The sequence below is a fragment of the Trachurus trachurus genome, assembly GCF_905171665.1.
Source record: "Trachurus trachurus genome assembly, chromosome: 9".
NCBI classification, from domain to species: Eukaryota; Metazoa; Chordata; class Actinopteri; order Carangiformes; family Carangidae; genus Trachurus; species Trachurus trachurus.
The window spans coordinates 9,445,391-9,567,286 of record NC_139895.1 but is presented as its reverse complement, the minus strand read 5'-3'; the positions used below and the strand labels follow the sequence as shown (position 1 = coordinate 9,567,286).

Here is a 121,896-nt window from a genome sequence, read left to right as displayed (position 1 = left end):
TATGTTTACAGTACTGTTTACAGTCAAACGTTTTCATGCACTGTAGGCTCAATTTTTGCTTAATCAAAAATCCGAGAAACAAGTTTTGTGGAGGACGGTCTGGAGATGCTCTGTAGCAAGTTTGGTGTCAATTGAGCAAAAATTGTGGGAGGAGATACATTTTAAAAGTTTTACAGTTATTGAAAAAAACAGAGTGATGGACTTCATAATTTGTAATAAGTTTAAGTGGACAAAAGTTTCAGCAGTATTGAGGCGACATTGTGGTGAAGTTTCAACACTGTAGCATCTACCGTTGGTTTGGTAGGAATTTTTAAAGTTTTTAAATTTAAACGCTTATTGTGCCCCCCCTAGGAGGGGGGGGCACATGTCCTTGGAGTTGAGTGAATCTGGCATGGGACTGAACCTTTGTGCAAAGTTTGGTGAGTTTTCGCCCATGGGAAGTATGACTTCCTTGGAAGAAGAAAGAAAGAAAGAAGAAGAAGAAGAAGAAGAAGAAGAATTCCTAGGAATACAATAGTGTCCTGTCAGCTGCGCTGCCCGGACCCTAAAAAGCTGCAAGGTGAGCTGGAGGATGTCCTACATGGGAGACAGAAGCTCACATGCAACAAACTTGAAGAGGATGAGGAGGAGGAGGAGGAAGCTCGGTTCTGGAGAGCACATAAAAAGATAAAAGATGCAAGAGCAGAGACGGACTGAGAGAGCTGTCTGAGGACATGATGTATGTATGGCACTGAAGATGGAGATATCAGGGCGAGTTATGCAGGAAGTTCCCTTAGTTTCCAAGGAGGTGCTCACACACCGACTAGCTGCAGATTCTCCTTTTATTAAAGATGTGGGAACAGAAACAAAGCAGAAAAATGAGTGTAAAACTCCCACATGATGTGACTGGTACAATTTAAGGCTGAGGGTCAAAATAAATATTCAGATGCACAAAACATTTCAAGCTCAGCATGTAGTTGTCTTGTCAATGTACCAATCTTGAACACATCATGGAAATAAAAACAGTTTAAAGTGAGTCATTTATTAATTATTCAGGGAAATGCCAGATGTTTTTAGCTGTAGTCTAAAAACATTATTGAAAAATGAGTCCTAATTAGTACCAGGACATAAAACAATGGTGCCACACACAATAAATTCATCCTCACACCAGACATAATGATCAATCCAATCCAATCCTGTGTGACCAGCCCTTAAAAGAAACACCACAGACTCCAGCGGATACAGCCACAAAAATAACTTTAATGCAATAGTGATTTAGATGCCAGTTGCCATGAGGCTGCTTGAATGAACAGACTGTGAGTATATTGCATAGGTTGTTGATCTGGGACAGTCCTGCATGAAAGCTGAGTGAAAACAATTAACCGGTGACTCCAACAACTCTTCCGTGTCCCTAAGCAATACAGTTCATTTCATTCTTTTCTGTTCCTGTTGACCTTTTTTTTTTCTTTCTATTTTTTTTGAAAGAAATCTGCATTTGTATTTATTTATTTATTTATTTTCCTGTGGACCTTTTTCCTCAAAACGTACAATCTCCCAAATGTTTGCTTCAAGATAATATGGGAGAGGGATGGTTTGGATGCATGCCAATGCCAAAGCGTGGAGGTGGTGGTGAGACAGCGGATCAATGTGGCCATGATAAAGGTCCACTGCAGTGCAGAGCGTGCGCAGAGAGGCGTCCACATGTGTAGAAATCCTCCTCCATTCAAACACGTTGCACTACTTTTTAAAATCACACTGTGACCTACCAATCCAATAAGCACTTTTTTTTTTAAATAATGGTTTGTAAAAACAACATTTGAATCATTTAATCTGTTCACATTTGTAGATTAGCTTCAAGGTTTGCTAAAAATGTTATAAATAAAAAAAAAAAAAAGTTACTAGTTTGGCTTTGATATAAATAATGCAATATACATAGTTCAAACAAACACTTCTCTCTAAAAACATTTAAATATTTTCAAATATTGCATTTACGAAACCATCTCGTCTTGTGGTGCTCTTTATCCGTAAGCAAAGTCCTAGACAGATTAGTTAAAGCCATTTTTCAGATGCCAAACTAGAACGGGGTGAGCAGAGGTTTTTGCCGTAACGACAGGTTTAGAAAAACAATCTCAGCCTCCCTGAGCAGAAAGTCACATCAATACCACATTTTAAATATTGAATAAAAACACTCAAAACCTTGGCAAAACACACCACCCTCCATATTGTTTTTTTTTTTTCTTTAAACTCTCAGTACAACTCGGGCGGAGGCGGCAGCGCTCACCTCGTTGCAGCTGGAGATTTTAAGTACTCAATGCAAAGGCTAATATTGTATATAACACACTACCCACTGCGGTTCACACGTCTCTAACACTCAAATTCAAATATATTTCTTTACAGGTCAACTCAAGTCCTTGCTATTGCACAGAAATACAGGGTATTTTCAACGGATACATCTAATGACAAGGCAGGTTATATAGTGACATTTTGGTTTGGTTTGACAGCGTAAATGTTCGTTGCTCTCAGAAGAAAAAGAAGAAAGAAAGAAAAAGTAAACTGAAAAAAGACCAACATTGGTTGTGTCTCAAATTCCATTATTATTATTATTATTTCTTTGCATGTGTGTAAAGATGCTTGCATCATCCGGAGCGTGAGGTGAGCATGCATCTTCCATCATTCAAATTAAAAGGTTAAAAAGGCAAAACCCTTTTGGATTAGGCTCAGCTTCGTTTTTTTTACATCCCACCACAACCTTTTTATAGATAAAACACAAACCCCTTCTTTTAACATAGTCCTTAGTGCTGCAGTGAGCGATATTCATAGAAGTGAACGAGTGCTAAATGAATGAGACATGATAATATGACATTCAAGAGCACGTTGACAATAAAACACACAGGCCTAATACAGTATATTGTTTCCTTGTAAAAACATGACTAAGACACAAACAGTTTAGTGTACAGCTTCCCTCTAAAAAAAGGCAAGAAAGTCAAATAAATACTCTCAAAGAAGCTCAAGGACAAAATGTTTTCCTCTTTAAACGGAGGGGTGGTAGACTGACCTATACGGTGACCTCACAGCCATGAATGGACGGAGAGGTAACGTGTCCGAAAGCCAAACTTTGACCACCGGCCTCTCAAGTATGAGCGGATACTTTGATGACAAGACAAACTGGGAGAAGGAAAAACAAAAGACAAAAATAAAACAAAAAACAAAAAAACAAACATGATACTGACAGGAAGTCTTCCACACCTTCACCACAGATGAAATGTAACGATTTAAAGAGACAGACGAAAACTGTGTTTGATATTTAAATATTGCAAAACATACAAAAAACTGTCGTCTTTTGAAGAAGTGTAAACATTAAATCGATGTCTGATGTCATTTCTGCACATGGAGAAATTATATAAAATAAATCATGTCTGTCGTAACTATAAATTGTTTCTCATTAGAATGTAAAAACAACATACTAAATCTCAATCGTTTCATTATTACTGTAATAATAATAATGTATATGTTAACATCTGTTCTGTATAAGTGTTTGTACTGTACTGTTATAAATAGTTATATATGTATAACATCTTAATTCATACTTTGACTCCTCGAGCTTTGTCTTTACAAGGCAAAAAAGAATACTTGTGTCTCTGCTATACTCAGACACACACACACACACACTCACACTCTCACACACACACGCACTCAAGCTGCCACAGTCACACAGGGAGGAAGAGGAGGAAGAGGGTGAAGAAGAGGGAGGGGGGGGTCACCAGGAGGCTCTATGTGCGATTGAGGGTCTGGAAGATTCTGGATATTTGGAGCATGACGGGGCCGGTCTCCGGGTCGTTCATCCACTGGGTGCTGTTCAGCGGATTCTCCAGCATGTCCTCAAACGCTGCACGCAAACACAAGACAAACAGGATATTAGCCTATGTATTGAACAAAACCTGAAGCCTGTAAATGTAAAAATATACAGACTGGTCCAGGTTTTGCAGTGCTGCTGGAAAAAGCCGTCAGTCAGACTGTTTGTGGAACTGACAGGATTTTGAACAAGCTGATTTCAGCCTCAACTCAAAAATGAAACTACTATTAACTCTAACAGGTGTTGCATTTCTTTCCATAGTGGAAACCAAATAATTTCTATACAAATGCAGTTTGAATAATTTGTGTTCATAGTAAATCAAGAAATCCATTTATAGTGTTAATTTTTGGTCATTTTATGAATGAAAACATGTGCAAAAATAATTTTAAAACTACTGTACGTCACGTGTATTTATTTTATTTCTTACTCCCATGATTCCTTATTTATGTACCATGTTTGAAACATGGTACATTTGAAATTCAGTAAATGCTGAAGCTTTCCGTTTCATTACATTATTCTCATTGAAAAACTATACAAATGGCATTTAGACGCATAAAAAATGAACTGAAATGAACTGAAATAATAAAAAATCGGTCATAATAGTCAACCGCTTATAGTGCTCACATTGACTCTGGACCCATGTGATCACTATAAGTGGTTTCTGTAGTCTGGAAAAAGTGGTCGAATCAGCTGATGAATATACCAAAGACGTCTGGTAGGTTAAGTGAAAAAATAATTATCAGATCATATAGATCTGAAAAAAGGAAGATACTAAGCATGGGCTTGTTAAACATTCTTTTTATGTAGTAGCTATATAAAAGATATTCAAAAACAAAATAGGCTCAGACCTCTAAGGGTTAAATCCATCTGCTCATTATGAACCATTAAGAATGAAATCTTCACATCTGGGAGCCATAATCTAAGCCTGACCCAATGGTAACCACAGTAACACAAAACAAATAGATAAATATGATTTGGTCCTGTTTCTGTTTTAGGTCCAGTCATCGTCTCCACCAGTGCTATTAGTCACTGTGAGTTATGTGTCTGAGCTCTCTCTGTGAGAGCTGAGAACATAAATCAGAGCCGACAGAGTAAAGTGATTCATTTATAACCCGATGTCGGTCTGTGAAATCTGATTCCCCCCCGTGTGGGTCCGTTTAACCCTGCAGGAAGGCAGTCGCTAAAATTGACTTGTCACTTCAAATGACTTCTCGTTTACAGCTCCTCGGATCATGTGTAACAGGATCGTATGAAAAAAACAAACAAACTGACTGGAACGCAGAAGCAATCAGATTTTTTTCATTGGTCCAAAACAAATCAAGTGTACTACAGGTATAAAAAAGGTTATCATAGTTTTAAATGTGTTATTCAGTTTGCTTTTTTTTTTTTTTTTTTCAATTTAGTTTCAATCAGTTCAGCCAGTGATTAAGGAGTTTTATTTTAGTTTTTATTTTCAGGAACTGGCTAATTTTAGTTGTTGAGGTGTTGGGAGGAAAGCCTTGATCTGTAGAAGCTTCTCTGTGAGAGCTCTGAAGATGAACTTTCAAATTTGTGGGATTTTTCATCACTAATTTTTCACAACTTTAACCATTTCTCAGAAAACAAAAAAACTAAGCCAATTTCATCTGCAATTCAGTTTAGGTTGGTTAGTTTTTTTATTTTTTTATTTCAGTTAACTAAATTATTTTTTCACCTCTAGTTTTAGTTTTAGTTAACTCAGACTCTCTGTGAAGTTTGTAATTTTGTTCTTTTTTGTCCATTTGTCTTCTCTCCACTAGGTCTGCTTATATACTGTATATTATGCAACTATGCAGACTTCAGAGTATTAATAAGAGTCATGTTTAAAGAATACAAAAACAATCAGGTGCTGTAATACTTCTTGAATAGGATGTGACCGTTTTCATGTGATTCCTATGACTCTAATTACTGCCTTGACTGCCTACTGTGTGTACAGTATGAATGAAAACTACTATGCATCCATGATGCCCTTAGGCAAGTACGACTGAAGCACATCTTACAGAACGATGCTGTAGCTGTGGTGGAGTTTCACACATTTTGACATTATTTGAGATAATTTTTTACCTTTTTAGGTGAGACTTCTCTTACAAAATTGACACCACAATCATTCAATACATTTGACCAGACTGTACCTAACAGGGTCTTGGGGTTGGTGAGTCCCAGCTGGACCACTGGGTTCTCCAGGATGGCTTGAAACAGGGGGCTGTTGGTGTCGATGCCTTTGTCCAGATCCTCTGGAGAAGGTTTTCTGTCTCCCAGCAACCACTCACACTGCAGGACGGAAAAACAGAGAGAGAGAGAGAGAGAGAGAGAGAGAGAGAGAGAGAGAGAGAGCCCAAGTTACCGTTTCTGTTTTTGAGAACATATTCATGTTTTTTTGGAGGTCAGAGTGCAGAATCAGCAACAAAACAGGGTTAAAATGTGATTTTCCTACGATGAAACAGCAGATCGTTGGAATTATTACTCTTCATGTGATGCATACTCGTTAAAAACAATGGGTCAATAGGATAAACGCAGCCTGAGTAAATGGTTGCAGGCGGTATAGCTCAAAATCACAAGTGTGCCTCACATGGTTTTACAAACGTCCATCTGCTTGCGAGTCAGAGTCACATGTCAAACAGCACACAGATATACGTATATACGAAAATCTGGTTCTGCTGTATATTTCAGTGTAAACTCACAGACGTGTAAACATACCGCTGCGTCCTGTTGGTTGTTATTGACTCGCAGAGCATCAACCACCTCCTTTTCATCGAAGCCCATCTCCATCAACGCGATGACAGCCTGCGGAGACAAAGGGAAAGAGTGTGTGTGTTCAGTCTAATTACAACAACATACGCAGTCACAGTTCTCGGAGCTCTGCGAGTGTCTCGGGGACAAAAAACTAATTTGTGCACAGCAGCTGAATCGCTGAAATAGTGTTAGAGGCTCTCAGGTGGCAGCCACGTTAGAAGAATGAACCACAGAGGAAGTGTTTTGTTGGAAGATGGGGCTTTAATCACTTTTCTATTTTTGGAGATTCTCTGGAGCAGAACCCAGAGTTTCCCCAGGAAACTAAAAGGTACATTAAGCTCCGCAGGAACCGGAGTGACAAGACTGTGAACACAACGTAATATAACTGAAACTCTGAATTAACACCGAGCAGCCATTAGGTTATTAATGCGTCATAAAGTATTGACGACTGGGAGTTTCAATAATCCGTGCAACTTTATAGTTATCAGACTTTTATTTTGGTAAATGTTTTTTCTGTTTTGTATCTGCCCTGCTTTTAGGACTCAATGTTGGCAAACTAAATTGGCAAAAACAGTCCAAATAGTCACACAGACCAGCTTCAGTGAATGTGAGTGTAGGGTTGTCATGAGAACCGATACTTCGATGCCAAGTCGATGCCAACAAGCAAAAAATACCAGCTTTTTTTCCAGTACTATGACTACTGTAAGACATTGCCCGTGTCAATTTTCTGAGCTCAGGTAAATGTGACGTGCCATGCGTCTTTTTCCGAACAGTCGTCATGAAAACATGATGCTGTGTCAGCTGTGCGGTGTTTGGACCAGAGTGAAAACAAACGTGTGTGAACGCCAACCGTAGGAGCTGAAAAATGAAAAAAATGCATCATTTTTGCATCTGGGGAAAAAAACCTAAAAATGTAATAAAAGTGCAAAAGTAAGAAATGCATGACTTTCTGTTTGTGTTGCATCATATTTAACAGTTTAACATTGTTCTTAACTTTATGTTGCTGCTGCTCTTTAAACTTTTGTTGAAGCCCAGTGAAGCTGAAATACAATAAAGTTTGATGTGAAACATTTTTTCAACAAAAGTAGTGAATTTAGAAGTCTGTGGGTTTATTCAATTTTTTTTTTTAAATCGTGGTATCGAGAATCGTTGAAATTCACTGGTATTGGTATCCACTACTGAAATTCTAGTATTGTGACAAGCCTATGCGAGTGTAACGCTGTCTTTAGCCTCACAGGTGTGACCTCTGAAACCAAATTTTAGAGAACTAAGTCCGAGTCAAAGCTTTGATTGAAATCTCCGAGCTGATGAATCCACCCACCCTCGAGTCCGGTCTGAACTCCCGTTTCCTGCGGATCCTCTTGAAGATCTCCGTGAGCTCGTCCTGCCTGCTGCTCTCCTCTGTACTCGACTGGCTGGAGAGGCTGCGGAGGAGGTTGGGGCCTGAAGCTGAAGCTGTGGCTGTGGCTGTGGCTGAGGCTGAAGCTGAAGCGGAAGCTGATGCTGAAGCTGATGCAGAGGCGGCTGAAGGGGCAGCCGCCGTCGCTCCCGCTGCCCCCGAAGAGTCCTGACCCGGCAGAGGCGTGTCTACGGAGGGGTCGTCTACGTGTTCGATCAGCCACTCCATGGCCTGGGTCACTGACATGCTGCAGGACAAAAAAAAAAGAAAAAAAGGAAGCGGTGAGAAGCAAATTTGTTTTTACTAATTTGGGTTTTCACTGCTGAGCGTTTATTTAAGCAGAGACTTACTGGTTCAACCGGAGCGCTTTGATGGCTCTGCTCTCGGGGAAACCCATCTCAGTGAGCTGCTGAAGGGCCGTTTCATCCACCCGATCCTCTTCATCTTCATCCAACATCGCTATAAGACACAGAAACACCCACAGATTAGAGGACTCAAAGTAAAAGCAGTGCAGTGTCTGGGAACTGTGTGGATCTGTTTCTACAGCAACAACACATCAGCGTTTTTTTATGTTTTTTACATGTCAGAGCCAATGGAAATATGTTGGCTTTTGTGTATCAAACAACATATTCCTTCCTCCATGTTCCTGGCTGTGTAAGGGTTATTGATATTGACTTGTAAGGGATTGTATGATTCACCGTTGGCCTTTTTGAAGAGTTCAACAGCATCAGGGTTCAAGGCGAGAAGCTTCTGAGCGACTTCAATCAGAGAAACCAGGATTTTCCTGAGCTCCGTCTGAAACTGGAACAATACAAACATGAACACATCAAATATCGACAACACTGACAAAAAACATTTTTTAAATTCTTTCTAATTCACAAGTTTTTTTTTCTTTTATGCCTGTATTTAAGTATAAACACATTGTAAGCATAAAGCCGAGTTCCTCACATCTCTGATATTGTGCTGCGTAACAGTGCGGTCAGTGTGGCGTGTGGACAGGCTGGCGGTGGCTTTGAGGATTGCATCTTTGTCGGGAGCTTTGTTGTCCTGTTTCTTCTGTGAAAATCAACAAACACAGAGTTGCCATAATAAGAAGCAGGCAAAGTAAGTATGTGCAGAGTTGGAAAACATGATGAAGAAATTATTTTACCCCTACTTTTTCTTCTGCGCTGACTTCTGCCATCTTTGGAGGGGTCGGCGGCGGTCTTTTCTTTATAAGCAGCAAAACGTCTACATAAAATATGAAACATGCTTAAAACACAGTTTCTTTTCTTTTCTCCTTCTCCTGTTAGATTTATCTAATAGCAGGTTACATACCTTTATCTTTAAGATTTTCATCAGCGACTGTTTTTGTGTCTGTGAGGACTCTTTCTGTAGCAGCGTGTATAAGTTTATGATGGGTGAGTGTTTTGGGGTCTTCTAGACTTCCATGTACATACTAGAAAACAAACACAAAACAAACCAATACATCATCAACAGGCCTGGATTCATTCATTCATCTCAATATTTAATCAGCCAATAATTTTTGAGTAATCACTTGGTGTTAAAAATCTGAATTTACAATAATAAATCTGACAAGTAGAAAATTCTCACATTACATAATCAACAATCACAATATTTCTGTAATTTCTGTTCAATAAATACCGGTAACTTAAATGATGAATGTGATTTATTGTGCCAGTGAATTAATCAATTCAATGATGATTAAAACATTAATCTGTGCCAATTATTATAATTGATAAGTGTTTATGTAAAATAGGAAACAAAAAATAAGTCTACATCAATTTTTTTTTGTTATTTTATATAATTGTATGTAAATTAAACAGGGCTGAATCTTTTGATTATTTTTCACGATGGATTATTCGTGTGGTTTTATTAATCAAAAATAAATTGTTTGGTCTGTAAAATGACAAAAAATAGATACAAAATGTATAGAAAAAAAAAAAGTTCAGTCAAAATTCAGTCCAACCAGCAAATATTAAATTTACACTAAAGAGGCTACAAACAGCCACAATGATGATAATCAAATATCAATGAAGCTGCTCTTCTGACTATTGATTCATTGATTGATTGACAAGTCATTGCAGCTCTTAAAATGAAATAGATTATGAGGTGTGTGCAGTTTTTTGGTTGGTTGTCATGAGAAGTAAACATTGGAGCAGCACTTTCTAGAGTTTAACTATGGGTCGTAAAAGGAGAGGGGAGATGAACTGTGTAATAATAATAATAGACAGAGAGAGAGGCTGAAAAGCAGCATGCCTCGGTCTGAGGGAGCAGGAAAGGGGCAGGTCAGGCTGACAGTCAGGGCAGGGCTCCAGACTAACTTTGAACTAACTGGGAGCACAGTGGCCGCTATTTTAGAAGCACAAACACAAAATTTAGGGGAGCACACTGTAAAAATGTACTTGCAAAGCAAATATTCACATTTCTTTTCCATTCATGATCCTCACACACACTGGCCTGCCACCTGTAATGACAGATACTTTGCCCCTTGCACGTTTCAGCAGTGTTGGAAAAGGAAGCAAATTTACTGGTTGCACATGTGCAAGTAGATGAAAGATTTACTGACACACTGTCTCAAATTTTAGGGGCAAAATGCCCCCATTTAGGGGCAGTCTGGAGCCTTGCAGGGGCAGCCAACCTGCTAAATTATAAATAGCAAAGTCTACCCAGTTACTATAAATACAAAGCTGGTGACACCGACACTGACAGTTTACACAGAGGAGGAGGGCATGGTAGACACGGTAAACACCCCGGGGCAAGAGGAGGAATGACAGGACAAAAAAAGCAACAAGAGAGAGGAGGGAGGGAGAGTGAGGAGAAACACAAACAAGCTCAAGAAAAGAAAAAAGAAAAACCTACATGTTTCAAGCACTTCTCCTTCAGTTTCTCCACCGTGGTGTCTTCCGTGACCTCCTCCAGCCACTCCGTGCCGTCCATAGTGCAGATGTGTATTTTCAACACTTTCCCTGCGAATATCTTCTCCTCCTGGACGAACATAGCTGCAGCTTTTTTTGTTACAGAGAGAAAGAGAGAGAGAGAGGGAGTTAAAGAGCTCCCCACAGTCCAGTGACGTTAGCTCAGCTCAGCTTAGTTTAGCTTAGCCTAGCCTGGCTTAGCCTAGCCTAGCAGCGGTTGCTATGTGTGGCTCCCAGGCAGAGCTAACCGCTACTAGCCGCCGCTTCTGGGAGCTAAATCCGCCGACAACACAGAGCACGAGCGGCCGCCGATCAACCGACGACCATTGTCGGTGTCCCCCCTCCCTGTCGCCGGTTTTCGGTGCGTTGGCAACCGATTCGTTAATCCAGCAGCTCCTCGGAGAGTTGTTTATTTTCCCCCCTCTGTTAACCACCACCACACAGGAGGCAGCAGCAGCCAGCAGCAGCCAGTCAGCGAGAGCCCTGTTTTCACTGTAACGCTGGACCTTTGAACTTCAACTGTCTGCTGGTGCTGCACCGCGGCATCATGGGAGTTGTAGTCGTTTCATCAAATGGAAATAAAACAGACAAGCAAATTGTTGGACGATGTCAGGCTCGATTGTAAAATGCTGAATGAATATATTATTATGGGTTAGGGGTTATGTGTAATGTGTACATTATTATCATATTATTATTATGGTTATCATTATAAATGCTACCTGGTCCAATGTTCTTTCTCATTCATTCTCAAGTGCTTTTCAGATTTAAGTCCCTTTCTTATTGAAATTATGCATATCATTAATATAGTGTGTGTTTTTCTTCTCTCCTCAAACACATTAAATACATTTTTTTTTACTATAAATATATCTTGTTTTCCATATGCCTATATTTTAACAATAAATAAAATGCTAAAAGATTAATTCTTATAAAGTAGGCTAAGGATTTTCTGTGTTTTTTGTTGTTGTTTTGTTTTCCTTTATAAATCCCCTACATGTTTTTGCACATCTATGCTGTCCTCACCTGTATTATTATCCTCATGTATTTTGCAATTGCTCAATAAAACAATTAAAAAAGAAAGAAAGAAAGAAAGAAAGAAAACAGATCAACAGATTTGATACAAGTTGGACGATGTCAGGCTTGATTGTAAATACTGATGCTGATACTGATACTGAAGTTTTATATTATTATTATATGGTTATTGTTATAAATGTTACCTGGTCTAGTATTCTTTCTCATTCACAAGTGCTTTTCATATTTAAGTCCCATTCTTATTGAAATTTTGCAGATAATTTATATAGTCTGTGTTTTTTCTCTTCTCTCTCCCTAAACATATAATAAATACATATTTTTTTTCTATATACCGCTGCATCATGGGAGTTGTAGTCTTCTTCTTTCGGTTTTATGCTGGTTGGCAAACAGCGTTTCAGTGCATTACCCCCACCGACTGGTTAGGAGAGTGGATCAGGATGTAGGCTATAACACTCTCACTCAATAAAAAAATAAAAAAATATATTATTATTATTTTTATTACAATAACCTTCATTTAATCTCGAAGACCATTGAGGAGAAGTCCTCATGTACAATGGTTTTGAGAGAAACAACAAATTGTATACTGTATTCTCACACAGAAAACCTTGTCATGCCAACATCTATGTAGCCTATGTGTGATGATGGTGCAGCTGAGCATCAATTTGAACCTCTACTGATGTGATAATTAGATGTAGGCTACTAATTTGCACCACTAGATGGAGACACACCAACAAAAATAATAGTTTCCCCATCCTCCTGGGGTATGAGGAGGAAGGTCTCGTTTAATCTCATGATACATTCATCTTTGCCTTGGCAGAAGAAGCAGATGCTGATACTCTGGCTATTGTAATAGATCTATAATTGATCAGCAAAATCCTTTGTTGTCTTCCAGAATCTCTTCAATGATAATTCAAAGAAAAAAGACGACAGTTCTCATAAGTTTCAGACACGTAAGTGCCCTTTATTATACCAAGAAACATTTTTACAGATTGAAATTGAAAAGGGAAAATACATTTTTTTTTGCAAATTATAACTTTATAAGAGGAAGAAAACATTTTACAGATATTACAATGTTGCTACAACCTATGGTTTCTTTTTTTCTTTTAAATTATAACAATTTGCAAACTATAACCAGGGAGCGTCTCACAAAACAGTGACGTGGACACAACTGAGAACTTAGCCAAAGTTTTTTTTTTGTTTGTTTCCTTTTACTGATGTGTAACAAAAACATTTTATAACACACACACACACACCCACACACAAACATCGCCTCAGTGGATTTTTTATGTTACAGAACAGTAAATAAATATCAATTTATAAAACCTCAATATTTATGTGTTTTCTTTTTTTTTATGAGAAAAATGTCACCTAACAATATATTGTGTCTATTTGTATATAGTTCAAATTTATTTATGCATAAGGGACATTGACATACAAAATATATATAAGTATATTCTGTTCTGTTTGATATTTTAGAGGCGGTCGACTGGTGCGAGACCTATCAAAATTGCATGCTTAAGACATCAGATTTCTTAAACAAAATCTTGCTTACAAGGGTAAAAATGCATAACATATTTACAAAAGGATGAACACAGCCATAGGCTCAAACTAATAGGAGGGACGGGGGGAAATGAAGTTTCCTTTTTCCCTCTGGACAACAACATACACAGTGGCCGACGGGCCAGTTCTCCAACACCACAGGACTCACAGATACTCGAGCCTGTCTTAACAGCCAATCTCCAAGATGGCTGCGTACTGTACACCATAATCACATCTCCGTCACATCTCTACATGTGAATGCAATCGAATCTAGAGGTACAAAACAATGCTTTGATTCAAGAAATGTACAAAACTCTGGGGGAGTGTAGCTAAAGAACCACGTGATATTTAAAAAAGGGGGAAAATGAAAAATGAGACAAGTTCTGCAACTGGCTTATGGACCGATTAGATTATTTCCCACGTTTTGCAACAAAATGAAGTAACACTGAAACTTTAAATGTGTTCTATAAAATGCCCCTTAATCACGATTTTTCTTTATAAACAAGATTATACAAAAAAGAAAAAAAAAAGAAACACACAACATGGTATAAACAAAGACTGAGAAATCATATGAAAAAAGGCAGTCTAAAAGTCCTCAGAGAAATAAATACCCAGTGTGTATGCTGCGACTTCACTGCAGAAAAAAATAGTACTAAAGGAAGTGACGCTCTAAAGGACCGTGTCTCTGTCCTGCGTACAACCCAACACCATGGATCCCCGAAATTTCTGTAAGCAGGCAATGCGTATAAATAAGACATTAATAAATAAAAAAAGAATGGATGAAAAACAGGTGTTGCTGTTAGTATAAAAGCATATAAAAAAAGTCCTATTAAATCTTGTTTACAGCTTTGCCCTTCTTCCTCTTCTTTTCTTTTCTTTTTTTTCACAGAGTGCCTTTTCTTTAATAATAAAAAAAATATATATAGAGCAGCTCGTCTGGGCGTAAAGATACATATTTTATTTGAATTGTTCAGGTATATGTCCGATCTGAGACTGCATGCTTGTCGGTGGACTTGAAATGCCCTCTGACCAGTCGGACATGTTGGAATGAGGTGAGGAGCTGGACCACTGGTCGGGGGAGCCGGGGGAGGGGGTCAGAAAGGGGTGGTCGGGCACCTGGACCTGATGGTTTGGGGTGTTGTCCATGGGGCCCGAATAGCTGTGTTGGGAGGGCGGGGTGAGGAACTGGGTGCTGGGCATGGACTGGCTGATGGAGGAGGGCAGGATCTGGGTCTCCTGTGGCAGGATGGTGTGGATGGGCAGACTGGAGCCGCCGCCGCCGCTCTGCTGCAGCTCCGGGGAGCCGAGCTCTCCGCTGATGAAGTTCTGGCTGCTGGTGTTGCTTGAGTTCTGGTGCTGTTGTTGTTGCTGCTGTAGCTGTTGCTGCTGCTGCTGCTGCTGCTGCTGCTGGAGCTGCTGCAGGTTCTGCATCTGCTGCATCTGCTGCTGCGCCTGCTGCTGCTGCTGCAGGATGTGGGGCTGCGGGCCGAGCCGGCTGCTCTGGATGCCCTGGTAGGACATCATCTGGGACAGGCTGGTGGCCGGGTGGCCGTTGTGCAGGGAGCTCATCATCCCCTGGTGCAGCCCGCCCTGTCCGCCGGGAGCCCCTCGCATGGGGTTGAACTGGCCCGCCTGGCTCATGCCGCCGCCGTGCATCCTGGACAGCCAATCGCACTGGCCGTTGGAGCCGGACACGGGCAGGTGGGTGAGGCGGGGGGGCAGCGGGTCGAACTGCATGCGGGCCAGCTCCTGCTTGTTGGGCATCACCATGTGGCCGACGGCCATGTGCGGGTCGGACATGCCCTGCAGGTGGTTCAGGGCCACGGACGGCGACTGCTGGAAGGGCGACGTCATCATGGGCGGCGAGGCCACATCGGAGACGTAGCCGTGCGGCGACTCCAACGAGTCGACGGGCGACAGCACGCCGGAGCTGTCCAGCAGATTCCCGGACTTCCCGTCCTGGGAGTTCTTCTTCTTCAGCTTCATGTCTTTGCCGTCCTTGCAGCCGATGATGCCCTTGGCGCTGGGCTTGCGCGCCTTCTTGCCCTGGTGGCCTTGACCCTGAGGCTGCGGCTGCTTCATGCCGGCCAGGTAGCCGTTGGGCGAGCAGAGGGGCGGCGACAGCGTGGTGCCGAGCGACCCCCCGTGCATGGGAGGACTCCGCACCAGGTTGTACTCGTCCATCAGCCGCACGATGTCGTGGTGCATCCGCTCCTGAGCGATGTCTCGGGGCAGCCGGTCCATGTGGTCGGTGATCTCCCTGTTGGCAAAGTGGTCCAGTAAGACCTTGGCAGTCTCATAGCTTCCTTCCCTGGCGGCCAAGAAGAGAGGCGTTTCCTCCTGAGGCAGAGAGAGAGAGAGAGAGAGGAGGCGTCACGTTAAGAGATTCACAGATGCGCGAGGAGGAATGTTGTTTACCTGCTGTTTTTACATCACAGAGTGGAAAAAGGAGGCAGCAGACTATTTTCATACCTTGTTGTTCTGCATATCCTTGTTGGCTCCGCTCTTGAGAAGCACAATAGCAGCCTCCACGTTATTCACAGCTGCAGCCCAGTGCAAGGCTGATTTACCTGAACAAAACAAAAACTGTTGTTATTGGATTTGATAGGTTTTTTTTTATTTTTCTATTCTCTCCAACATTAAACCACATTCAGTAAAAAAAATATACATAAAACAGAGAGACATTACCGAAATCGTCGATTGCATTGACGTCAGCGTGACAGTTAATGAGCTCCTCCACCATCCCCTCCACGGCCAGCCTGGCAGCCAAGATCAGGGGTGTAGTGCCATCGTGCATACGGGCGTCCAAGTCAGTGGCGCGATTCCTTATCAGGATCTACAGACACATTCAATAATAATAATTATTTTACATGAGTCGCTCTAATAAATGTTAAATTGACCCTGTGAGTAATCGTTAAGTATTTCTAACCTCTGGTAATTCTCATCTGTGTTATTTTACACATTAATTAACAACTACACCTTTCAGGGCTGTGATTAATAATCACAGATGGACAGAGTGCTCCACCCCAGTACTTGAGTAAGAGTACAAATACTACTGGTCAAAATTTACTCCGTTACAAAAAGCAAAAAGTAGCTCAGTTGACATGTTACTCAAGTAAAAGTAAAAAAAGTACTTGCTTTTAAAGGTACTTAAGTATCCAAAAGTACATGCTTTTAAATTTACTTTAAGTAAGAGTAAGAGTAAATCTCTTATTTTTCACATCAATGAATTACTATAATTTTTTCTAAATTAATTTAAGGATCTTTTAACTCTTGTTTCTGAGAATTAACTCTTTGAAACCACCTGCATTGAAGTGCTGCTTTTAGAAACACAATGTTACATAAAGCTGCAGAAACAAAGAAAATGAATGGGATCATAACTAACACATAACTGTGATAGGTTTCCTTCTTTGACAAACACAGCTTGTGTCCAATAGGATTTTAGGCGGAAAAAAGGGCAGACCTGAAAGTAATGAGTACTTTTCAGACCTTCCTAGAAATTAACTTGAGTAAAAGTAAAAATATTTGTCTTGGAAATGTATTCAAGTAAGAGTAATAAGTACCAAAGAAGTACAGTACTCAAGTAAATGTACTCCATTACTGTCCACCACTGTTAATAATCAATACTAATATGATTAATTTGTTCTTTAGCCAACAGAATATAAGAAAATACAAAAAAATGGGCTTTTTTCTGTCAAACTAACATGTTAAACACTATTTACAGAATTAAAAAATCAAAGAAAAGGCAAAGCATCACAGCTGAGAACCTGGAAACTCATGTTTGGTATTTTTATTTGATAAAAGACTGACCGACTGATCAATTTGCTAATCCTCTTTCAATTTCAGTACAACTCCTCTAATTAAACAATCTGAAAACACACCTGGAAGACTCCCTGGGCATCAGCTGCCACCGCGGCGTGCAGCGGCGTCCTGCCCATGTTGTCCTGGATGTTGGCGTCTGCGCTGGCCTCCAGCAGCCGCTTGGCCGCGTCGGAGCGAGCGTAGCGGGCGGCCAGGTGGAGAGCGGTTTCACCCGTCCGGTCGGTCTGGTTGTGGAGGTTGGCTCCTTGGTAGATGAAGTCGTTGATCACGTTGGCGGAGGCGTCCTCCTCCTCTTCGCTGTTGCCCGTTTCTAAACCTCCGCCGCTGCAGGACGCGATCATCAGGGGCGTGAATCCATCTGGACGGAGAGAGAAGAGCAGAGAGAGAGTGAGGACTGCGTGGTCAGCACAAGGCCCAGTGAACTGCTGCACAGAGAAACAAGAGGCTGCACTTCAAAGCAGCAGGCAGATCAAAAACAAGGCAACAAACAAATCGAATGTGGATTTGACACTTTTGGCTGGGTTGAATCATCACAGCTCTCTCTCTCCTTCCAATAATGGATTCTGATCAAGGCCTCGGCACAGGAGAAGCTTCAGAAGGAAAGTGAAGCTAGGGGGATAGAGGCCAGGGCTTGCTAAAGCTAGGCTGCTGCAAAAACGAAGCATTAATATCTAACTGTGAGAGGCAGCGCAGTCGGTCGACTTGGATAGGTTTTCTCCTCTTCAAAAGGATAGCAAGCCCCAGATCTCGCAGATTTGGTCGATTCAAGTGCATCGATCCGCGACGGGGGAAAAAAGTGTGCTCTCAAGTTGTTAACCCTGGTACTTTGATTTCTCATAGCTTTTCTTCAGGGAATATGCCACTTATTACAAAATTGGGTTTTTTGCATTTGATGCCTTCATTGGTTTTTGTTATGTGGAATAGAAAAAAAAAGAAAAAAGAAAAATAAGAGAGGCCCATTACTGGTCAAATGATTAATCTGATCAGGAATCAGTGTTTTCCCCCAGGCGCCTGGCTTCCAGCCAGCTGCTTTGAAGAAGATCCTTTACCCTGAGGACATGGGGCTTTAGCAACTCCTACATGCGCGATTACACACACACACACACACACACACACACGCACGCTTGTGCGCACACACACACACACACACACACACACAAGAAATGTGAAATGTTCCCTCAGAAAAGGCGTGAATCAATCAACACACACACACACACACACACACACACACACACACACACACACACACACACACACACACACACACACACACACACAGATTCATGCACACACACACACAAGAGGTGAAATGTGTGCTCAGAAATGGTACGAAATCAACCAAATACACACATCTATTCTACACACACACACACACTGCACTGAAAAGATTCACTCAAAACTTCAATTTTTCGCTTGTGACCCTTTAAAATATCAATATCCACTTCAACACCTTTCACAAGTCATGGCACAGAAGTTGACAGATTCACTTGATGTTTTCAACTCTAATTTCAAAAGGTATAAAGAGAAGAAACTACTGAGTGTTTTACAGCCCAGCAAAAATTAAATGAAAGACAAAATATAAAAATAAAGCTCATTTTATGAAATAAAAACATAATTATTTTTGAATAAATCAAAATTTTCACCAAAAGTGACTCCACACATACGACATCTTTACCCACAATGAGACAGATTAAAATTATTTGTTTATTCCTTATAAAATCTTGCAATATTTGTTGTTTTTTATGAAAAAAACAAGTCACGACGAGTAAAACTGAACCTAAAGTCGATCCACGTCCGTTATCATAGAACCGTCTTTCATTTATTTCCCTCATTTGTAAGTGCTGTGCTCATATCAGCGCTCAATCACCCACCTGGTCCCCGGACGTTCACATCCATGCAGTCGTTCTCGATCTCGCCCTGAGGGGGAGTGGGAGCGATGGAGGGGATGCGCAGGTCGGCAGCGTCCAGGTGCTGCTGCGTCCACTGGCGGTGGTCCGTCTGGTCGTCAGCCTCCAGGATCGCCTGCTCGTCGTACTGCTGGGACGGGGACAGGGTCAAATCACAACATGATCAAATTTAATTATGATTATTTAATTAAAAAGTTATTTTTCAACAGTTTGAGAAAAAGTTACATGCAAAATAAAGTAGTTGTCGGTGATTTTAATATGTCAAAAGTATTATTTTTAGTTTTTTTTTAGCAAACATAATCCAAAATCCTTACAAGTGTCTTGTTTCCTTACCCTGAAGCGTTTTGCATCCGAAGGCTCGTCGTCTCCCCACTCGTTCTGGGCGTCATCCATGAGTGAAATATCTGAGGTGTTTTTCAGTGGCCTGCGAAAAAAAAGCAGAAAACCCGGTAAAAATCCTGGTGCTCCACCACTGCCTCCATCTCATCCGAGTCCACTCAGCATCCATCAGTGGTGCAGCCAGCAACGCCGAAAAACAAAAGCATTGATTAAATCCACACCCCCACCCCCCCTCTCTGCCCCAACAAGTCAATTAATGCGGACCTAAACCTGCTATATCATTATCATTAATGATCCAGGCAAAACCCTCCTTTCCCAAATTTGACTGATCACCAGTTACACCCATTTTGTCCTTCACAACACAACTAGCCCTTCTTCGCCTGACCCGTGAGGAAAACAGGTATACCCGATGACACCGAGCCGCCACTGAATAAAAAACACGTTGAGGGGGGAAAAACTTACTTTAATCCCACTGAATCCTCTCCGACAGGCTCACGTCTCTTCTTCTTGCTGGTCTCTGTGGTCTTGAAGCCCTCGGGGAGCCAGAGGCGCCCGTGCTCGTGGCGGCGCTTTCGGGCAGCCACCATCCCCACGCCGAGGAAGGCCAGTATCCCCACGCCGCCCAGGACCAAGTAGATCGGGTAGAGGTTCCGTGAAATCGTCTTGTCCATGTCGCCTGGTAGGAAGAGGGACAGCATGGTCACGACCGGGGCGGGAAGGTTAGGGGTTTAAGGGGGGACCGGCGGGGAAAAGACAGACCAGGACACCCAGGATAGAGCAGATCTAGTCCGTCTTCTCCTTCTTCGTCCTCGCCCCGCAGGTTTTCCCGCTCTCTCCCCCCCCACAAAAAAATAAAACCACCACACCGCAACCCGGCAGCAAGCCCGAGAAAACTGACTGCCGATCCTCACCGTTTGTAAAGCTAGCTTCTACTACCTATTCAGTAATAATCAGAATTGCTAACCACTTTTCATCAAAAAAGAAAAAAAAAAGAAAAGGGATGGGATGGGGCGTGATAGATAAAAAAAGAAAAAAAAAAGAAAAAGGGGAAAAAAGAGAACACCACCACCTCCTCTCTCCCTTTTCAACCTAGGGTACCAGGAGACAACTTTACCATTTCTTCTTTAAGAGAAAAAAAGGAGGGGGATTAATGAACTTCAAATTACTGCACGCGCTTTAAGCTGTAAAGACGAAGGATTTATTAGGATTTTCGAGATAACAAAGACTCCCAACTTCTAGCACACTCCCGATCAATTTTTCCCCTTCTCTTTTTTTTTTTTCCACTAACGATTTTGAAATGATAAACTCCCCCAACCTAAACCCTTAGAGATGCATTAAGTCCTGGTATTACATTCAGCGAGGTGAAGGTTGCAGCAGCCCCTCACACTGTGGGATGAAGTGTGTGTGCGTGTGTTGTGTGTGTGTGTGTGTGCATGTGTGCGTGTGTGCATGTGCGAGTGTGTTATCTGTGGACGTATATGTGTACATGTCTGAGAAAGAGAGAGAGAGAGAGACAGAGATAGAGTGTTATACTGTGTGAGTAGGGGATTGGATGAGTTGATTTGCAGCAATTAACCATTTTGGAGCCTGAAGCCAGTGGATTTACGCAACCAGGGAAGGATTGATTGTTTAGGCCATGAGATTCACAATTGCATTTGTTCACTGCTGCATAACAAATACACAATCAAAGAGCAGCGGGGTTAGGACCCGACCAGAGGGCGCAGCAGCTACTTTCACTTTGAGTGTGAGCGTGAAAAAGAGCACGTGTCTTATCCACTTGCATGCGAGTATGTATATGCAGCCACTCGTATCGAGGCCTTTAAGACCAGTAAGAGCCGATCTACACGTTTTTACAGTTATTTTACATGAAAATGAATCACAAAGCAATTGTTTGTGTTTTGCAGGCAGCCTTCGGTTTGCACTCAAATGAAAATCAATGGCCAGACTTTTTGAACTTGTTTGTGTGACCCAGAGAACATCACATCTGCATCAGAGTCTAATGATCGGATTGTGCTATTACAGCAGAGAGGATGAGAGTTTTGTTATTTAGAAAGAACAAAACCAACAATATGACAGACAGCCTGTGACTTCACTTCCTTTTCTGTGCCAGCGTAATATCCTATAAAAGATGACTAACTTGTATTTGTGCTCTTCTCAATTGAAAAAAGTATATGATCAATTAAAATGTTATCAAAAGTTGGGATTTTCTACCAGCAAGAAAGAAAAGTTACAGGAAGATAACGATATCGATGCTTCTGTTTTTGTCATACGTAAATGTAGATGTTTTATATTGTAAGAATGCTGGGTAGCTTAATTTGGTATGTAGGACAGGCATTACTATAAGCATTATGCTTCTGCCTATGCCTTTTCAGTCACTATTTTGTTGATAATGTTTGTGTCGATAATGTTTGCTATTGTGTGATGTGACTGAATAAAGAATTTAAAATCAAATCAAATCTTTAACAACTGCTCAGATATTTACTTAAACCGAGATAAATACCTAAATAGTTGAGGATTTTTTTCTGCAGCAGATTCATACATGCACTGTTCTCTTTGAAACATTTGCAGCAGCAGCACTGAGCCAAATTAAATACACTGTAGGCTCATCAGGATGAAGGAACATGGTATCTGCTGTGACACCTTGTTTGCACAGGGAAATAACTGAAAATGCAGAAGAAATACAGACAAATATTTTTAGTCGGATCAATTAGGTTTGAAGTAGTGGCTCCAACTCTCTGGAACTCTCTCCCTCTATGTCTTCGGTCTGCAGGCTCTCTAGAAGTTTTTAAAATAAATCTGAAGACCCATCTATTCAAGCCTGCATTCATCTCTGCTTAAATTGCCCATCTGTTTTGTAGGGTCTTTTTCTGTGTGGCTCATGACTGTCTGCGTTTTTTTTGTATGATGAGGTTGTTGAATGTTGTTAACACTGTCATCATTACGTGGTGACTGTTGTTGTTAATTTATTTATCATTTTTTGTTTACTGTTGTATAAATTGCTCTTTGAATTGTAGTTTTGCGAAGCATTTTGTGAATTTTATTTCTGTGAAAGGTGCTATACAAATAAATGTATTATCATAATTAATTGTTGGCCTTGTTCTGTTAGGAATTATTGAGTTAAGTTATCAAGTTAAAAAATGATAAGATTTTTATTTATCTTAGTGGGCTGGCACGGGACCATCGCAATTTCATTCATCCCATGTTTTTAACATGTGTTGCATGACAATAAAGAGACCTTTGACCTTTTGACCTTTGAGGTTCATTGAAAGGCTCTGCTGTGGACTTGATGAATTACACAACCAAAGCAGGTTTTAAGAGTCTCTGATATTTGATTTCCAGAGATGAGATGATGGGAGAGACGACTGTAAATTCAGGAAGATGCATCAGACTCCTCATTGAGGTTTTACTTACTGAAAACAGCTTCGATGGTGTAGGGAACGTCCAGTTTGCGACTGGAGGCCAAAGCCCCGAGGAAGGCCGCGGCATCGTTGGTGCTCTGGAAACACTCGGTGGACTGCAGGAAGCACTGACGGTTGTCCACCTCCAGGTGCACGATTGAACTGAAGAGGGGGGAAAAAAAAGAGAGAGACAGCACATTAGGGCTGGGACGATATGCTTTTCTCCCGATTCGATTCTTCTACGATTTTTTGGATGGCGATTCGATTTAAATTGCGATTCTATGATATTGCCGATTCTCTCGATTTTTAGTCTGCATTTTTAACATTTATCTGAAAACTGATCTGATTAACATACTCCATTATAAAGTGAACTTAAACCCTTTTCAAAACCTGTACTCTCTGTATGTAAAAAAAGGCTAACAAATGCAGATTGCACAATATTTAAAAAAAAAAAAAAAAAAAAAGATTTTTGAAAAAAAAATCGATTTAAAAATCGTCAGAAAAGATATTGCGATATTTATTGTGAATCGATTTTTTCTCCCACCCCTACAGCACATCACGTTTTGTCCAGAACTGAGGAGCAGAAGATGTCAGCGAAGGAAACACTTTGAAAACTGTTCCTCACCCTTTGATCTGCAGGTGGTCCAGCTCCCTCCTCTTCCTCCCGTTGCCATCGAGGCTCCTCTTCACCACGTTCAGCACTTCGCCGGGAACCTCCGACCACGAGTCCACCGAGCGCTTGACGTTGTACTTCTTCAGCTCGTGGTTGCTGCCGTAGTACGGGTACACCATCATCTCGCCCTTGCCGTTCTTCCTGAAGATGACGTTGGTCCGGAGGACGCGGCTGAGCTCGCGCAGGAAGCTGGAGGAGTTGCTGAGCAGCTGTTCGGGCGTGATGTAGACCACCAGGACCAACCGGCCCACCGCCAGCTTTTCCGGCACGTTGGTGCAGTCCAGGCCGTCCCACTCGCACTCGGCGTTGTTGCAGCCCTGGTCACAGTGGTCGTCGGCATAGTGGTCCTTGCAGTACTGTTCATACTTAGGGCTGGAGGGAAAAACGAGCTAGAGTTAGAGCTGGATTTAAAGTTTCTCCTTCATGCTGCATGAAGATCTTTTAGATACGAGATAAAAACAAAAAATAAACAGGATTTCTAAAGTGTCATCCGTAAAAAAGTTTGGATATATTATTGAAAATATTGATCAAGCAAAACTATACAAAAATACAACCACCTGTAGTACTGTACATACACAGGGATTATGCCAATATTTTTTATGTGGGTATTATAAGTGTGCATAGATGCAAAGATTATATAATTTTACACAATTTGTTTTTTTTTATATTTAAAATGCTGACTATGCATGTCTGGGTTGATGCATGTGTGTATGTGTATGGACATGTATATATATGCAAGTAGTATGGACTGTATATGTATACATCCACTTTTTTCTTTTACTTTTTCTTTTTTTTTTTTTAATTTTCTTTATTATTGATATTCTCACACATTACATTACACAGCTGGTGTTGAATTCTTGATTTACAATTATTGTCAAGAAGAGAGGATAACATCATATCAACATAGCTATCGCCATATAGTTGTGTAATGTTGAAAGAAACAAAACCTGCATACTTTTATATTTTTAAGAAAAAACAAACAAACAAACAAACAAAACTAACTAAAGGCAAACAAGAAAAAGGAACAATGAAGAATCAAAACAGGATGTATGGGTTTATAACAGCAGCTGCATTTAGTTGTAGGGAGACTAGGTATCAAAAAGATAAGAGTTCTGAAATACATACACATGTAAGTATGAAACACACAAGACCTGGCGGTCCTTCAAACCAACAGGGAGATAACCGAGAGTAAGTGGGTGGAGACAAGTGATTTAGTTTCTAGAGTGAGACTGTGATGTTTGTACATAAGAGACCCATTTTGACCATGACCTTGTGAATTTATCCATTTGTAGCCGAAGTGAGAAAGTAATCTTTTCCATTTGATATATTTCATCAACAATAACAGTCCATTCCTCTATTGTGGGGGGGTCAGGATGCAGCCAGTGACGTGTGATGGCTTTCTTGCCAGCAGAAATCAGAGCCCCAAATAGGTATTTGTTGAGATGTCCTGTGAGAAAATTAATTTCTCCCAGAATAAAGGTTTTGAAATGGTATGGTATTTTCATATGAAACATGTTTTCTAATATTTTATGCATCTCTGACCAGAAATTTACAATTACTGGACATTCCCAAAATATATGCCAATGGTTTGCATCCTGGCCCCCACACATCCTCCAGCACTGTGGATCCTCTCCTGCAAAGTGAGCTTTCTGTTTAGGGGTTACAAAAAATCTGATTAAACATTTCCATGCAAATTCTCTCCATGTATGTGAGTTGGTGCATTTCCATTGAAACTCACAACAACTGTACCACTCCTCATTGGGCATTTCAAAATTACCTTCCTTCTCCCAGTTATCTTTAATGTAGTCTGTAGAGTAGGTTTTTTTAATCATGAAGCCCTTATATATTCTAGATATAGTACCTTTGGCTCGCTCTGATGAATAAGCACGTAATATCTCTTTCAGTATTGGGTCTTCTGGATCCACTGTATAGTTTCTAATTACCTTGTCGTAGTAATTGCGTAGTTGTAAATACCTATAAAAATCCTGCTTTTCTAAAGAGTGGTCTCTTTGTAGAGTTTGAAAACTTTTAAGTTGTCCCTTGTCTATTATTGAGTGAAATGTTGTTATTCCCTTAGTTTCTTTTACTTTTTCTATTATAATTATTACTATTTATTGTTTTTTTTAACTTTATTTTATTTAACTTTATTTTCATCGTTATGATTGCTATTATTATCATTGTTTCTTACATGTGCCTTCTTGTTCCATGTTGTTCACCATTTGTAAAACTAACAAAATGTGCAATAAATATATGTTAATAAAAACAATACAACCGGCTGTTTTGAATACTAATGTTAATATAATATTATTTCATCTATCTCATTTTATTTATTTATATATATAATTAGACAGGAAAGCCACTTACAAGCACTGTCCTTCCTTTTTCTGGCAGTCGAAGCCGTCGTAGAGGCAGCCGGCGTTGTCACAGTGGGAGTCGCACTTCCCGTCGTTGAAGTATCGCCAGCACTGCAGCGAGTTGGAGCAGTTCTTCCACGGGTTGTTGAAGTTCAGCGAACAGTCGCCGTTGTCCCAGCCGCACGCGTGGTTGTTGCAGACCTCGTCGCAGAACTTGTTGTGCTTCAGGTGCTCGCACTCCGGGATCTCGCACACGACCTCCGCCTCCGTCGTTGGCGGCGTGAGACCGTCGCCCAGGATGTGGCAGAGATTCCCCCCGAAGCTCGGCGGGCAGGCGCAGTGGTAGTACGGCGCCTCGGAGGTGGTTTCGCACGTGCCGCCGTTGTAGCAGGGGTTTGAATTACAGGGGCTGTCGGTGGGAAACTGGCACTCGGGGCCCGTGAACGACGGCGTGCACATGCACTTGGGGCTCTTGGGGCCGGAGATGCAGGTTCCTCCATTGCGACAGTGAAGGCTGCCACAGGCCTGGGCGTCGTATTCACACGTGGAGCCGGTAAAGCCCTGGCAGAGGCAGATGGAAGCAGATAAACACATTAGAGAACACGTTAGGAATGATACAAAATGTGTTGAAGCAAATAGTTCAGGACTTTTTTGTTCTAACAAAGTAAAAATGATAAGAATTATTTATCCATCTCTGTTTCTTCATATGTTTTAAATCCTTGGAGGATATTTATAGGCAGGGCAGCACCGTCATCTCACAGTAAGTAGGACCAAGTGTGACAACTTACATGTCACATATCAGGCATTTTGCCCCTAAAATTTTAGACAGTGCAAGTAAATTTTCCTACTTGCGCATGTGCAACCAGTAAATTTGCTGTTTTTTGTTTAACATTGGTGAAACATGGAAGTGGCGACTCAAAGAACAGGTGGCAGCAGGTCAATGTGTGTGAGGATCATGAATGAAAAGGAAATGTGAATATTTGTGTGCGCCCCTAAAGTTTCTGCTTGCGCTTCTAAAATATTAAGTTATGGGCCACTGTGCTCTGAGTAAAAAAAAAGTTAGTTTGGAGCCCTGCATATCTTAGTTAATTGTCTTAAAAACTGCTCAGTGTATGTGCGTGTCATATGTCAGAGGTGAACGTAAATACGACCACATAAAGAAGCACAGAAGCGACAGCGGGGGCAAAGCTTATTGACTAGTGGTGTTTGTGTGGATAACTCTCTGGGAATGAATGCGATATATACACTGCCCGTCCAAAAAAAAAGTTGGATTCAACTAAGCTAAAAGGCAAGAGCCTCCCATTGGATAATTACTGCATGGGTAATTATGTTTCAGCTGGCAACAACTTATTTAACCCTAACTGATGCAGTCTCATTTCTTAAACAACCATATCAGAAGACACATCCTGTGGTCGTGGAGATGTGAATCTGTTTCAGAAGGGTCAAATTATTGGCATCAAGCAAATAAAACATCAAAGGAGATTACTGAGACTAAAATTGGGTTAAGAACTGTCCAACACATTATTAAAAACTGAAAGGAGAGTGAGGAACCATCATCTTCAAGGAAGAAATGTGGTCCAATGTGACCACAGAGTCCAGACCTGAACCCCATTGAGAATCTTTGCAAAATTAATGCAACTCTGGACGGAAATAAATGTTGTGACATTGCAGAAGCTTATTGAAACGATGCCACAGTGAATGCATGCCGTAAACAAAGATAAAGACGGTCTAACGAAATAGTCTTTGCACTCACAGGAGGACATTTGCAGATGAAGCCGTTTGGCGTGTTACTGGCCACGGCGCAGGTCCCTCCATTACGACAAGGTTTCCCCTTACAGCCGTCGAACACCGTGTCACAGCGCTGACCTGTAGACAGATAACCAAAAAAAACATGTTTCTACTGTAAGTGACCAGGAAATGTCAATACAGATGTGATTACAATGTGTTGAGGTGATTCCAACTTGCTTTTCCAATAAGATGCAGATATAATGTAAAATAGCAACATCTTTTATTGAAAGATTTCTCTCCTGATTCTTCTGAGTCTAAATTTAATGCATGGAAAACAGATCTACAGGAGGAACTGTCACTGGAACATTGGCGTAAAGCATGTAAAACAGCCCAAACAGGGACAGGTAATACACGCCTAAGACTCTTACAATATAATTGGTTGATGAGGGTGTATATTATACCTGTATTAGATGTGGGGTAAATAAGGGCACTTTATTTCACTGCCTCTGGCAGTGTCCAAGAGTGGTGGAGTTTTGGAAGGGGGTTTGTATGTACAGGAGATTCTCTCAATTAGATTAGAACTGGAACCTAAGCTCTTTCTGTTAGGTCTTTACCCAGAGGGACACAGAATTAAGCAACATGAAAAAATGTTTATAAACATGTGTTCTCTACAGGCAAAAAGGACAATAGCCATATCATGGAAAAGCTTTGGTAAACCATCAATTGCTGTGTGGTTTAGGGAACTAACCTCTTGTTTACCTCTGGAAAAAAATTTCAAAAGATATGGGGTCGCTTCATCAACTACATGAAGGACAATGACCTGTCACATCTGATGGACGGGCCTGGAACAATATAGGTGCACCCTCTGCACGACCCAGTCTCTTCTTCTCCAGCTTTCTGGACTACATGATAATGTATCTTCTATGAACTCACGATTATTTGCCTTCTATGGGAGGCCCTGACCGCCATGTTTTTCGTCTTGTTGATTACACTGTTCTATGGAAGTGTGTATAGTATGAAAACTCGATCTGATGGTGTATGTTTGTACACTTCTGTACCATGGCACCATTTTACACACCTCTGTTGTTGTTGTTTTTTGTTCCTGTACGTATATACCAATAAAGATATTGTTAAAAAAAAAAAGCAACATCTGCATTGGCCAAGAAATCCAGTTATAGGCCGAAAACATCAACATCTCTTGACCTGAGTCCACACTTTACATAAAAACTGAAAAATATTACGGACACTTCTTCTTATCATTTCTTTACCTGTGTATCCGGTGCGACACTCGCAGCGGTAGTTGTTGGTGAGCTGGATGCAGCTGTGCGTGCCCCGCGGGTCGCAGGGGTTGGACAGACACTCGTTGACGTCGCCCTCGCAACGCTCTCCCACGTAGCCCGCGGGGCAGGTGCAGTGGTAGCCCCCCACCCGGTCCACGCACTTGCCTTTGTTGAAGCACTTTGGCTCCTTGGTGACCGGGTCGGTGAACGGGTTGCAGTCGTCGATGTTTATCTCGCAGTGAACGCCTGAGGGGGACGGTACGGCAGAGGGAAGAGGGACAGATGAAGTTCAAATGTCACCCTGAGGGAAAACTGCTGCCTGATGTTTGTTTTATTACAGGAGCTTATGTGAGGATGATTTTATACATTATTTTATTAATTTTCCAAAGAATACACATGTGTTTTTCCTAAAAATGCGTGTAAATTAGATACAACATCTGAGAACTGACATTTGTTGGAAAAATACTCCACAGTTAAATTGTTTGTTTTTCAAAATAATCAAATAAAAGGGATTTTGGCTCATAATCCACAGCTCATGTTTCTGTTTGTCTTCACTTTAATTGCGAGAAAACTTTCTCAACTAAACACAGCAGTGGTCAGTGACTGTACCTCTGAAATCCAGTTTAAACCGGTCTGTACCATGTAAAACTTTCTATTTCTCTTTATAGAAACTTTCAGGTGTCCAGAGACACAGACAGACTTGTAAATAAACTTCATCTGAGTGGTGTCCCTGCTTCTGCAACGCAACACGGTGAAGGTAAAACAAGCAGGACGTGGCACTGGGGAGGCTGATGTAATATTTAAGAGTTGTGATGTGTTTTTAAATAATATTTAATGATAAAAAACTGTGAACAATGAACTTTCAAAATGATTAAATCCAGAAAAGACATTTCTTTTAACTTGCTCTGACATTCTTTTAGTGCCTTGATCAAAATATCTCAGACAACAGAGTGTTTTTCTTTTTTTTTTGGGATACACCCAACTCCACTGGCACTTGAGGCTGACCTACAACGCACACTCCCCTTCATGTCTGAGAGAAAAATCGATGGCGTATTTGACAAGTAGAGGAAGGGATGGAGGCAAGACGGGAGGAGGAGTTTTTCAGACATGCCCTGGGTGCTGTTAAGCCCTAATTAATGAAGCGTGGTGCGGAGGAGGAGAGGACGGACGGGCAGAGCGGTGTGGAGGTGTGTGCGTGGGGTCCGCTGACCTTGGGTTCCCCGGGGACAGGAGCATTTGTAGGTATTGATCAGGTCAATGCAGGTGCCCCCGTTCTGGCACGGCTGGGAGAAGCATTCATTGATCTCGTCCGAGCAGTTGGTCCCCGCGTAGCCTGGCAGGCACTGAGAGACGGAGGGAACGAGGGAGAGGAGAGGAGAGAAGAGGAGAGGAGAGGAGAGGAAGAAGCCAAAGACAGAGGAAGGCAGAGGGAGAGAAATCTAATCAATGTCTGACATGAAACAAAGATGGTTTTTTGTTTACCTGGCTGTTTTCTGGCCTCCTTCCTGCCAAGGCCAGCAGATCCTTTATTCCAGGGGAGATTAACATAACCAGGCTTCTATTTATAAACAGGCCTCTTCATTAAGACTACACAGCTGGAGGGATTCCTGCTCCACACCGAGGCATTTTCACAAATTCATCAGACAAAACTGAGGTTTTTTTAACTTGTGCCATTTCTGTAAGGTTAGTTAAGTTAATGAGACCTTTGAAATGCCAAGTACGGTGGCACTTAAGATACATTAACAATTAAAACAAACATTAAATCACCATAAAATGTCTCCTATGCCTGTTTTATAATCAGCGTTCCTACACATTAGAAATTTTAAAATTACATACTTTTTCCAGACTTCTCGGTAAAAAAATTCAAATAATGTGTGTGTATCATGTAAATAAATCATGCAATTAATCATTTGTTTTCATTATTCTGAATGGGTATGCCATTATGTCACCAAATCCTTTTAAGGAGATTGTAGGTACAATAGCGCATACAATATAATTAACCCAAATAACCTCAGATAAGACCAAACCCAGATAAGAAATATATTTCCATACAATAGTTTCCATTTTCCATACTTTTCCAGACCTGGAAATGTATAAAATCAAATTCTACTGTATACTTTGCCATACTTTCCATACTTGCGTAGGAACCCTGTATAATAGTATGCAAGTCACATTGTTACCCAAATTAAACAATCAGCAGAGCTTGCATTTGGATGATTTCTCACTTTTTTCATAAACTCACATCCACTGAGAACAGATTTTTTTTTTTTTTTTGTTACCTTGCAGGTGTATCCTCCCAAGAAGTCTGTGCAGGTGGCTCCGTTCTGGCAGGGGTTGGGGGTGCATTCGTCCACCTGTTCCTCACAGTAGCTCCCAGTGTATCCCACCTGGCAGTGGCAGTAGTGAACGTTTCCTGCGTCCAGACACTGACCCAAGTTATGACACAGATCGGCAACACTGACTCCTGCACAGAGAGCACGAGACAGACAGAGGATACTGTTGTTAGCGCCCCAATATACAGTGTATCGATTGTCATTTTAATAAGCACAACACCTACACGTTCAGAGTTGTATCCGTCTTACCTCTCTGCTTGGCTGCCACCTCGCAGGAAACACTCGGGACGTCACAGTAAAGGCCCGTCCAGCCGGTCTCACACTGGCAGTTGTATGTGGTGCCCCGCTGCCAGCAGGTTCCTCCGTTCTTACAGGGGGACGAGTCGCACCAACGCACCAAGTTCTGAAAGATGCAGCAACAGATGAAATATAAACAGCCGATGATTAGATGCTGTTTAAACCACAAGCATCAATCTAATATTTAACTAACGCTGTAGTTTTATTAATAAAAGGTAATTGGAACCACAAAGGTAATTGGTTACTGTCCCATCAAATCTGCACCCATGGATGAAATCCTATTCTTATTTCTTACTGTATCATATTCTTAATTGTAATTTATTGTGTTAACTGCTGCTAATATTCAGTTTTCTCTTATATTTATACAGATCTGTTTTCTTATTTCTCACTGTTATAACTGCTGCTAATACTCGGCCCTCTCTTACAGTATATTTATGCAGGTTGTTATCCATTTTCTTATTATTATAACTGCTGCTAATATTCGGTTTTTTCGTATATTTACACAGGTAGCTTCCTATTGTTATCTGTTTCTTATGGTATGTCTGTCCATCTTCAAATGCGAGGACTACAGATGGAAATTAGCTTTGAGCTAAATCCGGCATATTTACATGACGTCATGTGTGCGTCACCAATTGTTCATTAATGTGCACAGACTGTCCTCGTCAAATAAACAATAAATGAAAAGAAAAGAAAAGAAAATCAAGGGCATTCCTCAGGTCCTTAGTTTCTCCTCCTCCTCACCTGACAGTTGAGTCCGGTGTAACCGTGGAGACAGGTGCACTTGTAGGTGCCGTAGCTGTCCTGGCAGGTGCCGCCGTTCAGACAGGGTTTGGAGTCGCACTCGTTGATGTCGTGCTGGCAGTAGCTCCCGGTGAAGCCGGCGGGGCATAAACATGTGAAGGTGTTAATGCCGTCCACACAGGAGCCGCCGTTAAAGCAAGAGCTGCAGAAAAAAAAAAAAAAAGAGAGATTATGAACCAAACACCAAAATGAGCTGTGAAGTATCCTGCAGAGACGAGGAGAGAAATCCAATAAAAGCCCTCCTGATCTGAGCTGCAGGTAATTCAACATTTATTTTATCCACAGGAAGTGGAGTAAGAGCAAATATTGTTTTTTACAGCAACGCCCGCTTCATATTTAAACTTACCTGCTTTCTCACATGGGAGCTCCACTGATAAAGGTGTATTTTATCAAACAACTCTATAACTTGAACTAATTTAATGCACAGACAACCAACTGCATATCTATTGTAGATTGGGACAGCAGCAAATACTGTACATTGATTATGAACTTAGCAGGTGTAAGTCTCTACTTCACCAGAGAGGGCAGTAGTGGACAAGTAAAAATGGGTTCAACATTGACAAGAGGGTGAAAGTAAACCTGCAGATCTCAAAATATAAGCAGTGGAGTTTGAATGTGACACCGTTGATACTCTGCTGCGAGTCCGTACCTCTCTGTGCAGTCGGGAGTGTTATTCTCACAGTGGATGCCACTGAAGCCCGGCGGGCAGGTGCAGGTGTAGCTGTTGACACAGTCGGTGCAGTTGGCTCCGTTCTTGCACGGGTTGCTCTCGCACTCGTTGATGTCCTCCTCGCACTTTGTTCCTCTGAAGCCGGGCAGGCAGGTGCACAAGAAGCCGTCCACCTCGTCCTTACAGAGGCCTCCGTTGCTGCAGGGGTCTGGAAGGGAAAAGCGTTTGACTCAGTTATACAGTGTGTGAGCTTGGATTTTCAAGATCTGTTCTTGTTCATGTGCCAGAGAAAGGACTTAAAAAAAAGAAGAATTGGAAAAAACTTACTGGGCTTGCAGTCATCAATGTTGGTGTCACAGTTGCGCCCGGTGAAGCCCGGCTTGCAGACACAGCGATAGCTGCCCAGAGTGTTCTGGCAGGTCGCGCCGTTGCGACAGGGATTCTTCACACACTCTTTGATGTCCACCTCACAGGTTTGGCCTTAGAGAGGAAGAGGAGGAGGAGGAGGAGGAGGAGAGGAGCAGAGAAATGTTTCACCTTTTCTTTGAATGAAGGGTCAAAATTGTATCAGGTAATATAAACAGGATTAAAAGACATTTAATGAAGCCACAGGAGGGAGAGAAAAGTACAAAGTAGTTCTAAATGTGAGAAACCAAGAAACGCCACAAAGAGGTAAAACATTTAGCATGAATTTTAACATAAAAAAAGTTAAGTAGCTCCACATCCTTTTCTTATTTTGGACATAAAGAAAGGAGATTATCTGCACACTTGGATCAAATGCAAGTTTCCGTATATAGAATACTTAGTATACTTAGTATTGCATTTGATCCATGTGTGCAGATAATCTCCTTTCTTTACACTTATTTATGGTTTTCTAGCAGTTTCTGCTTAGTTTCTTATTATGGATATAAACATACATATTTTATTCATCTATGTTTCTAATTAATCAAACATACATATTTTTATTCATCTATTTTTCTAATTAAGGGTCAACTTGCTTCACTCTCTGTGGAAACACACCTGACCTTTCCGCTGTCACAGATAGACAGACATTAGTTTACCTTGCCATCCTTCAGGACAGACACACGAGAAGCTCTGATAGTCCTCTGACTCCTGACACACTCCTCCATGTTTACAGGGTTTGGGGCCGCACGGGGCCATCAGGGTTTCACAGTTCTCTCCTACAACACATGAACACATCGTCGGTCATATTACAGCAGCTCGATCAATCACAATAAATTATAAACTCTCGCTTAACTGTCAACTTGTGTGTTATCGTGTCGGAGTCGTGAACTTGGAGATAACCCAACCCAAATGGACACAGAATCATCTTTCAATCAGTGCTATCAGAAGATTTTAGCCAGGTTCTGTCAGTGTTAAAGGCCTGCAGAGACATTTCCCTATCTGTTTCCACAACACATGGCTCGTACAGGAAGCCGGCTCCGGTTTCCGGCCATTGTGAAGCCATTTGCTGTTCTGTGAGACAGGAAGCAGGCAAACAGGAAATGTGTCAAGCGCCCCGTTCCCACCCCGGCACAAGCAAAAAGCCTTTTATTATTCAAAGTCCTGTGGATTTTTCCGAAAAGACGACTCGACAAATACAAGAAAATTTGCCCTCGGCCTTTCCATCCTTATCTGTTTTGTCAAATAATAAATGGGATGACATTAAAAACATTTTCCAGCTCTTATCTGGGACGCTTGTGCAAGCGCAGAGGAGCAGAGCGAGTCAGAGGTTTCGGTGTCTTTGAGCTCTGAGGAAGTCTTGTTGTTGAACTTTACTCGACAGTTAATTCATCCCAAATAACTTAAAGTACACAGACTGTGGAAACTACGGCCCCACCCCCTCCCGCAAGCCAGTGAAGGAAATGCCTGAACACCGGCAGCGGCCCAGCACATGGGCGTTATCAAATATTTTCAATAATATTTTCATACCCGTGTAAGGCAGGACGCAGTTGCACTTGTAGCCCGCAACATCGTCGATGCACGTCCCCTGGTTGAGGCAGGGGTTGGACGCACACTCGTTGATGTTGGTCTGGCAGTTTGGTCCTGTGGTTGGAGAAGGACAAACACATTACACACACATACACACATTACACACACACTTCAGTTTAAGTTGAAGGTCAACAGTCAAGTGGTGTGGAGGGAAGTGTAGGTCGGACCAATACTGACCAGTGAAGCCCATGCGACAGGTGCACACGTATCCGCTGGTCATGTCCTTGCAGGTGCCTCCATTCATACACGGGTTGGACTCGCACTCATTGTTGTTGATGTCACAGTTTTTACCGCTCCAGCCAGAATCGCACAGGCATTTATAGCTGATGGGGGAAAAGGAAAATGTATAATTTAGTGTAAATAATCCTTAATCTTCAGTGACTTTAATGCAAATTTTTTTGGGGGGGGTGGTGACTTATTCACATTCGCTGCTTAGTAATGAAGCTAAGCTAACCATCTGCTACAGCTTCATTATTCAAAAGGGTCAGTGTGTAGGATTTAGTTGTATCACAGTTGCATAATGGGACAAAACTGAATACCCTTCCCTCAAAGGTTTGGTTTGTCCCTTCTTGGATACTGTAGAAACATGGCAGCACTACAGGGCTGTGCTAGGTACATATAAATAAATATATATAAATATAAAGAAAAGAAAAGAAAAGAAAAGAAAAGAAAAGAAAAGAAAAGAAAAGAATAAATCTTTATTGTACATCTGGGGTGGAAAATTGCCTTCAGTTCACCATACAAAACAAAACAGTGCGGCTGCCCCCAAATAGTCGAGCAAGCGTTAGTCGACCAAGAAGTCATTAGTCGATCTAAATCTCCTTGGGTGATTGGTCACAAAAAAAAAACAGTTGGAGCTGTGTCTTGTCAAAATTAAGTCAAAATCTACTGTATATGACTGAACTGTGTACATTGGGTTAAAATAAGTTAAAATAACAGTGGGAATTTAAAGCAGATATCAGCTTCGCGGCCGTTTCGGCTAATGCTGCGTTCAAGGCAGGCTTTTGAAACCGTAAGTTACAGCTTCAAGTCACAACTACGACTTGGTAGCGTTCCAGGTAACCCGTAGCTCGTGTTTTTACCATCCTGTTGTCTGTGAAAGTTCCCTATAACGGCCACTCGTAACTTCCGACCCGTGAACTCGTACCAGATCGAACTGGTATGACTTCACAGGAAGGAAAAACACAAAGTACGAGTTTCTTTGAACGCACCATGAGTTAGCAGCCCCCGCCCTTGTCAGGCATCAATTGGTCCTCGTGCTACGTCACCACATTCACGCGCATCCCTTGGCTGCACACACAGCCCTTCATGCCGTTCTCTCTCCTCATTGGATAACACTTGTATCCCACAAGGAAAATTTTCTCCTCGGGTTACAGCAGAGCAGAGTGACGGAGAGACTCGTGTTTAGGCTGAAATACTTCATGTAAGTGATTGCTGACGGAAAATAGGACTATTTAGGACTTATATTAACAAAAACATTCCACTGATATCTGCTTTAAAGTAGAAAATCAGAAAAGGGAAGTAGAGCAGCTCCATGGATGTCTCTGGGGTGGTCACGTCTTTAAGTTGAGGATGTTAATGGCGTTTGGGACAAAGGACTTTTTAAAAGCACCTTTGGCCGAGGGGACACAGCAGATGTTAAAAGCTGAAACTGGTCAGAGAGTGGGTGTGTGCTGTCTACCAGACTTTGTTTTCTGCTTTTCCTACTCACCCTTTCATTATACAGCTGGTTCAGAGGCTTTTGAGGTGTTCCCACAATTTAACCAGCCATAGATACAATTTTGTTCAGTTTGTATTTGCACTTGCAGCTTAAGTGACTGAACCGGGCAAGAAAATGAGAAGTCAGGACGCTCTCAATGTGTGTGATGTACACAAGCTCCAGAATCTGTCAGTTAACGACAAGACACCTCGATCTTCTGCCAGTCAAGAACTGTACCAAGATATTTTACCTTTTTCCACACTGATATGTAGTTAAAGGTGATAAGGCACCAACAAAAACACACATTATTATCTCATCTCTCCCCAAATATCCCTCTACCTACATCCTGAGAGTTAAGTCTGTTGTTTTATATCAATCGCTTGCTCTATCAGTTAAAAAATCATCATATGTAACACCTATCAGACAGTAATTATGATGCAGCAGCCAGATAGGTTTGCTTAGGATAAAGACTGAAAGCAGTGAGGAACAGCTAGACCAGTGTTTTTCAACCTTGGGGTCAGGACCCCACGTGGGGTCGGCTGGGATTCAAATGGGGTCGTCTGAAATGTCTAGGAAATGATAAAAAATATTTTATAAAAAATATAAATAACATATTTAACTAATTCTTATTCTTTTTTTTCTTTTTTTAAAAAGTAATTGGCAGGACAGTTGAGAGAGACTGACTGGAAACGGGAAGCAGAGAGGGGGGGAATGACACGCAGGATAGGCATGGGATTCGAACCGGGGCCGCCTGCAGTGGGGACTAACTAATTGTTATTCTTTTTAAAATTATGATTAAAAACACGACACACAATCTTAAACAACTGTATTTTATACTTTCACTTTCTCTAATATAAATCGAGTTCAAATAAAACGCAGCAAATAAAAATATCTGAGCTGGTGCATCTTGATTCACGTGATCGCCAGAAATTTGTGATGTCACAATGGGGTCACAGGCTAAAAGAGGTTGGGAACCACTGAGCTACTGTAGACTTTCCGATGGTGGAGAAAACTGCTCTCTAGCTTCTCTAATGTTGAGTATTTCAGTGCCATTCATGACACCATGTAGACTGCCTCACCCGTTGACCTTGTCTTCACAGTGGCCGTGGATGCAGGGGTTGCTGAGACACTCGTTGACCTGGGAGAAGCAGGTGGCGTCGTGGTAACCCTCCGGACACATGCAGGTGAACCCGTTGATGCCATCGACGCAGGTGCCGCCGTTGTGGCAGGGGTTGATGGCGCACTCGTCGATGTTGATGTTGCACATGGTGCCTATGGGGAAGGAAGGATGGATGCGTCATTAGCCTCACAGTATCTGATCAGATCAAGTATCATAGACAGGACCATCATTGACTATAACTTCTGAAAACAGCCGTCAACAGGAGGATTTTTCAACCTATTTGAAGTATTTTTTTCCAAACACCGACTCATACAACAGCAGACAAAGCCGCCGCGCCGCACAATGGAGTCTATATCTCAGAGTAGTGAATGTATCAATTTCCAGAAACATGAGGGGTTTTAAGTCGCTCCTTTGTCGGCCACTTGAGGCATTGACGCCATTCAGCAGTCGGTGCCACGCATAACATAAAGGCAGCCCATTTAGCTTTAAAGCAGGGACCGGCTTCCAAGCTTTTAAAAGCTCAACTTTCAGGAATCTTTCAGGGAATCTTTTCTCCCGCTCAAATCCCCAGTGGCTGTGTGCGCCAGTGTGTGTGTGTGTGTGTGTGTGTGTGTGTCCCTCTTTGTGTGTGAGGGCAGCTTGCGTGTCCTGACAGCAGCAGGTTGGGGACAGGGTGGAGCTGGAAAGTGACACCGGTCGAGCCTCAGAGGAGCGTGCTCGCTCGCTCGCCATCTGTCACCCTCCTCCCCGTCAGGAGTCAGGACCACCACACTCCTCCGTCCATACCTTCCATCCTCTGATCCCAAAAACCTTAAAAACGCTCCTTTTCTCTATAGGTCACCTGAGACAGGAGCCATGTTTAACCTGGCTGAAATTAGTTATGCCACTACACTAGATTTTAAAGTTCTGCTACAGTACTTATCTACAAATCACTGAATGGTTTTGGTCCAGAATACATGAATGACTCAGGTCAGATAGTGGAGCACAGAGTTCAAACCAGACATGGTGAAGGAGCAGAACTGAAATCAGCCTCGACTGTAAGCACTTTTAAATCCAGGTTAAAAAACATTTTTCTTTTCATGTGCTTATGGCTGAGCTCTTTTTAAGAACTTTAAATCTTAATCCTGGATTTGCACTGTAAATCCTCTTAATTGTTTTAATACAAATCAATATTTCATGCTGTTTTATGCTCTATTTTAGTCTAGTTTTTATTATATTTCTTTTTCTTGCTTTAAATTGTATGTTTAATGTTTCCAATTTTTACTATTTTATTTAAATTTTTAAAAAGTGTATGTTTTTCCCCCCCGTTTCCAATTCTCACTGTTGACTCAATGTTTTATTTTTATGTAAAGCACCATTGCATTGCCCCTTGGTATGAAATGTGCTAAAATGCTTTTGTTATGTCCTAATGTATGAATGCATTTCAACGTACGCATGCATGTTTGTAAAATTGTATAACTGTGTTGTAAAGCTTTCTGTATTGTTTTAACTTTCTACCTGTACAGCACTTTGATGACTTCGGTCATTTTAAACGTGCTCTACAAATAAAATGTGACTTGACTATATACTGTAAATAAAGCTGCCTAGCCTATGTAAGTTGCTCACCAGTGTAGCCCGGCTCACAGGCGCACTCGTAGCCATTGATTTTGTCGATGCAGGTCCCGTAGTCGCAGGGGTTGCTCTTGCAGTCATCGATGTTGATTTCACAGTTAGTTCCTGGGAGAAAATTGCACTCAGTCACCTTCAAAATAAATTTCACAAAGAAGTTGTTTTTTGTCTTTTATTGTGCGTGTGTGTGTGTTTCATCCTTACCGGTGGTTCCCTTGGGGCAGCTGCAGATGTAGGAGTTCTCCCGGTCCTGGCAGGTGCCTCCGTTCCTGCACGGCTGGCTCAGACACTCGTTGATGTTGGTCTCGCACAGCCGGCCCGTGTAACCGGGGCGACACTGGCAGCTGAAGGTGGCCAGGCCGTCGCTGCAGGTGCCGTAGTGGCAGGGGTTAGAGTGGCACTCGTTGATGTCCGTCTCACAGTGGCGCCCAGAGTAACCTGAGGAACAGAAGGCGTGTGAATCGACACATTAAATTTTAGTCGATTTAATTTTCAAATACTTGCAAAAAAACAACAACCTGCTCTTAAAGTTTTTATTATTTAAATTTCAGTGGTTATTAAATGTCTTTGGCTTCTGTTAAACCGCGCGTACCTTCGGTGCACTCGCAGGTGTACTTGTTGGGCCCGTCTGTGCACTTGGCGCCATTTTTGCACGGCGTGCTGGCACACTCGTCTATGTCTCTCTGGCAGAGGTTCCCAGTGAAGCCTGGAAAAACAACAAGAGGGTGTTATTGTGTGCATGTGTGTGTGTGTACAGACATGACTAACTGTGTGTTCTCACCATTTCAAACCCGTCCCGCTCAATAATCCCGAGCTCTCAATGAATCAGAAATCTGCATGTTAATTAATGAGTGCGAAACACTACAAGCTCTCTACCCCCCCCCCCATTTCACTTCTTTTCAGCACGACTCCGAAAAGGAGAAGAGATAGAGAGAGAGCGGGGGAACCAACTTGTTTAAAGTGGGAGGGAGAGTCGGGGTAGGGGGGGGGGGGGGGGGGGGGGGGGGGGGGGGGGGGGGCAGTTTGAGAGGGAAAGAAATGAGGAAAGAATGAAAGTTGCGAGGCCTCCTGACCAAGAGCGGAGAGACAAAGGAGAGCCTGTCTGCTCGACGCCTCATCTGAGCCTGTTGCCTCCTTTGTCCCCCCGAAACTTTTCCATCACAATGTGCATTCTCCTGTCTTGCTTTCACCCCTACTCCGCCGCCGCCCCCCTTCCCCTCCTCTCCACCACTCCACCACTCCACGCCCGCGTCTAAAAAAGACTCAGCTTGACCTTTGCCCCTGCGCTATTCAAACTCCTTGTCATTCAGAATCAACCAGCAGGCTTTTTTTTCCCTTTTTTCCCTCCTCGTTTCAGATATTTTCTCCTCGTTTCCCCCTCTATCTCTCTCTCTCTCTGTCATGTGTCCCGAGCAGCAACTAGTAGGATGTCGTCTGATGTCTGATGAAGCGATAAAAGTTCCTCTTCCCCCTCCTCCTCCTCCTCCCCTCCCCAACCTCTCCTCTCCGCAGGAACACACAGGTGGTTTGAAAAAGCTTTAAAAAGGAACGAACTCAGCTGCGGCTAATCCGGCGAGGAAGTATTTGTGTGTCTGGCGGCGAGCTGATGTCTCCCAGCGGACTGTGATACAACAACCATTCACTGATTTCTGACTTGGCTGTGAACGTGCACCTGACCACGAGGACACACACACACCTGCTGTTTTACTTAACACACGGATGAGCTGTGATTGAGACATAACAGAGACTCGGAAAAACAAGATGTATTTAATCTGCTACCACTTCCTAACTATATCCATAACTACTTTACATTTTCACGAAGCATGAAAAATATGCCTTTAAAGTATGTTTTGAACAAGTAAAACATGTGTGATTAATCTGAGATGATGGACTATGGACACTTTTCATATTTAAATCAATTTGCAGCTCTAATGTTTTACTTTTTTTTACGATAGCTGCACCATTACCGTTGGGAATGGACCTAAATACCAGCTGAAAAGATGTTTTAACTTTTCTAAAAGGATTAATAAGTTAATTCAAGGGTAGTTAATAGTAAATAAATAATCCACTAATGCTCTAAAATGAGATACCATAATCTAGAGCAACATTTGGCTGGTGGGACTGAGTTGTGAAAGCTGAGTTTATCCTCTCTCTTTGGAAACTACCAAGCTGCAAAATGCTAGAAATTTGTTAATGAAAACGTGGTCAATAAATGGATCATCCTGCAGCTTTTCTTCTCCAATTATATTTTTCACAAGTTGTTAACCCGCAAGTTGTTCTTATTAATGGCTGAGGCATTTATAAAGCCACTAGTTACAACCTACAGTATGAACGTTTTATATACAGGGTATTGTTTTATCAGGAAGTGGAACTGCAGTCATCATATTTCTGTCAGCAGGAGCCTCCGTGGGAGATTAATGTGAGCTTTGGGGGTCACTGTGAAGTGTGCAGCAGCCCGAGGCCTCAACTCACCGCACATAAACGACTACTCAGTCAGAGATAAACAAAAACAGGGCAAAACAAAGAGGAAACTTCAATATTCAATATTCAGATTGCAGACAGAGAGACAGAGAGAGGAAAACAACACCACCAGAGTCTTTGCCAGTTTCCAGCAGTCGAGGGGGGAGAAAAAGAAAAAGAAAAAGAAAAAGCTGGAACAAACCTCAGCGCTTCAATTTGACTGTTTATTTGCCAGGATGTGATTCAAATCTGAAGTTTCTAAACAGTTCAGTTACAGTGACCCAGAAATGCTCCCGAAAAAAAGAGACTTGAGCCATGAATTCATTCATTTCTTACCCAGATGCACACACATGCATATGCACACAAAAGGTGGAGCGGGGATATAAGCATGCATAGGAACGCACACACACACATACACCACACATGATGCACCTCAGTGGCCAAAGAGGGATTTATCCCCAGACTGCAGGAATCAGACATTTCAATGGCTCTCCGTGGGGTTTCCATGGCTATTCCATGTACAGAAATGAAAAGCGGGGACCCTCGCCTCGGGCCTGGCTCGCAACAGGGACAAATTTACATCTCAAGCAGAGCGGTTGAAACCCCCCCTCCTCCCCCTTCTTTAACCCTCCCTTCCTGCTTAAGCATAACGGTCTGTGCGTCTCATACTCTGTTGCCCCCCTCCTCTTCCTCCCTCCTCATCCCAAACCAACACCCCTCCATCCATCCAGCCTCCCCCTCCCTAAAAAAACACTTTCACCACCACCACCACTTTGTGCCGCTTCCTCACATAACCCGCGCTCTCTGTCACACGGGGGGTTTTCGTAGGCGTTAAGCTCTTGTGTTCACTCTTGTTCCCCCCTCTCTTAATTCTAAAGCTTCCTTGTTGCGATGTCTCCCTCTCTCTCTCTCTCTCTTTCTCTCTCTTTCTTGCTTTCCTATCCTCCTTTCCTTTCCTCTCTTTTCTCTCTCAACAGGAGGAATCCTGCCTCTCTCCACCCAGGCCACCTTTGATCCACCCCGACTCAGAGGCTATTTTTCCTCCCCAGAAAAAAAGAAAGAACTTGGAAAAAAAAAAAAAAAAAAAAAAAAAATCGCTTCCACCTCAATGATCCCACTGAAAGAATGCAAAACACAAAAACACATTTGAAGAACCTTCCTTCCCTTTCTTCCTTTCTTCCTTTTCTCTCTATCCAACACTCAATAGTTGCATTCCTCCCTCCACCCCTGAATAAAACATCAATACCTCTTGTCCAAATAGTGTAACTCCAATGGCATTTCTGGGGGAGAGAGAGAGAGAGAGAAAAGAAAAGAAAAGAAAAGAAAGGAGCCCCAGAAAAACAACTACCTGCTCTGAGAATAGACCAAAACGACCACCTCAATGTGCAAAAACCACAACACAGAAAATGTTATTTTTGTGAAGCGTTGGTTCGCCATCATTACTGTATCTCTCCCTCCTGTTCAGATTCCACAAGTTTCTGCTCAGTCATCACCAGACTTTGTACAAGAGACAAGAAACTTGTTTAAAAAGTTCAAACTTCCTCAAGCCTTTCCCTATAGATTGTTTTTTTCCCCCTCTCCTCCTCCTCCTCCTCCTCCTCCTCTTCGACTGCTGCGCTCGTTCTGGGCTACCCGGGCCTGCGTAAGCCTGCCTCAGGGCTGGGATTAGCGCCCGTCCAGAGAGGTGCTTGTGTGTATGTGTGTTAGAGAGAAAGAGTGAGAGAGAGAAAGAGAGAAAGAGAGAGAGAGAGACTCCTCCCCTCCATTCTCCTCCCTCCCTCCCTCCCCTCCCTTGCAGCAGCATGGCAGCCTCACCTGTGGGGCACTGGCAGTGGAAGGTGTTGATCTTGTCGATACACTTGCCGTTGTTCAGGCAGGGGCTGTTGGCGCACTCGTCCGTGTCTTTCTCGCAGAACTCCCCCTCGTAGCCTTGGCCAATCAGCAGGGGAGGACCGGGAGGGGATAGAGATGGAGATGGAGATGGAGATGGAGATGGAGATGGAGATGGATCGGTTAGACGAGAGGCGTTTTCACACTGTTGTTGTTGTAGCTACAGTAATTACGCCGCAGTAATGGATTGAGATCATACACAGTGGCTGTACATGTATATTGCAGCAGGAGCAGGACCTGCTATTGACTTTTATTTTCAATTTATCAAGTGAAAAAGCTCAGGGTGGTGAGATCAGATTCCTAAACCTAAAGATATTCACTTCACTATCACAGGTAGAGAAGAGGAGCAGCGAAAGCCTCAAAGCCTGAGAAGGAAGAAGAAGAAGATGTATGGTTTCTATGTATGAAAAATGACTGAAAGGTTTAATCAAGTATAGATCTGCTGCTTATTTTTCCTGCATTTTTACGTTTATCTGACAATTATAGTTATAAAGTCAGATAAAATAATGAAAATGATTATTATAGTGCCTTAAAATTGCTTTTTTTTAATCCAAACAAGCCAAAACTCAACGATAACTCAATTTGCTACAACATTAAACACACAAAACAAGAGTTATTCGCATGTGAGAAGCTATAAGAAATCATTTCTGCAAAGATAGATAGATAGATAGATAGATAGATAGATAGATAGATAGATAGATAGATAGATAGATAGATAGATAGATAGATAGATAGATAGATAGATAGATAGATAGATAGATTGATTAAGTTAAGTGCAGTTAAAAAAGATAAATAAATAATTTGCAGAATAATACAGATACTAAATAAATAAATAAACAGTGCACAGGTATGTTGCAGTGTCTAAATAAATTAACTCGTAATTTCAGGATGATATAAAGAGGTCAGCATGGGAAATCCATCATGTGTGGTTTTACAAACTGAATCCTGGATTCCCAGATGAACCATTATTGGTGTAATTATCACTCTGCACTTGTTCCAACAGCTGGAGATAATGACTTGTGGTCAGGCGTCTCACCTGGCATGCAGATGCAGTGGAAGTCTCCTATCTGGTCCAGGCAGGTGGCCTCGTTCATACACGGGTTCGACAAGCACTCGTTGACGTCCATCTCGCACCGCGGCCCGATGTAACCCCGCTGGCACTTACACTGGAACGAGCCCATGGTGTTGATGCACTTCCCCGCGTGCTCACATGGGTTGGAACCTGTTTTGAGGTCAAAATGAATGCTTTGAGTTTTATTTTAATGCCCCGGCGTCGTGTACATACAGTACAAAATGACCTAACAAGGAGCAATTTGAATGTAAAGACAAGACGATCAGATGATTTGGGTGGTTTAGTGTTGTTTGAGGAAGCCAAAACCAAAGCCTGCAATATGTGTGTGATTGCAGAAATAATACCCCTGAGGGTGTTATTACGGGTACAATTATGGGCAGCACAGCACCCATAATAACAGGAAAGAATGAGCTCGTATTTAGCTCGTATAAAAACCTACAACGGCATGTGAAGAGATTGAAACTTTACTGACAGGAGTCGAGTAAAACTGCGACTACCGACGTTACATTGGCTACATTGGTACAGATGAAAATGTCTATAATCAGTTCGGATTTAAAAAGGCTGAAAGAAAAAAACGTGTGAGTTTTACCCAGTGCACATTCGTCCTGGTCCTGGTCGCAGGAAGCTCCGAGATACCCCGGGGGGCAGGTACAGAAATGGCTTCCGCTGACGGGGTTGGTGTCGCAGTTGGAGCCCTTCTGACACGGGTTGCTGATGCAGGCGTCGTCCAGCTGGCAAAGCAGACCTGGAGCAGCAGAGGGCAAGAGGTGGACGCCGTCACACGCTAAACTCAAAGTGCAATCACAAAAGTTTTACACTTCGATTTCCAAGCTTCCAAGCCGTTCACCGCAAAAAAAAATGCATTTAACGTAGAGTGACAAGTAAAGCTAAACTAACATGGTAAAACTCTTTGGCATCTTTACGCAGTACGTAAACGTCTTACCAACGGTTTTCAACACGACATTGAAGTTATAAGCGGAGACAAGGGTTTATTTATGTATACGTCTCGTTTAACTGTGAGGCCGGTGAATATATGACAGTATAATGACGATAAAGTATGAAATATGATCTTGGTGAGAGGATTTATGTAAATGAACAGTGACTGAAAAATGTTGATTCATTTGTTTATAGTGTTTATAATAAGTACACACTATTAAGCATTAGTTAAGCATTAAATAGTGAATTTATCATCTATAACACATAAAAACTCATTAGTATGTAGTTTATGAACACAGTTAAAAATGTTTTACTCATGCATTATAAATGAAGAATTCAGTATTTATTAATGCTTAACTAATGCTTAGTAGTGTGCTACTTATTATAAAGTGTTACCCAGTGTTTTACTGCCTGGTTATGAACGTTAATGTGAATGCTGATGAAGAGGAGCATAGTACAATTGCATATAAATGGGGACATGTATGTATGTATTTATGAATGTATATAGTATATAATATATATACAGCTCTGGAAAAAAATAAGAGACCACTTCAAAATGATCAGTTCCTCTGGTTTTACTATTCATAGCTATGTGTTTGAGTAAAATGAACACTTTTGTTTCATTCTATAACCCACTGACAACATTTCTCCCAAATTGGAAATAAAAATATTGTCATTTAGAGTATTTATTTATTTGCAGAAAATGGCAACAGGTCAAAATAACAAAAAAAAAACTCTGGTGTTTTCAGACCTTGTATTATAATGCAAAGATAACAAGTTCATATTCATTTTAAAACAACACAACACTACTTTTTAAAATTAGGAAGAGTTTAGAAATCAAAATTGGTGGAATAATCCCATTTTTTAATCGCAGCAGTGTTTTATTTATTTATTTATAATCTCTCTTCCTCATTAAATATGATTTGGTTCAGGTGATCAGCTAAGTAGAGTGAGGTGTGCTTGTGTTGGAGTTCAATAGACATTGATGGCTGCCATATACTATATATGTAGAGAAGCTGATTTATTAAGAACATTTTGGAGTGGTCTCTTTATTTTTTCCAGAGCTGTATTTACATATAATCTATTTGGATAAGGAATAAGTTGGTCTGCTGAAACAAATAAAGTCTTCAGACTGCAGTGAGTTACAGTAACAACTTGACATGCCACGCAGAGCTTCATAAACTCGTAAATACCCGTGCGGCCGATGGGGCACTCGCAGAAGAAAGAAGCCACGCGGTCGTGACAGGTGGAGCCGGCGTGACAGGCGGCGCTGGCGCAGTCGTCGATGTTCTCGCTGCAGTCGTCTCCGGTCCAGCCGTTCACACACACGCACTGATAGCTGCCGTAGGTGTTGTGGCACGTGCCGCCGTTTTGGCAGGCGTTGGGCATCAGCTGGCACTCGTCGACATCCTCTGTGCAGTGTTGACCTGCGGGTCGGAGGATTAAAGTTTAATTGGTTTGTATCCTAATTTGAATAGAGGGGGGGGGGGGGGGGGGTCCGAGAGTGGAGCAGCTGCTGAACAAACCTGTGAACTCTGGTCTGCACTGGCAGTTGTAGGTGTTGACTCCATCCACACACGTTCCTCCATTCATGCACTCGTGGCCGGGGCAGTCGTCAATGTTGAAGTTGCAGTTTTTCCCAGTAAAACCTAAAGCAAAGTAAGAAGTAACAACAACCTCCAATGAATGTGTGATGGCGACAGTTTTTTCTTTTCTTTTTTTTTTTTTTTTTTTACAAGTACCGGCTTCAAATTTTCAGTTGCAGTCATTTCTCCTGGTTTTGCAAACGACAAAGGGAGTGAAACTGCTCTACAGTTTAAATGTGGTCAACTGTCTTTTTCCCTCCCGAGAAAGAAGGCAGCTGTGCCCTCCTGAGGTCTGTGGCAACCCCGCCGTGTAATAAAATCCACTCTGTTATACACTTACACAAGAGGCAACCACTGGATTGTACAAGTGGCATGTTGGGAACGATAAAGTGAAAACCAAAACCAGTACAAGTCCGCCGCCACTGCCAGGAGCACTTTTTCTTAGTCTTTTAATGAGAAACCTTATGGTGTTTCTTAAACAGTTGCTTGTTTACTTTGGATTCAAGAAACTTATAGATATTTCTTTTTATTTCTTCACACGGTGATTGTTTTATTATTTGCTCGTTTGACAGGATTTCCATATTCCTACAGCAGCAGTAACTCAAATCGCTAATTGCTGCTTGACAACTAAGTCGGTATTTTGTATATTTTGAAAAGTTTAATCCAGGCGGAGGTTATAAATTAATGTGATGAAATTGAGGAAGGTGGCATTCAGAAAGAGGAAGTCGTGATTGCACAAATTAAGAGACAGTTTGTTTGTTTTGGCGGTTAGGTTTTCTGGTGTAGTTGAGTCATTTAGTCTGCATGGGTCAAGTATTTAATTCCTGACTCATGAAGCACTCGCAGAAACATAAAGAACTAAAAACCTGCATTGTTTACATCCATGTTTGCTTTACCTTGGTGATTTACAACCACCTGTTGCAACAGTGAGGAAGCACTACAGTAGTTTTGTGTGAGTCCTCATTCATGAAAACGCTGCTCCACCATGTAACTTTGTGAAGAATGAGCATCTGCTGTCGAAGTTAAATGTTCAGAAACAGCTTGTTATGCCAAAGAGAAAAGACGTCAATGAGATAGGATGGAAAACTGCCACACGCTATTGCACATTGCATGAAGTAAACGTCAGTGTGTGTGTGTGTGTGTGTGTGTGTGTGTAGAGGTGATGAGCTGCCGGGCAGGACTACAGTCCCAGCAAGCTTTGCTTCACTCCGCTATGTGAAAAGGATGTTGTCCTTTGACCATTTCCTTACGATAAGCTGGGATGCCTTCCTGCTCGGCCTTGTTCACACACAGTACGGGCAGAAACACAACTAACTACACACAAATCTACGCAAACACGCAGGACACAACATAAGCAGGAACAGCCCAGCCTTAGATGACATCATCCCTTTAACCAAGCAGCTCGCAGACACACTGACATTTAAATTCACCTTCAGACGGACGCTTCGGGGGATTTGGAAGTGAACAGCTCCACCTGAACTCGGAGGGATCTCGTGACTCGTGTCAGATTACAAATGACGAATTTGACTGATCTGATCAATATTTTCACCTTCACACTTTTTCTGAAACCATTAGGTTTTACTTCTTTTTCTCCTCTACACTACAGTATGTTAAAACAAAAATACCTGCAGGAATAGTTAGCAGACAAGTGTTGTCTTAAATTATATAATTAAAAGAATTATTTCAGCCCAATTATGAACACTGTATCAATCTTTTTTTTTTTTTTTTACACAACTGTGGTGTTTTTAATATTTGGATATAACTATCTATTTATTCTACTATTAAATTATTATTTTGATTATATGCTTTTCTTGCTTTTATTATCTGCTTTTAGTGCCTACTGTTGAATTTACCCCCAGGGATTAAAGCAGATATCAGTGGAATGTTTTTGTTAATATAAGTCCTAAATAGTCCTATTTTCCGTCAGCAATCACTTACATGAAGTATTTCAGCCTAAACACGAGTCTCTCCGTCACTCTGCTCTGCTGTAACCCGAGGAGAAAATTTTCCTTGTTGGATACAAGTGTTATCCAATGAGGAGAGAGAACGGCATGAAGGGCTGTGTGTGCAGCCAAGGGATGCGCGTGAATGTGGTGACGTAGCACGAGGACCAATTGATGCCTGACAAGGGCGGGGGCTGCTAACTCATGGTGCGTTCAAAGAAACTCGTACTTTGTGTTTTTCCTTCCTGTGAAGTCATACCAGTTCGATCTGGTACGAGTTCACGGGTCGGAAGTTACGAGTGGCCGTTATAGGGAACTTTCACAGACAACAGGATGGTAAAAACACGAGCTACGGGTTACCTGGAACGCTACCAAGTCGTAGTTGTGACTTGAAGCTGTAACTTACGGTTTCAAAAGCCTGCCTTGAACGCAGCATTAGCCGAAACGGCCGTGAAGCTGATATCTGCTTTAATGAAGTATTGTTATCGTTATCGTTATTGTTATTGTCATAGTTACTGTTATCATTATCAATATTGTCATACAGTAGTTACTGTTATCATTATCATTATCGTTTCCGTTCTCGTTGTTGTCGTTAACAACCAAGTAGGAAAAGCTGCTCATATCAGCCTCCTATTTGTAATTCAGATACAGAAATACTGTGAATTTCCCATTTGGCTAAAACAACTAGAGACATGTTGTGAACATACAACTGTTGGTTTCTGGTTTCATGGTAATGAGTTGCCACAAATATGAACTAAAAAGAAGGAGCTACATGTAATTTAGACCATTTCTCCGGTGCAGCACTAGTGTAAAAACCAGTGTGAACACTAATGTTCCTACCTGGTACGCAGGAGCATTCGTAGCTGGTTTCTCCCGTCTGGATGCAGGTGCCTCCGCTGTGGCACGGCGACGGGTTGCACGGTATGTAGCGGCTCTCGCAGTGTTTGCCCACGTATTCCTGCGGGCACTGGCATCGGTACCCGCCGACCTCGTTGACGCACGCCCCGCCGTTCTTGCAGGGCGACGGGCTGACGTCGCACTCGTTGACGTCCTGTTTGCAGGTCTGGCCGGTGAAGAACGCCGTGCAGGTGCACCTGTACCGGGACTCGACGCTATCGCACTGGCCGCCGTTGGCACACGGGTTCGAGGCACAAGGGTTGGCGAGTTGGCACTGGTTACCTAAAGAAACAAATGAATTACTGTATGTTCTAGTGAAGGCTGGTTCAAAAACATCTCCTAACTCTTCTATTGATATTAATTTCTCAAGTTTAGTTAAATTTAGTTGAAGTTTTCTGAATTTGCGCTGGTTAACCATGAAGAAATAAGAAATGTTTAGAGAAATGTTTCATACTGTACGCCTCATAAGTCCTTCAAATTCAAAGCTCTCTTTAAAGGGATAGTTCAACATTTTGTTTAATTAATCCCTATAGTTTTAGCAGTAGGTTTGTTACCTTTAATTGTCGGTGCAAGCTATTTTTAGAACAGCGGAGCAGAGCCGTGAGCTGCTCAGAGCTACGCTATGGAGGCTAATGGGATTTCTTGGTTTCCCTCATCCAACTCATCAAATACACAATCCAACAACTCCAAAACGCTCTGGTGGACAAGTTGTGACCTGCACATTCACCACGCTATGAGATAATAACAGAACGTTACGAGACAGAGTTGTTTTAGAGGTAAAAGCAGAGACTGCTTGCTGAAAAACTGCCCCCCGACGGGAACGCTTATCAGCGCTTTTGCATGAATTTACCTCTAAAACAACTAATGTTCTGTTATTATCTCATAGCGTGGTGAATGTGCAGGTCACAACTTGTCCACGAAAGCATTTTGGAGTTATTGGATTGTGTATTTGATGAGTTTGATGAGGGAAACCAAGAAATCCCATGAGCCTCCGTAGCGTAGCTCTGAGCAGCTCACGGCTCTGCTCTGCCGCTCTAAAAACAGCTTGCACCGACAATTAAAGGTAACGAACCTACTGCTAAAACTATAGGGATAGGGCCAATTTGCCAAAATGTTGAACTATCCCTTTAACAATCTATAGGATAAAAAGAAATGTTGAATATTGTTGCGTGTTACCTGACCATCCAGGCGGGCAGCGGCACTTGAATGTCTTGAGAGTCTCCAGCTCACACGTGCCCCCGTTGCGACACGGCGAGCTGCGGCAGACATTGTCGACGGGCGTCAGGCAGTGGCGGTCGGTGTAGCCCAGTCTGCAGGTGCAGCTGAAGTCCACCTTGTTTCCCCTGATGGCAGCTTGACACGTGCCGCCGTTCACGCATGGCGAGCTCGTGCACGGGTCACGAAACTGGCAGCGGTTTCCTAAGTATCCTTCCCGGCATCTGGGAAAAGAAAAAAAAAAAAAAGAGAAACAGGAGTGGGTCAGGAACAGCTCTTCTGACACAGAGGTTAAACACGTCTAAAAATACTCTGCAGCCGCTGTATCGAAGCCAGGCCGACTCATCTCACTTATTCAACACCACAACACCTTATTTTTATATAAAACTAAATATGTTGAATCTTATTCTCAGTTAATAGGGTCTAATAATAATGAAATACACAGTTGAGCCTCTCTTAAGGAGCATTTATGACTCTTTATCTACACTACTGTTACTGTTGAGCACTTTTTTATATTATAAACTACACTACTTTTTATAGTTGCTGGTTCATAATTTAAAAAAGGAAATTGTTTTAAACTTCTGATCCATTCCCGTTCATTCAATAAAACAATTTAAAAAGTAAAAGCTGGGTTAAAAGAACAGACAAAAATCTGACACATCCAATCTAATGTTTCTATCATTCATTTCACATGCTGGATTTCTTCATCCGTACTGATTAAAGTATGATAAAGTATTGTTAAAAACTCTGGACTGGCTCGCTGACCATCCGGTGATATCATGAGCTACAATGACATACTTTAGACCAGAGCAATTTCCAGTAACCTGATGAACTCAATTTACTGTCCAGCCATTCTTTGACCAAGTAGTGAAAATATTTAACCTCTGAGAAAATCTAGCTGCCTCTTTATCAAACAGAAGACCACAACCAAGCACCATTATGTCACAAGCAGGGGCAATTTATGATTTAATAAAAGAGCTTCTTTCTGCGGGATATATTGGTCTGCTAATAAATGTCCGTTCTTTATTTACTTTTCTCATTTTAAATTAACATTACAAAGAGTGGGAACAGTCAAAAGGAGTTTCCCATAGACCTACATACATATATATTTTTTTCACCCATCCAATCTCCAGCAGCTCAGTCAGCACCGACCGAGTTCACAAGGTTGAGACGGCACTTCAGAGTAGCGAGGGTCATCTCATCCCTTTGTGCACCACTGTGCTTACAAATCAACCGCTCGGGGTAATGGCCTTTTACCAATAGGACTAACTATCTATTTCCCTTTAAAAAAAGATGCTCCTGCCCTGCCCTGCTGTTTTTACAGCACGGCAACACAACCATGAGAAACTATGCATTAAATGGGACATTCGTCTTTCTGCCCTCCCTGAAAACAATGAGTTTGAGGCTGTAAAACAGTCTGAACAGAGGGAGGAGGGGGACACAAACTCCTGTGATGTTTCTCACAGGTTGTGACTGAGTCATAAACGTCCGCTCGGACCCCAGAGGACGAGTTCCCAGAGAGGGAGAGAGGGAGAGGGAGAGGGAGGGAGGGAGAGCTGCTGCAGATCACAGCAGCGACACATTCACACATTTACAATTACAATCAGCGGAGCTGAAGAAGCGTCCCCTGAGGATACACTCGGCTCCACAAAGAGGCCACACACACACACAGCATGCACACACACACACACACGCACACACATACCTATACACAGACAGAGGAAGGCTGCACGCATAACTACACACACAACTGTAGGTTTGAGTCCAGAGTTGAAATACAGCGGCCAACAACTTACATACCATCAATCATTTACATGTCATTCAATCTGATCTATATCGTTTATGTGTCTTTTATTAGGAACGAATGTCCTTTTTATATGGTTTCCTCAACTTATGTTTGTGAATTCAGATTAAATCTATAGTAAAAGAAGAAAAATATCTAAAGGTAGGTGCACTTTACCTAAATAAAATATTCTAAATCATTCATGTATAAAATATCATGTGGATGTGCAGATTTCCAATGTTTTGCTGCCTGTAAAACACTGTATTTCTTAAGAATTCACTGAAATATTATCAAAAATTAAAATATAGCCATGAGCAAAAATCCGCACGACAGGTGGTGTAATGTTTTTTTCTTCTTTGATGAAAAGGTTAGATGTGTCAGAACAGGCCATAATTGCAGTGTGGGTTTACTACAGTGACGCCCTGAGCTACAAATCATATTCTGCAGACATACTGTAAAGGAACGTGCTTATTTGGCACAAGACCGAACAAAAAATCCCACTTTTCACTTTTCTTTGCAGTGACACCTAAATGCTGTAATAACTCCAGCTGAGACTGTGAATCCTATAATCGTTGCACATCGTTCAAAACGAGAGATTTGAAGATAATGGAGTATTTTTTTTTACTTCGTTTTAAGATTTTACTGACTTAATGATCCACTGATTACCTCAAAAAACTAATTGATAATGCAATTGGAGATCTCTTTTATGCAAATATCATTTCAGCCATCAGTAAAAAAGTAAAGTTTAGATCTTACACCTGGGTACATTAAACCCTGCCTACGGCCTCTTTCCCATTTTCATCACCCTCAGAGATTCAATACAGTTGTCAACAACGCTGGGTGGCCAGAGCGGCTTGGGCATTACAAAAACAAAGCGTCTACTCAATAGCACCGGAGATGAGAACACAAAAAAATCTGCGGTATTTGGAATTCTTGTTCCTAATCCGCCCTTTTCCAAAAAGTCGAGAGACAAGAAAAGCAGCCATCATGGCACCCCCTTCAGCAGCTCTCCGGGGCTGAAATGTGCTCGCTCCGACCCCTTTTGTCAGCACTCATTCATCCCGAAGACAAGGCCTGCATCTATGCCACAGTGTTTTGAGCTGCGAGCCAACATTATGGCAACTTCAAAGCGCCGTGCCACCACCTCGGCGCTCGTTATTCTTCCCTCCCCGGAGAGGATTTGCAGCGGCATCAGACAAGAAATGGGAAGGAGGAGGATGAAACGGAAGAGACTGTGGCGCAACTTCTGTCAAGAAACATGAAAGATTCCCAATAGTGAGGGAAAATTACACGGCGAATGTCTAGAAATCTGGTTTTGTCGTTGATTTTTCTTTTTTTTTTGTCTTTCTGCACCACAAAGGACAGCTCTCTTTGAGTAATTGTTGTGTTTTATTCTCACGCAGAAACAATATTGTGCATAAAACATCCTGCCGAGATCAAAGCGGACATTCAAACTCGCCGTCACTCTCAAATACCTGACCAGAGCCAACAAGTCTGTTAGCCCTGAGGGGCTGGCAGGACCATGTCCCCAAACATTCCCAGGGGGTCCAGCCAGTGTGTGAGTATGTGTGTGTGTGTGTGTGTGTGTGTGTGTGTGTGTGTGTGTGTGTGTGTGTGTGTGTGTGTGTGTGTGTGTAGGTGGGGGCCAAGCTGTGGCCCCTCTGTAGGGACAGGCGTGTGTTTAGACAGGGTCTCCCTCTCAGGGGGATTAGGCAGCCTTAGGACTGTGGCAAGGAAAAGAAAACATCACATGCTAGGCTGCCCGCTGCATAAACAGTAGTAGTGAGCGGCGGTGGCGGTGGCGGTGCCATGTCACCACGACCGGAGCGGAGAGTCACTCGCTACCTTTGTGGCTCGGTGTTGTCTGTTTTGCCCTGGACCACTGTTCAAACAAACAAGCAGCGATGTCAGGAGCTGCAAGTGAAATGACTTAGGAAGAGGAATGAATATAGAAAAAAATATATCGGGGGCCGATTTTGCTTTCTTTGCCAAATTGCAGTAAAGATCTGGCAGTGGCAGGTTTTATGACCGAGCTGCGGTTACGGCTTTGTTTACTTTTAAAGCTATTTCTCATATCAGTTGTGGTGCAGTCACCACAAAGAGGTGTGATGGTGTTTGTCTAAGAAGTCACTGGATTTGTCCCAAAGGGGGGTTTTTTTGAGGGGGGGGTGAATTAATTGCCAAAGGTGTCGGAAAAGTCATAAATTTGGTGACAAAGGTGCAAAGTTTCCAACATGCCTGTTTGTTAAAACTCCCTGATGATGAAACAGAAACTGTTTGTGTCAATTCATTTGGAAATATCCCCACTTAAGTTTCGCTTCTACTGTTTTCTATTGTGTAGAGGCCTCAACCAACACGACCGATCCACAATAGATGCAGTTTCTTCCCTGTTTTTTTTTTTTTGTTGCAAGTCACATTCATTGGGCTTCAATTTTGAACACTGCATTTATTCCTTCCATGTAATAATATTGTCGTCTTTATTCTAAAGTGTTGAACAAGAGAGGCAGCTCTAATGCAGACTTTAAATCAGCATTGCATCAGATTGATACTCAGTATTGTGTCGATGAACCCAGGTGACCTTTGCTTATTTGTAAAATAATCTTACTTAACATAATAGAAAACCTGGAGAGAACATTTAACTATATGACTTTAGATAACAGGATATCAATACAATAAAGCCAAATGTGTTTTTTTTTTTAGATTTTCTTTCTGTTGCAGCTCCATTTCGTTTTTTTTTTTTTTTTTTAAACTTCCTCATCAGACTTGTAGCTGAAATTCTTCTACATAATTCCTGAGCATCTGTATCCAGAAGACAGTAGCAGTGTGTGTGTGTTTGGGGGGAAGAGATGGGGGCATGAAGGGAAGGGGAGGTGGGGGGGTGAAGGGGTCTGGCTGCTAGAAGGCCAGTCCAGTTAAGCCTCAGTGGTGGCGGGTGCTGAGGTCGTGAGGCGCCACACGAGCTCGCTGGAAAAAGGCCGCAGGGAGCAGGTGCGCATGTTAATGAGGAGACAGCAGCTGCTGCCCCGGCCATTCACCCCCCCCCTCACCCCCACCCTCCTCCTCCTCCTCCTCCTCCCCCCACATCCCTCCCATCCATCCATACCCCCTGATCTGATCCCACCACTCTGCCTCCTTCCTCTCCATGGAAGCCAACCGATAAATTAAATCAAAAGAGCCGTGAAGCACTATATTATTGTATTTGTGTGTCTGTTTTATGTTTTGTTTGTTTCTGTTTTGGGACCTAATCTCTTTTTTTATCTATTTCATCTTGTTCTTTCTCTTCAATGTTGTAGTCTATGTGCCTTTTAGTGTCTTTCTGCCATGTTTTTAGTCCATGTGTTGTGTGTTTTAAATCCATGTGCACTGTCTACCATCAAATAGGACCACAATGGAAATAAGCCTTTGGGCTTTATTGTGTTTTTAATCCTTTTGAACACTTGTCTAATGTTGTTCAATAAAGTTTTCAATCAATCAATCAATCAATCAATCAATCAATCAATCAATCAACCCCATCCTATTACTGTCCTCAAGCCCGGAGAGCGGCAAAAAAAAGAAGAAGCTTGTCCACTTGTGAAGTAGTTTGATTTATGTAAAACTAACTGAATGGACTGTGGTGTTATGTTGGGTGGATCTTGGAAAATATTAATAAATTCATAAAATCCACTTAAAATCTAATAAAAAACACAGTTCAGATGTGTGAATATACTAAATATTTCAAGTCAGATCATTCAGTGGCATCTTGAGTTGGCCGTTTCTGTACAGTGTCGGTATCCGAATGGCTGCTCGCCCGCCCGCCCGCCCGCCGGCCCTCCCTTCCTTCAAGGGCTTAGCAAATGAGAAATGAGGAGAGAGAGGAAGAGAAAAGAGACGGAGAGAGGCAGGGAGAGAGAGAGCGAAGGATGAGTGGGCCCATTGTTTTTCCTCCCCATTCAGAGCTGACCACAGGCCGGGGCGTATTCAGCTGTTACACCTCCTCTTTCCTCTCCTTCCCCTCCCGTCTCTCTCTCTCTCTCTCTCTTTCCTCTCTGTATCCCAAAAATCTTTCCCCGAAATCTTCTTTCATTATATGTGGCTCATCCCTGAATTCCTCCTTCTCCTCCTCCTCCTCTTTTTTTTTTCTTTCCTCCTCCTCATTATTGGTTTCACTTCCTCTGTTCAAAGCCGTATGGTTGCTGGCATCCGCCCGCTCCCCTCTGTGCACCTTCTTTCCCTCCAAACCCACTCACCCCACTTCTCCGACAAACCCCCTCTTTTTTTTGTGTGTGTGTGTGTGTGTTTTTTTTTTTTTATAAGACACCGCATTAAGATTAAGAGTCTCAACTGACTACTTCTCACCCACCCACCCCCTAAAAAAAGAAAAACTCTCTCCGAGTCGGTCTGCAACTTCTTAGCGGTCTGCGATGTTTGAGGCCAAGCGTACGGCAGGAGAAAGGCTCCAAATCCAAAACACGCACACACACACACGCTAACACACTAACACACACACAAGCAAGTTGGGACAAACAAAAGAATCAGAAAGAAAAGAAACTGGAACTGGTTTGGTTGGGTTTTCGAGGGGAGAAAGACAGAAAAAAAAAAAAGGGGGGGAGCTGGCTGCCAGTTCAGCAGGAATTTTGTGTGTTTACTCTAAAGAGTCTGCTGTCCTGATTCTTAACCCGAGAAAACCTCAATAGAGGCTCGCTGGCAGCCGCACTTTATGGTTCCTTCAAAAAATTTACACCGGCTTTGAAACCAGCATCTGCCCTCGCAAAGAAAAAAAACCAAAAAAAAACCCAGCGTCTCACACCAAGGCCTAAAAGACAAACAGATAGAGCCCACAACCCCCCCTCCTCCTCCTCCTCCTTTGCCCCTTACCTCGGTGCACGTGGACGCACTATCCAAACACACTCTGGCCGAGGTGCAAGGCGGTAAGTCAACTGTAGCACACGCTAGGCAAAGAATGCTAACAGTTTGCTCTTTAACTTGGCAAGAGCCCGTCAAATACACGCTCAGCACAAAACGGCTTTCACAGGCGGCGTCCGGCTTCGACGAGCTCAAACGTCTCGTATATAAAGGGACGGGAAGGGTGGTAGGGTGGTAGGGGGGCGGGGGGGTAAGACAAAAGATATTCAACGACTCTTTTATGGAGTCTTGGTTGTGTTCAAAACAAACAGAGCAAAGCAGCTGCTTCAACAAGAGCAAATCTGCAGGGCCTGCATGGCGAGCGGGGTAATCTCAACAGCAGCAGGTAAACTGGTGCAGCTGGAAAGGTAAATAAAGAAGACATGAAAAGAGGGGGGGGGGCACAAATCAGAAGCTGAGCAAATATCAGGTGTTTGGGGGAGGTATCGTATAACCGCAGCAGGACAGCAGTGGAATTATCTCCGCGGTAAGGCCGATACTGTTATTATCTTCTCTGTCATCCCTGCTCCAGTAGCACTTCATTGTTCTGTCCATGGCTGCTGCTGCTGCTGCTGCGCGCTCAACTTCTCCGAGCCCCCGAGTGAGTCTCTTCTTCCAATCGCTGCCATGCACAGTAGTAGTAGTAGCCCGTGGCAACAGGTTCTCCCCTCTCCCGACACTGATGGGATGCATAACAGGGCCGAGGCGGGCGGCGGCTCGAGCCTCCAGCAGATGTTGTGGTGACATCTGACCCTCGGCCAGGCGTCACTCTCAAAAAAAAAAAGAAAAAAGGGGGCTTTCCTCAGTGTCGGGCCAATCTGCCATCTGCCATCTTCTCTGAGGTCACGCACAGATGGGGACAGAGGCTTTGAAAGTAATATGTAGGCTACACATGTGCACTGTAAACAAATAAAGACCAGTGTACAGATTTAGGTATACAGGTCCACTCTGTACATGGCTTTTAAGAAGCTTAGTGAATTAGGTTGTGACCATTTATTCAATTATTGTGCCACATAAAGCTCTGTGGGAAGCAGAACCATGCAGTGTCCTTGTAAATTAAATAATTCGGGAATATATTAGAATAACTCTTTGTTTTAGGTTATTATGGCAAAATATAACCAAAGATGATCCTTGTTAATTATCTGTCCCGCTAAAAAAGACACATTACAGTTCATTATTATGGCCTGGGATGTGGGAACCCAGCGGCATCGCTACAACAAATCTGATCAGCTGATGGAGACGGCTGTAAACAAGCTACAGCCTCTTAAACCAATTCATTACATATACGATAAGTAGAGGGGGAAACTAACGGTAAGGACATTATATTGAATTATCCAATGATTCTTATCATTATCAGTGGATCTCCTGACTGTTTTCCTTATTGACGGTAAACGCTATTAAGTGTTTGGACGTCATCTGCAAAGGTGAAAAGGAAGACGGTAGGAAAAGCAACACATCTGCCAGAGCTTTTACTATGATTAATGATTATTTGATTATTGATGTGTGTATTGGTTGTTTCAGGACAGGACAAGTATGTGAGAACAAATGTCTCATGGCCACATAGTCGAGCCAGGAACGCTGCGGTTCTTGGTTCATGTTGAAGCAGCCAGTCTCATGGTCATTATTTTACCATTCAGCTTTTTGTTCTCTCCTCCAAAACATTTTCAACTAAACCGTGGTTCTGATAGCCTGGCTGCTCCTGTTTCTTCCCTGTCAGACTTTATTTGAAGTAACGTTGCCAAGATGTCAGGGGGGAAAAAATGGAGGGATGGCCAAAAACAAGCTGTAAAAAAAAAAAAATCTATAGGCCTATTATTCAATAAACTGGTGGTTTTATGTCACATCTTCTTCTTTATACATCTCAGGTGACTTCTTCAAAGTCAAACTGTGTTAGTGGAGCATGTTTGTCCCCCTGCTCCCCCTCCCCTCCCCTCCTCCTGTCTCCCCACCACCACCCGTTCTCATTTCCTGGCTGTTTGGTTCTCTGCCTGGACTAAGTCCCCTTTAGTCTTGTCAGATCTGTTTTACAAGCACTGCCCAGGGGGGCTTCTGTCTCCTTTTCCCTCTCTACTACACTTCTTGTGTTTTCCCAGCAGCACATGGAGGACTAAACCACCACGCTGACGACTTTGCTACAGCCGCCGCCACCACCAGTGGAGAAAATCAGCACTAAAAAAAAAAAAGAAAACACACACACACGCGCGTTTGAAACTGAGCTTCAATCACGCAAATTGAATCGACTGAAAATAAAAATAGACGTTTGGCTGAAACCAAACGCTGGCACCAAAACGAGGGTTGTTGTGTTTGTTGTGGAACAGAAACCAAAGTTACCAACCAAATCCCCCGCTGGCTTCAGAAATTACAGGGGAGGGCGGCGCTGCCCCTCCTCGTTCTCCCTCTCCTTACATCCATCCATCCTTCTTTTCCTTCCTCTCTAATAGTACAGGAGAGCTGAGCTGACCTGACCGGCCCACATCTGGCAGCCTTCATTAGAGAGACCCCTGTTTATTTGGGAGTGCTACTACGTACGGACGCAGCCCATGGGAAAGAGCCAACTCCCCCAGGGATCAATGCTCAGTGTGTGTGTGTGTGTGTGTGTCTTGACAGTCATAGCAGCTCTAATGACTTCTGCCACTACTCGCTTTACAAGGCTGGGAACCACTTAAAGGCTTTTTACGGATGTCTGAAGGTGTAGCTATAGCTGCTGACAGTGCAACCGGACACTCGGGTTGTTACTGTTCACGGCAACTTCAGAGCTTCAGCCGGAGCACGAAAGAATGAACAAACGTCCCATCACCTCATCCTGCCTCCCCCATAAATCAAGACCAACCAGGCTGGTTTTAAGATTTTTATATGTTGTAATAGCATTTATGCTGACAGCCAGCCAAACTATAAAACCAACTGTAAAACGGTAACTAGTAAACATGCTTCAGAAGAAAAGCGACTGTACGCTCGGCCAAAGATGTTGTTATATGTTGCTTTGTAGTGTTTAAACAGCTGGTCAAGCTTCATTTTTTGGTGTTCAAAAAGACAGAGACATTGTAAGTCAAGTTCAAATTCACAACTAATGCCGGCAGATAACTTAAGCTAACAGAAGTTCACATTTTTCATCCACATCTAAATGATTTCTAAAAATGAAAAGTGCTACAGAAAGACCGACACTGTGACCGTCCCAGGATAAAGTCAAAGCAACTTCACGCTCCAAGCTCCAAGACAGTATCTGAACTAAAAACTTATTTTACAGTGTACATTTTGCAAACTGGCACCATTAAAGATAAATATACTGAATTAGCTATCAGCAGTTTGTTTGATGCATCTGTGGATGTACAGACTAGAGAGTTATCTGCCAATCGATTCTCAGGCAACTTCTGGAGTTATAATAAGGAGCATCTGTTTTTCTTTTCGGTTTCTATAAAGTTGGATTTATATACAGTACTTGATAAGTGTAAGTCGCACTGAATGTAAAAATGTGTGTATAATGTCTAAGATTTGACTGGATGATGTTGCTGGGTAGGCCGTAACACAGTATCTCCACCAAGCCTCTGCCTCCACACCTCCAGGAGGCCAACCTGCAGAAAACCTCTTCTTAACCATAATCAAAACAACATTTATCTTATCTTACATATCTAATAGCCGATCAGTCCTCATGTTAACATATCTGCAGTTCTCACTTTTCCCAGTGTCATTTATTACTTCTTAAACTGAGCCGAAACCTCCTAGAAAGTTACCATGGAGGTTCTTGACCCCTCCTAAACACTCCTGGCTTTAACACTACAGCTTGTCATGTGTGGAAGTGTGTGTGGATCTTATAATCCTTAAGGAAACTGTCCCCCTCCCCTCCCTCCATCCCTCCATCCCTCCCCTCGCCCTCACCCTTGTGTAACAGATACCCCGACTAGCAGACAGTGCGTTGCTGCTGCTGCTGCTGCTGCTTAGCTGAACAAACCGCCTCTACTTCAATACAAAGGCATCACGCTCCATTCTCCTAAATATCCTGTGACTTGAGTGTGTGTGTGTGTGTGTGTGTGTGCGTCAGGCAGCAAGTGAGAGTGACTGAAAGAAGCCAAAAAGGCGCACACCTGGCAGACAGCGTCGTCGACGTGTTTTCTGTCTGTGTGGAGCTGAATGGGCAAAAAACCACAAGTAATCATGGGTATTATGGAGCATGCTGCTGTGTGGGCGAGTGCACGTCGTCCCTCTTAGTTGTTATACTACAGTATAACCCACAGACAGGTGGTCTGGCTGAAAGAAAAAAAAAAAAAAGAAGAAAAAAAAGAAATGAGGAAGTGTGGTTTGGAGTATGCCAAGTGGCTTTGTCTCACACACACACACACATGCTGACTGTCAGTCCTCTTAGTCTGCGATCAAAGTTTATGTGATTTGTCTTGGCATATGCCAACCAGGGAGGCTCGAATATCACTAATCCCCGACGCTGAGTCCCCCCCCACCACCACCACCACCAAGTCGCTTCATTCAGCCAGAACACTCTGCCGATCAGCGCTCTCACCAGCCCTAACTCCTGCCAACGTCGGGAACCCAACACTGGCGGCGGCGGCGGCGGCGGCCATATAAAAGCCCCCGCGCTGTGTGTTTCTCGTCGTGTGATGATATGATCAGATACAGCACCTTTTCTTCCCTCGGGCCACTCTGAGGCTGTTTCCTGACTCTGAATGGAGGTGTAGGGTGGATGGTGAGGGTGGGGTGGTGGGGGGGGGGGGTTAAGATAGACTCATCTGACCGGAGAGAAACAGAGGTGCCATTGAAGAATCCCCAGAACCGGAGAGACAAGGGCTCACTTTCATTGAAGTGGACGTATACTGTAGCAGTCGCTGCACATACCAGAGAGGAGTTAATGACCCTGTTTTGTTATCTGACACACAGACCAATCTGAAAATCCTAAAAAAAAAATAATAATACAGGATTAAACTTCTCACTTTTTCAGATCTGAAGTGTTCGTTGTCATTCACCCTGAAATATAAAACAGATTTCAAACTATCACTGCTTCCAGAAAATGTTGTAAACGCTTCAGTTTCACCTGGATCTGTTTCTATATAGCTCTGACGATTTGGGCTATTGTTCTTAAAGGAAGTCTTAGCTCCTTTGTGATGTGATGGCTTCAAAGTTGAGCATGAAACTGAAATCCTGATACCAGCAGCAACAGACACATCGAGCCCCGACACAATGTCTAGCACCACCAGCAGCAGCAACAACAGATCCTGAACTCATCTGAAAAGCTCCGGACAAAAAAGGAAGTGGACCTTGAGAGGGGATTGTTTTGTCAAGCTACTATTTCCAAGGTCAGAAATAGGTTACAAAATGTCAAACAACAATGGAGGGACGTCGTTGTGCTCTCTGTGGTGGAGATGCAGACATGCACACATACACTGCAAAAACTCATAATCTTCCCAAGAATATTTGTCTTATTCCTTGTCAAAAATGACTCATTTCTAGTCAGAACTTATCTCTTTCCACTTAAAATAAGACTCATCACCTAAAAAAGTACTTGTTTTTAGATAATTTTCACTTGTTTCAAACATTTTTTTACTTGAAAAGCAAGTTTTTTTGTGCTTTTTCCCCACTATCAGATTATTTCAAGTGAAAATATGCTTGAAAGAAGGAAAAAAGTGTCTAAAACAAGCTACCTTTTAATGTGATGAGTCTTATTTTAAGTATAATGAGATTTGTTTTGACTAGAAATAAGACGAATATTCTTGGTAAGATGCCACAATGCCACTATTGCACACATACACTGCAAAAACTCATAATCTTCCCAAGAATATTTGTCTTATTCCTTGTCAAAAATGAATCATTTCTAGTCAGAACTTATCTCTTTCCACTTAATTTTACCTTTTTAATGTGATGAGTCTTATTTTAAGTGGAAAGAGATAAGTTCTGACTAGAAATTAGTCATTTTTGACAAGGAATAAGACAAATATTCTTGGGAAGATTATGAGTCGGTCTATTATCTAAAGCCCCGGTGGCTCATACACGCTTCTTGTATGTGTTCGCATCGTGTTAGTTTGAACTCATTCATACAAAACCCCCTGCACTGGAAGAACCTAATCCTCAGCATGCGACTCCCTGCTATCAACAGGTTGTCAGAAATCTGTTGCATTTTTTCATCGCGCCGACTAACTGGCGATGAATGTATGTGATCTCTCAGCAGCAGCAGCAGCGTCCTTCCTCGCTGCTGCTGCTGCTGAGCCGGCCCCGACGTCTCTCATCTCATCTCATCTCTCCAGGAGCAAAGAGAGAGAGAAGCTTCGATGTGAGCTGCTTTGATTTTGCCCATTGTGCCACTGGAATTTGGGAGTTATTTTTCCTGGTCTGGATTGGCTCGGCTCGGCTCGGCTCGGCTCTGCTCTGTCACTGCTCCCTCCTGCCAAGCCTCTACAGTTAAATGAGAGGCCTCCTCGAAGCCCTTTGGAGATAAACTTCAGTCGGGATCTCACCAGGCCGGGGCAGGCTAGGGCCAGGGCCAGATATGAGGAGGAGGAGGAGATGGTATTTATGTTATGGCATGTCAAGTAGGCATCTCTGTCAGACTATATAAAAACCAGTGCCACTTACTTGACCTCCATATAACACTTCAGTTCAAGAGCGGCGGCTTTTACACTGAGGTGAAACCAGCTCATAATTCTGCCATGAATGAAGCACGGCTCAGGAAAAAAACACCACATCTTCTGGGAATGCACGGAAACAATGTCCGTCTTCATCCCTCACAAGGCAAAGAATCAACAATATATCAATTAACCATTTTCTGTACTGAACAAGCAATACACTTGACACTGTCCGACCTTTTAGCGCCATTGTTTGATGAGATAACTTCACCTCATGCTAAGCTTCAAACAGGATCCACCTGGTTGCAATTATTTCTTGCAGTTCATGTTCCTGACAGTGCCAGCTGCGCCGCTTTTCAAGAGCTGCTGCTGCTGCACTGACTGTGCGAATGCTTCTACGCTGGAAGTCATCGGTCTCGCTCGCAGGAAGTTCATGGAAAAAGCAGTGACGTCGGTGGACCTGCAGCTCTGGCAGAGCGAGGCTACAAGTTACAAGAGTTTGTTAACCTCTAAAAAACTGGTTCACGATGCAGATCGGTTTACCTGAGCTGAGTACATAAAGTGGGTAAAATATCTGCCTTTGTATAGGATCTTTGTGAGAAAATGACTCAGGCACTATACTATAGCAGCAACTAAAAGTAAGTTATCTCTGCCCCTTTATTACGTTTATGCAAGTGCAATAATTAATCTTCCCTCCAAATGCCTAAATAAAACGTATCCAACAAATGCAAGGTACTCTTCGGTCTTCTGTGGAGCCTCTAAATCAGGAATTCAGGCAATTTCCACACTTGATGCATCCTAAATGAGCCTCCTGACTTGAACTTGAAGCGAATAAATGCCCCTCTAACAGGCAGCAGCTGGTTGAATCCTCACTCAAAGCTGCTGACAAGCTATACATTGTTTGAAGGCAGAAAGCCTAATTGTTCCCTCTGAGTAATTAGCAACCTGATATGATACCGTGACAGCAAATTACAAATAAAAAAAGCCAACTAATTCTGGCTTTTTTTGAGAGTATGACCCAGGCTGACCTTACAGAAGACACCAGGTCCATAACTATAATCAAACAGGGTCAGAAATAGTAGCTGGTTCATTTGGGGTATGTTGGTTTTGGGCTTGTGCATAAGGAGAGTGGTGTAGTCTACTGTAGTAGCCACAGCAGAGCAAAACACACCAGGAAAAAATGTAAAACCAGGACATCCACTGAGCCTGAAACCATCCAAATAACACAAAACTCACTACTCATTAAACTACAGATCCATCACTGTGAATATTTAACAACTATTAAAGCAGCAAATCTTCACATTTGCAAAGTAATACCTATAGAACAGCAGGTATTACTACTTACTGTATATTTCAACTATGAACACTTTGCTGCCCAAACTAGATAAATCCAGCATTTCTCACTCAGGTTCCCAGCCCTCTGGGAGCACAGTTGCACACACTAACACACACACACACACACACACACACACACACACACACACACACACTACGCCTTGTGCACTAATGCACTCACTCAAACCTTTTCAAAAACTGCGAGGATGCCCATCTCCATGTTTAATTGGAGAAGTCTGAGGAGGAGGACAGTGCAGGGACACAATGCTGGCTTTGTGGCCCAGCGAGGAGGTGAGGTGGGGGGTGTGTATGTATGTGTGTGTGTGTGTGTGTGTATGTGTGTGTGTGTGTGTGTGTGATTGAGGGGGTGAATAACACAACCAGACCAAATTAAGATGTGGCGCGGGGCCAAGATAGCTGCCTGGGTCTTGCAGCAGTCCTGAGGCAGTGACCCGCGCGGCCCAATCATCCGCCGGTCAGCGACAGTAAGATGACACTCGGAGCTGCGAGGGCTGGTGCCGCCAAGCGCAAAGAGGGCTATTGTTGTTGAAATAAAACACAACCAAAAACAACACAAAAAAGGGGATTCTGGGCAGAGCAAGTAGAGCTTACTGGTTTACAGGTGGACTGCAAACATCTACCAAATCCACAACCCGAGAGTAGAAGTTTTCTACATTTTTCAGCATGTTTGAAAACTTTTCCCCATCTGCCATCTGTCCAGGGGAATGAGGGAAAGGGAGAGAGAGAGTGAGAGAGCCATTGAGAAGGGGACAAAATCCCAGGAGAGAGGGGAGAGAGAGGGGAGGAGGAGGAGGAGGAGGGGGGGCGGCGGAGAGGGTGTGTAGGAGGAGAGGGTCTGAAGGTCTCTCTGGGAAGCCTCACCCAGATTAGTCACACAGAATTAATCGCAGCAGAGAACAATGGTCGCCGAGCTTCTGGCAACCCCAGCTGTCGCTCCGTGAAAGAAAAGAAAAACAAGATTTAGGGCTGCGAGAGTTTGGCTGCAAGAGGGGAGAGTGTGGTGGCACTAGCACACACACACACACACACACATACAGTCTCTCACACACACACAGTGACCCCTGTCCTCATCAATGTCCACTCATTTCTGTCTCTCCCCTCTCTCTCTCTCTCTCTGACCATTTGCCTTCCCCCAGAAATAGCAGCACTGGTATGGGAGCGCTCCACCTTCAAAGCCCTCAACATGTCAACCAAAAATCTGAGTCATCCCAGATTCCACAATCACACATTTCCCAAACCCTCTCTCTGTGCATCGTTTGATTTGGTTTATAAAAGAAAAAAAAGAAAAGAAAACAAGAAAATAGAGAGAAACACAGATGTTAAACTTACTTGCACTCTCCATTCCCATCTGGAGTTGCTTCACATCTCCCCTGGTTCAAACACGACTCCGTAGGCACGGAGCATCTCAGGCCTGCGAAAGGAAAGTTTTAGTACACCTGCACTTTGTTAAGATTTTATTTTTGTTTTCCTTCCCAGGTGCAATTCTTTTTAAAACAGCAACAGGTATTTTACTCCATCAGTGTGAAGTCTAAGTGTGACCTCAGAGTGGAGTTTTTTTGTGGTGAACAGGGACTTGACACTAAATTGGCAGCAGCAGCATAACTTCTCTCTCTGCAGCTGTCCCATACACAGAATGTGCCATTTGGGGAGTAACACAGCTTTGCAATAATAAGAAAAAACACACTTATACACGCACACACACACTGCATACAGCTCTGAATCCAACCTGCAAAGGCATGCGTTCACATATAGGTGAGAAAAAAGTTGAATGTTTGCTGGGAAAGTGAGCAACAGCTGCCTGGGCAAAGTAACGAAAAAGGGAGAGAGAGGGGGGGGAAGTATACACTGTTTCATTTTGCATGAATAGGGGCCAGAGACATGACGTGACATGTTTAGGATAAATCCAACAGGTGCATGAAACTTATTGATTGTAAATTTCGGGGGAAAACCTGCAGGATAAGTTCTCAAAAAAAAAGTTATCGGGTGGGAATGGCTACACTTCAGTTAGGATACATCCCACAAGGCGAAAGTGAATGTGTCAAGTTAATAAAACTTCAATCTACTACAGAGAGTATATCGGTGGTAAAATTGCATTTGCTTATTTTGCTGAAAACTACTTAAAAAAAAGTCCCAGAAGAGTAAGAATCCCTCCCGTCACTCACCTCGTGTCAGTCCGATTAGCGACAACAAGAAAGTTAGTTTGACAAAGAAAATATGCATTCCTTCTGGTTTAAAACAATCCACATGGGTTTTTTCATAGATCCGATAGTGTCTTCCCCTCCAACAGGTGAAAAATTCCCCAAAAAAAATTCACAAAGCAACTTTCAGTTCATCCCTTGGTAGATCCACAGAGACAGAGAGAGCGAAGCGCGTCTGACTGTGAACTCCGAGCATGAGATGTTGTCGCTTAAGATCCAGAGTTGGAAATGACCTGAGGGACGCACCTCTCTCCTCTGGCTGCTGCCGCTGCGCTGCTGCGCATGGAGGGGCGTTATTCTTCCGTGGACACACACACACTCACATACACACACACACATGCACATGCACACACACACACACACACTCACATACACACAGGCACACACGCAGACAGACACACACACACACACACACACACACACACACTAGAACAATCACAGTTTAGTCCCCAGACAGGCACAAGCTTTGCCACTTGATGAAGAGATAGCAGAGAAGTTTGTTTTCTTTTACTTTCCCGGGCGTTTTCTCCAGGCTACTGAAGTTATTAGTTAATTAATTAACAAGTTTGAACAATGCAGTAGCCTAATTAGTTAGTGACAGTGTTTTCATTCTAATCTAAAAGTAGGAAAAATGAAGAAAAAATGCATTTAAATGGATGTTTTACCATTGACAACTGATTCTCGGAGAGGTCGCGGTAGATTTCATTTTCTGCGACTTTCGCGAGTGGTAGTTTCCGACACGAGGTGGCGTTCATTTGCACTTTGTCAAGTAGGAGATCGGACAACTCCGATTTCCGAGTTGTCTTAAACGCAGCATTAGCGTTGGTATAAACAAGCATGGATGTAGCTATTTATCATAGATCCATGTAAATAAGTCATTAAATATGTCACCAGTGTACATGAATAACTGCTAGGCCTTTGTTTGGGCGCATGAGTAGCCTAACAAAACGCAAACAAACACACTTTACGCTGTAAATTAAACAGTCTGGTTTGACTTTGGTTGCATTTTATGCTAATAGTGTTTTAGCAACGGGTTAGCAATTGTTTGCTCCAACTTAAAGGCCCCATGCTGTGCACTTTTCTCTGGGTTTATTTACCTGCTGATATCCCTAACAAGATGTATCATTGGTTTTGAGTACCTGTGATCTGCTTAATATCGTTTATACTGCCCCTTTCTGTTGCCTCTTTCTGGAGCTCTAGCAGGCACAGGTCATTTGGCCAATCAGAAGAGAGAATGAGAACCTCTCCTCTGATTGGCTCACTGTTTTTGAGTGCTGTGTGGTCGGACCAATCACAGGCAAGTAACTGAAACCTAAGCTGCATTCATAAAAATTGAAAAATAACAACTAGTCACGGTGGGCGGAGTTACCTTGTGTGTGACATCACAGAAAGGAGGAAGTGCTATCTGCTCGTCTTGAATAGAATGTTCCTACAAATGGGTGGTGTGTGTTTCTCCGTTTATGACCAGTTTGATGCATGGGACAGTATATACGTGGCCCAGAGACCTCCCCAAGCACGAAAAAATAACCAAAATCACATTTTTCATGCCATGGGGCCTTTAAGAAATATAAACTAATAGCAGCAGTTGCAAGTTCAGCATCCAACTTTATTATTTTACTCACCACTATGTCTCCTGATGTTGAAAGCAAAACTTTATTGTTTTGTCTATGTCACTTTGTTCCACAGAGTTTGGCTAGCACTGACGGGGGAGCAATATAATCCATGGGAATGTTGGAGTCATCTATGTTCCCCAGTCGATGGACTCTCTCTAGGCCTACTTATCTGGACTCTATCTATCTGGCCTGTCTAAGCCTCTACCTGGGCTTTTTTTTTTTTTTTTTTTAGAATTAACCAACTCCTTTCTTCATTGTCTAAACCAAACCAATAGGACAGTTCCACTTCTCACTCAAAGTCACAACTCAACTTCTCACTCAAAAATAGGCAAAAATCTGCAAAGTCACAACTCCATGGGATCAAAAATTCAAAAAAATTGCATGTTCCCCGGGTCCTTTTGGGGAAAAGCGGGGAGCATCTACGGTCACATACAAAGCGGGGAACATGCTGTGCTAATGTTCCAGTAAATACAGTGTAGGCTATCATCAAATTTTATGAGGAAAGATGCCCTTGTTTCCTCAAAGCAGTGACTTATTGTGTCCAAAATCCACAGTAAATTCAATACTTCAATGTACATGATTACATTTTTAGTCATGACTTTAATGGTCATCAGACAATACGTGAGTGTTTGTCATTTCATGCAGTTCCACGATGACAATAAACTACCCACCAATTTGACATATGAAATACAGTATCACATTTTTTCCCCCAAATGTCTACCAACAAATAGTTTATTTTGGCAGCCAGCCCTGTAATATTCTGTAAAGCACTTTAGAAGATAGAATAAACAGACGTCTAATTGATGTATCTTTGTCACAAATAGGGTAGAGAAGCCAAACTGCAGCTCAGCTTTACAAACGTTCGTCTAAATAGCTTGTGTTTAAAAGCCCACATCAGTCCTTGGCTCCTGCATCAGGGCATCTCAACCCAACAAAGCATGGGAACCAACCTGTTAGCAGTTAGGATCTTCCACACTGATAAATAATTGCTGAGAGCGACTCACGCAAACCTTCACTAAACCAGCCTGCAGAGTCAGCGGGAGCAGGACTGGATTCCCATAAAGTGGTTTATTGTGAAAGGTGTCTGAAAAGCTTCACATCGGTGACTGCTGTCATGGTAGATGGGACAGAACGATGTGGGATTGTGAGATTTTACATTGTCTAACTGGAATCAGTTTGTTTATGGGATGTTTATGTTTATCCTCTTGTTGCCTGGGAATATGACAAGGAGGTGAAAGTGAGAAGTAGGCCTTAAGTAACACCTGATAAAACCTATATTGAGACCACATAAAGAAAAACATAATTTTCACATAGGCTACTTATTGAATATTTTATTTCATTTTATTGTTAAATTGTTCTTCACAGTATTCTCAGCATTTTTCCTTTCAACTGTTTTTGTATCAAACACAACAAATGCTTGTATTTGTGTTAAAGACATTCCTCATGTCTTACATTACGAGATGGAGTTGTTTTCGAGGTAAATTCATGCAAAACTGCTGATGTGCGTTCCCGTCGGGGGCAGTTTTTCAGCAAGCAGCAGTCTCTGTATTTGCCTCTAAAACAACTCTGTCTGGTAACGTTGTGTTATTATCTCATAGCGTGGTGAATGTGCGGGTCACAACTTGTCCACCAGAGCGTTTTGGAGTTGTTGGATTGTGTATTTGATGAGTTTGATGAGGGAAACCAAGAAATCCCTTTAGCCTCCATAGCGTAGCTCTGAGCAGCTCGCGGCTCTGCTCCGCCGTTCTGAAAATAGCTTGCACCGACAATTAAAGTTAACAAACCTACTCCTAAAACTATAGGGATTATGGCAATGGTCCAATTTGGCGAAATGTTGAACTATCCCTTTAACAGTTTCTAGGTTCACGTCAAAATGGATGTATAAAAGTTGAAAAAAAAAATCCCCCCCTTATACTTATCATTCCCCTGTTGCAGAGCTTAAATGTGTAGGTGAAAGATACAGCTAGATCAAATTCTCTGAAAAAAAAAAACTGTTTTGGACGGTGTAGCCAGGTAACCTCATCCACTAATCCATTCATGCCAAAGGGGATGAATACTTTTTTGTCATCACTGTATTTATGAGGGTGCGGTGGATAGTAAAAAGGCTTCAGACTACGACGGCAGCACTGACAGTCCATCCTCATAAACTGCTTTTAGATTTTGTCTCGGGTCGCTGACAAATAAATCAAACCTCTCTGACAGGGCTGTTGACCGTGCGTAGCTAGGCAGTAACTGTCTGTTTCAACACCGCCACCACCACCACCACCACCGTCAACCATCAACACTTCATTTGTTTCATAAATCACAAGAGTGACACATGGAGAGACACACACAACGTTATGGACGTTACAGGTAAAACAGCTGCCAAAAAAGGGGAGAGAAAACATGAAGCAGTCGTTTAAACCCCGAGGGCAGACAGGAAGGTGGCAGCCAGTCACAATGAGGCGCTGGTCTAACTGTGAATAACCTAAATTTAAATCTGTCTGTTTACATGCACACTATAATCAGATTAACGCAACACTAGGAGTATTCTCATGCAAATTTCTCAGTCTGGCTATCCGTGCCTTAGTAATAAGCTCATAATCATCTTTGGTTGTTTGGCTATTAACCCAGCTATAGATTTTTATAGTGCAATCATTAAATCAATTTGAGCACTTAAAAGGATAGGACTGATTATATTTGGTGCTTTGAATTTACCCAAATTAGATTCGCTTGACCTGTTTTCATGATCAAGAATGAATCTGTGACTCATCTGTTTTGGTTATCCCTCTTGGATAAAGCAGAATAGTACATCTGAGCATTAAACATGAGACTTCTAGAGATGGGTTTAACTTATATTGACTAACTGGCTCGAGTTACAGTTTGCCGTCATTTAGGAAATTATTGAACATCCAACAGTTATCGATAAGGATAGTGGTGTCTGTATAGTGTTATCCAGCATCTGGGTGTCATCTGGTTAAAAATTAGTAATGAAAGCATAAATATGGAAACAATAATGGACCTTAAACTGAGCCTTGTGGGACGCCACATATTTTAGATGGGCAGCGGAGGATGAGGCCTTATCTGAGAACGCTCTGTAGGTTGAGATATGATTTTATCCAGCAAAGGGCAATATCAGAGATGTGACCCCCTTCTCAAGAAATTTATTAGAAATGACGTTTAGCCTTTAGGTTAAAAACGCAACAGAAATCATATATTTAAACAGCACAAATCATTACATCATTACATTATCAAGCCGTGAAGGGACTTGAAGGAGCAGGGGGGGAAAAAACCAGTACACAATCTAGTTTATATTTTGTGTTTTAGTAAAGTGGTTGATGGGAGGATTTTCCCAAAACTGGATCTATCTTGTTACACCCTCCTTCATCTGTAAACACCAACTTTCAACTGACACATTACTGAACTTTCACAACCACTAGGTCAGAGGTTGACCTGCATCTCAACCCAACTCTGTATCACGGTCATTTGCTGGTTTGCAGTAAGTTTACACTTATTGACTTGAGGGGAGGGGGGGGCAGGACTCTCACACTTCCAGCTAAACAACAAATCTGTCATCCCTTCTCCAAGTTTTTTAAACATATACCTATAAAAGCTGCATTTCATTTAAATAACTCCCTATTGTGTTGCCGTTCACTGTGATACGGGGAAATGTGTTTAATGTATTGCATTGTGAGGTGGAGAGTAAACAGGATTTGTGTTGATTTCCTCCTCATTGTGTTGACCTGGGGGTTGGGGTTTGTCCCCACGACTGGCGCAGGCAGCACAGATGGAAGAGACCTGTTCTACTTTATAAGCCTCATAAAACAGAGACAGCTGCTCTGGGCTGGATGGATCAAATCAGAAAACTACATCTGTCGGCTACAGTGGCCCTCATCTTCTAAAGTGATGCACGGATAGGTTTATTTGGATATTAGCCTATACAGTCTGACATGGTGGTTTGAAGCCCGGATTTTATTCGAGCCATTAAATGAGAGATTAAATTTCACCCACGGTGCCATGTGCAAGTCACTCTGACAATATGGTTGTCATGATGTACGTCTTGATTTTTTTAATGAAGGAGAGAGAGTAAATGTACTTTATAGGTAAAAACATATTTGACAAATTATTTCATATATGTCTTAAAACATGGGTTTAGATCATCTTTAAAGGGATAGTTCACCCAAAATTCAAATTTCACTCATTATCTACTCACCCTCATGTCGACTAAGGGCTGGGAGAAGTTTCAGAGTCCTCCGTGGCTTCTCTGTGTTACAGCGGGGCTCCGTGCAGCACTGCATGTCCATATGACGGTTGCGAACGGAGCTCACTTTTCTTCGTCCAAAAAGACACACCAAAAAACATCCAAATACCTCCATAGTGCTCGTCTGTAATGTCCCTCTTGTATTGAAGCCCCAACATGAGAAATTGTTCCGAAAAAAATTTAATAAGTCTATATTTTAAGCTTGTTTGTAGCGGAAGCTCCCAGCACTGCTCTTCCTGGTCCGTCCAAATCTCGCGCGATTTGCATTGACACCCAGTTCACGGCTCCGCAAATCGCGCGAGATTCCGGCAGAGCAACATTGGGAGCTTCCGCTACAAACAAGCTTAAAACATAGACTTATTTAATTTTTTTCGGAACAATTTCTCATGTTGTTGGTACAGTAGATAATGAGTGAAATTTGAATTTTGGGTGAACTATCCCTTTAAACGATTTGGTTCAATGAATTTGTGTATTCTCAGTCCCACACTTCAGTGCCACAGAATTTGACTCTTGTTTGAATAACAAAATGATTGACTGATGTATTGGTCAATTGACAAAATACTAATGGACATTTATAGTTATCTCCCAAGCCAAAGACTTCTGAAACCTTTGATTCTCCTGCTTCTTACTAAGCTCGAGCTGGGCTGAGCTGAGCAGCAGTCTTCCTACAGTTATTTCCCAAGCAAAACATGCCAAAGTTTCTTCCAAAAAAAAGAAAAATCCTATTTTATGTAATTTTTTTGGTTCCGGACAGTTGATCAGACAAACCAAGACAGTTTTACCTTGAGCTCTGGGAAGCTGTAACTGTAGTCTATGGTCAAATGTTTAAAAAAAGGCACCATAAAACCAGACATTAAATTACAACCCTGTATTTTTAATGTTTTTTAGAAATGTTTTACTTGGATACTTGGGTCTTAGACAGTATAAATGTATGAATCTAACTTTTATAACTTAGCAATCTGTGTTGTATCTTATCATAAATCAAATGATGCTTACAGGAATATGTGATCATACAGTACATGTGTCCACTGTCATTAACTCCTGACTCTTGGCTGCCTGTCACACTGGTGATGTAATATATAAACTTCTTCAACGACTGCACTCACAGTATCCCATGAATGTCCTTTCTGCCAAGAATGTGCAATGTTAATATCACTTTGCATAAAAGATCCTCTGTGTGCGGGTGGGCGGCCAGCAGCGGCCTGCAGCAGCAGATGTGGTGTACGGGACAAGTCAGGACATGTTGACGTAGCTCGCTATCATCGAAAGTACAAATCAACTTCACTTCACATCTTTGCATACTGTGACAGAACCGCTGTAGGGAACATTGTGGACAACTGTAAAGTGCAGATGATTGTCAGGTAAAGTGTCTCTGCTGAAACTGAAAAGATGTTGAAGGAAACTAAATGATCCCCCGCACGGGTACTTAGAAACTGTCAAACAGCTCGCGGGCTTACGACGTATAAATGATGAATGATTTCATAAGATGTATTTTGCTTCTGGTGTAAATCGTGTGTCTTACTCTTAGTTTTTGAGTTCCAACATCTGTCAGAGCCTGTTAACACTCTTCAAACAATGGACGTATCCAGCTGTAATGACAGCAGCAGTAACAAAAACCAGAGGAAAAGTTCATCCACTGGAGGAAAAACTGTTACATTTCTATGGGTTTTTTGTTGTTGTTGATGTTGTTTTTGTCGACAAATCTCATAAAAACAACAATGTGTTTGATGGTTTTCATTTGTAAAAACATAAAAATTTACTAGAATAAACACAAATCTTCTATTTTCAACTAGGCCAATAAAAACAAAAAATAAATCTCTTTGAATGGTAGTGGGATTTTGACTTGGGCACACACCGCAAAAACTGAAACTCTTTCTTGTGTTTTTTCTTGTCAAAATGTCTCATTTCTAGTCAAAACTAAACTCTTTCCACTTAAAATAAGACTCATCACCTAAAAATGAACTTGTTTTTAGATAATTTTCACTTGTTTCAAACACATTTTCACTTGCAATAAGTAGAAAATTGTGCTTGTAATAGGCTAAGGAAGAAAAACTTGCTCCACTATCAGATTTTTCTACTTATTTCAATTGAAAATGTGCTTGAAATGAGTAAAAAAGTGTCTAAAAACAAGCTACTTTTTAGTCTGACAAGTATAATGAGATCTGTTTTGACTAGAAATTACATTTTGACTAGAAATAAGACAAATATGATTGGTATAGATAAAGGAGTTTTTGCAGTGCATCATACAGTAGAAATTCATGTCTGTCACGCAATCATTTATATACACTTCATGGTGAAAGTGACTCGCGTTAAATGACCCCTGAAAGATGAGCCGCTCTGATCCCCCACCCCGACCCATCAACACTCCAGCTTCCTGTTTGGCCTCAGAGTGCCGACCACTTCGCTGCGCTGACGGTTTCCCTCTCTGATGATTGTGTGTGGGCCCCAAACGATTTGTTGTTGCGTTAAACCCAGATCTGAAGAAGATGATCTTCCTGCAGTCGTTTCAATATTAACCAATACATTGGTACTTAAATTCCGCCAAGTGGTGGCGACAACCTCAGAAGATCTCTTCCAGATGTCTGAATCAAAAAAATCTCCCACACTCAGCTCTTTCCAATAGTGTTCAAAGAGCTCCCGAAGGATCCCAGCGCTCCCCAAACATGTCCGCTTCTTCAGAGCCCTGTGGTCTTGTTTCATTTCCAGAGAATTACTACAACCAAGCCACTTCTAATTATACAGCCTTGTTTACTACTTACACATTCACAGGCCTGTAACAAGCTTTATGGATGGGGAAAGAGTTGACCTCCCTCCCCTGACATCCCCCCAGGGACTCTCATTAGCTGGACAACATTGCTTAGGTCCAGTTGAGCTAAAGGTCTGGAAAACACAGGGAACTGTGTGGGCTGCAGTAGAAAATCACATTAATAATGTCTAACCCTATGTTTTTGTGTTCCTCCTCTGTTTTTTTTTAGTATGTAGGCTATTACAAAGGAAATTCTTTATTTTACAGCCCTGTAATTTATAGGCAACTTGTATTTAAATATCTAAGATGATTACTGAAAATAACTTTGTAAGTTGCTATTAATTATCATGAAATAGAGTCGAATTTCAAACTGTAAATGTCCAGTTGAAGTTGAAAATCATCAAATCAAGACAAAACATGTGCAAGTATTCAAGTAAGCATACAGTATAATACAGAATTAAGTGTCCACAGACATATATGATAAATATTAACTTTTTTTTGCAACCAAGTTCATATTTTCTTATAAATTATTCAGCTGCACTGGGACTTCTGATTTTCATCTGGAGAGGAAAAGTTGCAGCTGTTTTTTGTCTAAAAATAATTCCCAAGTTGTCATATCAACCTTTTTTTTTTTCTTTTAAAGCAGAAGTAAGCGATCCGGTCGTTTTGGCTAACTTCGTTAGTTAGCAGTCCCCGCCCTCGTCATGGATCTATCGGTCCTCGTCCCTACATCACCACATTCACGCGCATCCCTTGGCTGCACACACAGCCATTTATGCCGTTCTCTCTCCTCACCCAGAGGCTGCCTTCATCAACTCCTGCTAACATTTCCATATTTCGCACATTCTGTGACATAAACTGTAAACTGTTTTCTTGTCTGTGACAACATCTATTGCAGGTCTGTCCGTCCTGGGTGAGGGATCCCTCCTCTGTTGCTCACCCTGAGGTTTCTCCGATTTTTCCCTGTTAAAAGGGTTTCCATGGAGTTTTTCCTCAGTCAATGTGAGGGTCTAAGGACAGAGGATGTTGTTACGATGCCATGTGAAGCCCTTTGAGACAAACTGTTTGTAAAAACGGGCTATACAAATACAATTGCCTTGCCCTGCCTTGCCATTGGATAAAGGTTGTAGGATACAAGGATGTATACAAGTAGTTTTCTCTTCGGCTTACAGCAGAGCAGAGTGACTGACAGACCCGTGTTTCAGACCAAACACTCTATATAAGTGATTGCTGTCGGAAGATATAACTATTTAAGACTTATATTAACACAAATATTCCGCTTACTTCTGCTTTAAGTCCTGTTATTGATAACTCAGGAAATATAAAGTATATCCAGACATTACACTTAGATTTTGATTTTCCCATAGGCCTGATGTGTGAATCAGTTTATCCATCCTTTTCCTCTTATTTCTTGTCTCTATGTGAATGACATGATTAGACTTGAATTACACAAAAGCTTGGTCAGCTCTTTTGTCTGTGTTTCCTTTTCCCAGTAAACACAGCTTGTACGTTTCAAGGACATACCTTTAACACCAGGCGTTTGATTTACTGTCAAAATCTCCAATGCATCCACCGGTGAGAGGGTCCTCATACAGTATAAGCTTGATGTCCCTCACGAAAAGCATACCTGAGGGAAGGAAAATAGGCCATTGTATTAGAGTCGTATTATTTCCTTAGTGTTTCAAACTCAGATTAATGTATCCTGGTGTTGCCGTATTGTTCTTATCAGGGAGGAGGGCTTTACGGACTTTATTGTTGAATCATAGATTATGTTGCCCAAAGTGAGGAAATGCAGGCGAGGGTCTTTGGCTCCTGCTTTCCTGCAGTCCTGAGGTTAAGGGAAGGAGGTGGCTGCTGGCAAATCTATTGTTGGGAGCATTTTACGTCTTGATTTCTGGAAATCTCATGTGGAACAGTAGGTGTAAAAGTAAAAGTTAGAGCCAGAAAAACGATGCTGAGGTCATTCCTGATTCCTCACCTGCGGTCATGGAGATGGTCACGGTCTTCGGCTTCGGCTAAATTGGATGGTTAGACACTGCTCTGATGTCAGATTTGAAAATGATAAATACATTTTTTTCTAAAAAAGGATCCTAAGAAACCAGTCATGTCAGCATTAATCATTGCATTAATCTCTAATCTAAATTATTTTTTAACTTTGTCAATGTATCAAGTATTTTAATAACTCTATGTTCCTATTTCCTTCTGTTATGAAATATGTTTTGTACCTGAATGTTTGTGATGAGCAGGTACATATATGCACATATGGATGTTTATTTTGTTATGTAAGTTGACAATTTTTATCTTTTTATTGTTCTTACTCACCTGCCGGGACCAAGGATGGAAAGTAGCTAGTAAGCTAAATCCGGTACAAAGCATCTTCTCTCATTTTGAGACCAATGTTATTTTGTACATTGTCCCATATACAAATAAACTTATTAAACTAAAATAAAATAAAATAAACTGACATTTGTGTTCTCATTTTGCAGTACTTGCACAAATATCTGTGACACCTTTTATGTGAATGACTGAGACAACTCTGAGGAGAAAATATGCACCACTATCCCAGTGTTTATAATGACACTCCACCTCCCCTTCCTCAGAGCCATAAGGTGGACGTAGTAAGACAGCACATCCAATTGAACACTTATTTTCTAATGAAACCCATTCTTACAACGTTGCATCACTGGAGCTGCCACAATATGAGTTTCCAACTTCCAACTAAATTAAGTTCACATCAAGAAACAGGTCGTATTTAAAGCTGGGAAAGTTCTGTTGTATCTGACTTGGCACTTTAGTGTTACAAAAGTGGACGAAAGCTAAATAAATATAGATGCCTCATGTCAGCCAAAGTCCATCCTTCAGTGTAATTAAACCCAGATTTACTGGATATACTGTTACATTGTCCCCGAACAATATTTTTAAACTCACATGACTCATGAGTCTGTGAGCATCCAACTGTCTTGAGGGGACCGAATGACGAGGCTGTTAGAGAGAATGTGACACTGATATATAAATACATCAGAGTGATGAGTGTGCAGCTCTCCCATTGTTTTAAATGTCTGCTCTTGAGGCAGATCCTCACTAGAGCAGGTGTGTGCTTGTTTCATCAGTCTTATAATCTTTGTGCATGTGCGAAAGAAACATTAAAGGGATAGTTCACCCTAGAATGATATTTCGCTCATTATCTACTCACCCTCATGTTGACTAAGGGCTGGAAGAATTATCAGAGTCCACCGTCCCTTCTCTGAGTTACAGGGGGTCTCGGCGTAGCAGTGCATTTCAATGCAACGGTTGCAAAGGGACACCAGAGCTCTTCGTAAAAAAACACACACAAAAAAACATCCAAATACCTCCATGATGCTCGTATGTAATGTCCGTCTTGTGCTGAAGCCCCAAATTGCGTAATTGTCCCGAAAAAAATTAAATAAGTCTATATTTTAAGCTTGTTTGTAGCGGAAGCTTCTCGAAGCTCCTCTTCCTGGTCCGTCCAAATATCGCGTGATTTGCGCCGGCGTCAGTGCGGTTACTGCGAATCACGCGATATTTGGACGGACCAGGAAGAGGAAGAAGACGAGAAGCTTCCGCTACAAACAAGCTTAAAATATAGACTTATTAAATTTTTTTGGGGACAATTACGCAATTTGGGGCTTCAGCACAAGACGGACATTACATACGAGCATCATGGAGGTATTTGGATGTTTTTTTGTGTGTGTTTTTTTACGAAGAGCTCTGGTGTCCCTTTGCAACTGTTGCATTGAAATGCACTGCTACGCCGAGACCCCCTGTAACTCAGAGAAGGGACGGTGGACTCTGATAATTCTTCCAGCCCTTAGTCAACATGAGGGTGAGTAGATAATGAGCGAAATATCATTCTAGGGTGAACTATCCCTTTAAGTAACTTCATCCACCAACACAGGCCATGAGATACAGTTAGCTAATGAACTAGAGCTGGAAAAAAAGCTCCTGTTGAAAAAGAAGTATAATCACAACTTCCAAGTCTGGATAATGAGAATACAGTTACCTTGTCAAAACGGGTGACCCTCAAAGTTAAAATGTCATTAGGACCGTTTCCTGCGCTGCTACCCATTAAACTAATTGCACTAATGATAGCTAGTGTGTTGTGTGGCATTAACAACAGACATTTGTCACTTTTATGTCTGCTGCAGCTGCTTCCCAGTATTGTGGCGCCTCGGCTACGTAAGCACAATGTGCGGACGGCCAGACGCAGCGGGTCAGTGGTTCTCCAGCCCGCAGTGAAACAGAGTCGTGGGAGGTCCAGAGACCCTGGTTCTGTTTTTGGACATATAATCACAAACAGGAAGTCCCTGCAAGCCAGTTACACAGGGCCACTTCCTCCTTTTGTTTACTGGGGGGGGTTGAATCAAACTCCCAAAGACAAAGTGGTACCAATGTTTGCTGCCCCAGCATCCACTCTGCTCCCCATGCAGCGCTCTGGCTCTGGTTGGGTTAACCTCTTTTTTGTTGGTGTTTTATGTCAGAAATAATAACTCAATAAACTCATATTTCAAACTTCAAAACTACACAGATCTTCACATTAAATCAAAGGTGGATATTGCCTTTGTGACCTCAAAAATAGGTTCCTGTTTCAGCTGTTCTGACCAGTATATGAAGCCGCCAACACACCTGCTCATACAAAAATGGGCAAAGAAATGGGGCAAGTGTTAAGCCAAGACTTGGGTGCATGTCGGCTTGTGACTGGCATATACTCACCCAGCTGTCACTAAATGTGGTGCACCCTCAATTATGCAGAAATTAAAGCTCAAATAAGATTAATTTAATAAAACTGAGTTAAATGAAATACGTCAGAGTTTGTTTCAGTTTGCAGAATCTTTCAGAAATCACATCAGAAATGTTTTTTGAAATGAAATACAGGCCAGATTACATTGTTGAATGGTGTTAAATATGCAAAGTTGCAAAGATGTTGACAAAACTTTAAACTTAAATGTCATGGACAACATGTTTTTGCATAAAAAACTGTTATTTTAATTCCTGCTAGCTCGTGTACATCTGTGTGAATCAAAGTTCAACTAGTCATATGACTAAAGCTGACAAGCTGCTTTTGCATTGCACAATTATCTTTTAAATTACCGCATGATAAAGTCAGGCTCACCCACGCCAGAAAATGCAGAAACGTTATACGTTACACAATGCATTTCACTGGCGAACAGCTTCCACAGTGCAGATTTCCCTTTCAAAGGAATGCTTGTAGCCTGTTGTGGCTTAAGACGTAGTGTGACACACCTCTGAGCCACTGTTCCCAGGCACAATCCCTTTGTTCCTTAAATATTTGATAATTACCACAGAGAGAGCTCTCACCCCCTCTGCATACCACCACACGTTACCTTTGTGTGCTCCGTCTGCTGAGGAAAAATCTTCCACTCCTTGTTTCGTGTGAAGGCTCATGGAGCCATTATGCAAAAAAGAAAAAGAAAAAAAGGACTATTTTTGCAAGAACAAGTGGTTTAATGGAAAAAATAATATCAGAGGCCTTGTCATGAGGATGCAAAGGCTTGTCAGGCGGATTATGTGTTACCTTAAATGTTAACTTCCCAGTGTTGCACTGAGACTTATTTGCCTATGAGGTGCAGCCAGGAAAAGAAGAAGAAACGCTGTGTTTGAGTGAGTTTGGGAACTATGCAGCCTTTTCCCTTATTAGGATTTCCCAATGGACTCTGTTATTCCACTTCTCCTCCATCCGACCGTCGCTCGTTCCATCTTTCAAACTGGGGCTTCTCCCTTCTCAATTCAAATCTATTTATTTCACCTTTGTTACTCCAATTACCATCTGGATGTCAGTTGCTCTCCAATGTCATGCCCCTCCTCTGTTTTAGCCTTTCATTCTGTTTTCTCTTTCAACATTTCACTCCCACACACAGAGATGCTCGTCATGTGTCAGAGGTCCAGGTTTGTTTTCACAGTTTTTTAGCTGATACTTCTAGCAAAATATGAAAATTCACTTATTTCACAAGCCATGAATCAACTCTTTTTTCTTGCCTGTAAAGAAATAATTTCCCAATCGAGAGCTGTCACATACAGAAGTCTTCAGTGAGATAATCTTGATCACTGTTGTTGTAGCTTTGGTCATTTTCCAAAACAAAGAAGCCTAGAAATAAAGCTAAATCTGTCAAACAAAACACACATTCAATGATGCCAAATTTCGCACGATGATGTCACCGAAGGGCACCATATTCTCCAACGGTGAATCACTTCCTGCTGAATGAAGGCCACCACCTAACATTATAGTTAGGTACAGTATACGTCACCTTTTCCCAGTCGCGGCCCATTTTGCTCCAGTTCTGGCAATTCCCACTTTTTCTTTTTCTTTTAATGCCGCCCGACGCACAGACAGGCCTCTCTTGTTGTGTGCACACATTTTTGAGACATTAGACGGACAGGAAACGGAGCAAAGAGAGACGTAAACGTACAACATGAGCTGCCAGTGAAACCTGTCTGTTTGAAAGTAGAAGGGTGTGGTTATTTTCTGTAACTCCAGGACAAATCTGCTCCGAGTGTAACAGCTGTCCTACGAAATCCAAACACAACTGACTGTAATAAGTGAAAGTCACAGAGCAGACGTCTTTGTCGGATCCGAGTGTGTGTGTGTGTCCTATGGAAAGTAAACTCTTTTCATAAATGCTGAATGGCAGAAATGCTGAATGACAGATTGCACTGAGTGACTGAGGCTAATGGAGCCGAGGCAGGACTGAACCTGACATCATGACTTTGGGCTGGAGAAGAGGAAAAAACCTTATTATTTCTGACTGGAGAGTGTTTTTCCATGATGAAGCTTACCTCTGTGTTTCTATTCACACCAATTAAATTAAAAACACTTTGGACCAATTCATGAACAAGTGAAGACAGACACACGACAAACTGTAGCCTACATTGCTGCTTTTGAATTAGCTGGATTGAATCAATCAATCTGTGTTTGTTATTGCATTTTATTGCTGCTAACCAGTCAATACTTTCCACATGGTCTGCCTATCTAAACTAGGATTACTTTATATATATATATATTTTTTATCATTTGTTTATCAAGCTTTTGTATTGCATTGTACAATGTTAAATCATGTTAAACCATGTTTGTATTTATTATGTATGAACGGTTTTTGCACCTCACAAATGTATGCTCATTAGCTTAGAGCTGTAGTTGGAGAATGCCACCCTACAAGCCCCTGGAGGTTTTTTTTTTGGCATTTCCCCTTCACATTGTCTTGAATTTTACATGTTATATCTTTTTTAACTTTTTGATATGTGAAAATAAACAAACAAACAAACAAACAATTTGTCACCAAAGATGTAAAGCCTAGGGTGTTTTCAGACATGTGGCTTGTTTGCTTTGTTCTGATTCACGGGCTAAAACGATGCAATTGTTGCATTTTTCGTTTGGGTAGTGTGTGTGTTCACAATGCAACAGTCCCAAGTGGTCCAAAGTTTTAAACAAATGCCAAGCACGAACCAATAACTGTTCTCTCATTGGTCAGGAATCTTACCCAGACGAAGGAGGAAGAGGAGGTTCCCCGGGAAAAACAAAAACCATGGAATAGAGGTCTCAACGGGCCTGAAAGTAAAAACCTGACCCGGCTGACCCGTGGTTGAAGCCTGGGCTGGACTCGACCCAATCTGAGTGATTTGTATATATTTTTGGCCCAAACCCGACCAGAACCCGGCCAAAAGAAAAAGACAAGTCATCCTATATATTTTCGCCCCGAACCCAGTCCGAGCCCGTTGAGAACCATGGAAAATCAGCAGCGTGTTGCGTGTCGTGTCAGTTGCTGAGTTGATTACGAACCATATACCCCAGGCCTCGAGATGAGACCATCCCTTCTTGGCAATCTCGGCCCGCTTGCTTCATCCCGTAGCTTCACATCCGCCCAAATGAAGCGAACCTGTTTTCGGAACAACTGCTCCAAACGAGCCAGGTCTGAATACACCCTTATTGTTGCTGTTAGAAGAGCTCAAACAGGGAAAGAAACGTAAACTTAAATGCAAAAAGGTGTGGAATGAACTTGGTGACACTATAAATGCCGTCATCTTTATCTGGTTTTAAAAAGAGGAACTTGAAACAACTACTTTTAATCTTGTTTTATTATGAAGTTATCGATTATTCCAGAGAGCTATATTGTTTCCTGCTATTTGATATGTTATTTTATCTACAACTTATTGCTGATTATCTATCTTGATTATCAAAGTCATTATGGACTAATGGCAATAGCTGCTTCAGACCATTTAGTTTTTAGGGTTTTTTTTTTTTTTAGGGCTTTGAAGCTTATTAGGTTGAACCTATTTTTACACATCATTATTTATTGTATTAATCACATATTGTACTTTTACCTATTTCCAACTAGTTGGTATTCTATTTTAGCTGATGCTCTGTCATTAATTGTGAACGTATGCCAAACATGTTTACATGTATGTTTCATTTCTGCTTGTACAGATTGGGGGTTTGTGCATGTCTGCTTGGGAGAAAACAGGAAATGAAAGTCAATCTCGTGTCAAACTAGTACAACATAATGTGAAACAAACCCTAAAACAATCTGGATTAAATCAATGCGGTGCGTTCTCTGACTAATAATGTGCTAATATCCCTTCACCTCTGATGAAGCACTGACATGGGGACATATGATGTGAGAGGCTGAAGTATCGCTGTGCAGCTGGGACAGACTGGCTCCATGACCCTGTGGGATTGTGGGTAAATATCTGCAGCCCAGTCATGGGAATGAAATAGCTCCATGTCAAGTCTGTGACTGCACAGGGTTACTGATATGGACTTAACCGGTGCAAGGTCACCGCTCAGACCGAGAGGGGACTTTCTGTCTTTCTCTCATTAGGGACTTTGTCCCTCATGTAACTATTTCCCCTCCTGTTTCTTTTTCTGTCTCTGCAAAATACACATACTTTTTTCCCACTGTATATCTTTATAAGAAAAATATTTGCTGGAAAATAACTGTTTACCCGAGGCTTTGATGCTCCGAGGTTTATTATTTTAAGATTTAATGTCTCCTCAAGTCCTCAAAGTTTGGACAATATAACTGCAAGCCCCCACTAATGTGTGTGAGAGTTTGTGTGTGTGTGTGTGTGTGTGTGTGTGGCTTGTTTGTGAGTGCAATCTCATAATTGTAGTTTAGGCGAGGGAAGGAAGGGTGAGGATTAGCGCTCCTCTGTGCGTCCCTGTGTAATGTCTGCATGAGAACAGTGGTGGCAGCTCGTGACACGGTGCCACACAAAGAGCGAGGAAACCAGGAGGTTTGTGGGACAATGAAGCACCTGAGGGTTCAGCGCGACACTCGACACTATGCAGGAAGTGATGGAAAGAAACAATTCACACACCTCTCATGTATTTACAACAATGAGGTTTACGTTTTGGTTAGGCGGGGCGCCGCGCCGGACCTTTTTGTTGGATTTCAGTAAAACATATTATATTATTATGAGGTAGATCTGACTCTATATTATCCTTTATTTTCTGCCTTTCCCATGATGACTCAGCCATTTCAAGAGTAATTTTAACCATTTAGCTGGTGGCTATTCGCAGGTTCAGCATAGTGTTCATCAGGTATACAGTGGGCCACTGCAGTTTCAGTAAAAGTTTCTTTAATTTATTCCAATTATTCATTTATAATCAGACAGTTAAAAGAGAGATCTGAGAACAAGACACAGTCACAAAAGAAGAATCAACAACAAAGGACACAGAACTACACAACACAAGAAACTAAGAAACAATGAACAAGCAGAAACATTAAAGGGATAGTTCACCCTAGAATGATATTTCGCTCATTATCTACTCACCCTCATGTTGACTAAGGGCTGGAAGAATTATCAGAGTCCTCCGTCCCTTCTCTTAGTTACAGGGGGTCTCGGCGTAGCAGTGCATTTCAATGCAACGGTTGCAAAGGGACACCGGAGCTCTTCGTAAAAAAACACACACAAGAAAACATCCAAATACCTCCATGATGCTCGTATGTAATGTCCGTCTTGTGGTGAAGCCCCAAATTGCGTAATTGTCCCGAAAAAAATTAAATAAGTCTATATTTTAAGCTTGTTTGTAGCGGAAGCTTCTCGAAGCTCCTCTTCCTGGTCCGTCCAAATCTCGCGTGATTCGCAGTAACCGCACTGACGCCGGCGCAAATCACGTGAGATTTGGACGGACCAGGAAGAGGAGCTTCGAGAAGCTTCCGCTACAAACAAGCTTAAAATATAGACTTATTTAATTTTTATCGGGACAATTACGCAATTTGGGGCTTCAGCACAAGACGGACATTACATACGAGCATCATGGAGGTATTTGGATGTTTTTTTGTGTGTGTTTTTTTACGAAGAGCTCCGGTGTCCCTTTGCAACCGTTGCATTGAAATGCACTGCTACGCTAAGACCCCCTGTAACTCAGAGAAGGGACGGAGGACTCTGATAATTCTTCCAGCCCTTAGTCAACATGAGGGTGAGTAGATAATGAGCGAAATATCATTCTAGGGTGAACTATCCCTTTAACAAAAGTCATAAAACACATCAAGTAATAGAGATTTCTAGGGAAAGTTGTTTGAGGTCAGGTTGCAGTTCATTTCATGTAGCTAAATGGTGCGTAGAATCTGAAACCAGTTCTGCCAATTACAGAACATGAGGGATGTCGAGGATTAAGTGGTCACTGGATCATGTGGATACTAGATTTCAATCAGAGAAGAGATGTGATGTTGTTCAGAAGCTTTATGCCTCTATACAGTACCTGAATAACATGAGCTGCCAGTAAATTCACATCCAGGATGACTAAACAAAGAACTGGAACCGAGAGGAGCCACAGATTCAGGTGATACATCTTCAAGGGCTCATTGACGGAGTGACCGCTTTCACATCACTGTGACATCGTCATTTTGGTAAAATAGGGGAATAGCTGCTAAATGATCTTGTTTCAGTGTCTGACAATAGGCAGTAAATGTATCATGAGTACCATCTATATGATAGTATCACTTATTAATATCTACAAATACTAAAAGCCAAGAAAGATCCACTAATCCATTTTCATTGTAGTTGATATATTCCTTATACAAGATCTGTGGGTTTGAGAAAGATCTGCAGCTCAGCATGAATATTTGCTATGTACCGTTACTCTTTTTATTTTTATGAATTAGGTTGTAGTGATGTATGTATTTAGGTTTTTTCTGTGTTTTGCATATTGCACTTTAAATACATTAATGCAATGAACCTTTTATTTATTCTTACTGTATGTTTTTTATCATGACCTTTCTATCAATACATGCTTCTCTATATGGCCTTATGTCTTTCGTGTATCTGCAGCATTCCCCCTCTATCCGAGACAAATTTCTCCCATGGGAGACAAATAAAGAAAACTTTGACTTTGACTACATCTCTATATATGTTTGTATATCATTGTAGGAAAAGCATTTGCAAAAGCTTTGTCACATTAAGTCATGACAGTGTGACGGTGAGTCTGCATAACTATAACCTGCATAACTATCAGCCTATCTGACTCATCCATCCATCAATCCGTTGTCTATACTGCTTATCCATTCAGGGTCATGGGGGGCTGGAGCCAATCTGACAGAGGGTGGAGGCAGGGTACACCCTCACCAGTCTATCGCTGGGCCGACATATTGAGAAGAACAATTTATACTCTTATTCATACACTACAGGCAGTTTAGAGTCGCCAATCAACTGAGAGTGCATGTTCTTGGACTATGGAAGGAAGCAGGAGTAGCCTATCTGGAGAAACGCCACACAGGCACAAGGAAAACATGCAAACTCCACCCAGGAAGACCCCATGCCCAGGAATCGAACCACGAACCTTCTTGCAGAGAGAGTTTACAAACCACTGCACCACCGTGCCGCCTGAATCTGACTCGGCTGAATGGAATTATTTTCTCTGTGACATGAGAAGAAAAAAAAAATCACTGTTTGCTTTACAAGTCGTATTCCCATAGGCAACCACCACACTGTTTGGGAAAAACATTTATTTAATTAACACATAGCACATCAATCAACTGCATGAAACTTCAGAGTAAACCTGCAGAGTGTGCAGCGAGCGGGGCCGATGGAAACCTGGACGCTGCAGCACGAGAACATAAAAAGTCACAACAATGGCTCCTGTGACAAATAGGGACGATAAGCAGCAGCAACTCGCACAAACATGGAGTGCATACTTCCTCCTGAGTGGTACTGAGCCGACAGAATCACCTACTGTACCGCGCCGCCGCTTTTCCCAGAAGCACGTACACAGTTCGGAGGAAGTAAATGTTTTGTTTTCTGCAATTAAGCTCCTCAGCTCCTTGTTTTAAAAAGCCTCTCTCTTCCAGGTCTCACGTTCAGGTCTGTGGGATCAAAGATAGACCTGACTTTTGTTCAGAGTACCCTCCCCCTACCACCCTCCTCTCGAGTCTCACCTACAAAACATTTCGAAGAACTTACATGAATTATAGACGCTGTAACCATTTGCTTATATACTTAATCCTGCTCTTAAAAGAAAACAGCTATTTGAGGCCCCGGCTCCCATGCAGTTCACAGGGTACTTGAATATCCCCCCTCTGTGTGAGCAGAGGCAAATACAGTACAGTAGTGTGCATATATAGACCTGTTTGTGCCTCGCTGGCTCTCATGACCAGACAAACTCACTCACGACGGTGGGAAATTAATTTTTTTCCAGCTTCACTACATCATTAAGTGGCATTAATCCCCCAAACAGCAGCTGTGGGAAAGTTCTGGGAGGGAATAAAAGGTTTATTACACCTTTTCACAGCCGTTGCCACTGATCACTCCCAGGCAAACAGAGCCGTTTCACAAACAAAACAATGCATCACTGAAAAAGAATAAGTATTTTCCCCAACACTGCTTTTTTTTGTTGACAGACAGGTGTTCAGATTAAATCCTTTCATCCTCCACTTAAACTAATCAGTGTGAGCTCCCTGAGATGTTTGTTCCTTGGTTTTCCAACAGTAGAGACACTGTGGTGCAGACATCCAGACCTCACAAAGTGCACATAACAGGTGCAATACAATAGGATCTTTAATGCCATAGGTAAAAACGCTAAGGTGAGATTTTGTAAGGTGGCCCTGAGAGCTCAACACACTGCAATGCAAAGACACAAACGCACTACAAGTTCAGAAAACTTGTTGCTAAACTCAACAACACAACAGACGGGTTTCCAGGGGCGGGGGCATGTTGGTCTTCAGTGCATCTTTACTATAAGTTATGAAGACAGCTGAGCTATCTGTGGGTGTTGTTTGACAAAAGGGTGTGTTTGTTGCAACCCAAAACATATAATAACGGCCAATAACGGAATAATTTTGGCTATTTTAAATGTAATAAAGCCCATAACGTAATGACTTGCCAATTATGTACTGTAGGCTAATACATTTTTTGAGCCAATAGCGTAATAACAGACTCTCATCAAACATGTGAGAGTGTCATTGAACTTATGAAAGATGGGATGGATTTGACAATGTATGAAGAGAAGAAAGTCACTTCCTGTTTTAAGCCACGTTAAGCATCATGTGACTATGAAGCGAAGTGTATCACATGTAGAAAGTGTGACATTTTCTACCCTGAAAATAGTGATACATATGTTATTACATTATCAACACCAGTTATTATGTTATCAAAGGTTTTTTAATACGAGGCCAATAACATAATGACCATCCAATAATTTAATAACATATTACATTATTGACAAGTTTTGGGATTTATTACATTTAAAATAGCCAAAATGATTAAGTTATTGGCCGTTATTACATTTTGCGTTGCTACAAGCGTTTGTTATACTGTAACATCAATATTGATTGATGATTCAGACATCATTGCCAATATGTACTGTTCGCTTAGCCTTAGTGTCTCTGTCAGTCACTATTTTGTGTCCCCTTCAGTGCCCTTAGTTTCTACTGGATGCTAATAAAGACCAACTAAACTGTGGGTTATAATTCAGTCATCATTTTCTCTGCATGTGTGACCCAGATCTACTGATCTTTAAAATGTTCTCATGGGACGAAAAGACAAAAAGAAGATTGACAGCGACTAAAAACAACAGTGATGTATGTGCTGCGTTGCTGCATGAGCCAACCAATAAACAATCAATCAGTCAATCAATCCAATGACCAGTGACATCTTTATTCTCTCCTGAGAGTAAATCACAACAGAACAGTTTATGCACTCGCATAAATGGTCTTCATTAAGTGGCTCTAATCACGTTGGCATGGATAAACACGTGTCGCCTCGAGCCCTCTCGGTTGGTTCAGCTCACATCGCTGTCCAACATCTGCATGGGGGGACTGGATGTGGAGAGAGACCATGTGTCTCAAGCGAGCTGCACGACAGGAAACGGCCTGTTATTCCCACCACTGAGCTGTGATGAGTGCAGCAGCTCAGAGAGAGAGAGAGAGAGAGAGAGATCAGCCGGAGAGATCTGGTCTAAAATTAGATCTTTGTCTAAAAGTTGAACAAGCTAAGGACGGCAATGTTTTAGGGGATTTCAGATGTTAAAATTTAGGGGAATAGAATAAAACACAAGAAGCAAAAAAAACAAAAGGAATATTCCTGGTTTCTAACATCAAAACACTCGACTTCCAGGTTCCAGGAAAAGGCCGATCGTGAGATTCACACCTATAGCAGCCTCACAAACTCTTATCAGGCTTTCCATCAGTTTCCCACACTGTGTCTGCTGCTGCACATGACTCTGTGTTGGAGATTGTTTTGTAAATGCTGAGGCAGCAGGATAGAAAGAGTTTTTTTTTTTTTTTTTTAATACCTCATGACTTTTTTCCCGGCCCATTGCAGGTACTGTACCCTGCTGCCATCCAGTATCTCCGTGACTGTCAGGCTCCTGTTATGTTCATCTGACACCTGTCATCCTGTTTCATCCCTGTTGATGGTTTGTTTCCCCTCTCCATTCCCGCAGCACAAAGGGGGGAAAAAAGCCTCAGGGTTACTGGCTATTGTTTATACCATCCAAGCCTGTATCTGTTTCTCTCACTGTGCACAATCATTCGTGAGATTTTCTTCTTTTTTTTTTACGCAACGACAAAATTCCTTTGGAGCCTGGGAAAATCTCCTAAGTGAGGAAATAATATTGACGTCTACACTGTGGTTTCCCTGTTATACCTGACAGAGAGTTTGGGTTATGCCGCTCTCAGCCAAAAATAAACCAGTCTTTTTTTTGTTTTTTGTTTGTTTTTTATGATTACTGTATGCATGACACAAAAGCAGATATTTAGCAGCAAAGTCTGGGTCACAACTGGTTGCGTTTGATGGCGGCGAGACAAAGAGGGACTGTGTTTACGCTCTCACTGAGCAGCTGGGATCATTTTTGCATGAACATGTTTATCCTCCAAACTGCTAACAGAGCGACCGGAGAGATATTTTTTTGCATAACAGAATTTCATCAGACTATTTCTATATGGGTAAATATTTTGATTATTGTAGTGTTTATACAGCAACTCAGTTTTACTGTTTAATTTGTCTGCTGGTCAGATTTACAGTGGCTTATAGCCCTGTAACTAACATGTTCATAAACAAAGGGTTATTTTTAGTGACCACTGCTGACCTGTCCTCGCAGCCCCTTGTCCCCATCCGTCCATTCAGAGTCACTGAGCTGGAGCGGGATAGTCCAACGGGGACGGATCGTCTCTACAGCGCCCAGAAGTTACACAACCACAGATACACAGCTGATGGTTTACACCCGTTTTAGCCATTTAGCCAATGACCCATTGAACCCTTATTAGCAATCCACTGGCTAACATTAATTCATTTCCATATTGTATGAAAGAGACTGGATGCTACACCGAGTTCGTATCAGAAAGAAAATGGGACCGTTGGTTAACATGCTAACTTCAGAGGAAGGCAAAAAAAAAAGAAAGAAAAAGAAACGAAAAACATTGGAGTTGCTTTCCACAGCTGCAGACAGCTCAAGGCCAAGGTCAAGGTTACTTTATTAATACCCTTTGCCTGAATTTGGTCTGCAGTGAGTCAGCATTGTGATACATAAAACATTTACAAACAACACAGGACAAATAACAGGACATATGGGCTAAAAAAAAAAAAAAAAAAAGGACCTTGGTATAAACAAGATGTGGATAAAATAAAGGAGAGACCAGGAATAAAAACAGAGGAGTAAGAACAAAATAAAAGAAAAGTCAAATAATCTGTAGATAAGAAACATACTGTAGATAACACCAAGTTAGAATAAAAGGTATGAAAGCTGTTTTTGTTGGGTTTACAGGCTGGTACTATGCGCCTATACGTCCTGATGGTAGCTTGGGCAAGAGAAGGAAATAAAGTTTGATGCTGAATTCACAACATTTCTTCACAACTTGCTAGTAAACAGCTGTTAATGCTGAGGCTGCGAAACTTACAAATATCTGATTTAGACCAGCAATGATTGATTGATTTTAGGCCAGTTGGAGGAGGCTCAACCTGTAAATACAATACTGCAATATAATATTATCAAATCATGAACTTAATGTGGTGAATGCTCTATAGCAAACAGGAGCCTGTTGGTTCACACCCAGAAGACACAATGGTGAGTCCAATACTCACTGGCTCTTTATGTGATAATTGCTCCACTGTGTTAAACAGCTAGTCGCTAACAGTGTCTATACCTACAGTTTGGTGCTGAGCAGGTGCTTATATTGGCTTTTTCAATGAAAACATCTGCCTGATGTGAAGATTAGACCCATAGAGTAAATTTATGGACCCTGAATGGTAATGAAACGAGCTGAAACTCACTCTAAAGCTCTGTAAAGCCTGAACTGCGAGCGACTCCTCTCACCTCATCACACAGACATTTGAAAGGCCCCTCGTCGATAACAGCTGCTTTAAAGGCTTCTGTTCAACAGCCAACTATCAAGTTTCAGTTTTCATGCTTTTCTACAAGCGCTCGAGTGTGAAATACACGAAAACTGCTCTGCTGATCTGAAGAAGATTATGTCGCATTCAATTTTTTTTGTCCTTGCACCTCATAGACATGTTTTCATATAGAGGTTTCACACCAGCAGGGCTCCAGTTCCTAAACCCAAATTTTGAACCAGCCGGCACGTTCAGACCGAAAAAAATAACAGGTTCGGATCCTAAAAAGTTGGTTTTCAAGGGAACCAAGAAATGACTGGTTCTTTGCGAACCGTCACATCATTAGTGGGTGTCCTATTCGAGGCTGTGAAGGCGAGCAGGAAGGAGGAGGAGAGGGGAAGCGACTGACAACCTGGAGAAAAAGTGCTCTGCTAAAGAAACAAAATGTTTTGCGGCCATTTGGGAATCTACATAAATACATTCAAGAAAAGCTAGAAAGCAGAACAAGAAAGAGTTGTATGAATTCCCCTTTGGGGCTTATTAATAAAGTAAAGTAATTCTTATCTTTGAACTTGGGGAAGAGATGGCAAGGCTGGGTTCACGTGAAATACACCAGACCAAATAATGAACAAACTTAAAGGGATAGTTCAACATTTTGGCAAATTGGCCCATTGCCATAACCCCTATAGTCATAGCAGTAGGTTCGTTACCTTTAATTGTCGGTGCAAGCTATTTTTAGAACGGCGGAGCAGAGCCGCGAGCTGCTCAGAGCTACGCTACGGAGGCTCGTGGGATTTCTTGGTTTTCCTCATCAAACTCATCAAATACACAATCCAACAACTCCACAACGCTCTGGTGGACAAGTTGTGACCTGCACATTCATCACGCTATGAGATAATAACATGCAGAAGGTTACGAGACAGAGTTGTTTTCGGGGCAAATGCAGAGACTGCTTGCCGAAAAACTGCCCCCGACGGGAACACACATGCATGAATTTACACACCCACTTTGGTTCCACATAAACTAGTGTGAACGGTACTGGTTCGCCAGAAAGCACCAAAGCTCTGAGATTCAAGGACGGAGAGCCAGAGCCAGAACCGTGTCTGTCTGAAAACACCCGTAGTCCCTGAATGTTTTCAAAATCTGGCCTTATACCGCTGTACAGGTAAAATACTTTTCTGGCTGCACTCCTCTATAACCCTCAGTACCCGGTATCAAACACAAGCCTATATAATTGTGCAGACTTCAGGAGGGCAGGCCTCCTCTTGGTCTGGGCGCACTGGTCATCGCCTCTCCCTCTATCTGGTCTCCTCCGGGGAACAAAAGCTCTCACTGTGTGCGGGGTCGGACAATTTTGAGAACAACGAGGCGTCTGGCTCTGACACAGTCAAGCCGACGGCGACGCGGGCCACACAGGCTCTCGTCCTTTCATCACAATTATATTTGGTCCTTCTCCTAATTGCGGAGAGCTGGCTGGAGTGAGGCGAGAAGGCGGGGGGCTGGAGGGTTGGGACTGAGGGGCTTTATTGAACGGTGGAGGAGAGGGACGAGGCAGGGTCAGGGAGATGGTCACTCATTAGGGACTGAAGAGCTGCCAATCTCCCAGCTGCCTCTGCTCAACTCATGGATTAGGCTACTGCGGAGGCAGAAACAACGCACATCGCTGTGGTTCGCTTGCTCTGCCAGTTTTATAGGCTATACTCATTCCCTTCTTCATTCGTTTCTTGATTTCTCAGCTTTTGGTGCCCCCCTGTTGTGTTTTTTTTTTTTTATCCCTTTTTATCAATTAGCATCACCAACCTCCTCTGTGTGGGCAAAGAGAAGTGAGAGAGAGCGCGATGCCTCCTGCATCATTCATCACTGACACCAGCAGGGAGGCCCATGTGCAGCATCATGTCAGTTTAACAGGCCGCATGTTCAGTCAATTTTCATCTCCCAGTGGTCGTCATTGAGTTCCAGCAGCAGCAGCAGCAGCAGCAGCAGCAGCAGCAGCAGCAGCAGCAGCAGCAGCAGCAGCAGCTCGGGGAATGTCGCTCAGCTGCTGCTGCTGCTGCTGCTGCGTCTCCCATTATTAAAGCCCAGGAAAGTACCAGACTTTAACAAGGTGTTGTTGGGGTGATATTTCGTGACAAATGAGAGGTTTATTGACGCTCATGTGGCGAGTTAATAAAAGCCACAAATTCCCAGAGGAGACACAATGACAGATGGAGAGAAACAGAGGGTTTTAAGGAGGTCTTCAGGCCTTCTGCATCATATATCAGCTGAATAGAAACATTTTTCTTTAAGGTTTGTTCTAAATGAACCTTTCTGCACTGAAATATGTCTGTCTTCTAAATCTAATTATATCATGCAAACATAAAACATGTTCTGTTGCTCTTTCATGAGCTGGTTAACATCTACATAGAAATGGCTTCTTATGATTATAGTGTAATCTACCGTTAGCACTTAGTAAGAAGAGGAGAGATGCTCCACTTCTGAGACCAGCGGCAGAAAAAAACAATGATTCTGCAGAAAATGACTTATCAGGCATCAGAAAGTTCACCAATCTACGAGCCGATCTGACGCCACGTCTTTAAAGTCAGTTTTCCCCTGCATTCATTTCACCTCTTAAACTTTCCCACATGCATTAATATCAACGGGCTACTAATGATTTTTATTTTATTTCATTTAATTCCGTTTATTTGATAGGGACAATGCAGGTTAACACAGTGACACCTCCACTCGTTACAAACAAGTCAATGTGACCGATGTTCTGCACACAGAGATTATAGCTAATAGTTTCCAACTTGCAGACTGTGTGAGCACGACAGCGACTGATGTTATCTTGGAGTTTTTTGAGACAGCATGGCGTCTTCAGTAGCTATGGTCATGAAGGGAAGGAAGATAAGTCATAACAGACTCATCATTAAAAACAACAGTTTCAGTTTTCAGTTCAGAAAAACTGTTGTTTTTCTGTCATAGTGACTGATTAACTAGAACATAGAATAAAAGAAAAGTCCCCCGCATTTGATCTCTGCAGCATGTGTTTTCCAAAGAGCTTCAATGAGCCAAGCAATAAAATACATGATAAAAGTTGTAGTTATTCTAAATGGACTGGTATCGGATTGGTAGTCGGTATCTGCTGATGGGAACAGAATCAGTATCAAGAAGAAGAAATTGGCATCAGAACCTATAAAGGAGATTAGCTACTTGTCCAATAGTTTCATAACAGATAGAATAGAATATACTTTATTAATCCCTTGCGGGAAATTCTTTCGTCACAGCGCTCCAGTGTACAAAGGTAAAGAATATTTATTTAAAACTTAAAAAAGGAGAAAAAGATAAATTACAATTTAAATATTACAAAAATTACAAAGTTAAATATGACCAGAATTACAAAGTTAAAAACTATAAGAATAAACCCCCAAATTTGCCCCTCGCCCTCCCCCCGTCTTAACAAAAAAACTATCTTGTAATGCTCTTTGTACCACTCTTTTAATTTATTCTATTGCAATGACTCTTGCAACTACTGTTTGTACTGTATTTGTATTGTAGTTGATGTTTGTACTGTGACTGTACTGTGAATCATGTTGGTGATAAATTCGACTATGGATGGAAATTAGAAATTACTGTAGTTGCTGAGCTAAATCTGGCATATCCATGACAATTTTATTGTATGTTCATTCATATGCCGAGCACCAAACAAATCAATCAATGAATAAAAACCCAAAATGCACCACTCCACCACTCCAGTCCTTTCTTTAAAAATGCAACTTGTATCAAATTGTACATCAATGTAACTTGTAAGATACCTGCTTGTGCATGAAAAGGTAACCTTAGTGTAAAAGAGGAGACTTAGTGTAAAGGACTTAAGGACAATTAGATGAATGTCATGTTATATGAGACGTTTTTTCAGTGTGTGTTCATAGTGTGGCGGGAGACATGGTTATTGTTAGGATTATGCATCACGGTAAACCTCCAAAGAATGAAAGTAAGTCAATACAACGTCCTCAAAAGGACGCGCAGGTCTCTGTGTGTGTGTGTGTGTGTGTGCCTACTTATTGTTGCTGGACCAGTTCCTTTAGCTGTACGTCGGGGACCTGAATGAGGACATTGTTCCTGCAGTGATAAGGTGTAATTCAGGCTTGATTGTGTACGAGAGTAAGAATCTCCGGAAAGTGTATAGTTTGTTCCCTCCATTCAGTTCCCGCCTGTCAGGAGGAAGCCAAAGTTGATTTCACTGCACAACAGTGGTCGACAAAGAAATAACACTGAGGGCAAACGGCTACGGTTGAAGTGTGTGCATAAGGCTGCCTTTATGTAAAGTTATGAGCTGTTTTCCTCTGTGATTTAGGCTACTGCAGAAGGAAAATGGGAAGGGGTGAATGTGAATTACATAATATTTAGGTACTCAGCAGAGTTATTGCTAAAACACTACAGGGATGAGTCTCTTCACGGTCGTTTTGTATCACAGTGATGTCATTTTAAACCGAGGCTTTGGTACCGGGGTCCCATCAACCACTGGACCTGACTATAGTGGGCCAATTCAGCTAGAACAGTACGGCTCTTCATTCTCAAAAGACAGAAAAATAAATTTCCTGTGGACATTATTATCTATCCAGCAATAACATCTGTCAGCTTAATGTAAGTGGGAAAACAGCTTAGTAGCACATAAACAGAGGAGGAGACAAAGTTGGAGCTGTATTCATTCAGTGACGGCTCTGGCTCTGGATCTACAGTCATCTACAATCTACATACTTCAATACTAAGGTTTGTCCAACACTAAGGCTTGATAACTGATGCCAGGTCAGATATGTTAGATGTGTCAGGAGTGCTAAGACCCCAGCTGTCAACACATCCTCTGTCCGTCTCAGACTGGATGCCATGAATGGCTGCCGCGACAGACATAAAAGGGAGCGGAGAGAACACATGTCCGTCCTCTCAGACAGACACTGGTCCTCTTCTTGTCCACTAACCATTTACATTTGTCAGTCAAACATCTCAGCACTCTGCTTTGAGGTATTTGTTTGGTCCGAGTGAGTGTGAATGTGAACTTAAATCTTAAATGTGACGTCTGAGACTGAGATTTCATGTCTGATTTTTTTATTTTTTGCACAGAGCTTTATGTTTTCAAAGTAAAGCAAACATTAAAGCAGTAAGCTACCTATCATTTCGGTTTATTCACTTGGAAGGAGCACTATTTCGGATTTCATTTTTGGTTAAAGAGGAACTATTGTACCCTGGGTATAATTAAAGCTTATTAAATAAAACCAGATGTGTGACAACTCCATGCTGGGTGTTGGGCCTGTTTATTTTAATTACCATAAAGCAGTAGAAGATCTACCTCATAGCAACTGAAAGCTTTATAACAGTCACCTAAATGGACCTACTGTTTTCTTTTGTCTCCAGATCTTGACAGATTTTCACTCAAATTTAAGCAATATGGGCCAAAAATTGTAAATTTAACATCTCAATAACTCTTTAGCATGTGTATACTTACCTAAATGCCAGATCAAAATGAGTTCAGGTGTCTCAAAAAGATGTTAAGGACATCCCATAAAACATTTTATGGTTTTTAACTCAACTACTATTCAGAAAACAAAAGTGAAACCTTGGACTGACAGCGTACTGGTTTGCCTTAATCCCACTAACTGTATCTGGCAGATAAAGCCCATTATCAGCTTATTAAGTTTGAGCAGCTTTAAATGTGACAACTAACAGTAACTGCAGCACATTCAGACGTGTGATAACTGACAGTAACAAACCACACGTTGGCATGTGAAGCACTGACTGTTTATTCACGACTCTGTGACACAGATGAGCTTTGTGAAACCCAAGTAGACACGACTTGGTGTCGTCTGTTTGATGCTAATTTGTTGTGCGTCCAAGAAGAAACACAATACTCCTGTGAAATATCAACTGCTGCCAACCTAGCTAGCTCTAGCGAGTTAGCACACGCCGCCGCCGGCCCGGCCCATGCACGGACCGTTAAAGGTTTCTGAGCTGGTACCTACTGAGTGAAGTCTTAAAGGGATGGTTCAATATTTTGGCAAATTGGCCCATTGCCATAATCCCTATAGTTTTTGGAGTAGGTTCGTTACCTTTATTTGTCGGTGCAAGCTACTTTAGCAGAGCCGTGAGCTGCTCAGAGCTACGCTATGGAGGCTCATGGGATTTCCTGGTTTCCCTCATCAAACTCATCAAATACACAATCCAACAACTCCAAAACGCTCTGGTGGACAAGTTGTGACCTGCACATTCACCACGCTATGAGATAATAACGGAGCGTTACGAGACAGAGTTGTTTTCGAGGTAAATGCAGAGACTGCTTGCTGAAAAACTGCCCCCGACGGGAACGCGCATCAGCGGTTTTGCATGAATTTATCTCGAAAACAACTCCGTCTAATATCTAACAACATAAGGTAGACCTACCAGCAAATGCAACATGGCGACATTGTGTCTTATCTGTTAGACCTGTTCTAGATCTTAGTTCCCCCGTCATATTCCTTTAGTCTGTGAGAGCCCACATCTCACAGACGTATTTCAAGAATCCACAGCAAACCAGCCAACTCTCTTTGGTTTTCCATTTAGTTTATTCTCCTGTTGCATCTGTGCATGCATCAGTTTGTAGCCTATCATTGTTTTCATTAGCTTTCCCACAACAAGATGGCAGCACCCATGATCAAAACCGACTCATTTGTTCCATAGGAAAACGCCATAGACTGTAAGAAAAATGCACGTCTTTTTCACAGCTTTATTACACAATGCTAATCTAAAGATCGACGCCTCCGCTGACCAATCAGAGCAAAGTACGGGGGCGGGTCCTCCTCTGTTCGTAAAAGGTATAAACAATATACAACATAGAAAATAAACAACTCACAGTCTGGAGCCTGCTGAGGAAGTCAAACAGGGTTCAACTCTTGTTTTGAATGGCTCCAAAATCTTTCTTCGGCATCAAAATGCTTCAGTATGTTTTCTATTATTTCATATCAAAGACTTTGAGCACACGCTCACAGTTTTTCCTTTTACAGAAGTTTGTGGGCGCCAGTGAAAGAATGAATTATAAAGGCCTGTTAAACTAAACTAATAGGTCCAGTGGCCTTGAGGCTTCAGAGAGGGGTTTTTGACAACATGTAGAAGTATTTCTTCTATAAAGTGGTTCTTATTGGTGGTTATCGAATGTGACATCTTTACAGGCAAGGGCCAAAAAATACAAAACAAAAAAAGACATTGTGTGTTTTAGAAACGCAGAAATGCAAAACAGATAAAATAGGACTAAAAATACTGCAACATTACATCACGTCTACTTGAAAACTGCAACCCCATAAATGCTCAGAAAGTTAAAAGATTAAAAAAAGACAAATCCAGCCCATATTATATTCAGAGATATTTTTGGCTCAAGTGTTGTGAGGTCTGGAGTGTAGGCCCGTGTATTATCGACACGGCCTCGGAGAATGGCTGTGGTTAGCTGTAAACGCGTGAAGGTGGCTGTGGAGTTGTGAGCTTTGGGAACAGCCGGACGCCGTGTTTTGACCACTGGCTGCAAGACGAACGTGCTGCCAACAGCTGCTGCTCATGCATGTGCACACACACTCACATTCACACACACACACAGCATGCCATTGTTAACAGCTGGCAGGGGTTTAACTGCTGTATTACTCTAGACACGCAAAGGAGCAGGAGATAATGTGGCATAACCTAGACTGTCAAAACTGAGGAGTAAATGCAACAATGTCAGATAAATGTAGTTTTCTTTCCACCTGTTTCAACATGTGTTTTAAATCTATCATTCTCAGTTAAAGAGAAAGAAAGTTTAAGTGGACGTTTTCTGCTTAGGATGTCGTTTATGTTCTAAGAATTAGTGTAGAGTTGCTGCAAATAAGTGAAAATAGCACAATGCAAAAGCAATGCAAGAATAACCTCTCCCACTGCGGTTTGGAGCTAAGAAACTAACATATAATCAGCCAACCGTTCACAAAAAGCATATGTCACCAAAAAGTGATGATGGTGTGGGTCTATAAGTTTTTTTTTTTTTGCGTTTTTTAATGGTTTCTGGACAACAATAAACACAATTCTTGCTTGCAGAATGATGGTTTTAGTTTCTTCAACATTTTTCTTGTTTTTTTAAGGGTGAAGGGCCACAATTTCCTAACGATTTATTGCATGTGCAAGTAACAACCTCAAAATAAAAAAATAAAAAAATGCATGTATTGGTATTTTTCCATTCAAACCAGCTCTGACTTGCAAAATCATTATGTTCTTATAAATAGAAGATAGAATACTTTATTGTCATTGCATGTTACCACACAACAAGATTGTTCACCCCTTGTAGCATAAGGCAGAATAACATTTATTGAAAGGTAAAATCGCAATATCTCTTTTTCTCTACTTCTGATGAGGATATTTTAAGCTATTTATACGCATGCTGGATCAAGTTTAAAGCAGAAGTAAGCGGAATGCTTGTGTTAATATAAGTCTTAAATAGTTATATCTTCCGACAGCAATCACTTATATAGAGTGTTTGGTCTGAAACACGGGTCTGTCAGTCACTCTGCTCTGCTCTGAGCCGAGGAGAAAACTTTCCTTGTATCCTACAACCTTTATCCAATGAGGAAAGAGAACAGCATAAAGGGGCGGTCCTCTCTGTGTGTGCAGCTAAGGGATGCGTGTGAATGTGGTGACGTAGGGACGAGGGCGGGGACTGCTAACTCCATCGGCTGACAAGAAGTTAGCCAAAACGACCGGATCGCTTACTTCTGCTTTAAAATTCATAATATGACATAATTGTATAGATATGACACATATAACTAGCCTGGTCGCGCCCACACTAGTGACGTCACGCCTCGCAAAAGCGCTGCTGACTTCTAGTCTGGCCAACCGTGCTATTAACTGGATTTCTGTCTCCCGAATTTTCGGGAACTCCACCCTCTTCTTCGAGAGCCAATCAACGTCGAGCCTCTCCAACGGCTCTGGGTAGAGGCGTGTTGCAGTAGAGCAGCGACCGGAACCTCATTGTAAACAGCAGCATGGAGCAGCGGACAAGAGCGGTGTGATTGGTTTAAGCTTCGACACCGCCTATTCTGGCTTCGACCAATAGCAGACTGAGGCATTTGAGGGAGGCGGGTAAACCAGGTTTGAAGGATGCGCTTTGAGAAATGGATTCTCTTAACGTCTTGGCCAGACCCAATGCTGAGTATCAACATTGGAAAGTCGTGCCAACCAGGCTAACATATAACAGTTTAAAGAGTGAATATCAAATGTATATTCATCTGGACTTTAAAACAAATCCTAAGGTTTGCATGCTGAATTTATTTATGGCGTCACTGTCATGTTTCTAACTATAGTTAAAGGGATAGTTCACCCTAGAATGATATTTCGCTCATTATCTACTCACCCTCATGTTGACTAAGGGCTGGAAGAATTTCCAGAGTCCACCGTCCCTTCTCTGAGTTACAGGGGGTCTTGGCGTCGCAGTGCATTTCAATGCAACGGTTGCAAAGGGACACCGGAGCTCTTCGTAAAAAAACACACACAAAAAAACATCCAAATACCTCCATGATGCTCGTATGTAATGTCCGTCTTGTGCTGAAGCCCCAAATTGCGTTATTGTCTCGAAAAAAATTAAATAAGTCTATATTTTAAGCTTGTTTGTAGCGGAAGCTTCTCGAAGCTCCTCTTCCTGGTCCGTCCAAATCTCGCGTGATTCGCAGTAACCGCACTGACGCCGGCGCAAATCACGCGATATTTGGACGGACCAGGAAGAGGAGGTATTTGGATGTTTTTTTGTGTGTGTTTTTTTACGAAGAGCTCTGGTGTCCCTTTGCAACCGTTGCATTGAAATGCACTGCTACGCCGAGACCCCCTGTAACTCAGAGAAGGGACGGTGGACTCTGGAAATTCTTCCAGCCCTTAGTCAACATGAGGGTGAGTAGATAATGAGCGAAATATCATTCTAGGGTGAACTATCCCTTTAAGGTGGGAAAGGGAACGGTGAGTGGTTGGAAAGTAGAGATTAAAAAAAAGTGGGGGGCCAGAGTATAAAAAAGTAAAAACCAGAGCAGTAACAGTGTGTGGGGATGAAGCCAGTGGGAGATCTGGGGCTCCAGCCAGGAAGAGCAGGTCTCAGGCCCGGGGTGGAGGGACCGGTCGGCTCTGGAGGAAGCAGGAGGGGTGCTGGGTGGAGATGAGCGAGGTTCCCATGCCCCGGAGGCCCCTGGGGAGTAGCGGTAGCAGATGTGACGTCTGGGGCCCGGCCTCCCCTCCCCTCCCTCCCTCCCTTCCCTCCCTTCTCTCCCTTCATCTCTGCTTCCCTTCCTCCCCGGGTCTGGTCGGCTGGACGTCCTGCATGCTCTCCGTGTCCTGGTTTGTCTGCTGCTTGTCTGCAGAGGAGGGAAGAGTCCAATCCATCACTCTGTCCTTCTTTACTCTATAAATACAAACACAACAAGGCCAACGCCGACTCTGATTGGCCAAGAGCTGCTATTTGTCTTGTTAGTATAAACCAATCAGAGGAGTTTTGATCTCCTTGTCTATGAGGAATATACACCCACATAAAGGTCTCATTGAGATGTTTTTAAGGGTGTACATTTGGGGAACCTCTGGTATTTGTATTACTTAGTAAGATAAGAATACTTTCAAATAATTTCATTGCATTTAAGGTGTTATGTTGAATAGGGTTAGTTCATGAAGATTTTAAAGCTGTGGCAGCTCCAGTTGGATTATGAACACAATGGCAAACATGATGAGCTGCTCCTATACTTGGCTAAGTCATAAATTTAAAGGGCATTTCCAGTCGTAATCAATATTTAAGGTGCCGACTGAATTCAATTCTAGGTGTCACGAAGAAACAGCCATGACTTAGAGATAACATATGACACAGCATATTTTAGTCTGCTTATATACAGTACTGATGCTGATGCTACTTTTGAAACGCACAAAGTAGTTCATTCATTCAATTAAACCTCCTGTGGTAAGATCTCATGTTTACAAAATGATTACTTACTCAACAAAAACTAAATGAATGAAACTTATATGTTAAAATATTTAGTCATGGTGAGTTAATCTGACATGTGACATTGTGTTCAAGACACCGTGACTAATATCAAGGTGCTTTGTATGTTTTAGGGATTCTTGTTTCACAGTATTTGGTTCAGTAATTCATGCGTCTGAGAAAAATGGGCGAGGATTTTCGGTGGAGTGCACAGTGTTATGATCCAGAGCCATGAGGAGACCCTATCATAACAATGATAAAAGAGCTTTGTGGGTGAAAAGGCCAAGCTCAAGTGTTTGAAAGGGAAGTGTGAGGCTGCAAAGAAAGAAACCTGTGGAAGAGATACAACAGTAGAGGAGGAAAGGATCCTCCCCAGATCCACCCAGAGCCAGTTTTTCCAAGAGTCTGTCAGCATGAGACAGCTGTGAGGAGAGGCCTTTATCTCGCTAATGCACTGTATTACAGCGGGCCTCTTGGAAAAAGCCCTGTCTCTGTGCGGCTGGATGAAAAAGATCCGGATTGGATCCCCCCTCCTCTGAACAGATTAGGACCCTGTGAGCAGTCACACATCTGCAGCCGCCACATTTCTCTTTGAAGCGCTGCGAGTGGCTGTCGACACCCATCAAACATGGCAACGGGAGCACGGCCTCCGACGCCGCACCCAGGGACCAAAAATCTCTGGGTTTTTGAAGACCAGCAGCAAGAGGCTTTTCTTTGAGGGGCCTCTCTTCCCGAGCTCCCTGGTGATCTGTAAATAAACATGTGTAAAGTCCCCGACTGATAAGTGCTCGCTCTTCGCTTTGTGCATGGTTTTCATTGGGAATTGGGAAGAAAGGACAGGGGGTGATGGAGGCATAACAAATTAAGAAAAGACTTCCTGGATGGTTGGAAAACAACTGCTGGGCCATTCAGGATGATAGCATCAGGAATAACAAACAGGAAATGACCTCAGATCCTCTGTGAAAAACGCCAGAGGAGTTACTGTAAAGCGGATGCTTTCAGGTCCTGAGAGACACGTCCTCCCTCTAGGATACGGATGTATTTTAGGGCTTCTTTTTTTTTTTTTTTTTTTCCTATTCCCAGTTTTAACAATGGAAAAAAATCAACCCTGTTATCTAACCTTGGATTCTTCACATCCCAGTTTGTTTATCTGACAACACGACCATCATCCTCTAACTAGATAATCAGTGAATCTTCATGCTCTTTTGCAGCAGATTAATGATTAATAACTCACATATAAATGAATCAAATAAAGTCAGTCAGCCTTCTTTGATACTTATTTAAAAGACTCCTGACCATGAGGTAAAGTTAAAGCTGCCAAAAGTTGTAAGAACCAGGAAATCATTGTGCTAACACCGCTTTGCTTGGCCAAATTAGTGGTGATATAAGACAGTTATACAGTTCTTTATTCTTTCTGATACTCAGGGTAAATTGTGATATGTGGGTGTGGGTATGTGTAAATCTTTTATTTTCCTTTTAAATTCTTCTCTTCCTACACCGGCATTAGTGTATCTTTATGGCGATCATGGTTTTCAGGCCGTTATCTATTTTTTGTACACTGTATTGTCCTCAGCATCCTCTCTCAGGCTTTCTATTCACAGTCGTCATGTAAACTCTGCACCACACAGAGAGGGCTCTTCCCTATTGGTCCTTAGGGATACCCCCCTGCCCTATAGAGCACCTGTTTCACGTTAAAGGACGTCCTCTCACCTCGCTATACCAGCCTCCCCCCGACCTACACACAACAATACAGACAACCCTATACTCCTCTGAAACACAACACAGGGATATACGGCGTTAAATATAGATCTCTGAACAACGTCCCTGTGGAGCGCCCATCTGATACCATTGTCCTCTGGTACATTAACACCCACCTCGGTCACACAAAGCTGAATCTTTGAGCGCGGCTTGAGGACGAGTAAAAGGGGGCTAAAGACAAAGGGGGGTAGTTTCTTTCTTTCCTTCCTCTCTCTCTCTCCCTGTCTGCCTACAGGGCAGGGCTTCCCTGTCACTGAAACTATGATACCAGAGCAAAGAGGGCAAAGATCCCACAGCGTCTCAGATCTGTTGTCGACAAAAGGTAAAGAGTTTGTCTTCCTTGTCAGGTTTTGTTTCAGATATTTGGCTTTGTTAAAGAAATCTAGTGAGTGTGTGTGTGTGTGTGTGCTCTAAAGTTGAGTTGAAGAATCCCACTTTAGATCAACTTCAACAAAGATGCTGCAGACAGTAATAGAAGCACTGCCCCCTTCTGGTTATTACAGGTATTGAACTGACCAAGGGGGGACATTTCTACCTGAACTGCAGTGGGGTGAAAGTATAAAGTCACATAAAATAGAAAAAAACTAACATAATAAATCTATATATCTATAATTAAGTATGTTAATTAAGTGAATGTTATATGCACATTGAAAACTACACGGTTGCACAATGTCCTTCTTTTTTTTTTTTTACCCAATAATAAGGTGTCTAACATTTTCCTCTTCAGGTCAAAGAAAGTCAGAAAAACACTTCCCAGACTGGTTTCACACATAAGGTGGGAGACGATCTTTCCAGGCGTGATGTGTACTTTCGCGAAGCTACAGTATATGGGTTGGCAAGCAGCTCCGAGGTGCATCCTGGACACGTTAGTTTAAATCCAGACTGCAGCTGTGTCAACAGCATGGCCCACGCCACGGGCTCTGCAGATACTGATAATCTGCCAGTGTATCACTGAGGTGGAGAGATAAAGTGGATAACAAGTTTTTAATTGGCACACGCTCAGACTGCAAACTGTTGGTTGAATTGTATCTGTTGTCAATGAGTTATAGGTCGTAAACTTTACATCCAAACATTTGCAGTGTAAAAAAAAAAAAAAAAAAAAAAGCCACACACTGCAAAAACTCAAAATCTTACCAAGAATATTTGTCTTATTTCTAGTCAAAATGTAATTTCTAGTCAAAACAAATCTAATTCTACTTAAAATAAGACTCATGACATTAAAAGTAGCTTGTTTTTAGACACTTTTTACTTCTTTCAAGCTGATTTTCACTTGAAATAAGTAGAAAAATCTGACAGTGGATCAAGTTTTTCTTTCTTATTACAAGCACAAAAAACTTGCTTTCACTGGCAGATTTTTCTACTTATTTCAAGTGAAAATTAGTTTGAAACAAATGAAAATGATCTAAAAACAAGTTAATTTTTAGGTAGATGAGTCTTATTTTAAGTGGAAAGAGGTTAGTTTTGACTAGAAATGAGACATTTTGACAAGAAATAAGACAAATATTCTTGGAAAGATTTTGAGTTTTTGCAGTGCAGTTTAAACCTTCATTCCCACATGATTACTGTGTTTTAACCCTGGATCAAAGAACGTCTCAGTCCGCAACCAAGCTTCAAAGAAAGAAAATATGTTATTACCAAATTACACATGATGAACTCTACAACTTAAAGTACAGTAAATAACTCCTTTGATCATTATCATCCTCATAAGGTTTGGTATGTCCCACTGATCCAGGCGTAAGAGGGGGAGGGAGTTATAATTGAATTATTTTAAAGTGGCCTCTGCCAGCCTCTCCTCTCTAAATCGCCATATGGAACTGATCTGCTGGGGTTTTATTAAAGGGCCTCGGCTCAGGACAGAGGTCAAAGGTCACTGCAGGTCGTCTGCTCCCCATCAGTGTCTTCGCACCACAAATCCCTGAGGTTGAATCCGCAGCGTCGGACACATGAGCTTGGCTGTTGATTTAGTGGTTAATGTGAACCTTTTATAATATAATAGAGATTAAAGACTGGCCACATTAAAGCTACAATTGTTTAATCTGTTATTAAAACTGAACTTGTGTTTTATTAGGTTTCTCAAATCGAGTATGAGGATATTAAATAAATAAGTTTCAGTAGCCTACCCAGTTGAGAATAAAGAAAACGACTCTTTCCAGGGTGGATGAATGACTTTAAATTAGAGACATGTTATCAGTGAAGTGAAGTCAGCTACTGGTGTTTAATGTGTTTACTCTCTTAATTTGCTAAGTGGCTAATGTGGCAAAGGCCAGAGGTTAATCCACTGAAGCAGCTCTCAGGTCATAAAGAGTTCCCTCAAGCACTTCAGTTCCTCATTTGGAGAAAGTCAAGTGAGCACATAAAGGAGGTCCAAGATGAAAGGTTATAGAAGTTCACGACTATAACAGTGGAAAAGTCCAACACTTTCCAGATAGAGAGAATAAATGTTTTCAAATGTTTACAACTTAAAGTTTATTCTCTCACCAGGTTGTTTTCAGCTGTTTTCACTGAAGAAATTGCTCAGCACCAAACACTGATATGTTGGCAATTAGTTGGCAAACACAGTGGAGAATTTATCAGCTACAGAGACAACGATGTCCCTGGGAAGATAGCGGAGACCAAAACATAGTCAGATAATAATGAGAATGAGAATGAATACCAGAGTTACATTCATCAGATGTTCAGAAACTTCAAATTAACGCACATGTTACATGTTAAGTGATATATTTGTGTTAATATAAGTCTTAAATAGTTATATCTTCCGACAGCAATCACTTACATAGAGTGTTTGGACTGAAACACGGGTCTGTCAGTCACTCTGCTCTGCTCTGAGCCGAGGAGAAAACATTTATCGTATCCTACAGTTTTTATCCAATGAGGAGAGAGAACGGCATGCAGGGCTGTGTGTGCAGCCAAGGAACGCCGTGAATGTGGCGACGTAGGGACGAGGACTGTTATGGTGCGTTCAAGGAAACTCGTATTTTTCCGACCGTGAAGTCGTACCAGTTCGATCTGGTACGAGTTCACGGGTCAGAAGTTACGAGTGGCCGTTGTAGTGACTTTCACCGGTAAAACAGGTCGGAAAAACACGAGTGGGTTGCCTGGAACGCTACAAAGTCGTAAGTTGTGACTTGAAGCTGTAATTTACGATTTCAAAAGCCTGCCTGGAACGCAGCATTAGCGAAAACGACCGGACCACTTACTTCTGCTTTAATGTGTTTATCCTGCAAGCTTTAAAGTGATACTTTATTAAAGCCGCGTTTACAAGGGATCGATAATTATGCTCTTGTCAGGGCTGATTCCAATACTGATTATTAGTAGTAATCAATGAAACCTATAACTGATATTCATTTGCAGTAAAAAAAAAAAATGAAAATTTTGGTGTCAAAATTTGGAATAACACACCTGGGATTCGACTGATTACAGAAAACAGTTTCTTTTATACTGTGAAGAAAGACTTTACATTTTTATTGAATAACACAAACTCCAACACGAATTAGAGCCCAACGGAGCACGTTTTAGAATAATTTAATTTGATAAGTTATCGGTGAAAAACAAAACAAAGATGCATCTTATTATAATAATAATAATAATGCCTTATATCACTGGATATTATTGGCCATGCCGATAATCGGTTGACCCCTATAGTGTTTACAGTGTTTTACACAGAGGCACAATCTTAACACACGTAAAATTAGTGTTTCAAGATTCAAGGGTCTAAAGATTCATTATTTCAGTTTGTGCAGTAAAAAGCACGGTTAGCTCTCTATAGAAGATGCACTAAAGGGCTAATGTGCAATAATAATAATAAGGAATGGAGTTTGTTTTATATCATATTACAACTCTCTCTCTTTCTCATGTTTTGCCAGAGCTGGACGTGTCGGTGTCGTCCATGTTGGTGCTGATTACAACACTCAGCCAGCCACTCCATTATAAGGTCAGAGGCCAGAGGTCAATGTCTGACCCCCAACACCGCTGACCAGAGCATGCTGTGTGTGTGTGTGTGTGTGTGTTGGGAGGGGAGGGGGGGATAGTATACACAGTGGGACACAATATTCGCTCGCTCTCTCCCATTACTCCCACATCCACTCCCCGTTCACCACTTCCTGGGTATCCAGTGTTATGGACCAGCCAGTGTTTGTTTCTTTCCCAAGGTTTCCAACTGCAACAAACTGAGGGAAGAAGCCAGCGAGCACAAACACACGGAGGGAAACGCACAGTGCCAGAGCCAACATTCCTCCTGCAGCGCTGAGCTATTATCAGTGTCGGCTGGAAACAGAGGTCAGAGGTTGATGATGAGTGCAAACGTATAGAAAACTAAAGATTAACCTGAGCAGGGTTAGGAGGTCGAATCCATGAGTGGGACACAAAAATGATCCAAACTTTATTCGTGGAAACTACTGGCATCTGTATTTCACTTGAATATTTTCCTTTGTTGCAGTTTTATACATTTACTCCATTGAGATTCATTGGAGTAAATGTATGGAGGTAAATATTAAAGGGAAATAAAGGACTTTTAATACCATTTATCATAGAGCCGATACAGTAAATCTCTCCATGAGTTGAGCAGAATTAATTGGCAACTGTGGAGGAAAATAAAATAATATCTTAAGACACTTTATATATAAAAATATAGATAGTAGCACTGTATGAATGTGTGTGTGAAGGGGTGAATGTGACTACAATGTAAAGTGCTTTGAATGGTCGTAGAGACTAGAGAAACGCTTTATAAACGGAGGTCCGACCGAGTCCATTATATGATTATGAAATAGATACTGTAGGTTGTGGGCTGTTGTTTGGACAAAACCAGACATTTAAAAATACAAATGGAGACACAAAAAAGTAATAAGTGTAGCTCTGGTGAACCCTATAACCCTATACAGATCATAAATAAATATATAAAACCCATAATTAGAATTCAACAGATATGTAATTACATCATTCATAATTATCAAACGTTTTGCAGTATTTTTGTACTTTTACTTGAAAAAAATAAATGTAAGACTGCAGCTATGTTGCCAAACTCAAGTGTTTATGGTGGGAAGTGTGTAATAAATAAACTGAGACTCAAACAAAATGACAAAATCAGCCACCTGATTTCCCTTTTTATTTATTTATGACAACACTTGTACTTGTATCTGTATCTCTGTGTGTGCTGGTTGTGGTCACGGCTGGTTGCAGTCATTTATCCGGCCTGCTAACTTGTGCCTCCTCCGCTGCCTGAGGCAACGTGCAACGTGTGGCTACCGAGTCGACTGTTGGCTGGAGATGCTATCATGTGTGATTAGTGTACAAGCGTGTTTGTTGGCACACGCACACTCCCTCGCTCTGTCTGATAACAGTTACAGCTGTGAGCTGCCCTGAGGTGAAAACCCCTGCACCTGCCTCTGTCTCTGCCCAGTGTAAACAGGTAAAGAAAAGAAAAGAAAAGAATAAAAAAAAAAAAAAAAGAAGCAGCATCTGTCGGTGGGGGTTGTAAACGGAGTCCTTTGCACAGAAGAGATCAACTTGTCAGGGCATGTTGAGGCCATCATACCTGCAGAGGGGGGAAAAAATGCTGCTTTTATTAGACGTGTGAGATCAGTGAGGTTGTAGGGGACAAGACCCAGAGGATCAGTGATGCAAATGAGACAGGAGATTAGAAGATTTCATCCAGCATGTGGAGCAAAACGTCACCTCTGAGGGGCATTCACTCATTCATTCATTCATTCATTTATTCATTAAACTATGTGTAAATGTTTGTCCAGTCCAGTGGTTTTAATGAGAACAACTTTTAGAGTTTATCTCTACCTGCCTCAACTGAAGCTGTGACTATCCATTATGCTGTTTTTCCTTTAATTTCTGACACTGTTTTGTTGATTCGGTATCGCCAATATCATGATTCTATTGTGTACTTTTTTATAATTGTCCCTACGTCACCACATTCACGCGCATCCCTTGGCTGCACACACAGAGAGGACCGCCCCTTTATGCCGTTCTCTCTCCTCATTGGATAAAGGTTGTAGGATACAAGGAAAGTTTTCTCCTCGGCTTACAGCAGAGCAGAGTGACTGACAGACCCGTGTTTCAGACCAAACACTCTAGATAAGTGATTGCTGCCGGAAGATATAAGACTTATATTAACACAAACATTCCGCTTACTTCTGCTTTAATCTTGTAATCAGGGTGTCATTGAAAAAGATATCCTGCTCTCAACTGGCTTCCCTGAATAAATAAAGGTTTGAAATGAAATGTGTTGAGCATTTTAGGTTTTTTGAAGTAATACAACATGGCCGAGCCCAAGGCAGCCTGCATGGCATTATACCCACTGACCTGTACAGCTGCACGCGCTGATTAGGGACTTTTCTGACTCTCCTCACACACTCACACTAATGTACACAGACAGGTAGAGAGAGAGAGAGAGAGAGAGAGAGAGAGAGAGAGAGAGAGAGAGAGAGAGAGAGAGAGAGAGAGAGAGAGAGAGAGAGAGAGATGGTCATGTGTCTTTCGGATTAGCTCTGTCTGGACAATGTGTGGCTCCTAATGTTAAGGTTGAGGGTTTGATTCCCATTTTGACAGAGATCGCTCCCCCCATGACGCTCTGAAAAGGAAACATTCAAGTTTGTAATGCAGTCTTGCGTTTAAATTAAAGCACCAGTTCTTATAAATGAAACCTGCAGTCTTTTTTAAACTTAGAAAGAACCTATCAACATTTTATACAACCTCTCATTGGTTAATGGTTGTTGTTGTACCTATTTGTTATTTTGGGATCTCACCGTATCCATCACCAACGTTTCCAGTTGTCCAAAACTTTCATTTATGACCAAATACCTAGAAAATGTCACAGCTTTGCCCTTGTTGTTGCCTTTTTTCAGGCTCCTGATCCCTGATATCCACCGATTAGTCCTCGAGTATATATTATCACTTCTTCACCAATTCCCTGACAAGGACTTTGCACCTGCACCTGTTGGCATTTATGAATAATAAAAAGACAAGGCTAAACTAAACAGTAAAAGAAAATGATATTTTTTCTTTATTGACCAAATAGTTCAGTGGTGTCTCAGTTCAACACCTACCTGCAGCTACAAGCAACTTTTAAAGTGGAGCATGTTTATGTTGTGAATCAATGAGCACACCTTAATATCATCATGTTTTTATTGGCTCTCTCACAGGGCATATGCTTTAGTGATAATTGGTTCTTCAAGTACTTAAAATATGCATGAATTTCAAATGGTTTATGTCAATTTAGAATATTTTCTATTTCCTCACTCGGAGAAAAGTGAACCATCCAGCAGCACTATACTTACATAATGAGAATAGAGAGATACATATAGTTTTTTTGTTAGAGGAGCATATTAAAGGCGCATGTCTCTCTCTATCTTTCTTTCTCACTTTTTCTTTCTCTCTCCTCTCTCTTCTTCTTCTTCTTCTTCTTCTTCTTCTTCTTCTTCTTCTTCTTCTTCTTCCTCCAGAGAGCGGGCCAATCCAGTGAGCGAGCGAGGGAATCGATGCCCTGATACGAGATTCAGCCTAATGAGGATCAGAAACATCTTAATAAAGACCCATAATCCACCACTTAATCCCTCATTACAGAATCATCTACATTCACTGGCCCTGCTCCATACCGCCGCAGTGACGGCACATTCTGGTCCATTGTTCTGCCTCGCCTCATCTCTCACCGAGGGGCTACGTCTCCCTTTGTCTCCTCGCGGTGTCAGTTATATTTGATCCGCTCTCATTAGACTTTCAGACGAGATGAGCAGAAGGGCCTGAAAATAGTGCTTTTGTGTGCACTTCTATGCTATCTCCCGTCTGAAATGGAAAGTGAGACATATGCTTAATGAGGAGAGGATGGACTGGGACCTGCCGTCCTGACCAGAGAGAGAGATAGGGAGTGTATTGTTAACCGCTGTGACAGATACCGTGGTTATAGAGGACACACTTTTCCACCGCATCTCGCCGCCTCGCCGTGTCGCTGATTATGACTTTTGAGAGAGTGGAAAATTACTCTGAAGTGGGACAGATGGATTAAAGTTTAGTGCTGAGCTCTGGAGAGCTTCTGAGGCTGTGTTGTAGTTTTATGCAGCATTAACACAAAAGTTAGTAAAGTTTTACCCAAGTTACAAAAAAAAAAGGATTTTGAAGTAGTATAGTATATATGTTTTATGCCTTTTAGTTGATAGGAGCTGTTAAAGGGATAGTTCACCCTAGAATGATATTTCGCTCATTATCTACTCACCCTCATGTTGACTAAGGGCTGGAAGAAGTTTCGGAGCCCACCGTCCCTTCTCTGAGTTACAGGGGGTCTTAGCGTAGCAGTGCATTTCAATGCCATGGTAGCAAAGGGACACCAGAGCTCTTCGTAAAAAAAACACACACAAAAAAACATCCAAATACCTCCATGATGCTCGTATGTAATGTCCGTCTTGTGCTGAAGCCCCAAATTGCGGAATTGTCCCGAAAAAAATTAAATAAGTCCACATTCCAAGCATGTTTGTAGCATTAGCTCCCAGTGTTGTTGTCCGGTCTTCCGCTGCCAGCGCGCATGCGCAAGAGCACATGAGAGCACTGAGACCGACTCGAGTCTCAGTGCGAACATTGCGCATGCATTGAAATGCACTGCTACGCTAAGACCCCCTGTAACTCAGAGAAGGGACGGTGGGCTCCGAAACTTCTTCCAGCCCTTAGTCAACATGAGGGTGAGTAGATAATGAGCGAAATATCATTCTAGGGTGAACTATCCCTTTAATTTACAGGAAACTGGGAGGCAAAGAGAGGGAGAATGCAGCAAAGGGCCACTGGTGGAATTGAACCAGGGCCCAGAGTATAGCCTCTGCATATGTTTCGTCAAAATTTTTATTTTTAACAAAAAAAATGTCTCTACTCTTAGACAATATAAATATTAAATAAATTAAATTAAATTAAAATATTTGCAAATACACGCATTTGACACCTGCTCGTCCTACTAGTAATCTGGCAGTAGGGGCCGGGGGTCCTATTAAGGATATTGTGGTGTCTAATGGGGCGTTCACACCGAATGCAATAGACGGCAATACAATCGCGTGAGACGCTTGTATCGCGGCACTTGATAATTTTGGACTATTCGCGTGATTCGTGATTCGTGATTCGCTTCATTTGCGCCGCTTCAGACGCCTCAGATGCTTCATTCATGGCCACGTTTCGTCACGCCATTTACATTGATTTTCAATGTAGAGTTGCCACTCAATTAGCGTCTATCACATTTGGTGTGAATGCCCCTTAAGGGGGTTTCAAGTTGTGTCATTGACATGAACCAATGTCAGCCACTCCTGGAGGCCCCCTTGCAGCTCAGGGGCCCCATATGCAATGGGGCCTGGGTCGCCTTCCCTGTTGCAACGCCTCTGCATGGGACAACTTGCAGAATATTCAAAAAGTTTTATCATTAGGATACTTTTCATCTTTAATTACATTGCACGTTGTTCTTGTTTTAGCTGTCCTGTAATACATTATTTTGATGTTCCATTCATTGTTAAGGTATTTATTTATTCTTTTTTGTTTTTGTGGCTTTTATTGCTGTTCTATTTCTTGACATTAAAAAAAATGTTTCATGTTTTTTGTATCCTGACACTTTTATGCAATCTTCACATCAGTGTTTCTTGTGTCTTGGACTTTTTAATATATCTTTTTTCTCAGCTATATCAATCCATTTATTATTTGGTTCTAGAAAAAGTGGTGAGCAGTGTGTATAAGATCATTTATCATTATACTGTGTGTTTGTTTTTATCTCACTCTGGCATCTCCGTGTTTCAGGAGGGGACTGGGATTAGGGTTGAGTGCAAATAAACAACCCTAACACACTGTAAATTCAGAAAAACATCATCGTGTTGTTGTTTTTTTTGCAGCGCCTGTCTTGTCAAATTGCAGAGGATGTCGAATTGATCTTAATTAAAAGTAAAATCCTAGGGAAAGACCTGTCAGTCTGAGAGCTATAAAGCAACAAGCATGTAACAGATATTTGCTAATAACTCTTTTCATTTCTTGATCTTCTTCCACATCCATCACGCTGAAATGAGAGCCATGGAGGAGAATGATTAGAAACAAAAAAACGCCAAGTGTAATTATCCTCAACCACAACAATAGCAAACAGACAGAGAGAGAGACACACTCCGGTGTCGACTAATGAAGGAGGTTAATATAGAATTATGTGTCGAGAGAGGAGGAGAGATCTCTCTTCCTTTAGGTGAAGCAGTGAGATGATCCTCGTGAGGGTTGGATAATTAGCCCCATGAAGGTGTAGAGAAGGCTGATTCTTAACCCGCACTAGCCCTCCCTCTTCATTACTCTGTGTTCGGAGGTGAGTAGGAGGTGGAGGGGGATAAAACAAAACAAATAAAACTCATTAAAGGTGCCCGTGTGGCTACAAATCCCCCCCTCTGCAGTATGCTTACATACCACAGACATCATTAGCTCTGGTCAAAGGAGCCATCGTTATTCTGCCTGGATATGAACGCAGATCAAAGCCCGCTATAGTTCATTGTCTTTTAACCCCAGGCAGGATTCTCAAAATCAGAGCTCCCTTTTTGGCAGCTTTCCATTTTTTCCTCCCATGATCTCAGCCTGTGGAGACCCATAAAATCACACTACATCTCAAAAGCAAATCTTGAGATGAGAGAGAGAGAGACTCTAAATGATTTCTCCAATGATGCACCCAAGGCAGTTTCTTGTTGTGAAGAATGGAGTTGATTTTTGATGCTGCAAAATAGATAAGGGTTCTTTTGTAGTTCTATAAAAGAAGAAGTTTGATAAAATCCTGAAGAAGAGAAGTTGTTTTCACATTCAATGACAACTTCAGCGTCAAGAGATTTTTCCCACGTTGTTATAAAGCCAAGACAGTGAAGCCCAACTCAAGGTGTGGAAAACAGTCTTGGTTACCAGAGTTTTTGTCAATTCAGAATTGTCTTTAAAGAGATAGTTCAACATTTGGGCAAACTGACCCATTGCCATAATCCCTATAGTTTTAGCAGTAGGTTCGTTACCTTTAATTGTCGGTGCAAGCTATTTTTAGAACGGCGGAGCAGAGCCGCGAGCTGCTCAGGAGGCTAATGGGATTTCTTGGTTTCCCTCAACAAACTCATCAAATACACAATCCAACAACTCCACAACGCTCTGGTGGACAAGTTGTGACCTGCACATTCACCACGCTATGAGATAATAACTGAACGTTACAAGATGGAGTTGTTTTCGGGGCACATGTTCATATGTTTTCCCATTCACATTCATATTGTTGCATTGTATGTGTAATATGTGTAACATTTCAGTGAAGGCCACCACCTGTGTGCCTGCTCTGTCATTGTGCTGCTGCATGGGAGCAGTCGGCTACTGAAGGAAACACACAATTGAGCAGAAACAAACCCAGACGGCCCTTAAGACAATATTTACATCTCACACACCCTCTGAGCGAGTCTGCTGTCCAACTGCAGCGGTGTTAATACAAGCAGAGAATCTCAGCTATTCATGTATTTATAAGACAATGTCCAAGTTTACTATGTCAGACTCTAGACACAATGGTTTAAATTCCATTACGACTGAGACTAAACTTCCTCCATCCCAGTTCAGCGACTTCAGCTGACACAGGTTTTATTCATAACAAGAAGGCGCAGCTGCAGCCGACATATCTCTAGTTCTTACTTTTAAATCAAAAGATTTCACAGATGGTGAACGGACCGATCGACTTGAGGTTTTATGGTGATGTTTTAATGTTTAGCTACCATAAAAATTGATAAAGCTCTTGTTGCTACAGGCATTAAGCAATTAGTTGTTATATTTGAGTTCAAATATAATAGTCCACCTAAACTTTGATCAACCATTTTCTATTTGATTTAAGCAGAATATTTTTAATGATATGTCTCTTTGTATCTGTTTATAAAACCATTCATTCATAATTTCCTTCATTTTTAGGAATATACTCAGCAGGATTTTAAATTTGCTTATTTTAGCTTGATTTAGATTTAGCTCATTTTAGTTCTGCTTTACTTTGCTTAGCGCAAAGACTGGTACGCTCCAAAGGTAACCAAATCCAACCAAAATCCAGGACCTCAAAAGCTAAGTTATTATTATAGTAGTGTTAAAGGCCCCATGGCATGAAAAATGTGATTTTGGTTATTTTTTCGTGCTTGGGGAGGTCTCTGGGCCACGTATATACTGCCCCACGCATCAAACTGGTCATAAATGGAGAAACACACACCGCCCATTTGTAGGAACATTCTCTTTAAGACGAGCAGATAGCACTTCCTCCTTTCTGTGATGTCACACACAAGGTAACTCCGCCCACCGTGACCAGTTGTTTTTTTTCAATTTTTATGAATGCAGCTTAGGTTTCAGTTACTTGCCTGTGATTGGCCCGACCACATGACACTCAAAAACAGTCAGCCAATCAGAGGAGAGGTTCTCATTCTCTCTTCTGATTGGCCAAATGACCTGTGCCTGCTAGAGCTCCAGAAAGAGGCAACAGAAAGGGGCAGTAAACGATATAAAAGTGCACAGCATGGGGCCTTTAAAGTATTCTATAGCATTTGCAATGCTTTTTTTTTTTTTTTGCAATTTTTTTTTGTTGTCACACCTTTTCTATTTTCATCAGCCAGGCCATAACGTTGTTGAGTATATTGAGAAAATATGGGTGAGAGATGAAAGTTTTAAAGCCACTGGCTGGATGAGAATGAGATATAGTTTCACATTAACCATCAGGATAAACGCCAACACACCAGCAGTTTAGGATTTGACAGTTTTATTCAGTGCAAGGAGTCTAATAGCAGGAGTCGGTGATGCGCCTCATGCTCATGAACCTCATGCCGCTCATGCCCATGTTCATGAAGTTCCTGTACTCGCCGGGCCTCATGTACATCATCCTGCCTCTGTAGTTGGGCTGCTCGTACATCAGCCAGTGGCCGTCCATCACGTTGCAGGACATGCAGTTGCTCATGCGGTAACGGTCCTGGATGTTGTCACAGTCGTCCATCAGCTCGTGCATCTGACCACCGAAGTTCTCCCTCTCGTAGATCCTCATCCTGTAGTTTCCCCTGTACTGTGGAGCAGAAGAGGAAGAAGGAGTGGGTTTAACTCTTGTGTGTCACTCAGCAGAGCTCACCATCTACAGTAAATCTAGCCCAGTGTGAGATCTCTTACCATGGGGATCATACGGCAGGACCTGATGCTGTCGCTCATGTTCATCATGCTCATGTAGTCGGCGTACTCGCCCCTCCTCATGAAGTACTGGTTGCCCATGAAGTTGGTACGATCGTAGACCATGAAGCAGCCTCTCTCCACCCTGCAGGAGTGGCACCTGCTCAGGTAGGAGGACATGTCGGGGCAGTCGCTCATGCACTCGTAGGAGCGGCCCTGGAAGTTCCTGTCCTCGTAGAAGACGATCTGAAAAAGGGAGAAAAGTTTGGATTTTTACTCTTCTGTTTAAGTTCATGTTGGTTTCCAAATGCTACTGCCCCGATTACCAAAAATGTTGAGCTGAATAATTAAATTCGAAAAAGGAAAACTCACTCTGCTCATCATGTTCATGCCGGTGGAAGTCATGTTGTTGGTAATTTGACAGGCGCTGCTGCTGCTGCTGCTGTTGGAATTGCTGCTGCTGTTGCTGCTCTTGCACCGAACTGTACTCTCCCTGGTTTAACCCTTGTCTTTTATACCTGCCCCCCGCAGACCGGCCCTTTGTCCAAACCCCCTGAGCCAGCAATGACGCCATAGAAGTGGACAGAATACGGAGGGATTGTCTACATTTCTAGGGGCCATTTCTCGTACAACGCGTGGGGGGGGCGGCCACAGAAAGGGGTGAAAGGGTTAACAATTGGGGGCTCGCACCTTGACATTGTTTGGACATTACGTGACATACTGTGTTTTGCCAGCGACAACATTTTTTCCGTTGTTTTTTGTTCCTAATGCATGGCCTGTTGTTTGTGAAGTCATTGACACGGGTATGTTGTATTAAATACAGAACAGAACTTTTAAAGAGGATTACATCATACATTTTCCAATAACTGACAAATACTGGGAATAACAGAGGGAAAAGTGTTAGTATAATCTTTTAATTTAGTGAAAACTCTTGAGCTAACTCAAATCTAAACATTCAAGGGTGGGTCATTCTTTGTCTTTTTTAAGTGAGTGAATGGTTTACATACAGTATTGGATGTTAGATGTGTTAGAAACCCAAGCCCTCTGAAAAATACCTTACATCTAATAATATCAATAATATTTCCTATCATCACTTTTGCTGTTAGACATGAGGACATTAATCTTGGTACATGTATTAAATAGTTTTAGGAGAATATAAAAGTCAGATGGTGTGTCTCTTAGGTAAAAGTTGGCTAGATGGTTATGTAAATGAGGTCGTCTATAATCATTCAAATAAAAAGAATTGTACAAAATTAAGTACAATAACTTTTTTGACATAAACCTATATTACATCAATAATAAACCCTGTGTTTAAATCTTATTATAACGTGCAGTAGCCTCCTATAGGTGAGGGATTTCTATCCAGTTCAACTGACTGATTTGATGTTGCCACAACATTATGAAGTTTGCATAGGGACACTTTAAGTAATTGTTTATATTTTGTCATTACGTGTGATAAAAGTACACGGGTGAGCTGGAATATACATAAAATGTAGTTCAATAAAACACCAATAGCATTAACAAACAATCTTAAAAACCGTCAATATACAGGAGTCAGATAAAGTTATAATTAACATATTTCTGATTATTTGACGTAAGTGTAAGGAACAATATTCTGAATGTTTTTGCTCTCGTTCATCAAAGCTCAAAAAGAATTATGACTTAAAATCATTTTAAATCATCAAAATACCCAAAGCAGTAATAACAGTGGCAGAGTGGACAGTGCGATAAATATAATGCCCAACTGAAAACAGTAAAGGGTACATTCATGGATGGAAAAACACCAAGGGGGCCCCAGGTTAGAGATTATAGGCTGCTACCGACCTCCTCTGTACATGTAACATGGCCCCAGGCAGCCACCCAGTAAGCTACTGTCAACAAACCCACTACCTACTGTTATCTCGTCACCTGACAGAATATTAGCAGCCTTATAATACTTCTATAATGAAGGAATAATTAACTTGAGACACAACTAATTGAGGCTGAATCTGGTATGAGTTTAGTAGTATGGAGTTTCTTATAAATTTCCTCAATTATTATGTTCTGATCTGGAGCCCTTTTATAAACAGCCTTGATTATTACACGGTGGTTAGGCGAGACACTACAGGCAAAAACACTGTTTCCTCCTCGTGCACTGATCAATTTTGAGATTTTGTCTTCTTTCAAAAGAAATGGTAGAAAATTCACATTAAGGTGGTTAGGGGATCTTATTTTACAGTACAAATCAAAGGCCGTTTTCTCAAAATGAGTTTTTCCTTATACTAGAAATAGCTAGAAATCTCCACTTCAGTAGCACCTATAGAGACCATACCTTCTAGTTTTATCCCTTTCTAAGGTTTTTACTGAGGGGTTTGTTGATATATTATTCACAGC

The 121,896-nt window shown here is 41.9% G+C and overlaps 3 protein-coding genes across 7 annotated transcripts; all 3 read right to left on the bottom strand.

Annotated features, from left to right (window-relative positions):
* Positions 1-1,936: 1,936 nt before the first annotated feature.
* On the bottom strand, positions 1,937-11,405 carry ubac1 (UBA domain containing 1). Of its 3 annotated transcripts, XM_083979241.1 has the most exons (11): positions 10,845-11,405; positions 9,300-9,420; positions 9,133-9,212; positions 8,931-9,038; positions 8,681-8,783; positions 8,333-8,441; positions 7,905-8,229; positions 6,548-6,634; positions 5,983-6,121; positions 3,741-3,865; positions 1,937-3,144 (listed from the first exon to the last, which is right to left on the bottom strand). In XM_083979241.1, the coding sequence occupies exons 1-10, from the start codon at positions 10,980-10,982 to the stop codon at positions 3,750-3,752; spliced, it is 1,326 nt and encodes a 441-aa protein (XP_083835367.1). In that variant the 5' UTR covers positions 10,983-11,405; the 3' UTR covers positions 1,937-3,144; positions 3,741-3,749. The 3 variants fall into 3 exon arrangements, with proteins under 3 accessions (XP_083835367.1, XP_083835366.1, XP_083835368.1); XM_083979240.1 differs by having other exon boundaries at positions 1,937-3,865; XM_083979242.1 differs by having other exon boundaries at positions 1,937-3,865; positions 9,139-9,212.
* Positions 11,406-12,891: 1,486 nt separating this feature from the next.
* Positions 12,892-68,479, bottom strand: notch1b (notch receptor 1b). Of its 3 annotated transcripts, none has more exons than XM_083979188.1 (34): positions 68,231-68,479; positions 67,398-67,479; positions 51,450-51,712; positions 50,217-50,555; positions 47,374-47,496; positions 47,041-47,274; positions 45,501-45,656; positions 44,876-45,061; positions 43,765-43,878; positions 40,082-40,195; positions 39,694-39,927; positions 39,487-39,597; positions 37,841-38,033; positions 35,240-35,385; positions 35,003-35,116; positions 34,132-34,251; positions 33,398-33,550; positions 33,050-33,278; positions 32,341-32,542; positions 31,552-31,705; positions 31,249-31,433; positions 30,180-30,312; positions 28,958-29,215; positions 27,715-27,827; positions 25,972-26,522; positions 23,560-23,979; positions 22,948-23,096; positions 19,999-20,212; positions 19,531-19,621; positions 19,162-19,327; positions 17,350-17,648; positions 16,157-16,304; positions 15,941-16,038; positions 12,892-15,808 (listed from the first exon to the last, which is right to left on the bottom strand). In XM_083979188.1, the coding sequence occupies exons 1-34, from the start codon at positions 68,286-68,288 to the stop codon at positions 14,426-14,428; spliced, it is 7,533 nt and encodes a 2,510-aa protein (XP_083835314.1). In that variant the 5' UTR covers positions 68,289-68,479; the 3' UTR covers positions 12,892-14,425. The 3 variants fall into 3 exon arrangements, with proteins under 3 accessions (XP_083835314.1, XP_083835315.1, XP_083835313.1); XM_083979189.1 differs by having other exon boundaries at positions 19,162-19,324; XM_083979187.1 differs by having other exon boundaries at positions 19,162-19,334; positions 19,532-19,621.
* Positions 68,480-119,146: 50,667 nt separating this feature from the next.
* Positions 119,147-119,928, bottom strand: LOC310991430 (gamma-crystallin M3-like; the record flags this gene model as incomplete). Its single annotated transcript, XM_083979132.1, has 3 exons — positions 119,147-119,425; positions 119,527-119,769; positions 119,896-119,928. The coding sequence occupies 3 exons, from the start codon at positions 119,926-119,928 to the stop codon at positions 119,147-119,149; spliced, it is 555 nt and encodes a 184-aa protein (XP_083835258.1).
* Between the last annotated feature and the right edge of the window lie 1,968 nt (positions 119,929-121,896).

What these genes read in the sequence shown, in the direction of transcription:
- ubac1 (XM_083979240.1), bottom strand. Translation starts at nt 10,982, where the DNA reads ATGTTCGTCCAGGAGGAGAAGATATTCGCAGGGAAAGTGTTGAAAATA. An exon ending in TGAAAATCTTAAAGATAAAG is followed by an intron (nt 9,213 to 9,299) that starts GTATGTAACCTG and finishes TATTTTATGTAG; the next exon opens with ACGTTTTGCTGCTTATAAAG. An exon ending in ACTCTTCAAAAAGGCCAACG is followed by an intron (nt 8,442 to 8,680) that starts GTGAATCATACA and finishes TGTGTCTTATAG; the next exon opens with CGATGTTGGATGAAGATGAA.
- notch1b (XM_083979187.1), bottom strand. Translation starts at nt 68,288, where the DNA reads ATGCATATTTTCTTTGTCAAACTAACTTTCTTGTTGTCGCTAATCGGA. An exon ending in GTGCCCCATCGGCCGCACGG is followed by an intron (nt 45,657 to 47,040) that starts GTATTTACGAGT and finishes CTGCTGCTCCAG; the next exon opens with GTCTGCTTTGCCAGCTGGAC. An exon ending in CTGTCGCATGGGCTTCACTG is followed by an intron (nt 35,117 to 35,239) that starts GTCAGTATTGGT and finishes CTCCAACCACAG; the next exon opens with GACCAAACTGCCAGACCAAC.